General features: G+C 39.3%; 3 protein-coding genes across 11 annotated transcripts; 2 read left to right on the top strand and 1 right to left on the bottom strand.

Moving 5' to 3' along the window:
• The first annotated feature begins 45,022 nt into the window (after positions 1–45,022).
• On the top strand, positions 45,023–45,952 carry SMIM15 (small integral membrane protein 15). Its single transcript, XM_027446062.3, has 2 exons — positions 45,023–45,174; positions 45,306–45,952. Exon 2 carries the CDS (start codon positions 45,331–45,333, stop codon positions 45,553–45,555), a length of 225 nt encoding a protein of 74 aa, XP_027301863.1. The 5' UTR covers positions 45,023–45,174; positions 45,306–45,330; the 3' UTR covers positions 45,556–45,952.
• A 1,269-nt stretch (positions 45,953–47,221) lies between these two features.
• Positions 47,222–100,511, bottom strand: NDUFAF2 (NADH:ubiquinone oxidoreductase complex assembly factor 2). The gene is made up of 4 exons (XM_038170018.2): positions 100,376–100,511; positions 68,725–68,814; positions 60,622–60,662; positions 47,222–48,371 (listed from the first exon to the last, which is right to left on the bottom strand). Exons 1-4 carry the CDS (start codon positions 100,500–100,502, stop codon positions 48,114–48,116), a joined length of 516 nt encoding a protein of 171 aa, XP_038025946.1. The 5' UTR covers positions 100,503–100,511; the 3' UTR covers positions 47,222–48,113.
• On the top strand, positions 100,501–133,621 carry ERCC8 (ERCC excision repair 8, CSA ubiquitin ligase complex subunit). 9 transcript variants are annotated; one of them, XM_038170016.2, is made up of 13 exons: positions 100,821–101,070; positions 102,028–102,123; positions 102,265–102,366; positions 104,593–104,775; positions 107,872–107,995; positions 109,645–109,726; positions 110,133–110,201; positions 111,726–111,792; positions 114,491–114,594; positions 115,949–116,073; positions 125,457–125,654; positions 130,891–130,977; positions 133,230–133,621. In XM_038170016.2, the coding sequence occupies exons 5-13, from the start codon at positions 107,936–107,938 to the stop codon at positions 133,296–133,298; spliced, it is 861 nt and encodes a 286-aa protein (XP_038025944.1). In that variant the 5' UTR covers positions 100,821–101,070; positions 102,028–102,123; positions 102,265–102,366; positions 104,593–104,775; positions 107,872–107,935; the 3' UTR covers positions 133,299–133,621. The 9 variants fall into 9 exon arrangements, with proteins under 9 accessions (XP_027301858.3, XP_027301857.2, XP_038025945.1 ...); XM_027446056.3 differs by lacking the exons at positions 100,821–101,070; positions 104,593–104,775 and adding an exon at positions 100,595–100,754; XM_013100598.5 differs by lacking the exon at positions 104,593–104,775.
• The last annotated feature ends 10,558 nt before the right edge of the window (positions 133,622–144,179 follow it).

Below are 144,179 nucleotides of genomic sequence, written 5' to 3'. Positions count from 1 at the left end.
CAGAGCACCTCTACTGCAAAGACAGGCTGAGAGAGCTGGGGCTGTTCAGCCTGGAGAAGAGAAGGATCCAGGGTGACCTTACAGGGGCCTACACAAAAGCTGGGGAGGGACTCTTGGTCAGGGGGTGGAGTCATGGGACTAAGGGGAATGGCTTTAAGCTTAAATAAAAGAGATTTAGATTAGATGTAAGGAAGAAATTCTGTACTCAAGGGGTGGTGAGGGACTGACACAGGCTGTCCGGAGAAGCTGTGGATGCCCTACCCCTGGAGGTGCTCAAGGCCAGGCTGGATGGGGCTTTGGGCAACCTGGTCTGGTGGGAGGTGTCCCTGCCCATGGCAGGGGGTTGGAAGCAGATGGTGTTTAAGGTCACTTCCAACCCAAGCATTCTGTGATCTCTGCATCACTGAAATCTGAGACTTAGCCTAAACATTACTTTAATAAAAACATTGTTTAAATACAGGCACTCTAGCCTGAATCATAACATACAAGAATTCACTTCTAGTGTATCACTTTAGCTACATTTCAACAGCAAGATCTGGTCTAAATCACAAAATAATTTCCATTTCTGAGCAATCAGTTTCATGATGCATGGAAAAAATTCTTCAAGCTCTTTTTAAGAGAGAGAGAAAGAGACAGAGACAGAGAAAGTTATTGATTTGACTGCCCTGAGAGAAGACCCACAATATAATAGATACAGTTAGTCTACTAAGGTTCATCTTTTGGCTTTTTTTACTCCTCAGTGGAGCAAAAGAGTTTGTTCATAATGAAACTGGAATTTTATAAATAAAATAAAATAAAATAAAATAAAATAAAATAAAATAAAATAAAATAAAATAAAATAAAGTAATGCACAAGTTGATTATACATTAAGCTAATGTTGAATTGATGCACAAGCTATTGTTGCAAGGACTGTTAGCATACTTTGAATGACCCATCATTAAAAAAGTTTTGTATTTCACAATCAGAGAACCGCAGAATGCTTTGGGTGGGAAGGGACCTTGAAGACCACCCCGTTCCACCTCCCTGCCATGGGCAGGGACACCTCCCACCAGACCAGGTTGCCCAAAGCCCCATCCAGCCTGGCCTTGAGCACTTCCAGAGATGGGGCACCCACAGCTGCTCTGGGCAACCTGTACCAGGGCCTCACCACCCTCTGAGTAAAGAATTTCCTCCTTATCTCTAATCTAAATCTCCCCTCTTTTAGTTTAAAGCCATTCCCCTTCATTCTATCATTATCTTCCTGAGAGAAAAAATGTGTGTTTTTTGGTATGTGCTAGATTCTGGGCACATTTTGTCTTTGGATTTTGAAACAACATAGGTATCAAGCCATGTAGGATTCTCCAAACCTTACAGTGCCAGAGCATTTTAGTGTCTTTTGTCTCTTTTCCATATATATATATACATATAGAATACTTAATATATATATATAGTAAAGAAATTAGTTATACTCTACCTTTCTCAAGTTTGCAGATCACTGACATCCACCTAGCTGTGTAATCACATACTTAAATTAACAAGTGAGATTGATCTGTTTGGTGTCACGTTTGGCAGTAGAGCCCAAAGCAGACATACTTTAATACTACATTTCTCACTCCATCACTTGGTGTTACACTTTCTGCTTTGCCAGAAACACAGCAGGAAGCAGAGTGAGGCGTCCAAGAGCGATGGGCTTCTCGTAGTGACCAAGCACAAAGGTGGTTCTTTCCCACACAGCTTTCTGCTGCACCCATCTATCTCCAATGATGAACCAAGGATCTGAGTTCTTCCCTCCTGATCTGGTGATCTGCCAGAGCTTTCAGGGGGTACAGTTTCTGGCTGCGTCCTCCCACACATTGTAGTCATTCAGGGGAGAACATATTGGGTTTCCTTGCCTCTTACAGAGAGTTTTCATTGCATTTTCTAACCTCTTGCAAGCCGCATAACATGCTATTAGAATAAGCAGTTACATTATTTTCCTAATTTCATTTGTCTTTGCATAAGAACAAATATCGGGTGCTGTACATGTTGCAGCACTGGTTTATATTTGCATGGTAATTGCCTAAGCAAATTACAGCACATGAGTAAGCAAAAGAGGAGCAGAGAGAGAGCTCCTCACCCAGATTAAATTTTTCCACAGCCAGTGTGACATCTGCTCGTCCCCGAGCTTGCCTTAGGATGGATCTTGCTGACACAGCAGTGTAACACTGAACTGTTTGGCATTATCAGTCTGCTGAGGTCCCCACAACATTGGCTATGTCAGAGCACTTGAAATCATGAAGAAGCTGACTGCATCCATGACTGAAAATAGCAGCTCTCTCCATCTACTGCTGTTCCCTGAGCATCCATCTCTAAATTCACAGCTTTCGCTTCCCAGCGCCTACAACTGTGAGAACAGAGGTAAGGAAGCTACGTGGACTACTGACTTCTTACACAGAGATAGGAAGATGTCCTAAATAAAAACAAGAGGGTCTTCAAATCACTCTGTTATTTGGCAGGGGACAAGAGCTGGGAAGAGAGGTTTGGGGAAGAATGGTTGGAGATACAGTGAAGCTTCACTGCCGCTTGGTCACTGCTGAGTGTTGTGGTGATAACAACAGTTTGGGGCTATGGCCAAAGGTGGGTCACAATCCCAGAAACTGGGAACAGGGGGACACCTCCAAACAGGCTTGTAGCTTATTTTAGTCCCAAGGTTTATGTCTCTGTCAGTCACGTTGGCCAATACTAAAGTAGTGTCACCGATGATGGCAGCAATGCTCATATCACAGAAAAGAGGCCCTGAATGATGACTCAATATTTCCCCTTACAATCTTTTCAAAATCATTTTCAGCAGCACGTTACCTGTTTGAGTGCACCATTTTACATCTCTCTAGAGCTGCATCAATAAAGAACTAATGTTCTGCCTCTCCAAGTGCCTCTCAGATATTGAAAACATAATATACATCACAAATGGTGAACTTTTTACGTTCTCTCTTGTCACCAGTTCACTCTCACTCCAGCCAGCATCAGTCTCTGTTGCTCTCTTGACACCATTCTGTTATGAGGTTTAAAGTGTGCCTGCTACTTCACCGTGCAGGGATAGATTAAAAAAAAAAAAAAAAAAAAAGAGAGAGAGAGAGAAGGAGAGACCAAGGGGATGATATAATAGCTCTGTAGTGAAAATAAACACAGCCTTAGACGCAGGCAGAGTCGGGATGAGCAGATGCACGCACTCCCAGTCACACTGCAGAAGGCAGCTTACGCGGCTCGGCTCATGCTGAGACGCTTTGCATGATCAGCATCAAAGTGTTCACAGCTCTGCCCCAAATTTCATGTTTTATTTCATTTCTCAATTCGCACCTTTTTTCTTTTTTTTCCCCCATTGGATTTGAAACCTGAAGGTGGGGATGGGGGAGCCCACGGGATATGCGGGGCTGCCAGAGAGGCTGCAGAGGGGTTGCAGCAGGTACGTGGGTGAGGGAGGGAGGCTGGGGAGCTGTGGGAGGCTGGTGAGGGGCAGCGAGGGAAACTCCAGCAGGGAAACCACAGCCAAGGAGACAGGCAAGGAGGATAAAGAGGTAGCATCAAGCAGGCAGACCTACAAGCCGTTTGGCCTCAGATGTGCTGCAACACCCTCACTGAGACACACGGAGTGGTTGGGAAGTCTGGCTGCACGGCGAGGGTCGCCCAAGGTGCTCTCACCATATGGCACAGGAGCTCCTAGCAAAAGCTGAGGGCAGCTCGCTGATAGCTCACGCCTGTAAAACTCAAAGGATGCACGCTGGCAAATGAGTATGGCATGCTGAAGGTGGGGAAGTGTCTGACTCCCAGTGTTTGCTCTCTCAAACCCAACATTACTTATGCTTCAGGAACACACACATTCAAACACATCCGAGTAAATCTGAGGAAAAATACTACAACTTACTGAAAAAGTCACATTTTCAGGTTGTCATCAGAGTGCCATGTTAAATCTTCGACTCGTGTAGAAAATGAGAAATGTGATAAAAATGCATTCAGATTTAATTAGCTATGGTATTCCCGGTATAAAGGACAAACCTCAGGTTGATCTACTCATATGAAAATACCAAATGCGATATCTTTTAATTTTTTTCTTTTTAAACAATATTCTTGTAAAAGTGTGGGTTGTTTTTTTTTTGTTGTTGTTGTTTGTTTATTTGTTTTGTTTCTTTGTTTGTTTTACCCCAACTCTTGGCATAGTAGGCCATCAGTGGTGGGCAGTATGTTCTGCTGTAGTTTATTCCCCACAAGAAGAAAATAAAAGGGTTGGGGCCACCCATGCCTAACGTAGGTTTTGTGTGTTTTTTGTTGTTGTTGTTGTTGTTGTTGTTGTTGTTGTTGTTTTTTGTTGTTGTTTTTTTACATAAGCAGTTTGGAAGAGTGAGGCTGCTTTCTCCTCCTATGCTCTCCCACGTCCCACTTGCTTTTCCTGCTGTGAAGGAACATTTTCCTTCCAAATGGCTAGGCTGACTCTGCTCAGTGCATCACTTGTTATCCAGGTCTCTCTGCGAATAATAGGCAACAGAGTGTAAAGTGCATGAGTTGGAAAGTGACTCCTCTTCCTTTATTAGTTACAGATGAAAGCAAGGAAACCTAGAGCCTTCCATATTAAAAAGCGCAGCTTCAGCAGAGCCATTCCCATAAAGCCTCCTCTGAGTCTTAGGCAAGAAAGTCAACGATTGACCAGGAAATACCATGGCAAAGTCCACACGCTAAGGGAATTCAGCCTCTTGTTTCAGCCAGCTCAGCACCACTGTGTTTAGGAGGCAGATCCACAGGCTCAGACCTTTCTCAACAGTCCTGAGCAGATCCAACTCTTAGAAGCCACCTCTTGCATATCTCTCCATGTAAGAGGGTAATTGTGTTATCCCCTTTATGAGTTTGGGGTAGAAACTCCCTGATTAGACACTAAAGCAAGACCTCTTGACCAGACACAGTCTATTCTACCTTTTCTTCTGTAATTAGCTAGCTCCTGATATACCCCTGTGTGCAGACTGGGTAGCTTATGCTTGGTGGTAACGGTGCTTTTACCTAGCCACATCCCTCTGGGCACCTCCTGTCCCTTCACTGTGTTAAACCCAAATTATGGCTACAAGCCCTAGCCAACCAGGAAAATAACAGCATCTCACAGTGCAGTAAAATAGGTGGTGAAACAGCAATAGGGCTCTATACGCAAATAAACTCTATATGCAAATCATCAAGTGTGTAATTGCTGGCGTATGATCTCTGATATCTAAACCACACCTCCTGAAAACTTAGGCTACCTATTAAAGTCACAACACCAGAAATAAAACCCACCAAACCTGTTGTGGCTTGCCTTTGGTACCCTCTGGCACCCCCAGCCAGGGGCCCTCGCTCACAGGACTCCTGTTACAGCCGCGGCTGGGCTCCTGGGTGCGACCAGTCTCGGGGCTGAAATGTGGGACCTGGCTTTTAATTCGTGTTTGTATTCAAACAAGCCCAGCTGGAGTTGCATCCACAGACCTTCCCCAGGTGCAGGTAGCCCCCCCGGGGACTGTGCAGCCCACCACGTCGTTGTTCCAGTCCACAGTTCGATTCTCTGAGGGCTACGTGATAAGCAGAGCATTTACAGCCTTCACAAGCCGACTTCTTGGCTGTGCAGTCACCCATTTCACTTACGGATAAAACAAGAGAGTTGAGAGCTGGGGGAAAGAATAGGAAATGTCATTTCTGGGTGTCCTCGGTACGCCTGGGCAGTGCAAGTCTTTCTGCTCCCCCGTATTCGTGCTTGCTCTTCCAGTCCGGTCTTGGTGAAAACTCCTTCCCCTTGGCTGGGTGTTGCCATTCTCTGCCCTCGTTAAATCTCGCTCTCTGAGAGCTGTTATTGGGCTGCAGCTGCCCAGGCAAGACTGCTCTGTTGGTTACTGTCCTTAAAGGACTACTTCAGCTCCTCGGTCTCCCTTTCCTGACATAAAATGGGCAATTCAGGTTGCACTGAAAGTGATGGAGAGTTTGTAGAAAGGAATAAATGCATATTGCAGGGTTCCCTGACCAGCCACAGCCAGGAGTCCCTTTGCAGCCTGGATTAGAGCAGTGTGTGTTGTCTTGCCCAACACGCAGCAAAGAAAAATGCTCAGACAGAGATCACCTGCTGGCCAGTGCCTGCTTCTTGCACCACCTCTGGGGAGCGTGAAACAGAGCCCACATTATCAGGGAAACCATGGCACATTTAGTTTTATTCTGGACCTAATTCCCATGTTTGCCCATTTTATCTCTTAAAAATAATTATGACTACACGTTCTATTCACCAGCATATTTGTTTTATCAAACCTGTTTTTCTTGTTACAATAGCATGTGATCCATCAACTATTGAATACAATTAAGAAAAAAAAAGTAACCCTGCAAGCAACTCTGTGCACACCTTCCAAGGCCGTGATAATATCACAAGCCACGAGAGCTTTGCTTTTTGGGAGAGTATCATTTTGTCAGAATAACTGGGTGTGGGTGCCTTTGGGTTAAAAATTAGTTCTGTGTTTTTGGAGGGTGTTTTGGACGCATTTTTTGATTCTCTTGCCTGTGTTTTTAGGATAGGAAGGAAGCTTCTGAATGTGAATGCTGCATCTAAACACGTGACTAATTGCACCAGAGCCCGGCAGTGCTGTGGCTGGAAGGAAGAACCAGTTCTGAAAATGAACATCTCCAGGATCACCCCAGCATGGGCATGTTGACAGCCTGGTGGTATTTAAGCCGCCTGTTCTGGAAACTTTCTTCCTGAAGTTCCCTTATTAGGCAACTTGCATTAACTGTGGTTCACTTCATTGAATATTTCCTTTCTCCTTTCCAGTACTATTTGGAACTTGTAGTTTTGACCTCCCAGGTGCAGCTCTCCTGATTTGCAGTATTACCGGATTTCCAAATAACTGCACATCCTGGCTCATGCTAAGGTCTCTTGCATATCTATTGGATCAAGAGAAATATCTTAGTGGTTTTATACCTGCTGGATGCATTCAGGACAGTACCTATACAATAATTTTAAGTTTTAATATTTATTGTTTAAATTTATGGGGTCTTATTTAAGGTTCTGTTTCAAAAGTACATAATTCAGTGTTTTTGTCTCCTTTCCTTCCTGGCCTTTGTATGCCAGGTATTTTTGTCTGCTTTTCTGCTGGCTACTGCCTGCCGACTGCTTATTGCTATGGCACAGACTGTACCCCACCTGTCACAAGCATTTTTTAACAGAGTCGGAGCTGAGTGTTGAGTGCAGCCATGCCTTATGCAGAGGAGTTTTAATTATTCTTCAGTCTGTGGAAGAGGGGAGTAGGGCCAGGATGAGGAGGACGGGATTGTCAGAAAGATAGCTGGAGGGAATCAGAATATATCATTACCTAAGGGAGTGGTATCCTCAGTCTTCATCTACTTTAATTCTCTCACCAGACACATCAAATGACAGTGCTGTAGGGCTTAAAAAAATTGGGGCAAAGCTGGGGCAGCGGGTGGCTGATAATGACAGCCTGTCTAAATGTCTGAGTGGCAGACAAGTGGGGAGAAAGAAGTTTGTGGTATGGGCTAGCTAAGGTGGAGTGATAATGTATTTGTTTTTTATCTGCTTTCTTTCCTGAGTAGGGTTTGGCAGCTGGTTGTGCTGGCTAGCTCTACATGGGCTTCACAATTCTGCTTATTAATTTATTTATTTTTTTTTTTTTTGCAAAGAAAAGTGAAATTTTGGCAACTTCAGCTTGCCTGCAACTGACTGCTATTGCATGCAGCACAAGAATGAGCGACTTGAGTGACTATGGCTTTGTTGGCAGAAGCCAGTGGTGGCTCAATCTGATTTCCCTCCATGCTTCCTGCAGGGGACCCGCATGAGGAGTCACTGCGGGAGGAATTACTTGGGCAGAGGAGATGCCCTCCAGGAGGGATGTAGCTGTGGTTCTGCCCGCCTTTCTTTCCAATACAAAACCCAATCTATCCCACGTCGATCTCATTATTTACACGGGGAAATTTCCTCCTGGCTGGGCAGAGCTGACACGTGTTCCTCTGGCTCCTTGAGCTCCTGTGGCACATGCACGCTGGCACCACAGCCCCAGGCAAGGCACAGAACCTGCTCTGCCCCCCGAGCCCTGCGAGGCCGAGAGGTGCTGGGGCAGCCAGTGCAGCCCCGAGCCCTGGCATGTCCCACCAAGCCTCATGGCAGGCGAGGGGTCTCCTCAGCTCAGGGCTTCCCTTCATGGCCTGGACTTGGTGACAGCCATGAGCTGGCAGTGGTGCTGCCCCATCGCTTTAGCATAGGAGGTGACTCCAGACCCAAAAAACTCTCTTTTTCTCCAGTGGAAGAGAGCAGGTGGAGAGGTGAGGAGGGTGCACACGGCAGGGTGAGGTCGCTCTTACTCAGCTGTGTCTATTTAAAAGTTATACATTTAGCTAGGGTAGTCATAAGCCTCCACCTATAGACAAAGAAGAGGAACAGGCACTTCCAGGCTCACTGAAGCCACCTGAGAAGGAATGGAGAGAGCACCTCTGGCAGGTGTTTCATCCTACCCAGCACTTTCTCCACAGCCTAGAGAGGGAGGCCAGACATCTGGCTGTCAAACTTTCAGGTAGCATGCAATGTAGATAAAAATAAACTTGGGTATATGTTTCCTTTTGATACCATCCCCCAGATGTTCTTCTACAACACTGTTGATTTTTTCTTTCTTTCTTTTGTTTTTTTAATGTTAACTGTTATCTGAAGCCAAATATTTATTTAGTATTGAAACAGGTCAAGCCAGCTATTACAGATCTGCCTGTTGATTAGCAGCAGTTCTGTTATACGTAAGACAATTAATGCATCATTCCCATCATGTGCCATGGTAGCCTTTTACAGCCAGTCTATCACAGATATCACAGAGCCCATGACATCCCAGGGGAAGACTGTCAAAGGTTTTTTTCTTCTGCTCCCTGCTGTTTAAGCAGCCGGCAAAGAATTTCTCAGATGTAAAAGTGGCTGGCTTTATACAAATACACAGAGCATAGCACCTAGGCTCTCTGAATTCACCCTCTACTTAAGATTTGCAAATGGTAGTGAGCAAGTAATTCCTTATGAACAAAGTGTTTGCAAAAAGCTCAATGCCAATGATCCTGATTTCTGTTCTCTGGGTTGCAGGTCCTGTGACACTGCAACTGTCTCCTGAATAGATGCAAGAACACACAGAGAGTCAGATCTGCATTTCTATCCTAGCCTAGGACCACAGAGAGCTAAATTAATGCGAAGACCAAAAAGCAAAACAAACAGAAGAATGACATCTCCTTCCCTATATGCCCGTACAATCTTGATATTAAAAAAGACACAATAATCAGGCACCGAGGGGAGTATGAGGAAAAATAACGGTAATGGACAGCCTGTCAGGCAGTACTCATTGCACATCTGCAGCCTGACTTATTCAGGCCTCTGCAAACGTCATGGAAGAAAAGAGCTCAATGGAGACGAGCTGGCGTTCAGCAGAGGCTTGCAGCAGGCGCCCCAGCACCAGGGCAACGTGGATTTTCTCAAAGCCAAACATGAAGCTATCTGCTCCTTCAGAGAAAGGCAGGGACGTTTCAGCAGGGCAATTCCAAAATGGCATGTTTTGTTGGCCAGAGTAAGACCTTCAATTCTCAGAGGAGGACAGGATACAAAACATACCCTCCTCTCCTTGGCAGAGCTGTTGCCCAGCTCTGGCAGCTCCCCACCCAGCTGTCTTCCACAAATCCCACGCCAAGGCGCCAAATTTCCAGCATACCCGTGGATCAGATTTGGATGTCAGAGATGCCACTGGGTGCCTACAGCACTGACTTTCAGCATTATCAGATCCCAGTCTCTGGCTGTAGACCAAAGGCACTGATGGCCCCGCAGAAAGGCAAATAGAGGGCTGGCTGTCCACATGCATTTCAGCTACCTGTAGGACATCATCTTTCCAGGCTGCCTCAGACTGTGCCCTGCCAGTTTCCATGCTGCAGCACATTGGGTGCTAAGTCTGCTCTTTTCTGAAGAAGGGCAAAAAGACTGAAGTTTTACAACAAGACCCACAGGACAGGTGCTACAACGAAGAACAAGGGCCAAGTATCTACAGCATCCAAAAAAGCCACAGGGGTGAGTGCTGGAGGAATCTCTCACAGGAGACCACCACTGAAACAGTGCAGTTTGGGTTTGGAAAGAAAAAGCTTTGGGGCTAGCCCAGCTGCCTTCCATCAGCCCATATGTGCAGCTGTGGGGAAGGAAACTGCAGCTCTTTGCCCTTGCTCATTAGCCCAACCTGTTCACCTCCTATCCTCTGTGGACCGGTGGCATTGGTGGCTCAGGCTGTCAATGGGAGAGAGGTGCTGGTGGCTCAGGAGGGGCTCACCTGCTTTTTACAGCCTCGGTGCAGGTGTTTATTTACTTCAGGTATAGCTTAATGTTCAAACCCTGCAATAATCAGGGAGCATGGAGATATGTGTCAACAAGCAAAAAGGCTGCAAACACCTCTCTTGTATTCAAACAAACATTTGTACATCTCTCTGTCCCCTTTACCCCTCCTTAGCTGTGTGTATCTTAGCAGTGACAACTAGATGCGACTTGCTTGCTTGTTTATTAACATGCTTAGATTTATATCTCGCAGGGGTCCATATTGCCCCACTCAAGGCAAAAGCTAGGGAATCATGAGGTTGTATTTAAAATATAACTTGTAAGTCACCCACAGAGAGGGAAAGAGTCCAACATGTAGTTATTCTGTTCTCTCCTTCACTCCCAAATGGAGAACTGGTTTTAAATCAAGTAAACCCATTACACATCCACGGTAACTGGAGGCAAATTATATGATCAGCTTCCCAAATGAGAAAGCCTGCTTTAAGAGGACTGTTCCTTTGCACAAGCCCGTGTGTTTGGCTAGGTCCCAGATGAGTTTGATACCAGGGGCTTTGGTACCATGAGTGGCTGCTGGCACCAACGTGGCCGGACAGGAGAGACATCCCTCTGTTTCAGCCCAGCACCCCAAAAAGGCGGTGTTTGGTCAGCCCCTGCCTCTGAGCAGTTGGGCCCAGGGACACGGCTCGAGGGTGGAATATGATGTGTTGTATCTTGGCCTCAGTCTGTGAGTGACTTCCAAATTGCTGGTCCCTTCTGCCATTTGTCTTTGCAGTGAAATGAAACACATTTTCCAGTAATTAAAAAAATACTTTCTTAGAGCATTCCTATCTGCATTTTTCATTGCACATAGTGCTGCCAAAATGTGCACAGCCAACCCTATCTGTTAAAAAGGGGTGTTAAAGACTTAGAAACAGTATATAATTTTCAGAAGCTGTAGACCAAAGGGCCAGCAGACAAAAGCCTACACGATCAGAACTTCTTCAGGGCACATGTGCTAACTTATTCAGGAATGAACAAACTCCGCTTTATCCTGTTGTTCCTCAGTTTGCACAGAATAAACATTCCAGACTGATGCACATCATCCACAAAAGCCCATTTCTGGCTCAGGGGACCTGGGGCTGTATTGTGTTTTGTTTGGTCTTAGACCTGAATGCAAGAGGCTTCAATAATCACTAATTTTCTGAGCAGTAGCAAAAATGTAACCTGCACGCTAAGAATGGCACCCAGGTGTGTCCCACCTCATCGGGAGTGGTGCAGCTACACTGTGCTGCAACACACTCCCTCCTCCCTGCTGGCACCCACGGGGCTGCCCTGCCAGCCAGGCTGGGGGACTGACATCTTAAATCCCTCTCCCTCCCTGTTCTGCCACGGCACCGGACTTAGTGATGAGCCCCTTCGTTTTCTGAAAGGCTTCAGTGAAAGGACAATTCATTCACCGGCTGCTGGCCCTCGACCCTGGATCTGGTCATTCACTGGAGCCAAACTTGCCCCTTGGGCATGGGCTAGCGTGGTCACACAATGACTTCATGGCAACCCTGCCCACCGAACTGAGAGCACAATTTAGCTGTTAGAGCTGACACAAATCCCGATGCAAAGTCTCTCCTTTGTTCTTTGTTATCTCAGAAAGAATTTCAGCCTCCCTTGCAGCTGTTATTTTTATCCAACAATAACAACACTTTTGTGGTCTTTACAAAAAACTAAAATCTGCCAGAAAACTCTGCTTGAAATAGCACTGTACAGGGTTTAAAGTATCATTTCTCTTGCATTACAGCTTTTGTGCATCATGCTTAACTCCATGGGATGCCTTTTTATATGCTGATCTAGGTAGTTGCATTTCCTGTTGCAGCACTCAAAATAACACATATATTTTTTTAAAATCTTCTCTCTAAGTTACAGTCGATGGACAAAAACATAACACGAAGGGCACAAATCATGCTCTGATTCCTTTTCCAGTATTGGAGAATATTTTACTGTGCAAGTTTTCCTATTAAAATAGATGAAACTATCTGCAGAATAATGTACCATTCAGGAATAGCGAGGCCAATGACTTCTAACCCTTCATAACTGCAGTGCCTGTGTAAACATAGCCGTGCAGCAAGTCCAGCACATTGTCTGGGATAATGCCAAAGAAAATAATAAATCAATAAATGAACAAACAAACAAACAAGTAAATCCTCCCTCATGATTAACTGAATGCTCCCACATTTAAATGAGCAACAAAGTAAATACGAATTGTTGGATTAATATTTTCCAGTCATAACATATTTTATGCCCCTACTCCATGCCCACAAAGATTTAATGAAGTACTTAATTTTTAAAAAAATATTATGCACCAAGTTAAAGTCTGTTTATATGCTTTGCTGTTCAAAGATCCTTAAAATACTGTTAAGATTTCAGGAAAATGGGTCCATCTGAAGATTGTACTCATATATGTGTATGCACACAAAAGCTTAGACCCGTGATATTGTAGAATGGGTTGGTTTAGGGCACTGCCATGATTTGGATGCATTATTCCTGGCTCACTGAAATAACATAGTTGGTTGCTTATGATCTGTGCTGGCAACAAAGGGGCCAGGAAGATTAGCAGTTTTATGTAATCACTAGGGATGCTCCACAGGCTGCACCAGGTCCCCGACCCCTTGCTGCTCACAGCCTCTCTGCAGCAGAGCCCAGATGGGGAACACAGAGAGGGACACAGCAACCAAGCAACAGGAGCAGGAAGAGGGAAGTCATATGCAGCAGAGGGAAGGCAAATGGGCATTCTTACGGCAACTGCTGTTGGTTGCATATCTGTGATGAGCTTTGGAAAAATAAAAATAATTAAATAACAAACGAACAAAAAAAAAAAAAACAAACAAAAAAAAAAAAAACAGAACAGACCATCCATTGAGCATAGGCCTAAATTCAAAAAGGAGTGCCCCAAGGCTTTCTTTTATTCATCATGACATCATGATATGACCCCATGACACGACTTTAGAGGATCAGAGATTTTGGACTAGAAGGAGTGGAGATTGGACTAAAGATTGGCGTTTCCGCATCTAAAGTAATTCTCATGGAAACAGATAATCACTTCTTAAGTTTCAAAAGGGTTCTGGGGCTACTGCAGTGCTCTTCCTCAAGTGTAACTCAGATTCCTTGCCCACCTCATTGTGGGAGCAGAACTGCTTGTTCCATGTACTTCAGACAGAGGGATATTGCTTAGGATAAGCAGAAAGTGTGATATAACGTGGAGTCTGACTCCTTCCCTTGGTAACCACCTGTTCGCCCTGTCCTGAAGGTGTGCTTTTCAATCTAGGATGTTTCAGAGAATGGAAAGACACTGACTTTGGTTTTGATAATCAGGATGACCATTTGTTTTTACTCTTTCTATAAAAAGAAAAGAGAATTCTTGGAATAAGATTAGGTCTGTGGTAAGCAGGCTTATATATGGAGAACATGACATTTTCCACTAAAAAACATATGGACAAAATCAGAAACACTTTTGCAAAAATTCTTTCTGGACATCACAGAAAAACAAAGTTATAATTATCATAGCAAGTTGCAAGAGAGCAATAAAATGTCCTGACATTTAAAATAAGATCACTTCGTGAATGTATTTTACTTTCTGGTCTTCTAAATCTGTTCTGCCTCCTCCCTTTCTGTCACCTGGACTGTAACCTATTCAAGACAAGAAGAATATGCATTATGATTCAGGATGAACTCTATTCATATTAATTAACAATGGAACAGAAAGGTGCTGTTGAAGGGGGAAATGTCCTCATTAGGATGTGTCCTTGGCAGGAATTGTATGTTTCTTTGCAGCAGAACCATTGTACAGGGAAAGACAAGACTTAAGAGGGAGCCAGGCATCCGGCACTAAATCTTGGATGCCGGAGACGGGCAGCTCTGCTGCCCACAGCCTGCAGTCTGCAAAGCAGCACCAGCCACATGGATCAGGAGCAGAAGGGCAGCAGTGAAGACAGCGTATTGTTAACACAAGTTCCAGTGAAGACTTGGTTGTAGTAAAGGCGGGACTCCTCTCACCTCACCTGGCTGTGTACGAGCACCCCACCCAAACTTGCCATCTGGGCTCCCTCCCTGATGTCCAGGGTGAGGGACAGGCACCCCGCTGGGTGGTTTACCACCTCGGCTATGGGCACCTGCCCTAGGATAACATCACCCACCTCCTGAAGCTGCTGATCTCTTTCCACTGACTGCAGATGGAAGCTGGATGGTAAAACCCCTGAGTCTGGTTTATAACTTTATATGGCTCAAGCAGAATGAAACCCACACAAGAAATGTTGAATAGAGACAGGTTACAGCTTAAATAGCTCATCTCTTCCAGAGATGTTAGCAATTCCCAGTGAAAAATGGCAACAGAGCCACAGTGGTGGAAACATCTGTGAGAATGCTGAAGGAAGACGGTTTTTTTTGGCTACTTGTCACGTGAACCTGCTCCGGGAAGCTGTAGGTAACAGGATCCTGGAAATGCCAGTGGTCTTCAGAGCCTGATCTATACCCGCATTACCTCTGTGACTATCCAAAAGGGAGCTGTGCTGGCAATAGGAACAAGAAGCTATTTTTGCCACACAGCATGAAAGGGCAGGATGACAGCTCTCCAGCAAGCTCCAGCTAGCTCCAGAAATTAACATTCTCCATTAGCAGAGCGTATGGCAACACAACAGACACAGCAAATTTGCCAAAGAATTCATTACAGTGGATTACTGTGGTGTGGATTGCATTGCTGTATAATGAGCCCTTTGTTAGGTGCGAGCTGCACATCCCTACATGAGAAGTTTGATCAAACATTTTATCGTTTTACATTTTCATCTCACTTTTTATTGAGAAGACTGCAATACAGATGTAAATATTGCCTTTGTTTCCAAGAAAAAAAAAACTCCCATCTAACTCTAACAGAGAGGGACATATTGCCTCCTTTGCCATCCATATGTAGAAGTTGCACTGCAAGGGAATTCCTAGTGAGGCTCTTTTTGCATACACCAGCCATATTTTCTTCCTAGATGTATCTATTAACCTGGTTTTGCTCCACCAGAGTCAGTGAAATAATTCCAGTGCTTCACTGAGGCAGAGGAGATCAGAATCTGCTGGCTGTGACATTAGCCTTCAGATTGCCTGTTCAAGCAAGTCCCACATCATTAAGTAGGTTTTTTTTTTATACAGAACAAACTACACTGTGGAGAGGGGGAGGTGGCTTTCTAGTTAAAGCTCCAGCACTTGTTTAAGGCCTCTGTGCTATTGTTCAGCAGGTTTAATGGCTAAACAGCTGTATTCAGCCTGTAGCAGTGGATGACTGGGACTGGAGGTCTCAGGAGACCCAGGGCTGGTGGGGCTGGCTTTATTGCACCTCTTAAAGGGCGTGTGGGCATGGAAGGAGTGATCCACTGGTGGGACAGAGATGTGTCCACCTCCCCATGCCATAACCACACAGACAATGTGGAGCTGCCCTGCAAGAGGTGCTCAGCTAATGTCTAGACTACAAAATCCTCTCCAGAGAACATAATTGTATTCTGCAGTGTAACCTAAATCTGTAATATAAATGCAAAGGGAACAGTTTAATGAAAATGGGTCTTTACGTATTTGTGGGTATGGCTCAGTTTTAATAAACCATTGATATAATCACCAATAAGAAACAAAAACTGGCATCTGGTGACCCCATAATTTCAGAGATGTTATAATAGAACAAGAGAGGCTATTTGGAGAGCTCCAAAGAATCTTCCTCCTTCCAGAACCAGATCTCTTGCTGATATCTTAGTTCCTCCTCTGAATAATAATGCTGAAGCTTTATTAGTTAATCAATAAGACATGATACCGGGTATGGTTATCATAAGATAATCACACCCTGGAGCATTTTGAGGCACAAGCCTTATGCCTCTAATCAGATTGGGGTGAGATTATCTCTTGATAACCACACCCGTGGGGACCGGCTCATTTCTATTATGAGAAAATTTTATCATTGGGGAAAATATGCATTTCTGCTGTAGAAAAATGAAAATGGTAGCTTAGAATTAGCAGCCATTTCTCTCAAGCTGAAAAATTAGATTTCCTTTTAGAATGCTCTAGTGGAGCTCCTCACCATCTATGCTATTATAAGGCAAAAATAATTTCTAATCAGGTGACATGCTTGGGAATCAGTTTGAACCTTCCATATATATCTGTATCTGTCTATAAGTATGTACAAGAGAAATATAAGTATGTACTGGAAAAAAAAAATCCATTGACAAGTTTGCTATAGACATGAAGAAAAAAAATAAGGAAAAAGAAAGTAAAACAACAAAGAAAGGCATTACCTTTTCCTTCTATAACAACAACAAAAAAAAAAACAAACAAACAAACAAAAAAAGCAAAAAGCTGTCACATTAGGTATTATTTCTTGTGCTATATATGCTACGCATCATCTTTCTGATTATATACATCAGAATCCTATCTGCAATTAGTTTTGGTCTGCTATTTACTAACAAGAAATCACAAAATTGATAAAACTTAATTTTTTTCTGGGAAAAAAAAAATAAGAAAAGAAAAAAAGAAAACAGAACATTGCACTGAACCAGGAAATAACCTCTTTAAATTATAGTGATTATGTGCAAGAATCACATCTGGGTGTGTACGTTGATAATGTACACACAGCCTCTGTTTATATAAACAAACACACTGTAGACACTCAGATATTTTGCTTTATATTACTGTTTATAAGAAGCATTAATAAAAGAAGTCTCAGGCTTGCAAACACAGGTGACTGCAAAAAGCAGGTTTTAGATGTTTATGAACAAATGTCTGTATAAAATGTTTGTGCACACTATCAATCCATGATCGAAAGTGACAAAATCTGGTGATTTTGCTGAGCAACTTTGTGAACATTAACATTACTAATAAAACCTCGTATAATAATTTCAGAGCTTCACCCATAACCTAGCACTACCTTGGAGAGGTGAGCACCTCTTTATCCCCTCACCTCCTCTTGACAGACTGGGAGAGGAAGGCATGAAGAGAGGAACCAGGAGACCCAACTTACCCAAGGCCTCAGCAACAAAACCAGAAGCAAAATTGTGGCCTCAGCTCGTAGTACACTGCCATGCTGGGGTTTACTACACGTCTGAGAGGGCCAAGTCACTTGGCTGAACTTATGGCAGGGCTCCTGCCTACACCTACGCAGCTGAAAAAGTTCCACTGCCTCCATGGGCTCCTCTGAATCGGAGTCATATTATGGAAAGCAGGGAGGACAGGAGGTTAACTGTGCCTTTTGAAAATGGTCCAGCTGGTAAGGACACATATTAAAGAGAAGGTGCAGCAAAGCTACAGCCACTTCTCACCACGGGTTCCTACTTCCACCACATTCAGTACTCACCTCCATCCTCTGTGCTGCTTAAAAATTTTTCTAATTTTTGTCTGAAACCTGTGGGTACATGACATTCTTCTTCCTTAAAATAAAGGAAAATATTTTAAAGGGATTTTTCTTGCTGTTCCTTTTAGTACAAACACCTTTCCTACTTGGCTGCCATCATTCTTGGCCACAGCTCCTGCACAGTTTGTCCCATAGCATGACATTTTGTGACTATGTAAGGTTCTGAATGACTTCTAAACTAATGCAATTAACTTAGGACATTTTGTTAATCTACCAGGACAAGCCTTTGCTACAGATTTTGACATGGAGTTATTGTAATTATTCTGATATTATATGTTTTGATTGATCTGCCACGCTGCAGATTTATGAAAATGAAATGTTACTGAAATTGATGGAATGTGTGGAAACCTCAAACACAGGATGAACAGGATTTAACACCAAGCAGGTGTGAGAAGTAGGATCAGGCCTAAAACTTTGAAGTTAGTAATAATAATAATATTAGTATTAATAATAATAGTAATAACAACAGTAATAATAATAATCCCTCACGAAAAACAAGCTGTTAGGATTTAAGTGGTCAAAAGATTTTTCTTCTCTGTCTTCCAGTACTGAGCTGTGAGCCTGGGTGTGATTTCCGACCCATTTTAAGGTTAGTCACGCTCTCACAAGTAGAAGGAAGTGTGCAGCAGACATTTTCAATAGCTCAGACTGTTCTGTGCCATTGCCCTGATCATACCCACAAGCACAGCAAAGAGCAAAAGTTGTCACGGCCTTAACATTTAGAAAATACAGCATGTGTACATGTGGCTGGAGCATGTGTTCACAGTGTAACTGTGTCAAGGCTTATACGATGCCCTTCAGGGTCCAAACTGCGTAGGCTTTAGTCATGCAGTTGAGTCTTACAGCTGTAATTTCTGGGCTTGTTATTGCAACAGTGTCCAGTGGGGGGGTTTCCATCTGAAGTGCATCACACAGAATATGTCACAAGACGGCATTCCTTCTGCGTCCCAAAGTCCCAATGACTTTGATGAAATTTGGCATGCATTTAGTGTTCTAAGAACTTCTATTTATATGGTGATTTAAAAAAAAATAAAAAATAAAACAAAACAAAAAAAAAAAACCCACACTTGATAATTTGCGTCAGCTGCTGTTTATTGTATAAAGAAATGAGTTTATTTTTTTAATTGATAGGTCTTTGTAACTGCAGAAGCACAGCTGGAAGATCACAATTCTAAAACACAAAATCAGATACATGTGTCCACAAGGATCTTTTGAAGATGATCACCAGCTCATCACAGATGATCCCAAAGCCCACCGAAGTCAGTGAGAATCCTTCTATTGCATCCACGGAGAGACATGCAATACCCAGACCACTGGGTGTTACACTGAGGAGATAGAGAGGAAGCTCAACCCATCCTGAGGAAAGTCCAAGACGGGGAAATAGGTGTCTTGGTACACCCCCTGAGTGTTACACCACCAGATGTTTGTTTGGGCTACCCAACCAAGACAGTCCCCACAGCTCTGTATCTTACCCTGGGGACCAGCCCCTGGCGGTCACCTTGTAATGGCTGCCCATGGGCTGGTCACAGACAGGACCCTGGGCTGCTCCGACTGCCCTGGCTTCTCCACTTCAGCCTCTAATCCTCCCCGAAGCAGAAGATGCTGAAGATTTAACTTATCTGTCCAGGGGATATTCCTGGATTGATTTTATGCTGGCCGCTGGTATTGTAAAAGGGCAAGGCTGTAGTGGAGCCAAAATCTGGTCCGTGTGTCATCCAATTAGTAAAGTAAACTTGGATTTTAAAAAAAACAAAGATGGCAAGGGGCTTGTCTTTGGCATGCATGTTAAATTTGCATTTGGCTTTTGTTAGCCCTAGGTTCTTTATTCTCTTTGTTATTATTTCAGAATGAATCTGATTATTTAAGTATTTATTTTTAATTCCTTGTTGACCGTAGTACCAGAGAAAATGAAATGTACAAGCATTAATTTGCCAGCTTTGCTTTTTCTACTTGTCTAATAAAGCAACAGCCCTTTTAAAGAGGAATTATATAAAGATATCCTGCTCTACTTCTTTTGGTATCCAAACCATGTACGATTCCAATGTAAGTTTGGGATTAATAATTATTCATTGGCTTTGTAACAGCAGGGCAAGCATGCTGAATAGAGCTACATCAACACTTACCATTCTTTTGGAAAACGACAAATGGATTAAAAGTAAACTAGAAATGAGAAGTCATCTCATGCAGAAAAACAGTTTCAGAAAGATTTCCCAAACTATTACCAGCATCTCCTTAAAATCAAAACTGCACAGACAGAGCAACTATATTTCCTAAATTATCTCAACTTGATAGGCATGCAATATAGACACCAGAAGTGTATGTTAATGCAATGGGTAGGAATTGTTCTGTTATTACCTACAAGAAGTGCACTTCAACTATGTGTTATTAAAAGAATTCTCAGAAATTCCCATTTATGAAAAAAAAAAAAAAAAAAAAGCTAACTTCTAAAATGTCATTAAAACTGGTTTACAATGCACAGAAGAATTTCTAGGGCAGTAATTTAATTGTCTCTCTGCAAAACAGTGTACATCCAAGAGAAAAGCACAATGGAGGGAGAAACAAAACACCAAATAAGTTCTGTAAGCAAGAGAGCTCACAGGTATTGTGAAGGTTTAACTACTGAAAATCTTAGAGGATCTGCATAAGAAATGTATGCCAAAGCATGCTCACTCCAAATACTTACCATTAGAGCCTTATTGGACTTTGCTCCACAACAATCTAATATACTGATTAAATGTGTGTGTGAGAGAAATAAAACATGTTTTTGTAAACACTGCAGTGCATTTATCAGAGCAGTCTTTTTCTTAACTGACAGATTGGCTATCCAGATTTGGGATTTTTCATTGAAATAATACACTGGAGTGTCCCCCAAACTCATGCTGATTTTTAGATGAATTATACCTAGAGCAAAACATTAGCATGAGCCTTAAAAAGATAGTTACATTTCTAGCTAGCCTTCACGAATATTGAAAGGCACTAAGGCTACAGAAAAATTGAAGGAGAAAATACAGTCTTAAGGAGTGAAACTCATTTTGTCCTTCAGTGTCTCTCTGGATAACATGGTGGCAGTTTATACTGAATGTTTCATACTTCTGCTTATGTGAAAACTTCAGTATTAAGTACCTGTCTTTCTTAAGTAACAAACACTAGTGATTTTTTTCTTCACTAACAGCTATTTGCAGTGTGAAAGAGATTCTTCTTTTCTGCTGTGCTCTTGGTAAACATCAAACGATCATGTTCCTTGCTTTGACAACGTGACTTCAGAGTGTTGCTTTTTCAATATGATTTTGCATTTGTATGGAATTTCCCTCTTCAATGGAGAATATTCCTTTATTTTTTATTTCAAGATGTGATTCCCTTCTAGCAATTTGTCCTGTTTCTCACAAACAGTTGTTAGTGACATTGTGTTTGTGGCAGTAGTAATAAACGTTCACCCATCTTAAAGGATAAAAACTAATTTGTTTTCCTAGTTTTGTTAGCATGAGAAATAATCGAAGATCTTGCTTACTGAAAGACAAACTAACAAAAACCCCTCCAGCCTTGTCCATGAATCTAGAGTGACACTGTTTGTGTCAGCAAGGTACAGAATTCACAATAACATGGAGCTGAACTGTGGAGAAGGTAAATGCCCTGAATTTTACAGTGACCACTATTTGTCAGTGTGGTGAAATGGAATATACTCCACTATTTTTTTGGGCTTTTTTGAAATGATACACTTGAAAATAGTCTAACTCTGAGGTTCTGCCCCTGTTAGAAGCATTAAAGGTAGGAAGACCACCTAGCTCACAAACATTTCACAGGACCAGGTGCAGCAGGTTGCCCAGGAAAATGTCTGGTTGGGTTTTGAGAACCCTCATAGATGGAGACTCATTAACCTCTCTGGGAAACCTGTTCTAGTGCTGGACAGTAACAAATATTTTCTTGTGTTCAGCTGGAATTTGATGTGTTCCTATTTGTGCCCATTGCCTCTTGTCCTTTCTGTGGGGACTACTGAGATAAGCCTGGCTCCCTCTTCCTTTCTTCCCATCAAGTATTTAGACACATTGGTAAGATTCCCCCTGTTCCTGGGGAAAAAGAACACCATGTCTTCAAGGATCTGCCCCCATAAAAAATTACCACATGATATCTAATTGCTACCTGCAAACTATTTTATTAGCAAAGTGAATTTCTCTCCGACAATTCACAGAAATTATAGAAATATTTGTTTCTCTAGAGCTGCACTGTTCAGCTGGCACTTCCCTATTTTATTTTTTTTTATTCAAAAGAGAAAGTGGCAGTGGCTTCTGATAAACGGACCCAAGTTTATTAGGAACTGAATGACACAAGCAGTTTGTCATTTCAAAGGCAGTGGCTGCTACTTAAAGAAAGGGGAGCACTGGTCAGCTCCTGCTGTAGTTGTTTCTTTTTCTGTCAATCCAGGAAGCTGGTATTACAGACAAAATTCTGACCCGAATGGATGAAAACATTTGAAATATAAAATCACGTAGACTTACACTAAGATTTCATTATATTAAAACGCCCGATGGCCTCCGTAACAGCCATGATATTTTTAATAATATAGGCTTCGGGGTCCAGAAAGAATAATTCTGAAGGCTGAAAATTAAGGAAGTCAAAATCAAATAGTCAGTTCTGCTGCTTGTCAGATGCATCCCCTGCATTGCATACTGGTCGGACACGTCTGTTTGGCTACTGGTTGGATACTAAAAATATGTAGTACCATTAAAGCTTTCCATTGAAGTTTTTGTTTGGTTAGACACTTTCTGTGCAGAAGGAAATCTCAGAGGGATTAATTTTCCCAAAACAAATGACTGGAATACACAGTGGTGGCCAATCTGGTCCCCCAGAGAGGAAACAGGGAGAAATAATTTTTTCTCACCTTGCTGCTTTTATTTATTCATTTTTTATCAGGATTTTTCATCAAGCTTAAACACCACCCTAGCTGTTCTCACAAGGTATATAAACATTTATCAGGAAGACATCATTTAATTGCCTATTAGGTAAATTCTTGAATGAGATAGAAATAGGCTGCTAATACTGAATTTTGCCCAAAATTCTTTCTAGTAGACTTTCCCAGTGCATGACATCCTCATCTACTGAAGTCAGTGGCAAAACTACATTGATTTTGCTCAGCCACTCTTAAACACTTTATGGCAGACATCCAATACCTTACTGTAAACTCTACATGTGCACACTTTGCAACTTGTTAACAACTTAATGTTTTTGCTCTCAGGGGAGCTTATCACATGTTAATCACTGCCCCAAGACTAGTAAAATCATGCAAGAGGTATTAAAATATTTTATTTTAAACCTATAAAATAAAGAATGTCTTTGTCCTAGTGAAAGAGACACATAACTAGTAACATGAGAAATGTAAGGGAAAGTACATGTGATGTCTTTCCCTTATTGGCGTTCCTTGGTAGTTGTGATGCTTGCCATAACCAGGATTGGTGCAATTGTCTAGAAATCCAGAGCTATATTTGCTGTCCTTGCTAGTCCTTATAGTATATTGAATATTTTCTATAAAAATGAAATAAAAAAATAAATAAATTAACCACAAAAACATAGTAAGTCTGGGAAAGAACTACAACTCTTAGAAAAAGATGGGTTGCCAGCTCAAATGTCATAAGCATAGCTGATTTCATCTCCACTTACAGCTGCTTCCACAGGGATTAAGTGGGGCACTTTCAAAGAAACGAACAGTTTCCTTATGGTAGGCATCAAGGCACCCCAGAAATATGAATGGACTAGCTTTGGTCCATGAAATCTTGAAGAGGAGTGAACCTCCCCATCCCCGGTAATTGATAGAAAGGATCTGAATTCTCTGACCTCAGCTACAGAAGACAGAAAAGCACCAAATTTACTTTCACTTTAAAAACATGTTATTCTATAATGTATAATTTAATCAGAGACATGCCTACTTTGTCTCTGAAAACTCATTTTAAACCCAAAACTTATCCCCAAAGCTATTTTTAGGTCACCTTGCATAGGTTTATTAGCATACTAGTAAAAGTATGGCACTCCAATATGTGAAATGTCACTCCAAAAACTTACCACCCGAGGCTGGTTACTCATGTACTCCAGTTGAAAATGATTCAGTTATTTTTAAGGAAATCATGTAATATCACACTCTTTAACTGAGATTTTTCAGAAGAAGCAAATACTTCCTTCTAAAAATGTATTTACACTCCTCTCTTTGAAGGGCCAGAGGTTGAAACACTGGGAATGAATTGCGTCCCATTTGAATGGTGTCTGAAGTTTACCCCTCATTTGATTGTCTCAGTGGACAGACCAGATCTACCATTTTACTTATTTATTTAAAGTAATGTTTTTGAGGAAGCAAAATCAGAACCATTTCTGGTATCAGAACTTCTTCAAAGTTCTGATAAGGTATATGCCCTAGATTAAAGAATTTCCTTTGAGGTTAATATGTAGAAATGGCCTGTATTAGCCAGACAGACTGTCACTGAGGGAGTTTAAACACTCAGAGTTAAAACATAAGTTCTGCTAAAGTGAGTTCTGATAAAGTGAGGCATTTAGCACAAGAGTTTTGCCCAGAGAATACCCTTGATTCTGCTCCCATCTCTTCTGCTTGCTGCCACTTCCAGCTTCAGTCAGATATATCAATGGATTTGAGCAAGCAAAACCAGAGTTAGGCATGTTTGCCATCATTTAAGTCCCCGTGATGCCGTCCTTTACCCACACAGTGGCCATTTTATAAATGAGGTCTGAGCATCCCATAAGCACTATATAACTTGCGACTGTTTCCACCAGACTAGACAAGCACTCTCCAAGCACCGCAGGACCGAAAAACTTGGAGAGTGACATGTAAGCCTTGATCAGTAAATGCTCTCCAGTCACACTTAACTGAAGGCGACAGAACCATATTCTCCACAAAACGCAATTGCATTTGCTACTCTTTTCAGATTCATTTCTTGGTAGTGCAGGAAATGATCTATTCAACCCAATGGCTAGAGCACTTACCAGAAGTGGAAAATCCAAGATCATTCATAGAATGATCTAATCATCAAATCCCAGAACCACAGAATATCCTGAGTTGGAAGGGACCCACAACGATCCTTGAGTCCAACTCCTGGCTACACACAGAAACTCTCACTGTCTGAGAGCATTGTCCAAATGCTTCTTGAGCTCCATCAGGCTCAATGCTGTGCCCACTGCCCTGGGGAGCCTGTCCCAGTGCCCAACCACCCTCTGGGTGCAGACCCTTTCCCTAACCCCCAGCCTGACCCTCCCCTGTCCCAGCTCCATGCCGTCCCCTCGGGTCCTGTCGCTGTCCCCAGAGAGCAGAGCTCAGCGCCTGCCCCTCCGCTCCCCTCGTGAGGGAGCTGCAGGCCGCCATGAGGCCTCCCCTCAGCCTGCTCTGCTCGGGGCTGAGCAAACCAAGGGACCTCAGCTGCTCCTCAGACATCTTGCCCTCTAGACCCTTTGACATCCTTGTATCCCTCCTTTAGATGCTCTCTAATAGTTTCTTTGTCCATCTTTTACTGTGGTGTCCCAAACCACACACAGTGCTTGAGTTGAGGCCACACTAGTGCAGAACAGAGTGGGACAATCCCTTCCCTCAACCACCTAGCAATGCTGTGCATGATGTAACCCATGGTATGGTTGACCCTTTTGGCTGCCAGGGCACATTGTTGATTGCCATTCAACTTTCTGTCAAGCAAAACCCCCACTCACCTTTCTGAGGGGCTGCTCGCCAGCCTCTTGTCATCCCCCAGTCTGTATGTGTATCAAGGGTTGTCCCATTCCAGATGCAGAATCTGGCACTTGCTCTAGTTAAACTTCATATTGTTGGTGATTGCCCAGCTCTCTAGTTTGTCATGATCTCTCTGTGAGACCTCTCTACCCTCAGCGGAGTCAACAGCTCCTCTTAATTTAGTGTCATCTGCAAACTTAATCAGTATACCTTCAAGTCCTGCATCCAAGTCATTTATGAAAACAGTGAAGAGAACTGGCCCTAAAACAGAGCTCTGAAAAACCCCACTGGCAACTGGCCACCAGCGTGATGTAACCCCATTTACTATAACCCATTGAGGCCAAGCTGTCAGCCAATTGTTCGTATTTTACATTTATCAGATTTGTCCTGGATATTTTGTCCAGAGGCATACTGTGAGACACCATATTGAAAGCTCTGCTGAAATACAAAAGAGATTACATCAACTGGATTCCCTTGGTCAACTATAGGGGTGGCCTTTTCATGAGAGGAAATTAAGTACATTAGGCAGGGCTTTCCTTCATGAACCCACATTGGCTATGACCAATGACTGTACTGTCTTTCAGATATTTTTCAATAACTCCCAGAATAATCTTCTCCATAATTTCACCCAGCCCTGAAGTGAGGCTGACAGGCCTGTAATTACCAGGGTCCTCTTTCTTGCCATTTTGAAAATTGGAACAACATTTTCCAGCTTGCATTCAACTGGGACCTCTCCAGTTTCCCAAGACTGTTGAAAAATAGAGACAGAGGTCTCATGAAGACATCAGCCAGCTCTCTGAGTATCCTGGGATGAATTCCGTCGGGCTCCACAGACTTGTGTGCATCTCACTGAAGCAGCAAGTCCCAATGTTCATGGTCTGGCTGCGAGTTTATCATTTCTGTAGTCCTAGTGCTCCAACTCAGAGCCTTCAGGGTCCCAGAGCCCATCACTGATGTTGAAGCCAGCAGCAAAGAAGGCATTAAACGTCTGCTTTGTCTACATTCCTATTTGTGAGGTGACCATCCCCATCAAGTAATGGACCATTGTTATCTCTCGTACTTCACTTGCTATTAACATGTAACAGACACCCTTTTTGTTGTCCCCCACAGCACTGGCCAGTTTCAACTCTAATTGAGGTTTGACAACAATAATTTCCCTCTACAATAAAGAACAGCATCTTTGTAGTCCTTCTGTGTTGCCTGACCTTGTTTCCAGTGGCCATACACTTTATTTTTTTCACCTAAGCTCTAGAAGATCCCTGCTCAGCCAAGCCATCCTTCTGCCCCACCTTCTTGACTTCCAACATTTTGGAATTGCTTGTTCCTGTGTTCTTAAGAGGTGGTACTTAGAAAATGACCGGCAATGATGGACCCTGATGTCTTCAAAAGCCACTTTCAAGGGACCTTACTAATTGTTCCCTGAGCAGCTTGAAGTCTGTTCTCTCCATATCCAGGATTGAAGTTTTGTTGGCAGCTTTCTTCCTATAACTAAAGATTTTAAGATCCCTCTTTAGCCTCAGTGTGTTCAATTACACAAATCTCCCTTCAGAGAAGACAATTCAAATGTGCAAGATTCAGTCTATGAAGCCAATGTCTACAAAGAAGCCAGATTTACTGGACTTCAGAGTAATGAGCAAGAGGTGTGATTTTGTACTTCCTAGAGGCTCTCAGACCTCCTCCTGGGGAAGAATTCACAATAGCCCTTGTGCTTCTCTTCCAGCTAGTATCATCAAACATGTTTGGAGGGAAAAGAATGAAACAAGCATAAACTCAGTGTTCATTTTAAGGCCCACAATACTCACAATATTTTCACTGTGCAAGCACACTTCTTTGTAAAATTTATCCTTTTATCACCAAAGTAATCCTAAATTGCTGCACTGTCAGATGAATTTCTAGCTGGCTAGCTAGTCAGATTACTTCCATCTTTTAGTGTTTGGGATATGCATGTCACATTCACAAACTCAGCTCTGCCTAATTTCATACCAGGAGATATACAAAAACCATACAGAGGGAATCGATTATGCTGTAAAAGGAAATAAGAGTTTAAGGATTCCAGGGGAGCAATGGCAGTAGTAATATTAATGAGCACTGCAGGTGCCTTTGTTCTTCTAGTTAAGCACACAGACAATAAGCCAGCTCTAAGGATATTATGTTCTGACTTAGCAACTTCTGCTCTTTACAAGAGCAGAAAAATGAAAAAACAAAACAAAACAAAACAAAACAAAAAAAAACCACTGATGTGTCTTTGCTGAGCAGCACAAGAAGAGAGCATCATGGCAGGAAGGAATTTTAAAGACACGTTTAATGGTGATACAGAAAAGTACATTGGGAATACTGAGTAGGCATGAGAGATACGGGAGTTGGAAGTCACATCCTTCCTATGTCTGTGTGTCTGAGCCTAAACGCTGCTAAATAGAACAAAGGACAAAATGGAAAATACAGGTACTATGGAGCATAGGATAAAAGCTCAGAGGCTTATGATAAGCAAATTATTGTGGTTTAATTAAATGCTTCTGAAGGCCATATTTTTACCCATTACACTGTTAGTAAAACACCAGGTGCAAATAATTTTAGGGACAGAATGAGTCACAAAGTATGTGGGAGATGGCAGGGTCTAGCATGAGCATTACTGCACAGAGAGCATGGCAGAGACAGGAGGCAGCAGATCTATTTCAGACTGTGCCACCGGCTTGTTTCTTAACTGAGTGAATCACAAAGACTCAAATATTCAAAAGCAGCTTCTAATTCCAGATGCTTTGCCTTAGACACTGAGCCTGCCTTTTCAAAAGCGATGGACACCTGCAGTTCTCCTTGCAGTCAGATGGGATATTCTCTGGATGAAGTCATAAATATCTGAAGCCAAGTTCTGAATGACTAAGAGTGAGGTTTCTTGTTATGGCAAAACTGATCTGCCAGCTAGCTGCTGGTAAAAAAACTGTCCTGCTCCCACCTTGTTCTCCCACGACCTGATTTTTCTTTTCTTTTCTTGTGCACTCACAGGTGCAGGGGGCTAAACTGGCAGCTATATTCACTTGTGTGTGCTTACACGTCTTCTGGATCAGCTCGAGTCATCCTGCCTTGTAGCCACACGACCACTAGAGGGGTGCAGGGGGCACAGGGAGACAGTAAGGAGGAGCAAGTTCCCTCTGAGGCAGCCAGCTTTAGATAATTTTGAATACATATATCTTATCCTCATCGTTGGTTAGTTTCAGTCTCATCATTTGTAAAATAAGAGTGGAGACAGGTTAGTTTACAGGTAAACTACATTACCAGGAAGGTGCATGATAAAGTACAAAAACTAAGCAACTCCACAAAAATACAAATCTTAACTAAAATTTTCTTATCCTCATGTTTCTTCCACAGCTTTGGCCACTGTATTCCCCTCATGTCATTCTCACCTCTATCCTTACTAATGTTGCCGAACACATGCATTTGTTTCAATTTGATTATAATCAAGACACACCTGCTGTACAGCAGTTTTAATCAGACCTGTATGTTGAAACCAGGCCTACTACTTTTAGTTTCACTCCAGTCGTGCTACTGCTCCTTATACCCAGAAACAGTGCCCCTCAATCAGTGCCTCTTATCAGGGCCTGACATTAGGTGCTGCTTCCAGTTCAATAGCTGGGAGAATAAGAATTGCTTTAGGATAGCTGCTGATCTGCCAATGCCACTCCACAATAGACAGTCTTTGAGAGGGATTATTACTTCAAATACTCAATTAGTGAAATCCTGGCTACACTGAAAAAGGCAGTGGGATCTTTGCCACTTGCATGCCACAAAGCCAAGATTTCAGTCACTGTACACAGTTGCAGCATACTGATGCTTAGGATTTTCGAGCTCACTCATAAAAAGTTACTCCCTGCACCTGATTTAACTTTGTGCAGCATTGTTGTAGTTATAGACCATCCAGTATTTCACCATGACAGCCCCAACAGAGATAGTTATGTCAGTGCGGCTGTGAGAAAAGGAGGGTAGGTGTTAAACATGAAATCATATTTAGAGTTACCAGGTGCTGAAACGTATGGTGGATTTCTGTTCGCTGTACATTTCAGAGTGAAGATCACCTGGAGAAGAGCACAAGAAGCACCAAACTACATTTATCAGCAACTAATCATGAGAAATCTACATGAAATTATCTTCACTTTCTACATGAGTAGGTAGTCTTATTACATAACTCAGTGATAATAGCAATAATGATAATCAGTTCAGTTACATTCATTTTGCTTCCTAATGTAGCGACTATAAGCAGATTTATTGATTGAAAGGCAAACTATAATAGTCAAAAGCAACTGGTACATATGTTATCTTCCGATAACATGTTAATGTGGACAAAATATGGGCCCTACTCCCAAAATATCCCAAATTTGTGTTTTACATATAATTGATAATGCATAGTTTCTTATTAAGGATTAATATCTAACTATGATTCTGAAAATTGATAAGGTGATGTACACTCACATCAGGACATTGTTACAACAAGCTAGCTGAAATCATGGCAATTGTCTATGTGCTGAGCACAATGCACTGAGAATGACCTCCATCACCTGAAGGTGGTCTGCATCAGTCACACATATCTAGAATTACTTCTCATCCAAAACAAAGCTGAGAAATCAAATGAATACAGTTGCTGGCCCAGAAGAACCATCTTTCTATAGGCAAGGAAGCTGCACAGAAACAGGGCAGGGGTGTACTGTGAAACATTATCGTATAAATATAAATGCAGTATATTGTAAAATAAACATGAAGAAAACAAGAAAACAAACAAGCAGGTTTTTCTCTTTGTGTGTTCACTGCCAGATTCACAATTACATAGTTGCGCATGGAAAGTACTGCATAAACAGTATAAACAAGCTCAACAAGGTATTTTTTCAGTGCTTCCTGGTAAATATGACTACATATATATATATATATATATAATCTATAGAAAAAAAGGTAAAATGCAGTATTTCCCATGAAAATAGAAAAAAAAATCTTCTGACACTTTTGTTTGTAACTGGTTTGTTACACTTTAGCAGTGAAATAGAAACTATTTAATTCCTGGAGTACGCACACAGTTTTATAGGAACTTGCATCACCCCTTTGGCTAAATTTTGAACAACAAATTTTATAATTCCTTAGCCATTTACTCAGCACTTGGAAATGTCACTGTGCTGACAAAGTAGACTATGCTCCTCCACATTAGCTGTACTAAGCAAACAGACATTCAAAGTAAATATTAACAGGACTTCGTTTAACACAGGAGAGAATGTACATTTATACTGTTTTATTTTCTTTAAAAAGCTGAAGTATTACATGCATGAAGATGGAAAGATATCTATATCCATTAATACACCTGAGTTTGAACCAGAACAAATCCCAGAACTGAAGTACAAAGCACCAATACACCTTGTTTCAAAGACTGGTCCAGAACCCACTGAAATTATTAGAAGTCCTACCGTTGACTTCTAAGTTCACTGAATTACATGGCTAGTTACTGCTGCATGATTTCAAAACTACACGTAGATTGGCAGTTTCTTCTTATAAGTAGAGTTTTCTTTATGAATTCTTGCTCAACAAAAAAAAGAAAAAAAAAAAAGAGGGGGTGGATTATTTACAATAAACATTTTATTATTATTATTATTTTGCACACATAAAGAACAAGAGTTATATCAGGTTCTCATATGCCTACCTCTTTCTACTTCCACTTTAAGTAAGAGGACTCCATGTTTAATGGATACAATGAAGTTGTAATTTTTGTCTGGTGCAATACAACAGAAAATATACATATATGTATATATATATAAATAAATAGATTTCTAGATTTCTATTTTATCTTATAAATAGGTAAATAGATGGCACAACAGAACAAAAATCAATTACCAGAGGTGGGAGCCATCCCACGCAATCCAAATGTACCCATCTCCAGAAGAGCTTCACAACATTTCAGACATTTATCCATGCAAGTACAGAGCGAAGAGAAAATGAAAATAGTTATTTTCAAAGCCAAAATGAAACTTTTGATTTTATTATACATGTATAAAGATTGTATACACCAGAAGTAAAAATTGCTTATAGCTACGTGTTCCTTAGCTCTGTCAAGGATACTCTGAAGCAGTCTGCTGACTTCCAAGAAGAAGAAGCACCTGCAGAAACAATTCAAAAACATTACGTTATGCACAGAAACACTTCCTTCATGTGGGAGTATAAGAACTCCTGTGCATAGACCCTGGACCTTTGCATTTCTTTGGGTTTGGACAAAAGGCTGATTAAGAAGGCACAAGACATAAGACTGAGAGATTATGAAAAATATTGCCAGCTTACCTATTAATTTGTGTCAGAAAAGGACAGAAAAGAAACGAAAATAATAATAGTAATGATAATAGCACTACTACTAATAGTGTGTACAAACCAAGTGATGCACAATGCAATTGCTCACCACCTGATGACCGATGCCCAGCCTATCCCTGAGCAGCTGGCCCTCACACCCCAGCTAGCCACCCCTATATAGAGTTCAGCATGACCCCATATGGTACAGAATACCCCTTTGGCCAGTTTGGGTCAGCTGTCCTGGGTCTGTCCCCTCCCAGCTCCTGCTGCAGCCCCAGCCTGCCCACTGGCGGGACAGAGTGAGAAGCTGAAAAGTCCTTGGCTTAGTGTAAGCACTGCTCTGCAACAATTAAAACATCAAAGTGTATCAATATAATTAACTCTATCCCAGCCAAATCCAGGACAAGAGCGTACTGTTAACACAAAGAATTTCACAAATGATGCAAACACCCTTGCTGTGCAATAAATAAGAGAAAACTGAGATTGAGCTAGAACAAGTTTGCCCTGCACATCCTGGTTTGCATTTCGGGTATCATTCAGCACTCCTGCAATTCTCCTATGTAGGTCATGGGGGCACACATACCCCACACTGTGCAGGCTGGCCTGAGATGGGCCTTAATAATGGGAGTGGGACTCATGAAGGTGCTGTACTGGTAGGGAAAGTATACCAAGAAAAGCAATTTGACAGGCACCCTGTTGTTCCTGTAGCTGGTAAAGGTCTTTCCATGTGCTTTGCTACATGGATATGCATGAGAGCACAAAATCCCACAACCTTATCATATGACTCCAAGGAGATTCTGTTGCCAGGATGCTGCAGTGTTCTCTACCTAATTTTATTGTTATGTGGGACAGCACTGACCTGAGAGACCAGAATATTCTCCATTATGTGATATGCAATAACTCAAATTCATATAGACATTTATACACAGAATGTTGCCATTAATAAAACTGTATTTATTAGAAGATAACTAAAATATTTATTTTTCTATCATAAATTTTTGCTTTCCGTGTTGGTATTTTTTTTTCTATAGGCAAACCAGTTATTCAAGTATGCATGTTAAAAATTGCTTCCTGAGTATCTGCCATATGAACTCAATATAAATGCTTTTAATTTCCAGATGTAATGAAAAGATCCTCTTGTGTATTTATAAAGGCTCTCCTGGATGTTACTTTCTGGTTTATAAATTGCTTTCAAAGCTGCTTAGGCAACACCAAGTAGTTCATGATACAATCCAGTAAGCACAGTGTCATTCTGGAAAGTGGCAGGCGAAGAAAATATCAAAATCTGTACTGAAACACAAAACATAGAAACATAAAATTGTGTTTATTTCTGAAAGCAAGGAGAGAATCTTTTTTACTAAACATTTATGTAGTGTGAAAAGCAAGCCTAGTCTAAAAACTGTATAGTGTAAGTTCTTTTCATATTACAGGAAAAAATATGCTCTGAATGCCATTCTCTTTGCTTTGAGGGCTGCTATACTAGATTTTTAAGGTGTACAGTTTGAAGAGTATGTGGGCCTGAAGCACCCACATGTGCTTCTGGAGTGCTGAGGAAGAGACATGCAATTTCTGGGTGGGAGGGCTGTTATGGTACAGTGTGAGAAGAAGGAGGAGGAAAGAGGCACATACATTCGGAATTAACCGAACCGTAAGTAGATGTTTATGGATGATCTGCTCACATGAAGTCCCTTTAACAATACTGCAGAAACAACTAGGCATTTCCAGGGCTATGGTTCGTCTTACCAGAAACCAACTCTCTGAGCTGCGTCAGATGTATCATATCCTTAAATTGGCACTTCTTCCAGCAGCTGTAATGAGGTATTAGGACTTAGTTGTAGCAGTTAGGCAAGACCAATCTTTTCACCAATACTTGTTGAAGAGACACATCTCAGTTAGAAGCAGAGAAGAAAAAAATCAGTGCATGAAGTGGGGGAAAAGCCCATGTAAAACCTTCCAGGAATGGGATCAGATTCAGGATAGGGATGGGAAATTATTAGGGACAGAAAAGTTCTCTGTTTAATGGAGAACGCCAATCCTTGTCTGGAGGAATATGGTGCTGGCAGCCTGAGAGAGAAGTCCGTGCTTAACACTGCGCCAGTGTGGATGGAGTCAGTCGAGTGGATGGAGTCAATCTCTCAGGGCACAGCTGTTTCCTGGCACAGCACCAAAATGAAAGTGATCTTTCCTCAGCCTATATGCTGTACAGAAGAAGAAAAAGATGTTGCACACGCCTGCTTGAGCAGACTTCTCTGATCTCTACGATATTGCTGATAGCACTCCCCACTTGGCTGGAAGTGCTGAAAATACAGGCAGGAGACACTGCAATGAGCTGCACAGTCAGTTCATATGAGAACCTGCAGGAGCTTTGCACTCTGGGTTACATGAAAGGCTAGGTGGGTGACACTACAACCTAGATCTATCTAAAGGATTGCCAACTGTTACAGTCACGTCTTGTGAATGTGCCCTAAAGATGACAGAAGGCCCATGGGCCACCATTAGAAAATATTGCTTCAAGTACGATGGTTCTTTGCCATGTAAGGGAATCATGTACTATCTCTATTCCATCTCACCCCAAAAAGACCTTGGATACAGAAGATCTGATGTGATTCAACTGTATGGCAGACAAATTTCATGACTGGGTTATCGACAATTACAGACAAACAAATGTAGCATGCTCTTGCTGCCAAACCCAGCAATTCTTTCCCCAAACCCCTCTTCCTTCACATCCTGGCAGGTGGAAAGGGTTTATGTTGAGGAACTTTCTTATATTCAAGCGAAGAGATGCAGTAGTGTGTCTCTGGGGGAATGGTAGCTCATAGGTCCTGCCCCTTTGCCTGGGTTGGCTTTTATCTACCTAACACTGAGATGTCCTGGAGAGCTAAACTGGCACAAAAGTTAGCAGCTCACCTGACAGAGTCTGAGTAGCCATGGCAGCTCCAGATTTCTTAGCATCCAAGACAAAAAAGAGCTTTGTTGCTCTTAATTCACTTTGGAAATAAATGATATAAACAGGAAAGCATGTTCATGTAACATGAGCGTCCACAAATATATTTGTTCTGTAATGCTTAACTCACTTTATTTTACACTGACACAGATAAGTCTCAAGTATTCAGCTGCTTTGTTGGTAAAAATCTGGTGGCAGTTTAGTTAGTTCTTCTAAAGATTTCACAAATAAAAATATTTTGACACAGTGGTAGTGGAGACACATATGGGTTCATAGAGAAGAATGCACAGATAGTAAAAAGATGAAAAATAAAATGCAGAATACTTTCTTAAAACTGACTAAAGATAAAGTCTCCCAAATCATACTCCATGCTTTATACAAAATGTATTTGCTGTGGATCCAAGTAATTGTTTTGTAAAACTTTTATGAAAAGCTGGAAACTCTAGGTTCTTATTATATCTCTAAGGAAAGGGGAAGCTTGTCTAAAAAGCCTGTGTCTTACACAGTCACTGCACACATCTGCAGCATCAGACCAAAGTGCAGGGCAAACACTTGACTCTTACTACTGAAAGAGTAAATCTCAGGTAAATAGAAAATGCCACAGCCACCTTGACATGAAGGCTTCTGTTTTTTTTTTTTTTTTTTTTTTTTTTTTTTTTTTTTTACATTCTTTCATATTCTACTTCTTTAAAACCCTCCTCTTTAAACAAGTAAACATCGAGTTTGATTAGCTTCCATTGCATGCACAAAACAGAAGACATTGTCATATTAAACATATGTTCTCTGTGAAGATGCTGTCATGTTTGAAAAGAAAAATATTCCGCCTTCACATTTACAGCTGCTAACCAATGCTTCGACAAAGGAACTGCATAATCTTTATTTTCTTCTTTACATTTCTTGTGTGTTATGCCAGGTATTTGCTAGATAGAACTGGCCCAAAACCCAAGCCCCAACTCTGAAACTTTCCAAAATATTTGAGAGTTTAGGACTTATGGAGTACTCCCCATGAGGGGCCCTAGGCTCTGGAATTCGATTCCCTCTTTGGTCTACTAGTTCCTGGATTTAGAAACATTCCAGGCATGCTACATAGTCCCTCTTATCTTACAGGCATTCAAAGAGGATGAGGCCTGAGAGATGCAAAAGCTGGAAAAATGAAGAACAATGTAGGTGGGATTTCATAAGAAGGATCCCTAGAGTGTCTTTTTTTTTTTTTTTTTTTTTTTTAGAATATGTAAATAGGAACATTCATAGTTGGAAGTTCTGATGAACTCAAGTATTGTTTGGAAAACTCGTAGGCTTTCGTCATGCTAAATGCCAAAAGGTACTTAGAACCGGGGTTCATTATGTATGTCTTTTGCTTGTTCCACAACAAAAACGATATGAAGAAACCATGCAGTATAATTGAGTCCCAAATAACCGCACTTACTAAATAATACACAAACATGCAAGATATAGCTAGGGGCATACTGCTGCTCTGACTGGTTTCTGGCAGCTTCTATAAACACAGAGGGTGCTATTAAAAGGTTCACAAGTGATTTAAAGAGACACTAACGTATCCTTATACACTAAGAAATCAAATTGGTGCTGTAGAAATCAAATCAATAAATAAAAAGAAATGTAGACTGTAAAAAGAAAGCGTTCCACTACATTGTCCTTTATTTTTTTTTATGAGAAAAAGTAAAACACAATGGTTGTAGGAATTCTGGTCAATAAGAAAAACATTCTTAAGCACCACAAATCATAACTGAGGAAGATTCAAACACTAATGCTAAAATAATACTGAAGTGGCCTGAAAGCAGAAGTGGTCTGAGTTATACCTAGTTTCAGTAGCCTGTGAGTTTAGCAAATGCAATTCTATTTATGCTGTAATTGTTAACCAAGCAAGTAATAGAAGGTTAATGTCATAATCCCATATTCTTTTCAACATTCACTGACCACATTAGGAAGCTAAGCAATATTTCAAAGAACTGAAAGATAATCAAAAACAATTTTAAAGTGAGCATCAAACTGACATCTTTTCATGAAATCACTGCATTAGTGAATCACTGCATGTACATTTACACTTACTATATTCCATTAAGTATATTTTTTAATGCATTCTCAACTAAGGGTTAAAGATGCTAAATAGAGCACCAGAGGCAAACATGTAGCTCAACGGGTCACACAGGGTTTATTTATAATGAAGATTCTTTGTGGGGACGTTTGCACAGCCAAGAATTGATGGAAAGTCATAGTCTTGATGAAAGTTGATTCCAGGGAACTGACTGGAATCAGGACCAAAGATTCCTGAGGAAAGAGGTGGCTTATCAGCACCTCTCACGAAGGATGTGAAGTGCAGCGTAAATGCAGAAGTTATACTTGGAGGATATCCAAACATCACATTACTGATTTCTCTCCAAAGGGCATGTAGCCAGCAAGGTCCCAACTTCTACCACTTGGCAGCACAGGGAAGATGCTTAACATACAAGACTTTTTCTAGCCATGATTTATGGGAGCATTTGTAAATTAATATAAGCATTTCCTACAAAAGAAGCAACAAATCTGCCATTGTGTCAGCCCCATCCTCAGTTACACTAATGTTGTTCTATACTTCCATGGCACTACCAGGGAGAGTAGAGAGCGAAGAATATCTGAGAATATCTGCTCCCTGGTAAGCCTCTGCTAGCAATAAGGAATCTAATCTGAATCACTGATACAGGGGACTTGGGTATTACTTTTGGAGGAAAGCAAGGGAGAAATCCTCTAATTTACTTTACCTTCCTTCATTAGGTACAACTGTTTTAACTTAGCTCCTTGAGGCAGAGGCACATTATAAAGCATTATATTGTATATCAACATGCAAGTTCAGCATAGGCAGTCATCTCCAAATAACTGAGACAGCCCCCTCCTCTGCCTTTAACTTTTTCTTATGCAGATTCTCCAGGGGAGCAAAATCTAGCAGCTACTTTTAAAAAGACAAACAATTCAGTACCTGCCTCCCATGGACTGATTTAACCAATCGTTTTGAGGGTAATAAATTTGCATCCTGTTTCTCACTGCCATTTCTATGAGTCTTATTCTCCTCCCAGTCAAGTCAATGGGAAATTCAATACCAACACCAACAGGGCAGCAGTGGTCCTGGTGCCACAACTACACTTCATCTAGCAAAGGAGTCCTTTCCACTGCTGATGTGGGCAATGAGATTATTGGGGCAGTTTGCAGAAACCACAAGTCACACGTCTTTCTGTTCTCCATTTGAAAATGGAGAAAGCAGAATTTCCAGTGAAAATGTTTGAGCAATTAAATAAACACAACAAGCACAGAGTATTTAACCTTCGGGGCTGAGTATAAACACACTTGTTCAGTTCAAAATGTTTTAGGAATGAGGGTCCATGCCTTTCCCTTCCTTGAAAAGGATTGTGATGAATGTGAAAAAATATTTTTGTGTCAGAGCATAAAAACGTGTGCCCTCTGTTTTTGGAATGCTTCCTTGGTATTTTTGATTAAGTGAAAGCTTATGCTTGACGGGGCAGAGAGGAGAAGGTTTCCCTTTTAGAAGCAAATTGTAGGAAAAAGCATAAAATTTAAGGAGAGAAATGAAGTAAAATCTGTAACGGAAGAAACAGTCATACAGGTGTCTCTTTGCTAATCATAGTTTGCTGCAAGTCTAAGATTTCTTTCATATTATGCTGAAGGGGTCTCAAAATGTTGGTGAGAGTAGGCAATTCAGTGTCCATGTTACATAAAGGTAAAGCTGAATCATAGTCTTCAACCACATTACGAAACACTTCCACTCAAAAAAGACACCATAGCCATTGGCTTTCTCTGGCAACTTCAATCTACTGTGGAAAGTAGCAGATGAAACCTTGGGGAGATGCGACAAAGCGACACCTACCTCATCATTCAGGATAGATGAGAGACAGTAATACCACAAAATCTTGATCCTTAACTTGTAGGATCATTCTGCAATAAAAATACTACTGACTAAGAGTGTTTCAAAAGCAATACTGATACATTTATGTTTTCTAACTGGAAATAAAAATTAAATCTAAAAGGCAAAAAGTTCCTTCAGGTGCCACCACCAACTGACTTCATTGTCACTAGAATTGCTGGTCTCAATTCCATAGATTATTCTCTAAATATGTATTTAAAAAAATCCCCTATGACCACCCGTGCCAGCTCTTGTTTGATCCTGGTCACAAGATTTCTTTGAAGCACTCTCTTCGTAAAATCTCTCTTTCCCTGGAAAATGGTCCTTTCAAGGTATGTGAGCCTGACCTATCCTTTTATATTAAGTGCATGCACATATTAGGCCATGAACAAGACTCTTCTCCAGATGTAGATCATAAATATTTAGCGAACATTTCAACTATTTCTGAACCAATTCTTTTATTAGAATAGAATATAATCAAAACTCCTAGTTATCCTTAGCCCTGCTGGCTGTAAGCTCATCCTCTTTTCTTACCACCTTTCTGCAGTTTCTACCCCCTGATTTACTAATGCACATTAATGTTTAGTTTTCCCTCTTTTTATACTTATTTCTGAAATAGCTGCTTTAATTTTCTCTCTAAATGGGATTTTTAGACTGTACCATCTGCTTTTTGATTCTGGGATTTTTGATTTATGGGGCATCTATTAAAATGTTCTTTAAAAGTGTCCAATAATCATTTGTACTTTTTTTTTTCTTTGTAATTCGTTTAGCTTTTAAGTATTTACAGCATTCTTAAATGAAAGTGTGAAAGTGGAAGATACAAAGTTCAGATTTAGGAAAGTTCCATATTGAATGACTCAGAATGAAGAAACTGTTAAGGAAAAGCAACTGATGTTCTTGCAGACATGAAACACCCTGAAAACAACTATCATGTGCCTGAGCTCAGCTGTCTGAGCTGTGCTAGTCAGGCTACCAAGCTGCTCCTCAAATGAATCAGATACACACTAGTGTATCTGGTGACAGCCTAAGTCACACGATTTGAGCTGGTTGTTTGTGCTAACTGATGCCTGTTCTAAGCGTATCCTCCATATGTTTAAAACTTGGGAGTGGACCTAGCATTGGCAAGGATAGGCAAGCTGACAGTTATCCAGACTGATATGCATGTCATTAACAACTCAATTTCAAGAACACATGTTTATATGTTTTGCTAAGCTGACCACTGATGTCTTTGAAGCACAATCTTGAAGCCAAGGTATTTCAGATCATGAGATTAGTCTCAAGACTGCTGTTTTTATATTCTAATCTTGGCAACATTCCCCTATATTTGATCATTCTGCTTTGCTAAGAAAGAATTGAAAATGTTTTAACTTTAGGTGTCTAAACTCCAGCATGAATACAAGGAGAAAGAACATACCAGAATTCACTTTTTTGCCATATTCAGACCGCTGAGTGGAAGCAAGGTTTATGTATGTAATGCTACAGACTGCTACAGCATTCCACTTCGTAGGACTAGGAATTCCAGCAAGGTACAGACTCCCACTTCTACTGACAACAGGTTTTCTTCCATATGAGACAGAGCAGAAAGCAGCCTACAACACTGGCTGTCTTTCACATCTCAGAGACTTGTACATACACCACTCCTATAAGTTAATTTAATGCTGAAATGGACACTCAGTATTGGTACTGAGGAATTACACGATATCTTTAATCATCAGAGAGCTCCCAATGGTTTTTCAAGTTTTTCTGAACACATATATGAAGGAAAGAAAAAAAGAGAAAAAAAAAAAAAGAAAAAAAAAAAAAAAAAGAAAAAAAAAAGATTCTGCAATCTTCAGATAGCAAATAGAAGCCAGACAAGACACAGGAAAAATATACCATAGCACATAGGTCTAGTTTCCCAGAGAGGAAATAGGATATGGGTTATTCGCTATGAAAGCAGTCCTAAGTCATTAAACCTTATCCCACAATGAAAGAGTCTGAAATTTCACTTTTGTCCTGGATCACCCAGAATCCTTGTGGTACCCTATAAAATGGAAATCAAAATCATCACAGCTGTGAAAGGGAAATTCTTTAGGAAAATATGGTTTACTTGATCTAGCATTTAGCAAGGACACTAGAAAGGCTGTGGGAGATGTTCCTGACTATGAGACAAACACTTCAGAGTACTGAAATACTACAGAGTACAGTTATTATTACTGCAAGTATCAGGACCTCATTTTTACACCGTATGCAGAGCACAATGATTCAAGCAGAGGGATTCTTGGAGTCATCATCCTGGGACATTCACTCCATTACAGTTAGGAATAGCGTGACACTTACTGAAGCTGCTGCAACTTAGTGAAGCAGCATCATTACTTTCTACTGCTCTTGTAATTAAATTAAAAATAACTATCTCAGCTCTTTTATGAACTGTGATGAACTAGACAGAAATATGGCTCTGGTTCTCCAGGTCTTCTCAGAACATATATAGTAGTTACAGAGCAGGCTATGTTTTTTACCTTTGAGTGTTCATGCATTAAGTCATAAAAATAATTTAAGACTTACATGTGAATCAGTCTCCTCATCTTCATCTTTTCTGCTAAGGGAGCCACACACACAAAAAAAATATCTTGGGAGATGACTAGATAGCCACTAGAAACACCAAGTGCTATGAAGTTTATATAGTAGAAAATAGAGTCAGAGCACAAATAGAAGAAAAAATATTAGAACTGCATCCATACTGAGCACTGCTTCAAAAGGAAGAAAAACCAGAAGAAAAAGAGAAAGCAAAGGAAAAGCACGATAAATAACCTGCAGAAATAAAGAATTGTAACCATACCCCATTAATTTGAAAACTTTGTGTTTAGATCCATTACTTGCATATGGCTTTATAATAAGCATATACTGGATGTTAAACTGTAGCTTCGACGAAATGAAGGGAAACCTGAACTTGAAACCTAAAAGTTATACTCGTGGCCAAATTGGCACTGTTTCTTTTATTCAACAACTTCAAAATATGTTAAGGTGGATAAATATTATCCTCAACATACACATAAAGACACGGAGTTGATACAATGAAGGGTATGTTGTTTGCTCTGTGTTCCTTGCACTTCAATTTAGCATTTAACGGAGGTCCTTAAATTAGGGAGCGTTATCCTCAATCCTTAGTGCCCTCTACGGTTCGTGAAAGGGAACAGGCAGCTTCAGAGAACGGCTCGCATCGTGAACTGCCTGAACCATCGTTCAGAGGCATCAGTCTTTCTATGTGGACTTTCTACTCTTTTCCTAGGCGGTGAGACTTAAGATGCCTAAACTTCTCAGGATGAGCCCACGCCCAGTGTCACTGTTGGTATAAGGATTTATCTGAGGATTTATAAAGCTCTATTGATGATGATTTTTAACTCTCCTTTCCTTTAAAGGTTTTCCAAGAAAATCAAAGAACCAGTTAAAACTCGTATCAGCTACAGTCATAACAGATTGCAGTAATGATCTAAGTGAAGGGAAGATCTATATTATTTGTTTAACTTCCATTTGCATCTTTGGTATTTCATTTCCATTTTTAAATGTAGAAGAACCAAAACAGGAACAAATAAAGGTGGGAGTAAGGCTTGATGCACTTTCGTTTTTCAGTTATATAATTAATTATAAGGATAATAAAAATAACGCTATTACCTAAGTAAGTCACCTGTGAGCACAGAAGCATTTGAACATTCTTTAATATTCCATATATTTGTATTATTTAAATATATATATTTATAGATACAGATATAGATACAGATACAGACAGGTATTACCACTTTCTTAAGACACAAAAGATACTCCTTGGCCTATCTGTCATGCACTGTCCTCACACATTTCCCATCCTTAGAAGCACAAAGTATCAGGACAATTTATAAGGATGATTGGAAGTGAGCTAAGCAGAGCAGCACTATTACTCACGATTTCATCTTGGATTCTCAGGCCTAGCTGTGCTGAATGGTAGCCAAACAACTAATACAAGGGGTTGCTAATGCAATTTACAGAGCAAAGATGTAATGCAGAGCCACTTAAAACATAAAACACCAATGTTTTTAAATACAGATTTGTAGCAGAAAAAAAAAAAAAAAAAAAAAAAAAAAAAAAAAAAAGAATCCTTAATCCCCAATGGTACAAAGGAGTTTTCTGGCTCCAGTAAAGCTATAGCACCCAGAACGCTTATTGGCTGGCACATACTGTGGATGTATCATGCACTGTCAAAAAAGTGACAGCTTAGAGATTTTACAGGATCAGGGAGGGGGGAAGATGTCTACCTGGCTCTTATAGGAACAGGAACATTCAGCAGATGGAATACAACATGCCCACAAAATTAGTAAGTAAACACAAAGGTTATTGTGGAATTCATACTGCATATAGAACAAAAGTAGTTTCAAGGAACCAGTTTATCCTCAGAATTCACAGAAGACGAAAGGGTAGTTAGAGATTACACAGCGTGAAACGTTTAGCAACTTCCTTGTATAGAAAGATTCTGGACCACTGACGCATGTCAACACACCCCAGCGAAACAAATGCGTTTACTCAAAGCTTGTTTTCAGCACGCACACTCAAACACTCTTCTGTGACCGCTGGCATGAGAAATGCTCTGCTTTCATGCAAGTAACTCTCCAATTTCCCATGCCTATAGTACATTCTCAGCACATTTCTGCGCACTGAATCTTGCTTTATTGTTGCTGGATTTTTGGAGAGCCACTTCCATTCCTCTGCCCACTCCCCCTTTGAAAGTGTGACAATGGACAGTAATGCTTGCCCCCTCCAGCATGTTCTCATGAAATTCCATTGAAATGAACTCTTAAGCTGCTCACGCTGCTCACGTATGTATATGTATATAAATTTTAAAAATTGACAAGTGGTTTTACTTTATCAAACTTGATAGTTCATAAATTCCTGCTGTATGATATTTTGATGCTAGTTTTGTAGCTGCTGGCATTGAGTTGGCATGTAGTTATCAACAAGTTTAATTCCACCCTAAGTAAGGTTCCTTCCTATCCTAGGTATCTGGAGTGAGGCCTAAGTAAAACATTCGGATATTTGGTATGAAGCAGAAGACCATGACTTTCAAAACACACTTTAAATGATGTGATCTTTCACCAGTGTATCCTTCCCTCCCCATCATAGCCCTTAAAATTCTCTCACTCTTCTGCTTATAGCTGACATACGGAATTAAATACTGCCTGGATTAAACTACACACAGGCACATGCTTAGAAATTAACAGGATAGGTCAGTTAAAGGTATCCCAGAAGAGATGTCAAATAAAGTGCAGATTTACAAAGTCACAGCTGACTGCCAAAATTACAGTGAACATAGACATAAGCTTAAGGTGGTCTGTTGAAGTGCTCTGATGGTGAGTGGACAGTTGTGCTGCTTTGTTTAACTAACAGAGAACCCTGGAATTTCTGCTCACTCTTTGACTACTAAAGAGTAGAAGAATAACAACTGAAAGAGTAACAACTGGAAGAGTAACAACTGGAAGAGTAACAACTGAAAACATAACTCACAAAAGCAAAACAAGGAGGGTGAACTGTTCTGAATTAAGCCCCCCTTGGGTGGGCATCCTGCAACTTCCCTTCATTCCTGACAAACACAGATGCAAGGCTGTGTACGGCCCGGGCCTCTCTCCTCCACCTAGCTGCTCACTTTGACAAACCATAACGGAACATAATTATTATGTAGGAGGTCTCTGCTGCTTCGCCAGTGTAACTGGCCAACTGCTTCGGAAGCTGTGAGAGGGAGAAGGACACACAGAGAAGGTAATTACATAAGGTGTTATCTTAGGAAAGCAAATTAAAAAATCCCTGCTTTTTGTTTCTTCCCTGCTGTGGTGAATCAGGCACTTTTGTCTTTAAATCAATAAAGCTTAGAAGAGATGGAGACAGAAACAGACAGATGAGACTATTATTATTGTGGGAAAGACGGGGACTAGAAATTAATTTTGCAGTAGGTTTAAAGGTGATGATGTGAGGCATGCTTGGCTGCGCAGCATGCAAAAACAGCTTGCAGGGATACAACACAACACCTCAGAACCAGTACCTGAGCGCCAATAAATTCAGGTAGGTACACTTATACTAACATTTGCAAGCTACAGACCAGCAAGGGACCTATACCCCAAGAGCTTTGATGCTTATGTGCATGCCGGCGTTAAGCCCTGTGCAGAGCCGAAGTTTTCAGGAGATGTTAGAAGAGGCTGAACCCTGCGGGCAGGTGCTGGGTGGGATCTCACGGGTAGCCCCCCACGGAGGGCAGCACATAGCACCACAGCGCGTTTATCTCACTCAGTCCTTCTGAGTTTTACCCTGCTGCGTCTCACTCCCCCAGCCTGCCGCACTTCGGGCGATTCCCACCTCCCGTCAGCAACCCCCCCTTTGTCAAAACTTCTCCCCGCTCGCCCGCCTCCCGCCCTCGGAGCCACGGAGCAGAGCCGCGCCGCCGGCCATGACGGGGCGGGGCGGCGGCTGCGGGCAGGCGCGGCGAGGCCTCCCCCTTCCTGCTTCCGCCGCGCGGCCCCGCAGCGCTCCGGGACGGGCGAGGGGCGGCGGGGGGCGGCCGGGGGCACGTCCCGGCCTCGCGGCACCGCGCTTCGGCCCGCAGGTGGGGTCCGCTATCGCGGGGCGTGTCGCGACAGGCCGGCCGGGGGCTGGCTTGCCGGCGCTGAGGGGGTGGCGGCGCGGCGCGGCGCGGCCCGGCGGGCGCTGCCTCAGGCGTTGTCTCTCGCCCCGCAGCGTCGCGGCGCGGGGAGCGCGGAAGATGCTGGACGTGAAGGGCTGGGCCGAGTACGTGGTGGAGTGGGCGGCCAAGGACCCCTACGGCTTCCTCACCACCGTCATCCTGGCCCTGACGCCGCTCTTCATCATCAGCGCCGCGCTGTCCTGGAAGCTGGCGAAGATGATCGAGGCCAGGGAGCGCGAGCAGAAGAAGAAGCAGAAGCGCCAGGAGAACATCGCCAAAGCCAAGCGGGCCAAGAGGGATTAAGCGGGCAGGGACACGAACACACTTTTCTTTTTTTTTTTTTTTTAATGAAGCACTGTTGGGACGTGTTGTGTTGTAACCTTCCTTTGATACTTGATCCTCTTACATCTTGAAGTATGAAATTTAACTCCTTCAGTATATATATATATATTTTTTTTTTTCCTGCCGAAATGATCTGTGTTAAAGTTTGCCCAAGCGACACATGTTACAGCCAGTTAATCGACTTGTGTTCCAGTGCAGGCTGCTTTTCTAAATTTGCATGTTAAATCCAGAAGTGATTTAGTTGGGTGGCACTGGGGGCATTTATTTATTATTTTTCTTCTATAGCTGAGCTATGACTTAACAAGTGTCTTAAAAGTGTCAAATTATGGGGATGACTCATTAAATGCTATAACCTCTGGTTTCTTGGTATAGCAAGCCATTTTCTGTGTTGCGGGACCTCTCTGTTGGGGTTGTTCATGTTGTGCTTAGGTGTATTTTGTAATTCCTGGTAAACTGGAATACAGGAAGGCAGGCTTTGGTACACCTGCAGCAGAGCTGTAGAGAAGCTGACTTCCAAGCTTCTTGGTTTGCTAACGTGTTTCACCCACACTCAGGGCGTATGGACATGCAGTTCATTCACAGTGTGCCCGTAGGGGCTGCTGTAGCTTAGTTGATGGTGGGGCTTGGCTGCACAAAGAACCTAACTTGGCTTTTCCTGTTTCCAGAACTATTGACCCATCATCAGTCTTTGTTTTCTTTAGGAAGTTGATTTTTTGTTCTTAATACCTCCATTTGTCTGATGCTATTCATGTTTTACAAAGCACACTACCGCATTGTTTGGTTTTCCCTCATAATCACCTGAACAGTGCACCTGTAACTTGTTTCTGTCTTCAGAAGCTTTTTATGCCTCAGAGAGTAGCCATAAATGGGGGCAGAGCAAGGGCCCAGTGGTCTCATGTTCTGTGTCTTCGTGACCTAGGTGGCTGTGGGGAGAGTACACCACTAGGATGTGCATGCTGATGGCAGTGGTTCTTCCTACGTGCTACCTTTGATTTAGGACCTTCAGACTCTAGGTGGTATCACCGTGTTCTTGTGGCCCTTGAAATTTCACTGCTTTCCAGGTTGCAAAATGCTGGCACAGTAGAAAAAGTCTTAGTGGGGATTCTGTTGTAAATATGCCAAAATTTTTTAACCTTAATTCCAATTCATGTTTTTCTAACAAATGATTTTTTTTTTTCAAAGCCTAATTTTGATTACTAGTCTAGTTTTAAAGCTTGTCGAAGTCATTACATTTTCAGATTTTGCGTATTTCTAAATGGCAGCACAAAGTCATGCTTGCTACCAACTAGTCCTTTATTATATGTTTAAAAATGAAACCTTAATGTCACAGGAAGCAAAGAGACCCATAGGGCTGGCTGACAGTAGCAGGATAAGAAGGGGAAGTTTAGCTGAAATGACTTCAAGTAAACGTGAAGTACTTACCTGCAACCAGAAACTGATGACCATCTTTTAGTTTTATTGGTCAAGGCAAGCATTATTAGAATGACATACCCACATCTTGTGGTACGGGGGATTAAGTCGCTGTTGTCTCAAATGTCAGATGTGTATGCCACCTTTAGCACCTACATAGTTTAAAACACATTGAACAGAACTGATTAAGGATGCACTGCATAAATAAATTTGATACTTTTTCAAAAGATTGTGTGGACTTTATTTTGACTTGAAGTTCTCAAGCATAATTTCTAAGCAAACAATGCGCACATTTTATGTATCTGAACCAAACACATCAAATAATTTAGGGAAGTCTTAGCATACACCAGACATAAAAAATCATTGTGGGGTGGAGGAGTATTAGTGCCAATCCCTTCTCCTGAAACCTCTCTGCCATTTTTCACCATCTTTACTAAATGCTTCTAACCTCTTACAATAACAATAGACAGTCTAACTCTGACTTTATTCTGTGCTTATTGCTGGCTTCAAGTAAAACTTTATTCAAATATGTTGATTCCTTTATTAAAGTTGCAAGAATGTCTCTAAAATTACTGCAGTGTCATAGTGATTCCTGTTAATTAAATCAACTTCTCCATATAACTGCCAGAGGAAAGCTTGCAAGTTCAGCAATGCTGGGCACTGTCATAGAAGTGAACAGGAATTCTGAAGAACTATATGAAATGCCTATGTTTGGGATGATGATTTAAATGTACTAATTAGCCAAAGTTTATTACATCAAAAACGATTTAAAAAATAAATCCATCTTCAAGAAAAAAAAGCAACTTATTTAAGAAAATTAAGTTATCCAGAAAACCCAATTGAAATTATTTAAAGAATAAAGAATAATGGAATCATGGAAGAACAGCAACCGCGGAGAATGAACTTACTAATGCATCCAATTTTTCATTAAATTAAAGCATTTTACAGTAGTTTGTCACAACTAAACTTATTTGAACTGTTCTGCAAAAATACATGGAACTTGGTTTTAATACCAGTTGAGCACACACTCGCCATATGTAAGGCCTGTTTATGCTGTCAGCTTGTCTGCTGACGTGTTTATCCATTGCCAGTATCTGTATTACAGGCGGTTATTTAGGTTGATTACTGCCGCTGGCTGGTGGGATCCAGGAGCCCGGCTGAAAGGTGTTCGCGGTGCTTGCTGGATCTTGGGAAGGCTCGCTCTTTCCAAAGTAAGGAGCTGATGCGTGGCCTTTAACGTGCGTACGAACTGGTTCAGCAACAAGTCCCTCCTTGTACTCCTTGGCCTGAAGAAGCTTATCCTTCTCATACACATCTTTGACCTTCTGCTCCATCTCTTGTCTATAACTTTCATTCCTAAGAATCTCCTAAAAACACAGCAGAAAGGTAATTAGATACAACAGATGAAAATGCAATGCACAATGTTGGAATGAAACATTTTAAAGAAATTGTGTTTCTTCATTTTATAATCGAAGTGTTCAGCTCCGTAGGTAAAATAAAATGTGGTAAAATTAATTGTTTTTCTACAACTGCAATTTCAGCCCTAGTTTAAAATGTTAATGCTCTGATTATGTTCTTGAAGCAAAGCTGTACTGTAATGTCCCAGTTTCACTATTCTGTTAGATCAAAAAGAAGAATAATTTGATAGTCATCCACAAATGCATTGAAAATCAAGTTTCCTTTACCCTTATTTTCTATGTAGGACTTACTGCTAAACAGCTATTTATTACCTGTGTTTCCTCCTGTAACCCACTATGCCTTGAACTGCAGGCAGCTGTGCCCCAGGGTGCAGTTTTGGGAAATGCAGATGGACAACCTTGACTCTGTTAGTGCATATGCTAAAGCCATGCAAGATTAATAAATACATGATAAATAAAATAACTGAAAGGAGGTAGGACAGAACTCAAATTACTGAGATGGCACTAGTAATTCAGGAGAGGAAAAACAAAAACAAAAAGAAAAAAAAACACACACACAAAACTGTCTGTGGTAAACCTTGTCCCAGAGATCCAGAAGACAGCTTGGTATAGCCAACACATTCTCAGCTGATAACTGCCTGCCAGTAAAGGCCAACTGGGTATTGTGGTAAGGACACTGTGTGCACCAGCACTTAGGCTGGCTGTATGTTAACTCTAGCTATCAGATTTGTAAGGCTGATTTGTAAGGACGTAAATTCTGCAAACAAAACTTGCCTATGCTTTTGTTAGGGCAGAGAGTGAAGAGCAGTAGAGCAGCAGCAGAAAAGCAATATGAATTTTTACAATACTCTGAACCCAAAGACAACTTAATTGCAACCATAACTGTTTAACAAGGAAGTTGCTAATATCCAAATTCAGAACTGTGATAGAGGAGGAAAAAGCTGAGCAGCTTTCTCCAAGTTACAAGTACATGGCAGAGCTAGGGAGAAACCAGACCAGTACACTTCTCTCTGTGCAGAAGACCACAGCTTTATTTTAGGAACAGCATTAAAATGCATGTGATATTGCCAAGAGTTGACATAGCAAGTATGTGCAACGTTTAAGAACGCAGATATATATATAAGGCAGTATTTAAAGAAAGCCTTATCACTTAGATATAAATATTAACATATTTTCCTTAGTCCTTAATTGCCTGTTTGCTTAAATGCACAAACATACTGAACAGAGGCAAAACACTTCACATGCCTATATAATGAGAAAATACACAAGCAGCATAAAAATGACTTTGCAGACTGGAGGGGGAAGTAGGGAAAATTCTCCCATAAAAAAAAAAAAAAAAAGGTATTACGAAGTGTAACAAGGCCAAATTTTCAACAGCCCATAAAGCAAGACCTCATTATTGCATCTCTCAATTCTGTCTTGTTTACCACATAAATCAACCATGACCTTATTGATTTCAAGGGGTGCTTGTGCTACCCCACTACTAAGAAATCAGAGCATATACCTTTGTGATGTCTGAAGACTGCTTCATAGTATCTGCTATAACAGCACAAAATGGTTTACTAAAATAGGAACTTAATTCAGTTACTGTGAACTACTTTATAACTTCAAATCTTTTAAGATTCCTTTAACAAATTTATGTTATATGACAGAGTAATAACAGCTGTAACTAAATCCTGAGTGCTTTAAGCCCATTTTACATGTTGATGTATAATCATCATCTGGTTTTTGGACTCAGATAAAGCTCTTTTATCAGCTTTCAGTAGCCAAAGTATAGCTGCAATTTAGTAAAATAACCATGCTTATCTTGAAAAAAAGCATGAGAAATGGTTGTCATTAGCCAATACACCAAAAAAAAAAATCAGAAGTTCTTTGTTCAGAATCTATACAATCACATCAAGACAAAAATTTCAGGTTGAAAGAAACTGCACATCCAGTTTATGCATAAAATTCACGCTACTAACACATGCACTGAATTTAGGGTTCCTGTGATGAAACCAAAGAAAATGTGAATCAGGAATCTTGCAGCAGAATAGAGACATTGAGTCAAACAGATCAGGGTCTTCTTAGAGCAAACATCTTGTCCTTTGATACTTTGTTCTGTGAAAGTACTTCATAGACACTAAGTACTTCTTTTTTGTTGTTGTTGTTGTTTGTTTACTTCATTCTCAATTCTCAATTCTCATTAGAATTTACACATTCTTTAAACATTGAGATTGTATATCTAAATGCTGTTGGCTCAATTACCATAGGCACTACAGTTTGAAGCAGTTAAGAGACTGAAGTTTCCCTGCCACTACAGGCATTTAAATAAATAAATAGATAAATCCAAGGAATCCCAGTAGTTCCAAATCTGAATGCGATAACCAACAAAGAACAGAAGATGACCTGCTCATGGAGGCAGCACAGTCCAGGACATCTGGCTGACTCCCAAGTGCATTGCTGCAAAAGGGACCACACTGTATTTCATGCTGCTGGCATGTGACCCTCTTGGTGTGCCTGTTCCAGCCGCTACATCTGAGTGAGCTGATGAGGGATTTTCAGTAATTTCTGCTTTTTCTTACAAACTTTTGCAAGCTGCATTTTTGTTTAGAGCTCTCACTTAACATGCACAGAGATGTATTGCCAAGCATTCTCTGTTATTTAGAAACTACGTCTATCCTCTATGGAAAGGAGAAAAATTCAGATGTCTGTCCCCAGTCAAAGGACTTTCAGTGGCTATAAGTGCAGACAGAGGACCTGCGTTTTGTGTTGAAGGTTTGGAGCGGACTGTTCTTTCACTCCTCAAGGATCTCATAATGTTGCTGCTTTACCCTTTCTGAATAAGCAAACAGACTTACAGAATAAATAAGATTAGTTCCTCCTGGTAGGAGAATACCATAAATGCAATATAGGTTTCTCTATACTTACTTATTCCCACAGCTGGGGTCTTGCTCTGAAGTGCAAGTAGTCCTTGAAGACTACTTCTACTTCTTGTTCACCTTCTCCACAGGCAAATGCCTGTACTTCACCCCTTTTGTCCTGCAGCACCCCTGAACTCTTCAACCTGAAGAACTCCTCCTCCCCTTCCTCTTTCTTCCTTCTCATTTCCCTCTATGTCTTCAAGCCATCCACAGGTTATAATACCACTTGCCTCTCATGAAGCATTTTCGATCTCTTGAAGGCAAAGGACAATCCAGACTCATGAGCTACTAGCTCTAAGGATAAAGGTGGCTAGACATACAGTACTATGTGACAATATCCAAAGGAATTTTGTTTAAAGGTTATTTTAACAATGTTACCTATTTTTTTTGTTCTATTCAGACAATTTTCTAAAGACACTACATCGAAGCCCATAAATCCAAGGGCTTAATGTATTACTATTTTTGGCCAAAAATTCTATTTCAGATGGGTTTGTATATTGATTAAAATAAAAAAAATAGCTTCCTAATGCTGCCTTAAGAACTGTTCCAACTTAAGTTATTTTAATTATATACTCTGATATGTTCATGATTTCACCTGATTTCACAGTGTCAGCTCACTAGTATTTGGTGCAGAACTGAGAAACATCTGGACAGATTAATGTTCTTTGAACTGTACAGACACTGCATATTCATAGAATACACACATTTTAGTGTCTATCTTAAGTACTTTGTTTAATTATGAGTGAACTTAACTTTGAACTCTTAAGAATGCATATATACAAGTTAGCAGAAATCCTTTTTAAAACCAAAAATTTAAGAAGAGAGACAAAAAGGGAAAAATCTGTTTTGAAACAATATTCAAAAAGTTGATTGTGAGACAATTTTAAATGTCAGAATTTTTTATTTACTGACAAAATAACCAAATGTCCAGCAAACTGCTAGATGTCATGTCAAATCATCTGCTTCTGTGGTATTGCCAAACTGGTTCACTAAACTCCCTTTTCCAGTTCCACATGTTAAATAGCCAAGACAAAATAAAGGGATGTTATACCATATTTCAAGACTAGGAGGCAAAGAGATGACCTTCTCACTGGGAAGCACTGCATGTTCTGACCCGGGACAGGTCTTGTTAACTCAGCAACTGAGCATGAGCACAGCAGCACCAAGCTGGGAATTACAAATGATGTGGTAAATGACGGGCTGTGTCAATGCATGGAAAAAAACAGAAGAGCAGTTTAAACCAGAAAGACTTATCTGACTTTATTAAAATACTGATTGAAATCAAACACTGAGCCATCTGGTTGCTAATTCTATAAAGAGATATTCTAAATATCTCTGGTCAATCAACAATTGGTATTAGTCAAATCAATCCAAGATTTGCTTTACTTAGTTTTGTTTCTTCAAATATCTGACTAGTTGTAACACTAAAATACAGACTGTGTTTTGTACAATAGATCTTATTTTTTAAGAAGGATGCTCCCTACATAATTCAAAACTAAACTGATCAGAATTATCTTGGTAGGATACATGACAATTTAAGGCATCTTTCATTGTCTAGGTTTTGTACAACAGTTTTTTTGACCTTTGAATGTAAATCAGATAAACTACTCAAATTACTGAACGAGCATAGCTGCTGTTTAAAAACACTTACTTTTACTTACAACCAGCAGCAACCCCTTGAACATATGCAGATACAGAAACAGACCTGTATGGTACTGCATGCATTTTGGCAAGAGAAACTTTCACTCCCACTATTCTGTAAGGGAAAAGTAATTCCTTAGGTTTATCTGTTAAAGTTTACTTAAGCTGAATGCTGCTTGTGCCTTGTGAAAACAGTTTTTAGTTTGAGCTCCTGATGCTGCAAATGAGAGGTGCGCAAGCTCTTTGGTTTTAATCAGTAACAGCACAAAACTTGCAATGAAGGTTTAAAGCACTCCACAAACAGTGTGTGTTAAACCAATATATTAGTTACAAGTAGATGCTTTAGTAATAGCCCAGTATTTAGTTTTAGATACAGTGCCATATTTACTGCCAAGTTAAATCTGTTCAATGCTAATGCTAACTCACAGCGATTTTTGTGTAAATCAAACCTACGCATAAGCAATGGTAGTTATGACTGAATTACTGTATTGTTCTTCCTGAGCTACAAAATAACTGGCATGGGCTGAAGGAGTTTCTAAGGCACTACAGTGTGGCACACACATTTGGCAAGAATGTTGTAATGAGAGGGAAAAGGAAGAGGAAAGGCACAGATCCTGGAATGTAAGGTGTGTTGAAGACACTTGGAGTAAGAATGGGTTTGCTTCTGACTTATTTTTGCAATACAGCAAAGATTTCTGTACAGAACCACAGAAATGTTCAAGACCAAAGCTGAAACTATGTAAAAGCAGCAAAAATCATAAAGTAGCCTGGCACCAATGCAGTCTGCTGGGAATAAAGGGCAGCACCACATAGCCTTGGTGCCTACAGAGCAAACAAGGAACTGTAGCTGTGACTCAGTCCCAGTTTGGTGCATGCTTTCCCCTTACTCTATGCATGATGCAATCTGTACCAGCCCTCTTCCTGGTACACTTTACTTTTCCCTCCACCCCCATTCAGCTGTGCTGACAGTGAATTATGAGACAGAGCCAATCAATGCTCCATGCACTCCCACCCACACTGACAGGACCAGCGGAGTGGCTGCAGCTCCCTCCCATACAGCCTTGGGATCTGCAACACGGGCAAGTGGGAAGTATGGGGACCTCCATAATCTTCTGTGGATGTTGACAAGCACCCATGTTTTGAATCTGAAAACAAAGTTAAAATGAATAAGAGGAAAAACTCTAAAAGACAATGGCTTCTTCAAATCCCACCTCCAGCAACTTCTCTGAACGCTCGCTTTAATTTAGGCTTTGTAGCTGAGCTCTATATTGTCAAGTACAATGCCCTTCCACACTGGGATCATGCACAATTTACTACATAAAATACTATTTAGTGCAAGTCAAATCATTTGAATACATCCCAAATTTTCAATCATGGTTGTGATCCCTGACAATAACGGTGGAAAGTATTTTGCTCAGAAGAGCTGTTTATCCCTTTGCTTTTTTAACAGCATTTCCCAGAACTATAAATCATATTCCACAGCTTTCTTGTGGCTACAGGAATAAAATGCTCATTTGCTAAACCCTATTCTCTGAGTAAGAATGTACAATCTCCATGTCAGAGTTCTCATTTTGAAGCTTCTCAGCTGAAGCATATGAAAGAAGATAAAAGCAAACTATAATGTGCAATCCAAACAGTGTCAAACAATGCATTTTTCTAAACTACACCCCATTCTGGTTAAAGGAAGGTAAATTCTGTATAAATGAATCTCCATGACTGAAACTAGCTTATAGCATACCATCTCTCGAATAAGTAATTCTTATGATCAAACAAATGGGAAAAGCAGGTATGCACTGTGGCAACCAAACAGAATGCAATTTCAGTGCAATTACTGGGGGTGAGGGGTGGACAGTGAGGGACAACCATTGAAACTTGATGCTTATTACAAGTCACTGAAGTACATTTTTCCTCCCTTCTTCTCTCCCTCTCAACATTTCGCCCATTATAAAACTATGCAATTCAGAAGCTACTGCGTTTTATTACTGTGTAACGAGTACATAATGCATGAGAAAAGAACTCCTTCACTATGGTACTTCTTATTTCAAACTATTTCCAGGCTTTTGGCACTAGTTAAAGAAACATGCAATTCTATTTTACCTCCCATGAAATATTACCATATATGCACACATATTACCACATATAAACCAATATTACCATCTATTACCTGCATACAAAGCAACAGTGAGGTTTTGATTTCAACAGGGCATACCTCTAGCTATGCAGCCTTGTACGGACACCAAAGAAAGCAGCACCTAGGTTACAGTGCAGTGTCTTCATGTATAAAGATGTGTCTTCACAGAGTAGTGATACTATAGGTAGGCATCTGGCAATTGCGGGCTATCACACTGGCAGGTTCAGAAATGAACCACATTCCTGTTCATACCAGTTTCTCTAGGCACTGCCATGAGAACCTGTTCTGTGGTTATAGTTCACACATTTTCTGGCACCCCAAGATTGCCTGTAACCTCATTTCTATCTCCGTTCTACCAACAAGGTCACAAACAATGCCAAGCTACTCTGATGCTTTTGAGCCTCAGGACATTGTCAGGAGCAGTGTGTAGCTGCAAAGTCTGTTGCAGGGAAAAAACAAGGCTTAAATTTCTCAATACACTGAGGTACTTTGTGTTACAGACATTAGGATTCTTTAAAAGCTTCTACAACTCCCGTGCCCACTGAAATCAGAAATATTAAAGAAAACAAATGGAAGTTTTACACAGAATAGAATAAAAAACCTCACTAGATGCCTGATATTTTTAACGTTTGCCTCATTCTTAAAAATCTCTCTCTTAATTCTTTATCTCCAGTTTAGAAGCTGAAAACTCAATATGTCTTAGATACAAGATACCTAAATCAATTTTGATACGACTCCCACTATCTATGTGGGGGGAAACCTGGCTATGTGCTAAATATCATTGATCATACCCAAGCTTAGAAGTATCTTATGCATCCAGCAACTATCTCAGTTAGGAGCTGCACCAACAGAAGCTAAAATTTTGCATAAATGGCCCAGAATGAATATAGGAGATATAGAATGCAGCAAAGCTTGTGAATGCCATGCAAAGTTGCTTTATCACTGAAGTCTCAACTTCTCTTTCCTTTAGAATTGAAATGTGAAAAATCCAAAATATGAAGGTGCCATGTTTTGAATAAGGGCTGAAATCCATAGCCAGAAGGAAAAATGAGAGCTAGGAGTGTATGTTAGACAGCGTATTTATGTTTACCTTCCAACTTAGTGGCTTTGATGAGTCATACTGAAAGAGAAGTTAACTATAGCTTGAAGAAAGAGAGGAGCCTCTTAAAGACATTATTTCCATTGATAAAACATCACTCCTATAAAACAAGTGCTATATCCAAAGACAACTTTTAGTAATAATTTCAGACATGAATGCTTTGCAGGTAAACAAAGTTCAATACAAAGGGATAAATTATCAAATATGCTTCTACAAAATAGGACTTGATTAAAAATATTTTAGTATCTGTAGTCTTTAAATATTTTCATTTATTTAAAATCCTCTCTAGACAAGATAGATTTCCTATTTTCCCCAAAAATGCTTTGTCCATCTATTTTCCTATACAGACAGTAAGGAAATGTGACACTCCAACTATTCATCACTTGTTAAACTGTTTAAAATATGATTTAGAGCTGCATAGGAACAAATGTAAAGACAATTTATTTTCAGACAACCATATACGATCATACACAATATATGTAAAGGGACAGGTGACAATGATACAACTATACAAAAATATACATATACAAGCTCAGATTCTCACATATTATAAAGCAGTATGTATATATGTGTATATATATGTGTACGTGTGTATATGTATGTGTAAGTGTATGCACACACATGCTTACATAGGGTACAGATGTGATGCAAAGTTTTCTATCAAAATGGACACCCTAATCACCATAGTAACAGGGTAAGTTTAAACACAAGATAAGAAACAACTTGATATGCATTCATTTGAGAAGTTTACACCCTTGTCATAACCAAGAATAAGATTCGGCATATTTCAATCTGTAATAATATCAAAAGGCAAGCAACTGCTTCCAGTGTCCCAGAAGCTTGCTTTGGCTTCTATTGGGGGTCAGATTAGAAATAACCAAGGCTATAAGCAGTGTTATTGGGTTATGACTAGCCCAGAGCACAAAAGTCCTGCTACAAAAGATTGTCCTACAAAAATGGGGGGGGGGGGGGGGAGGGAAAGCAGTTGGAGATATGAAAGAAAGAAACTGTATGCATGTGGAACACTCAACACTGAACAAGTTGTCTTGTGAAGTCACTGCAGTATTCTTCCATAAGGAAAATTACAATCTAAAGAGAAGATGTGAAGCCATTTCCTCTGCATGAAAATTAATGCTTTGTAACAACAACAAAAAAGATGTTAGGTATTTCTGGAAGAAAGAATGGCCTGATTACAAAACATTACCAAGCCTTAAGAACAGTGTCTAATAGCCTTAGCTGGTGTCGTAAGGTCACTGTGTTGACCACTGTAAGTAAGGACAACTCACATTCATTCTCACTTCAGTAAGTTTACAAACAACACCAAGGTGGGGGGAAGTCTCAATCTGCCGGAGGGTAGGAAGGCCCTGCAGAGGGACCTGGACAGGATGGGTTAATGGGCAGAGACGAGTGGGACGAGGTTCAACATGGCTAAGTGCCAGGTCCTGCACTTTGGCCACAACAGCCCCATGTAGGCTACAGGCTTGGGGCAGTGTCTGGAAAGCTGTGGAGAGGAAAGGGATCTGGGGGTGCTGATTGATGCTCGCCTGAACATGAGCCGTCATTGTGCCCAGGTGGCCAAGAAGGCCCACGGCATCCTGGCTTGTCTTAGGAACAGTGCAGCCAGCAGGAGCAGGGAGGTGATCCCTGTACTCTGCTGTGATGAGGCCACACCTCGAGTGCTGTGCCCAGCTTTGGGCCCCTCACTACAAGAGGGCCATCCAGGCACTGGAGCATGTCCAGAGCAGGGCTCCGAAGCAGGTGAAGGGCCTGGAACACAAGTCCTATGGGGAGCGGCTGAGGGCACTGGGGGTGTTCAGTCTGGAGATGAGGAGGCTCAGGGGAGACCTTATTGCTCTCTAAAACTCCCTGAAGGTTAGGCATGGGGAGCTGGGGGTAAATAAAAGATAAGCCTAAGATTAAAAAAAAAAAGAAGCCAAATAAAAGATAAGCCTAACAAATACAAAAACAAACAAACACACACACTAAAGGGGGATGGTAGGCAAACAGAATAGAGAAAGGGAACAGAAATTTTAATAAAATTTAACACATGTCAAATTTGATATTAAAAAAAAAAGATGCACAATGGACAGTGGAAAAAATGGAAAATAATCAAAAAAGTGTTAATACAGACTACAAGGGTAGGAATATTGGCACAATTGCAGAAACTTATGTTTCAGGAACTGTAATGCTGTTTTGTGGTGTTACAATATGATGTTGACAGTAAAATGTCATTAAGGCACAAAATACAAAGTTTGTGGGCTTTGCATTCTTTTTCAGAAATAGTCTAGCCTCGTGAGAAATATATGAAAGAACGAGGAGATTTGTTATACAGGGTTTCAACAAGAAACACAGTCAGAAATATTCCCTGGTTCCCTAGCTGTCAAACAGCAGTTTACCGTATCAGCATTACTGTCAAAATGGGAATATAACACAAAATAGCAGCCACTAAAGTTTATGTGCCTAAAACACTAAAGCCAATCAGTCCTACATATGTGGGCTAAACAGTAATCTGTATGTGCTTCACTAGTATAATTATATTGTGATATATGGGTTTCAAATCAGAAGAAAAATAGGACATGCTTATCATCCCCATAATATTACAGAAAAAAAATCAAGCTGAGTATCACATTTAAAATGTGACTATAATATTTTCAAATTAACAAAAAAAAATTAATATACATATATTTGAACTAGCTTTTCTTATATAGGAGGGCAAAAAAAAAAAGCATTTTAGAGATTACTCCAAAGAAAATGTAACTACCTTTCAAATTCCTGGTATATCACTTCTGCTCTGATAAGGTCAATGCAGTGCCCTGCAGGTAAAGTACCTTGCTGCTAAATAATTTTTCGGATCTATTACCTTATGAAACTGAAGGTATAAGCAGTCCTGTTACTCTGAATGCACCACTATTCACAATAATGTCTAATCCTCCACAAACTGCTTTTTCTGGAAGCTAAAATATTGAGAACACCATTGATTCACAGTTCTCTTACCAGCAGAGACTTCCTTTGGATACAGAATGAACAGCTCCAGTGCCAGAAGGAGCTTTATTGCCCCAATTCTAAAACCAAGGCTGTCCATGTTCTCTGGGCCAGGTTCATCTTAGCCTTATTAGGGCAGTCTGGCTTTTGAAAATGACAGGATAAAAGACATGCAACACCCCACACCTTCAAATGTCACATGAGGTGATATTTTCAACAATAAAAGTTGTATGTATACCATTAGCACGAGCCACAACTACTTATAAGGAGGTCAGCCCCAAGCTTAGACAGAACACATACTGAAGTATCCCTTCTGCACAGATAAGTAGGATTAGAAGGCAGGAATTTAAAACAAAAAAAAAAAAAAAGTTTAAACAACAAAACAATACTTCTCTGAAGGTTAAAACGAAGTGTGTTCATTTGTTTCAGGTCCTTAAAAGCTTTGAGGAGGAATTTTACTTAATTTTCTGCCATTCTTGAGTGTATTTTCTTATTGTCTCTAAAACCTCAGTGGCAAATGGGAAAAAGAGGCAGCGATAAATGTTGAAAAGCTTGAAGTTCTGCAGGAGGCTCACTTCTGTGAGCTATGGCTTGTAAACATCAATGTACAAACTTCCCATGTTCGTACTAACATACAGGTAGACAGGACAACTTTTCACAACCAGTGCACTTCAGAAGACCTAAGTGGCCAAGCCCTTGGCCAGAGCATGCCAGCGTAGCTTCACTGCATTCAATGCAGTTTATTTCTACTGATGCAAGCCTGACACCCTCTGGGTGTCAGTTTGAGTCTTCTATAGTTACCCATGCTTCATCTATTCAATCACTCTAGCTGGCACTTAGCAACTTGTAAAGCAAGTGAAGGGTAAGGAGTGCATGTTTGTGTATACACAGATCAACAGTTAAATTCATTCCACTCTTTAAAAACTCATCAGCATGAAAGACGGTAGGATATTTCACTGCGTTGTTCCATTAGAAACCACTTATGGAAGAAGTCATGACTGTTACTCCCTCATCTCGTTAGCACTGTAAAATGTTAATACATTTTATTTTCTTGTACTGATGGATACACTGGCAACTGAATTTGAAACCCACAGTTTCATGTCAACTACCTTGAAAAAAAAACACTATTAATACGTAGAGAACCTGTTTTAAAAATTCACAGCAGTAATTTGAGAATTCATCTGATTGAAGAAATTCTTGTGTGACCATCATTATCTTAAAAGACTCTTATTTCCCATAGCTAAGAGAAACAACTAAAGACATTGAAGTATTTATTCCCATTTTTTTCCTAAGAGTTAGACATCTAAATTTCACAAATTAGGCAAGCAATGCACTAAATTCTCTCCATAAAGTGACAAATTACTGGACAGACGAGCTCACTTTAAATGTATTATTGTAGTCTAACTACAACAATTGAAAACATAAAGACAATTCATCACTTACCTCGATGGTTGGTGGATCCTTTCTTTTTTTTCTTATCCAAGCTGCAAAAGAAATAAAAATCCAATTGCTTATATCGAAGACCACAGCCAGTATTACAACTCAAAATGATAATGACTTTGTAACAGAAAGTAAATATTTATACAAAAATCTGCCACAACTTAGCAAGCCATAATATAATTTTCTAAAGTATAAAGTTCCAGGATGTTATTTCCCATGTCAATACTCTCAGTCTTCACAGAAGGGAAAAAAGGCACTCCTATTATGAGAGCTTAAGCACAGTTCACATACCACCCAGACTGCCGAAACACAGCTTAAGCAGGGCTCAAGGCCCAGCCTTTTGTTAAGCGTGCTATACAAAGCAGAGCTTCACCCTGTGAAGATGACAAGATGACTACTAAATAGTATGAAAAGCTTTAGACCACTCAGGAGAAAAAGGATTCCTGCGTATGCCCCAGGCATTGTTAAAGCCTGAAAACTTCTTATTGACATTAGTGCTGCCTGAAGTTCCTTTACAAGGGTGCAAGATACAGACCCAAACATGAATGAGCCCAGGTTGCATCACGACAGATGGATGCATAGGGGTACACGCTGCATCAAGGAGGAGGTACTGTAACACAGAGAAGGAAGGCACACCCCGTCCATCTCAGTAAATTCATGCTGGAAAGGACCGTGAATTGAAGCAGTGCCGATGCTGATTGTCCTGTGATTTTGGTTTTCCATTATGAACCACAGTCAATAGATGTGTGCCCACCCCCGCCACACTGCTGACCAGATGCAGCAATCCAAGGTGATCCGCTACAGATGGAAAAGTGGCACCATGTCCAATCTTACTTCATGCAGTCAATGAGCTATCATAGAGAGCCCCAACTCTATTTCAGATGTTACCAGAGAAACACATTCCCTGAGTGTGACCAAGTCAATATCCATCTTTTTAAAAGTACCACTACTGTAGCATTTTCTCACAATTGTTCAAATCCACAGAATTGCTAAGTGCCAGTTTGAATACTTTGTAGACATTTGTTTTTTCTGCTTGTATTTTTCAGATGAATGAGTAGGAGAATGCAAGTGGCTACTAATGAGCAGAAGGACAAACATAAGGAATGACAGTTCCAAGTGCAGAGCAATAGCAAAATGTTCTTTTGTACGTTTGAATAATTAAGATTTAGATGCTTGTTACTGTGCTTCAAAATTAGAGCAACAATGACATTTTGTTATCCCACAATCAAACTCCTGGTCTGACTTGACACAGAAATGCTTTAAGAAGGAACTATTTCAAATTTTAATTTTCCAATGCCATTTATGCCAGATGCTGGGGGGAACTGGGAATGGGTCATGCAGCAAGTCCAAAACACTATGAGCTGCATGGAGTCATAATTTCACCCAGCTACTGAAAGTGTAATTATCCATACAATAAAACTCTAATGCTATTCTGCTTCAGCAATATTATGAAACTGGTTTTAGGAGAAATAGCTACCAATTAATATAAGAATGGAATTAAAGGAGGCAAAATGCCATTACATAGCTTAGAAAAAGTGGCAAGGCCAACAGCCTTAATTAAAGGCTAACAATGAAATATCTTTAATGATATGAAACAAGGTCTTACTTTTGTTTCTCGTCTATCAGATGACACTTTCAGAAACATCTTACGAACACCACTACGTGACAGCTCTTCTCAGCAGTCTTTTGATACTAACAAAGATTAGACCCAAATATGACAATGCGGGGAAGTAACTGATTACTGAACAGTCAACATCAGCCCCTTTCTGCAGAAGTTTTATGTTACTGGAAAGCAAAAAAACCTCATTATGATAATGCAAATGCAAACATATGACATCACTAAATTCTACAGAGTTAGAAAAAAAAATGTGCATGTATCTGTAGCATTTTCAAGCACTTCACTTTTATTAGAATTTTCAAATATAAAATCTGGTAAGACCAGTGCCTAAATTGGCGTGATGGAGACTGACACTTCTCAGCTGACAGCCTTACAGACACTTTTTGTAAAAGGATCAACAATGTTATTAGAGAAAATTGTGGTACACAAGCCTTCCCTCGTGACAGAAGTCATCTTTGCTCATATATAGCAACAGTTCTAACCACATACAGAAAAGCAAGAAAGTGCTAGAAACATCAAGTATAGTGAAGCATGTCTACTGGAGGCTAACCAATAAAAGATGCACAGTTGGAGAAAATTGGAAAAGTAGTAGTTTAAAATGTCTGGTGAAAAATGAATTATTAAGCCTTCTAAATTTAAGGGATTACTTTCAACAAAGTATCATCCTCCTTCATTCATATGTGTAATTTCTCAGTTGTATGGAGGTAGTTTGTTATAATATTACTGGTTTGAATTCCACAGCTCTCAGCACCTAAAAACTGCTTAACGTTGTTTAAACTGCCAGTATTTTCTTACAATACCAGTATACTCATAGCTGCATTTTAACAATTAGATTACAACTAGTGATTCTTAAAATTTGCAATCCTACAAAAATTAAGCTGCAGTTAGAAACTCTTGCTGATATATAGTCACTACAATAGATTTTTTTTTTTTACTGGTGGCTGAGACTAGTAGTTGGTTGTTTCGTTAATGATTTTCAGATGAATGGAATGCTTCTATTAAATGATATTATCATTTAATTATCTGCCTGAGTTTAACAAGCCACAAACAGAACAGTGAAGAGTAATATACTGCAACAAGTTCTGTGAACAAAACCTCTGAAGAAGGATCATTATGCAACTTGTTTTTGTTCATTAATACATCTCAATTAGAACCCACGCTCAAAAGCAAAAAAACAGTCCTCAGCTTAGGCATATTTCTCATCAACCATACCCATAATTATCCTGAATTTATTTAAATACACAAAAAATTTGTATAGTTACCATGCTATTTTTCTTCCCAGCTATAATAAACATTTAACTACACACTATATAGGTGTTATCAACCTTCCTTCTTTTTAACAAACATCAGGATTACAAACCTTTTTCACCTCAATCCTAAATAAAACTTGCTGACTCAAAGATGAGCGACCATTTTCCTATAGGTAAACTCATTTTAGCATCTCTAATGAACTGCATTAGAAAATCATCATTTAGTGAAAAATTCCTCCCCTGCTGGGGAGATGAGGAAGAAATATGGTAACAAAAATCACTAAAATCTCTTTATAGCTATAAGATGATGAAGTTAGTTAGCTTTAATATACAATATTCCCTCTGTGAAAATCCAATTCAGAAATATTTTACATAAAGCACAGCTCAGGATACATTGCAAGATTAAAGGCAAGGAAAACATCATCTGAATTGGGTGCATTTTAGTATATTCTACTTTAGTTTCAAATAGTTTTATCAATCTTTTCTATTTCAATTTCTAATTGATTTTTTTTTTTAAATCATTTACTTGACTACTCTTCATCAGTCTTTAGGGAGAAGATCTGGGGGATTTTTATATATTTAATCCCCAACAGTTTTCTCATGGTTCTACTTCAAACAAAAGTTTAAAAAAGCCTTCGAAATTTTCTATAGTATCAACAATATCTTCAGCATCCAACACAGAGTTGCAGAATAGTGGACACCAGCCCTTTGTAAGTTAGGCATAAGAAATTCATGGTAACAAAAAAAGAATGAATGCTTAAAAACTGTATTATCGGTAATACCTTACCCATGTAGCACCAGCCTTAACAAAATCCAACAGAATGATAACTTGAAATTAACACACTTCACTCTCCCTTTTAAAAATACTACCAGTATATATAATGTAGAGGTGGATTGTCAGTATATAGCTTTCCCAGCTTTCTTTATGCTCTCCATTACACTTCTGGTCAAAAGAGGTTCAAACTAGTAAACAGATTTATACCTATTTGTTGATGGAAACAAGGCAGGTGTGTGCTTTATTACATGTTATTTGAACACACATACACATGCACTCATAGTGTCCAGTGACACTTAAGAAATGGAAGGGATTTCCACATGAACACTCTCGTCCTCTACATCAGCAAAACAAAATGTTCTCTTGCACTGTCAGCCACGATGCTTTAAAATAGATAAAGCAATGATGGCTACATGTATGTACTGACTGCAACCAAAACATGCTTCCCTGACCCCTAGCCCCCACAGCGCTTTAGCAAAATGAATTGATTGCCTCTACTTTCAAGTTAATTACAATGCTGCTTCTAATGTTATCTGGATGGCATTTCCTACATTCTGTACATATTGTAAGGCGACTTCTGTCTAAAAGAAATTTTTAAGTTAATTAAGCAAGATAGTTGGACGTTTCCTACCTTGCGACCTGAGCATTCTTTCATCAGTGCTCATTTGCATTCTCATTGGCATGCATGAGATTTCCATTGAACTTTAAAACTCCTACTGGCATATAACAAACTGTAATAAGCGTAAAAGTGAGCATGCAAATTAAGACTCCCATTAATCACTAAATGTTACCAGGAAAAAATAAAAAAGAGGACTAGGAGTAGACAAGCAATAAAATGCTGCAAGAAGCATGCAATCTCATGAATCTCCTAAAGTATGTAAAATTACTGGTCTCCTCTCAGGAGCACTATTGACACGTCCTGAGGAGGTATCTTACGCATTCTACAGTAGGTGAACATTCAGAACTAATGTCACAGAAAGGTTACATGTTGGCTGCCTAGGGAAAAGTATGCACTCTCACCTTGTACTAAAATGTAAGAGGCCTCATCTAAACAAAAATATGTACTACTTGTATGCCAGAATTACTTTCTAAATGTAAAACTACAATATAAAAGGAAACATTTTTGGATTTTTGAAACAAAAACTGACTTTATATGCTGCACACAAATAGTTAACACTAAGGAGAACACAAGGGATTATCTTTCTATCCTTATAACACTGAGCATGTTTCAATTCTACAAAAGCTTTGATGGACGTTCAGGTGTTTTGTAGATTTCACAGGTCTGATAACTTAAGAAATTTAATCCTGTTATGCACTCAAAATTAGTATCTTTGGGATAAAATTCCAGTCAAACCCTTCGGGAGCAATCCCTCAGCCCTGTATTTGGTAAATTCCCAGGAATAACACACAACCATCCTCTCCCAAGTCTGAGAAGCAGCTTATACACACTGAGCCTGTAATCTGGATGATTGCGTTACCTACTTGCTTTATAGCTTCCTACTTGGTGTCACTTAGCCTATTTTGTATTTATAACTTGATAAACACAGCACCAAAATCAGCCGCCTTAGTTTACCAGCAGTACAGGCTGTATGTCTTAGAAATACAATGAAATTTATCTTAGACCCCCTTCAAATTTCACTGCAGCCTGCTCCCACTCTGTGAGCAATCCCTTTGCCCCTAATTTCATGCAGATTTTCCTCAGGCAGCTCCTGCCCTTAAATATTTCCAGGGACAGTACTTTTACTCATTTAGGTTACATCACAGTGTGATGATGTAAGGAAAGGGGAGAGGGAAAGGATGCCTGGGTAAGTGGCTTTACATCAGATAGTCACTAAGGATTAGCCAGAAGTGAAAAAGCTGAGCTCTGGTAGAACAAAGGCAGCTCAGGTGAAAAGCTCTCTGCAGCTCTCTAGAAAAAAGGAGTGAAGACTTTAGTACAGTCATTTAAGTGGAAAGAATGACAAGGCTAGAAAAGGAAAATGTTATTGATGAACCAGACAAAACTGAAGCAGAGAGGCTGCAAATGTCAGAGTGCATATGCAGTATTTGGAGAGAAGGCCCCTGGAGGTAAAAGCATGTGCCCAGCAGAGAGTATTTAGAATACTAAAAATCCTGCCCAAAATCCAACAATAAGGAAAAAACAATAACAGGAAGTATTATACAGCCTTCTAATCTTATATTAATCTTCTACTGTTCAGAGATAAACAGCAAGTATTTTAGAAATCCTACTGCAAAGCATCAGACTACTTGCTGGTATGATCAGTGTCCATATCAGCTCAAGCTATAAAGAATCATAGAATCATAGAATATCCTGAGTTGGAAGGGACCCTTAAGGATCATCAAGTCCAACTCTTGACACCGCACAGGTCTACCCAAGTTCAGACCATGTGACTAAGTGCACAGTCCAATCTCTTCTTAAATTCAGTCAGGCTCGGTGCAGTGACCACTTCCCTGGGGAGCCTGTTCCAGTGTGCAACCACCCTCTCTGTGAAGAACCCCCTCCTGATGTCAAGCCTAAATTTCCCCTGCCCCAGCTTAACCCCGTTCCCACGGGTCCTGTCGCTGGTGTTAATGGAGAAAAGGTCTCCTGCTTCTCGACACCCCCTTACGAGGAAGTTGTAGACTGTGATGAGGTCTCCCCTCAGCCTCCTCTTCTCCAGGCTGAACAGGCCCAGTGCCCTCAGCCGTTCCTCATACGTCTTCCCCTCTAGGCCTTTCACCATCTTCGTAGCCCTCCTCTGGACACTCTCCAACAGTTTCATGTCCTTTTTATACTGTGGTGCCCAGAACTGCGCACAGTACTCGAGGTGAGGCCGCACCAGTGCAGAGTAGAGCGGGACAATCACCTCCCTTGACCTACTAGCGATGCCGTGCTTGATGCACCCCAGGACACGGTTGGCCCTCCTGGCTGCCAGGGCACACTGCTGGCTCATATTCAACTTGCTGTCTACCACGACCCCCAGATCCCTCTCTTCTAGGCTGCTCTCCAGCGTCTCATCGCCCAGTCTGTACGTGCAGCCAGGGTTTCCCCGTCCCAGGTGCAGGACCCGGCACTTGCTCTTATTGAACTTCATGCGGTTGGTGATCGCCCAGCTCTCCAACCTATCCAGATCCCTCTGCAAGGCCTTTCCACCCTCATTTGAGTCCACAACTCCTCCAAGTTTGGTGTCATCAGCAAACTTGCTCAAAATACCTTCTATTCCTACATCCAGATTGAACAGTGAACACCCAAAGGAAGAATGCACTGGGAATTTTTCAAGAGCCTGGACAGGAGATAACAGAGTGAAAGTTCAGCACAGGTCTTCTGAGCCTGGCAAACACTGGATTTCTCCTTTCCTCTTAAAGAGGAAAAATACAGGGAGAGAATTGTTATGAGCCTTTCAGCGAAGCACATCTTAAAACCTTGTGTTAAACTTTTTGCACTCAGTTGACTGTGTTCTACAGCATTACTAGAACCCTCTACTCATTTCATTCTTTTCCATTTCTTACTAAAAAAATTTTGCATTTTACAGGAAGCAGACAAGAAGTAGAGATGAAACTTCAGAGCATCCCACATCACTAGTTCATATCTCAATATGTAGCAAAGGCAAGATAATTCTTTGAAATGCCTCTACAAACACAGCAGAAAATCCAGTTTTGGCTTTTAAAATTTATTTTAAATTTCCACAAAACTGTTTATACACCTTAGATTGACATTCAAGAAGAAAAAACCCACAGGCTAGCTTTTTTTTTTGTGGAATTCCCACATTTCAGAGGATTCCTTCTTACCTTACATAGTCCATTTGGTTCAGTTGACCTCATTCTTGGCTCAAGCTCCTATAGCCACAAGGACCAACTCACATTCCCTCTCTCCTTTCTCTCTTTCTTCAGGGGCTGCTAAGTTAATTTTGAGGAATTTCTCCAGCCTCCCTGAATTTGTCTGAAACTTTGGGACATAGAAATTTTCACCAGTACTGGTGGAAAAATGCTTAATTATTTACAGGCTCTCCAACTCTAGTAGAGATTGTGCAAAGAGATGTATAAGAAACCAGAGTGCAGAAAAACAGATATTACTCTGAAAACAACAGCAACAACAAACATCACTGTGCCACCAATAATTCAACTGACATACAAATTAGCACTGCAGTGAAGGCATAATTAAGAAGTTTAATACGTTTAGTTTTGGTTATTCTATCTGATCCCCCCCTCAGGCACAAGTATTTTCACATATAATAGGAGAAAGTCATGATCATACAGGCTTTATTTACATTTTTATTAAGTACCGACTTCCTAAACATTTATCCTATCTGTAAAGGGGTTATGTTACAAATTAGTAATAACCAAGCAGTTAAACAAGTCTGCATTACTCAAAAGACAAGATAAGAGACAACCTATGCATATAGTCAGGCATTTCATTAAAAATACTGAACGTAAATTCAGTGGCAAGGTTATATTGAAATAAAACCAAAATTTTCAAGATTTACCTTCCCATTCTGTTGGAAAGTCACCCATCTCATACTGATAAGCTTGCCGATTTATTGCTTCTACAAATCTTCTCTCTGGTATGATCTGCCCTATAGCAAAAAAAAAAAAGGGGGGGGGACAGTTAAATATACACATATACAATATTTAAATTGTTGATTATGCTATTGTTTTGAAATAATTCTTCTTACACAAGTGTAACGATGGCTGCAGGATAAAAATGAAGGATTAAAATACTGGGCAGGCAATTACCATCTCCCATAGAAGCCTATCTGAAATTCTATTTTATTAATTTTAACAGAAGCTTGCATGTTTTATAGTTCAGTTGGATTACTAATGACAAATATATTCCAAGTCAAACTGTCCACCTCAGCCTATCCCTCCCTTTGAGGATGCTTCTCTGAGGCAAGTTTCCGTTCAGCTTTCCATCACCCATTTTCTCCTTCAGTCGGACATTTTCCATGCCTTCGCTGGTGGTGAAGAATCAGAAACTTGAAACTAACCTAGAGTCAAAAACCAGCACAGTTGATTCACTGGTGAGCTTTGCCCAGCAGCCAGGCCACATCAATCCTATTGGTGGTAACTGCTCTGCGCACGAGTCTTTCCGCATGCACTTGAAAACTGAATATTTTCTGTACTAAAAAATGAAAACCATTAGGCATATCTCTGATAGTAAACATTTGATACATTATAATAGGAGCCAGTGTGGAGAACCATGACCTACACCCTTTCCATAGATTCTACTATACCCAAAAAGGTAAAATTAATGTTTGACTGATGATATGGCAGTACATCTGCTGTATACCGTGCTAATGTACAGAAGAATATATGGTGTATATTTCAGATTGAAAAAAAAAACCGTTTAAAATATTTTTAACCACTAAGCTTTCACTTGTGAGAGAGCATTGTTATGTTTTTAAATTAACAGATACTGGGAAATATGTGAAAGTTCCCCACTCTTTACAGACAAAAAAAAAGCCTAACATTTCCCAGGGTTTTTCTCCTAGCACTGAGGCTGCTATGGAGAAATTTGACATGGTGAGGAAACAATGAAAGAAGTAACTGTATAAAGTATGTGTTTTTCATAATGAAAGTCAGTACTTACAATTAATCCGTCACTGATTAACAGCTGAAGTGCATACTATTGTTCATTATCAAGTATTTAATACAGCAAAATAATAAGAATTTGGTACTTTTTCTAAGTACCTTCTTTAGCTTATACTATCTCTTTTTACCTTTAAACAATGTATCAGTTTTGGTGACTTCTGTATCTAACATTTTTACTGTTTCAGAGATGCATCATCAGGTAAAGAAAATACAGTGTTTTGTGCCTTCATCACCAAGATTAATTTTTTATCAGTGTTAAAAGATATATGTTTTATATTTATTTGTTTTATAAATACACAATTTGTATACGCTAGATACATTATACTTCGTACACTTGCTTAAAATAATTTCTTTTCAACAATACTGAGGATAAAACATTTTAACAACCTTTTCTTTACCTATTAAGCAAAAGAGAGATACAGACTTATTTTCTCTCTATTGGGAAGATTTCCAGAAAAAAATTAAGATCTATCTAATTAGGCCAGATCCTATAGAAGTCTTGGAATTAACACTCTTCTCCATTGTTGGATAGTCACTACGTTTTACTGTGAGCACAGCTTCACTTTGAAAACTGTCCATTATTTCAGTCCTACGCAGGTATAAGAACACTGTGAGTAAATTAACATAAGAAAAAGTAAAGAAGGAATGTATTTTTCAACCTGCTACCTCAAACTGTGATTGAAGTTACATCTTTAGTTAAGAATATATTTTATTTGAGAATGTATAATCTACTTTTAACATACAAAGCTTTGCATTGTGCTGCAAGCTTTTGTAAGACACATGTAAAAAAAAATCATTTCCTGCATTCCACAGTCAAATCAAATTGGAGAGCCAAACTCACAAAATTATTTCTTAAATATGTTATTTTGAAGAATGATTGCATAGTAGTACCGGTGGCTTTTACATCTCTCTGCATTTGTAATGCACTTACAACACTGACTTCAACTGTTGGATTTGTATACTTTCTTACTGCACATACTTCCTCTTAGCCTTTCTGTCCCAGTTTTTCTAAAAGCCAGCGTGATGACTTTAATTTCTATTAAAGCTTGAAAACAAAAGTGTTTAACAGGCATTATGTAGCCTGCTGACATGAGGGGCTAGCAAATGGCTTAATGGATTGCCTTCTAAATTTCTACAGCCTTCTCTACAGACAAAAAACATGGTTAACTGTAGACATATGCAGATGTTATGAAATGAATATTTTAATACTTCAATGTATTCTAGGGAAGGGTCCCTCTCCTAGAAACAAAAAATACTAGTAATTTTCACTGCAACCACTAAACCACACCTGTACAAAAAAAAAAAAAAAAAAAGGAAGAACCCTCTATATCAAAATGCAAAATGAAGCTGAATAATGAATAATACCAAGCTTGTGTTTTTCTGTAATTTGAAGGAAAATTATTGCCATATCAGTTTCTTAAAACAACATATATATTATTTGAAAGATATCTAGTAGCCCTAGATGGATTTTCACAGTTTATAAAAATGTTATTTGAAAGTTATTTCACTTTTAAGAGTAGCAAGTGAGACCACAGGCTACTTTATTATCCTGCGGTTCTGATTTCCATTAACCCCGAGAGAACAAAGATCAATCAGTCAATCAAATTAATCAATCATTTCCAGTTTTACAGTGTTACAGGACCAACCAATACTAAACTTGTGTTGAATGAGCAAGTCCAGAGAAGCTGGAATTACCTGGTACTCGGAGCCAGAATCATGATTTTAATTTTATTTTTTTGCTATTTTTATTTTGCTGTTCATCTTACATTTATCAACAATAAATTTGGATTTATAGAGTTGTCTGCAGGTGCTATCTTCATTGCAAAGGAAGATGGGTTTCTTCAGATTTCTATTGAAGGTTTCAAGTCAGGACAATTGTTTACACTTTTGGGAACACATACTGTCAAAGGAAAAAGCTTCCCATGCTCCCCAGTACCTTTTTCCTAAAAGAAATACCAGCTGATTGTTTCTGTCACATTGTTCTTGAGGACACAGATGCCATCACTATTCTTGAGGATACAAGTAGCATTACATTTACTAAATGTATACCAATACCTTAGAAATCTATGTCATAGACAAGGATGAAACCATACTGCTTTTTATCTTTGATGCCTGTGCTACTGAAGGAAAAAAAAAAAGAAGGAAAACAAACAAGCAAACAAAACCAAACACACAACAGGAAAAAACAACAACAAACACACTACTCTCATAAAAGGGTAGTTAATTAACAGTAAAAAAAATATACAAATAGCAGTAAAAAAGATAAAAACTCTCTCTCTGGTAATCAGAGTATTTTTTCAGAGCACTTAGGAATAAAGGGATTATAAACCAAATGAAGACATCCATTCTGAAGTATCACAAATTCCTTCTAAGCAGCAAAACTAAACTCACATAACAACCACCAAAAAAAAAAAAAAAAAGGAAGTCACAGAATTCTCTGGATCCAGGTGCTCTACAGCATCTTCTTTACAGACAGAAAGGAGAAAAAAAAAACAAAAACTAAACTAAACAACAACAAAAATACCACACAAAACCTTAGCCCTAGACAAAAAGACCAAATGGTGCATTTTCACTTCACTGTAGGTGTTACATTTGGGTAAGCAGACAAATGTGTGCAGACTTTAGGAAGTCTACAGTATCTAAACAGTATGTAACACTCCACTGGTGCACTGGGAGTAAGAAGCTGGTCCAGTAAAATAATTTAAAAATGCATTATAAAGACAGCAGGAAGGGAACTGGAATGCAAAATACGAAATGAGAATATTAAACATTTGGTGCAGCTACTTCACATTATTTCCCTGAAAGATTAGAAATCGGTGTGCAGTCAGGGATTTGCCTAGGGCTCATACACACTGAGAAATACTTCCACAAAGACCAAACAAGCGATTATGATGATGATCCTATTCTGACTGTCTCATTCTTAAAATAATGGTCAAGAGCTGTACACGGTGCCAATATGCAAAAGTACATGGTGAAAAGACTTTTGTTAGAGTAGAAAAGTCTCTGGGAGGTAAGCATCCATAGAAGGGCAACAGAGCTGGTAACAAGGTCTGTCCTGTGAGGAGACCCTGAGGATATTTGCATTTCCCAGTCTGGAAGAGAGAAGGCTCAGAGGTGGCCTCATTGCTCTCTGCAACTTCCTGAGGAGGGGACACGGAGAGGGAAGTGCTGGTCTCTGCTTCCAGGTCACCAATGTCAGTATTGCAAAGGAACAGCTGAAAGCAGCAGCAGGGGGGTTCAGACTGGACCTGAGGAAAAATATCTTTATACTGAGGGTGGTCAAATACTGGAACAAGCTTCCTAGTGAGGTGGTTGATGTGCCTGTCAGTGTTCAAGAGGTATTTGGATAAGGCCCTCATTAACACAGTTTTAATTTTGACCTCTTAGGAGAGGTTAGCCAGTTGAACTAGATGATCTTTGAAGGTCCCTTCCAACTGAACTGTTCTATTCTATTTGAAAGCATGACTAATATATGTAAGCTACGGAAGAGCCAGAAGAAAGCCTTTCCTTCAGCTCCATGAGCTTCTGCTTCAGATGTGATACTGGTATCCTTCTTGCCCTTGAATATAATTTATCCTTTGGTACTATGGACTCGGGTGTTATATAGAATTCGCAACAAATCTTGCCTTGCCTTTCCTTACAAATATAAGTAAGAAATACTGAAACTTCACTTGTGACATCAGCCTGAAAGCTCTTTAGGAAAGAAGTCTGCTTTGATGCTCACTTCAGGTCTTATGTAAATATGTGATAACTGTCCTCTGATCTGCATAGATGCATCCTGTTTTCTGTTTATAAGGACAAAATGAATTCAGACATTCTCATTCTCATTTTTATTCTCTGTACCCAATCTACCATCTTGATTTTAGCTTTTTTATTACTTTTTGTCATTGTATGACATTCAAACTGCTCAGAGGAGATGCTAGAATTGTGTTTTTCTTTCTAACATTAAAAGTTTATGCTAATAAAGTTACAATGCTATGAACAATTATAAGCTGCTGAGCAGTCAAGTCGTATTCACCTATTTCTATGTCAATATATGAACAAAGCATCCTGTGTTTTATGTTTCCTTTTCAGGAATGACAAATATAACAATCTGAAAAGATGAACCTGCAACTGCACTAGTGATCAGAGTGCGTGGCTTTTATACATGTGTAAGCAAACAGCAAGCTTTCAAAACATAAGGTTAACTCCAGTAACAAAACCCCTTATTGTGGTTTGACTAAGAGGCAAGTTCCTGCACTGGACAATGAGATTTAAAAGCTCTCTGCTGAATGCCCATTGTCACTCTAGTTCCCCAGCATGACATACCAAAACCTGGCCCCATTTCTTGTTCATTAAAAGCCTTGCACATTGTACCTCATTAAAGCAGCACAAAGCCTAACAACTTTATATGACATCTTTCAAAAGAACTTCTGTTTTGTAAACAAATCTATAACAAACATACTAGAAATATGCAACATCACAGTTGTTTTTGCAACAAAAGTCTAAATGATCCTACTTCCTTCAATAGCTGATCAATGTTCAGTGCTTTGCCATGCAGAAGATTTCTCCCAACTGTTCTTTAGTTTTGCTTTGGTCTATCAGATTCAAGAAACCATTTTCTACCAATTACTGTCAAAACGTGAATAAATCCAGGAATAAAGTACTGAATGTTTTCTGTAAATGTATGAAGAATGGCTTAAAATGGGAATTTAGCATGTATAAAGGGACTTTAGCAAGCAGGCAGAAAGTGTACAATAACTTGTACTCTATAAATAAAAACATAACGCAGGAAGATAAACAAAAAGGCAGTCATGCAGGGAAGAGAAATGGGCAAATGACGGCAAGGGTATGAATTGTAAATGAAATGAAATGAAAAGAAAGTTACAGCTGTGGAGAACATCAATTAAGCAATATGACCCAACACAGCAGTGTTACAGTCTGGTTTGGATGATTAATTATATTTCAATTATAAGTCATTTACAAACTCTCATTTGCCTTTTCTTTTTTTCCAAAATAAATGGAATTATTACAGCTAGCTGCACATACACTCTTAAGGAGCTAATGTGATTGCTGCTGTGTTTTGTTTTGTTTTGTTTTTAAGCAAGTTTTAATAAATTTTACAAAAGGATTACTGGTTTGAGATTTGCAAAGAAAATTCAGTCACATACAAGGTCTGAACACAATTACAACTAATACAGTGCATAGTACTTGAAGGACTAGAGAACACTTGTATTCCACTTTATTTTGTTTTTCATTGCAGAGTATAGGGGAGTCAACATGAGCACAACTTCTGAAGGAATGTTAGCCAACAGAGTAACTTATCCTTTGAGATATATTACACATATCAGATATATGCCTATGCTACAGGCATTTCTTTTACATAGCACTAAAAACGACTTTGTCCTACAATTTATATGCTACTTATTCTATCATGTAAGTTACAAAATTATGCTTTGCAGCTGCGCGTGTACTATTCATATACTCCAAGACAGAACATTTGAGAACACATGAGAAGGTGTATATAAAGGACCTAGTCCTTTCACCAACAGAAGTCTCACAAATACAGGCTCAAACCAAAAAAAAAAAAAAAAGGGGGAGGATGCAGACACAGCAATGTATAATAATAAATAATAATAAATAAACAATACAATAATAATAAACAATAATAAATAAATAAATAATAAACTCCTACAGTAGTTAAGTTGCTTACTCCCACCTGCAAAGTAATTAGACAAATCCTTCAAAGTCTGCATCTCAGCTAGATGTGAACAGACTTCCTAATATTTGAGGCACAGAAGGTGGGGGTGGGCCCCATCTAAATGTGCCAATGTGACTCTGAAGTTGGTGGTGCAGTCTGAAATCTGTTTGTACAGTCTGAGTACAATCTGACTGAGCTACTGACCCTCTCTGCAAATGCCACTGTCAACTTAAGACATGCTGAATTCTGTTTGAAAAAACTCTCTCAGGTGAAGTAAGGTTACCTCATCCAGCAGGTCATTTAAGATTCTTCATGAGTTATAATATGGCTTTGGGGAGAAAACAAGAAATATTTACTGCTGTGAAAACCTGAGGCTTTGGGAAAAAAAGGGGGTAGGGGAAATTAGAGAACAGGGCCTAAACACAGTGTGGTCCTCACACAATACCAGCTAGGAGATTGCTTCTTTTTGTGAGATGAGGAAGCAATTTCTAATTAGAGAAGTGACTGCAGCATGACCCTCAGCAAGCAAATGGTTTGCAGAAGTATCTGCTAAGTGTAGCCTACTAGAGTCAAGAGGAAAACTACACATCTTAAAGCAAATGAAACACCTAACAAAGACTGAAATAAAAGCAGATAATGGTAGAGTCTGCCAGGGTTGCCCCAAAAGAAAACACTTTCCATTTCATCACACAGCTGAGTCTAACAGGAAGTTTCGTACTTTTATAAAATAACCTGCATGGCAATGAAGTGCCTTGTGAGATGAGACAGTCAGGATCAATGCAACCCAGTAAAGTGACAACACTGACTGCCTTTCCCCATCAGCTCTCAGATAAAGCAGCCTAGAAGGCTGTGAAGAGGTATGTACTGACATGAAAAATGACATTACTCCACCAAATCCAGGTGTACTCACAGGGGCATTGCCACCTGACAATACAGCCACTTTATTAACAGCTGAAGAGTGAGATCTTGCAACCATCTTTTGCACATTTTATTCGTGTCATATAGAAAATATTGAAGTTTGCTTGAAAATAATGTACATTGAACTAATAGCTCAAAATGCTATCACAAAATTTTCCGTGCTTCAAACTACCAATGTTATGTCGAACAAACATGTTGCAGCAATGATTTCAAATACAAGTACGTTACCATCACTTATTTCCAAATTGAAGGTTTAAATTTTTACTCGGGTAAACTAACTGAACCTTACACACTAAGCAGATCATATATTGTAAGAAGACAATTACTACTGAAAAGGGCTTAAAGACAGTCTATATAATACCATGACATGGATATACAACTTAAATTCAAAACTGTTATCTCAGTTCTAATAAACAGAGGATATACCCAATCCTTTGCAATTTATATGAATTATTATAAAAAGCTGTGTAGACACTTAATAGGCCAGAAAACTTCCCAGTTTTATTCTTGCATCCTAATTTACAAATAAAATGTATGAGAGTTGAAAAAGAGTTGCTTAAAATAACATATCTAAAAGAGAATGCACACAAGTTTAGAATCAACTTTCTAAATGTATTTCTGATTCACCAGTTTGACACTTGACATGAGTTCAATACGACTTACATTCACCAGCCCTATAGCTTGCTTTACTTTCAAGTTTGTTTATACTTAAATTTCTTGAGTGTTTTTTCACATCGTCACTAAACATACTCAGCTATAGAAGCCAAAAGGAAAAAAAGGATTAAAAGCATAATTTGTAATATGCTGATTAAAAGAATGCTATGATAATGCTTATAGAAACTTAATTATCATTAGTATGGTTAAGATGTACTTCCATACCATTAATGCTGAAAGTCAGCAGTGTGCATAATATAGTCATTTGTTATATATGGAACCAAAAATCTTTACTTGGTTAGAGTTATAAGAAAAGCAAGTGTTTCCAAGGTAACTGGTACCTTCTTGGTACCTTTTAAAAATTTTAATTAAATCAAATAATGCTTTCTAAAAAGTACAGCTGTTTAGTGGATAGGCATTGACATTGCAGAATCTTTCAAAAGCTGAAAAAATTGCCTTATTTAAATCTTACTATACGCTGTTAGATTACTTTAAAACCTTGCTTCAGAAGTTTGTCTCTTTAAGCTGGCCTGTGTACATCTATTACTTAATGTATTTTTCAATAATGCTAATTCAGGAAAAACAAACATTTTAGCTGCTTTTGGTCAGCTCAGAGTACTGTAGGTGTTTAAGAAGGAAAAAAAAAATCACACAACCAAGGTACTGCAGCAGTGTCTCATTCTTTTTGAAAAGTATTTTGAGCATGAAAAGAAAGGAGCGGAACAGGGACTAAAGATTAGCTGAAACCCAGAAAACTTTTTCAGCTTGTGTCAACCCAAGAATTGTATTTTTATATTCAAATTTTGGAGTTTCTGTGGTTACATGACAAGTTAGAAAAAAAATAAATAAAGTAACATCCATTCCCCACCGATCAGTTCTTCCACTTCCATAGTTTAAGTTTCGGTAAAGAAACTTTAGGCTAACCTGGACATACAAAGGACTATGTGCTTTTCACAGTATGTAAGTACCTAATCAAGTACCTAAATACTCAGTTGTGTGATTGTTGATTTTAGAGTATTTTGCAGTTATTAAAGGTAAAAGCACTGATTGCAACTGCTGTGGCTAATAAGTATATGTAGCAGAAACATGCATGGACAGCAAGATACAAAGCATCATAAACAAAAGATCAATTATATTATGCTATTTGTCTCAATGACATTTCTTACTAATTGTTTTGACAACATCAACTTGCTTTTGCAAATGCATGTTTGCTTTTTAAATGATCAACATAATGAGAGCTGTTACTCAGAAAAATAAATTCAGATCTTGCACATTCTCTCATATATGCATGTGTGTCTATGAATGAGAGGGAGCAAGCGCATTCAAGAGATGAGATGAGATTTTCACCCCTAATAAAGACGACCTACTTTTGTACATCTTGATATCATTCATTCTGTGTCCTGGGAATTTATTACAAAATCAAATTACCTGTATGATAAACCTTCTGTAATTACCAGTAAGAGTCTTATTTTTCAATTTAAGGACACTTCTGATTTGTAGTTGAATTTTACATACCATACACATGCCTGAACGTGTATTTAAATATCAAATTCAGACGTTTTTAGTTCAAATCAATTAAACTGAGATATCATTCCCTCCTGGCTGTCTATATTTTTCTTTAATCCTGGTCAGTGTAGGACCTTATTACAAGTAATTTGCTACTATAAGGCTAAGGAAAAAATGCTAGCCTCACAATTTTTGTCATTTCCCCCTCACTTCCCCCGCAGGCTGCTACTGTTGATAGCCTTTATGGAAATATAAATTCAATCAGCAGCTGCAAATTTCATGAGACGTCCATCTTCATGCTGAATTTCTAACTGAGTGTCAAAACAATCTGTGGATTTCTCCCTGATGAAACATACTTTGAATTGTAAATTTCTGCAATTTTCTCATGTTAGAATTTGAGCTGCACTAAAATAGAGCTAGCCCAGATATAGTGTCTAGCAGCTTGAGACAAGTCATTTTTCTCCTCATTATCTCTCTCTCTGTGTCACTAAAAGGGTTAAATAATAACCCATAGATTTTTTTTTACCTTTTATATAAAAAATTAAGTTACATTTTCTATTCCTTTTACTTGTAGAATAGAGAGTATATACCAAAGGTTTTTCAAATCAGTTATTTGAACTCTCTATTCATTTTAGAGTATTTTACACTGATAAAAGCCCAGAAATTAGCTGCAGTAAAACAGAGAAAAATTCCTGTAGTGTCAATATTGTCAAATATTCAAGGAGAGAAAATTCAGTTTGCAGAGACAGATTCTGTTTCTCCTAAATCTTCACTTACATTAAAAGTTGATGGAAAAAAAGAAAACATCTAAGTAAATAGGTAAGACTGGAACTGTTGGTACAGTTTTGAACAGATCAATGTTCTCTTAATACCGTAAAGCAAAATACAATTTCTCATTCAATTACCACAGTTTAGAAAACACACACAGACTATCCAGTGTAATATAGCAACCCAAGTATTTTGCTTTAGATGACTATTTCTCTTCTGTAGACATTAACATGAAATATGTAAAACAATACTACTTTTCCAAGTTATGAGCAGACTAAACAATCTATTGCGTATCCTTCTTTATGGATAATTTATGTATTTTATGTACATTAGAATGTAGTGGATAAATTATGTAATTTATTACATATCCTTCTCATCTCCTTTCCATATATATTACCACACCATTTCTCAATGAGAAATTCACTGATAAAAACAATTTATATATTCTTATGGTTAAAAACTAGCTGTCTATTTGTTTTCTTCTCTCCGAGGATGAAAGTTTGTGTTGGGACCAGGGGGCAGGGGGACATACTGAACTGTACTTTATCAACACTGAAACGTGTGATTCTGTTTTGGATATTTCAATAAAAACCCTATCTCCACAGACACAAGCCCGTTATTCAGTTTGCACAAGAATTCAATAGGGCATCTTTTTCCACGCCTCAAACTTTCAGTTAGTTCTCAGAATGGGGAAAGCAGGCTAAATATGGGCAGCTACAGAATTATTCCCTTGAAAATGTACTGAGTTTTAATCACTCTTATTGTCACTGAAGCACTGATTTGGCCAAGTCTCTCACCTGCCCCAGGTAACTTGTAACTGCATTCTGTTTTATGTGAACTAGAATGACCTGAGAATTTATCATATTATCAAACTCTCAAAACTAACTGATCCTTAAAATTTCCCTGTATGTTACTTAAGTATGATTTGTTTAATTCTTTCTTTATTTATTTTTATAATTTCTTAAGTATGACTTGTCTATTAATTAAAAAAGAAGAGTAAGAGAACTTGTCTCTGTCAAAAAATCAGGTTTGTAGGTAAGGTAAGAATGTTGGCTTGCAGATGCTAAGGGGGTAGTTTGGTGAAGCCTTACGCTCTAACAACTAAGCAGGTGAGCAAGGCAACTCACTCAGGGAAAAATACCTGTGCTCCCTTTTAGGTCATACTCAAACTCACTCTTATAAACCTATTAACTAGACTGCAAATTCTCTGCTCAGCATGACACACACACACAAAAGACTTCACTCAAAATGTTATTTCAGCAGGTTTCTGTTTTTGATTCATGGAGTAACAACATCCCAGATCAAATAATGCTGGGACTTGACTTCACTTTCACATGGCCAAATGTTTATTAGTTTTAACAGCAAAACAAAAGCACATACCAATCTATTAATGCCAGTCACGTTGCATAGTCAAGCAGATGTTCCAGAACACACACAGGTTTTAGCACCTAAGTATAGCTACAGATTCTGGTAAGAAAGACAGTAAAAACGGTAATTACTGAATGCATTATAATAGCTTTAATTATAACAGCTTCTTGGATATTATATTATTTTGTTGAAATTGCATATGGAGCTTGCCAGAAAAAAAAAAGAAGGTATAACAAGAAAATCAGGGTCCACTTCTCAAAGTATCCAGAGCCCTGCTAATAGTACTCACTGCAATATATGCAAAGGACAGGCACCAGGAATCCACTCTAATTGTCCTATCAACCACCATTTGGCACTTGTTACCATTCAGCTTAAGATTTAATTTTGTCTTGCACTATGTCAAAACCTCACAACTATTTATTGAAAACGATTACTTCCATTTTATTCACCTCTCAAGTCTTAGGCCATGATGCTTTATTAAACCACAGATTGCTGCAGCACTTTCCATGGGGAGCTGATTAAACCTTCATCTAACACAATGAAGTGTGGATTTTTCCAGTTTCAGTGCAGACTCAGACAAGCCAACTGCAAAGCTTCCTACTGTAAGTGTAAACGCCAACGCACTTTAAAACCTAGGCAAGAAAAATGAAACTAGTGTGAAGAGGTAACACAGAGCTGCACAAAACAAAACTCACTGTGGTATACAACCAACACATTCAACCCTACAAAATCTAAGATGTGCTATGTATTTGTTCAGTGCCATCTTCTGGCACCATAATTATAGCTACTAAGCAAGTGTAATGTTTTCCCCTTCTAATATAACCTTGAAAGTCATTAGCATATCAACTACATATGTATGTTTAGCAAGAATAGTAAATTTATGCACTTGAAACGAGCCCTAACCCTGAGTAAAACAGTTTTAGAATTTTATGTAATGCAAAGTCATATTAGGAGAAGAATTCAGTCATTTGCCAATATATATAAAAGAAAATGCACAAAACAATACTATAAATAGCAGTAATAAATAACAGTAATAAAACAAGTCTCATAAACCTAGAATGACACTAAGCTTACATTTGTGCAATGTGTCAGAAGTATTTCAGATGTACAAAAATGGTAATTTTTATGGCATTAAGGTTCATCACCAGCAGATTGTATTGATGTTCTTGCAGATGTTCCCAACTCACATGTTTATCATTGAAATAGTTGACTTCTGACTCAAAACCTGAATTAATGTTTCTTAGATCAAAAGTTGGTCTGTTCATTTTTTCCTTTATATTGGCTGTTTTAACAAAAACATTGCCTTCTATCTACAAATTTTGCCTTGCTTTAATGATCATGGTTAAAACTCCACCACAATATTTTCCCTGACTTTTCTGATCAATAGTCAATAATTAGAATAGAATAGTTCAGTTGGAAAAGACTTTCATAGATCACCTAGTGCAACCACCTGACCACTTTGGGGCCACCAGAAGTTGAAACATTATCCAAATGCCCCTTGAACAGTGACAGACCTGGAACATCAAACACCTCTCCAGGAAGCCTGTTCCAGTGTTTGACCACACTCATGGTAAAGAAATTTTTCCTCATGTCCAGCCTGAACCTCCCCAGTACCATTTTGTGCTGTTCCCTCACATCCTGTGATCAGTTCAGGGAGCAGAGATTGGCACCTCCCTCTCTGCTTCCCCTCCTCAGTAAGTTGCAGAGAGCAATAAGGCCACCTCTTATTGAGCCTTCTCTTCTCCCGACTGGACAATCCAGGTGTCCTCTGAAGAGAGACAGAGCCATGCCTTCCACCCCCCTCTTAACAGCTTTGCTGCCCTCCTCTGGATGCTTTCAAGCACCTTAACATCCTTTTTGTATTGTAGAGCCCAGAGCTGCACAAAATATTTACGGTGAGGCCACACCAACACTAAATATAGCCAAAAAATCTCCTCTTCTGACTGGCTGGCTGCGTTGTGTTTAATGCACCCCAAAATGCAGTTTGTCCCCTTGGCTGCCAGGGCACACTGCTGGCTCATGTTGAGCCTGCTGTCGACCAGCACCTGCAGGACCCTTTCTGCTAAGCTGCTCTCCAGCCACTTGTCTGTGTATGCGTCCAGCATTACTCTGTCCCAGGCACAAAACTCAGCATTTACCTTGGTTGAATTTCACATTGATTGAATATAATATTGATTTAGTTTTGTTTAAAATGTAATAACACATGCACATAAGTTTATGAAAATTTCCTTTTTCCCCCCCATCTTCTTCCTAAAGCAACTAAAATCATTTGTAAATGGCATGAGATCTAACAAGTTTTTTCTTAGAAAGATTGGTAGCACTACAACTTTTTGAAGCTAATTTTTGTCCTAAAACAAAAGGTAATCAATGACAGTAATAGAAGGGGGGCAAAACCACGAGTGAAGGGACAATGAAATGAATAATGGAAATAAACAAAAAGGTTTATTTTTCTCTTCGTTTATGTAACTGTTCATTACTTTCTCATTAAAGGTATTTTGTAACATAACAATCCCTAAGCAAAAGTTAAGTTGTTCCACTTAAAAAAAATCATTAAAAATATCGTCATGAAAATAGAGATGGAGCTTAAGCAAGCCTTACAATGTAAATAACAGTTTTCAAAATAGAAAAGAAATACATTGGTCAAATCTATTATTTGCAGGATTGTCATATTTACAACATGGTATGAAAAATATGCCCTCCCCAGGAACATCAGCTTTCAAACTCTGTACAGTTTCCATCATTTATCCATCACATATTAACAAGGAAATAGAATAATTCACAATGAACAGCCTAACACTGCAACAACAGGAAGTTGTGTGGTGCAATATTCTCCTCCTTGACTTTTCTCTGGAAGACTTTGCAGACAAGAACTTGGACATCAGCAGTAACAGAGAAAAAACAACATCACAACTTGAAAAGCAATGACAGGACAAGCAATGATGTCTTTAAACTAAATTAGGGTAGACAGGTATAAGAAGAAATTCTTTAGCGTGAGGGTGGTGAAGCAGTAGCACAGCTTGTCCAGAGAAGCTGTGCGTGCTGCATCCCTGGAGGTGCTCAAGGCCAGGCTGGATGGGGCTTCAGGCAATCTGGTCTGGTGGGAGGTGTTCCTGCCCATGGCAGGGGGTTGGAACAGGTTCATTTGTATGGTCTCTTCCAACTCAAACCATTCTATGGTTCTATGATTTTGTGAAAAAATATCTGGTCCTTCCATAGACGGCTAGGTTCATATATGCTTGTATTTTCATCTCCTTTCTGCATCTATTTCTTTCAGTGGCCTCTCCTTTTCCATTACCAATGAGAAAGAAGAAACTGGGTGCTTCCATCAGCTGTTGGATCCTTAGAGAAAAACTGTCATATCAGCAGTAGTGTAGAGACTTAGTGAAATTAAGAAAGTGAATGGAAATGCTTATTTTATCCTTCAGGCACAAACTAAACCATTTCTAGATTTTTTTTAAGCATTGCTTAGATGATGTCAGATTACCCTAGATAAAGGTAATACTGCATATAATATAAGCACTATCTAGTATAATATACTCCACTATATATATACTCCATATAATACACTCCACTATACATTACCCCCAATAGGTTCACTACCCACAAGGTTCATCTCTTAATAGCATATATGGTCATTCTACAGTCTCTCAAACCTAGTTCTCATTATATTAATGTGCATGTAAAACTGCTGTAAAAGCTTGTGTTCCAGAACTGTTGCACCATTTGCAAAGTGATGCAAATAATCACATTACTCAGAAATAATACATATAACTAATTTTTGATAGCCTTGAAAGCCTTACCTGGAGTGCACTCATTTGGAAAAAAAAAAAAAAAAAAAAAAAACACACACACAAAACAAGACATTTTTCTTGCCGTGGTTACATTTGCCTCTCTTATGCTACCTCATTGGCTTCCAGATCTTTCTGTTGTGTCAGCATTTTGAACAGCAAGATGAGCTAGAAAGCTCCAATGCACTACAGGATTTGTGGCAATTGTTCTAACAGCTGCTCTCAGACACACATAACTAATAATTATTTTGCAGTACTTAAAAGGCTACTGCCTCCTGGCAATAGGGAACTCCTTGTTCCCCTCTTCTCTTTCTGTATTTCATCTCTGAATACACTGCCATCTTTGTAACACAAACACCCTTCAGACAAATATTGCATAGCACAAAATGCTAAAGCATAATGCCAATCTCTTTCAGAGCTGATTTCTGATACAAGTTACTGCTGAGCACCTTTCCATAGCTGTTCAAGTTTACTGTTGGGCTTCTCCCATCTCATACACAAACACAAATTATTCTCTTCTAAGAACATCAAGATGTACCTCAGTCTGCCTTAAGATCTGTCTCTCCAACTCCAAATAGATGTCTGATCTTTATATTAAAACCAGATCTTAATTCTCGTTCCTTTCCCCACAATCACTATGAAAAATGCCATCACTCTCCTTCTTTTTTTTACTGGTATTATTTTAGAATTGGAGCTCTCATCTCTACACTTGGGACATATCTCAAACTTACCATTTCTTTCTGCAAAAGATTTTTTCTGTAAAACTTTCCTGATTTTCCACACTGCTAAATCTGTCATCCAGGCTCAATTACTACAACACCATTTTCTCCTGACTTGGCATATGCATTCTATCCTACTCATGAATTTATAATACTGCTGCAAAGATTGCTTTTCTACTCAGAAACTGCGAGCACTTCAATTTTATCTCTAGGCCCTCCACAGGATCTCTATTTTCCACCCAGGATATGAGGAGTTTTCAAACTCCTCTGCAACCTGTCCCTTCCCCTGTTTTCTTTCTGTAGCCTGAGCCAGGTAGACTCTTATCACAGACCAGTCTGTATCAGACAAACTGAATTTATCTTTCAATATCAACAAACTAATTACAAAATTTTCCTATACATTCTACTTTGCCATGAAATCTAAAACAAGAATTTCAGTTATTCAGGCTACAAGTGTGTTAAATACTTGCTAAAATTTTGCCATTACCATCCACATTTGTTTTAAGTGTCTTTTCTTACGAATCAACTTCAAAGTTTTCCGAAGACGACTAACTTTCTGTCTCAACAGGTAAGCAGACACTCAGAGGCAAGGCACCATTTGTAGTTCATAAGCATAATACACTTACAAGCAATACCTGTAAAAAAATGTAAACTACTTGGATGGGAAAAATAGTGCAGCAATAGCCAGCGAGATAACAAAAAACTGCAGACACCTCTTGCTCTCTGGCCAGTGATACAGAAAATATTGAAGTAGTTCTATAGCAGTGTTCTCCTGCTATAAGGTCAGCAATTTGAAAAAACTGTCTATACACACATATATTTACAATGTATTTACAAATATATTTACAATGCAAATTCCATGCAGAAACAACTTATTTTTGCTCCTAATGTGGTTCTTTTGGGTTCTTCCAGTTTCAAAAAAATGAGACACTTCGGTTTAGTGTTTAATAGAACAAGAAACAAAACAGCTCACTATAGATAATGAAATTGCAATAAGGAAGAAATAGCATATTTGAGATTTTCTTACTTCATTGATACTTGAAGGGAGATGTATAGAGGTAGTCACAGTAAAACAGGGTTGCCGAAAACAATGACCAGTAATCAATCGCACTGCATTACACTGAGCAATGTCAGTGTAACAGTAAAGATGTCTATAATCCACTTAGCTGCCTATATAAATCCACACCTGATCAATATACAGAACATATGACCTGGCAGCTGTAATTTTAGTATTATGTAATGCCTTGCAATGTTTTGTCTAGACTTTTTAATAAGTCTATTCTGCTTACCCATCCAGGAAAACAGCCAGTGAGGCCACCCCTGGTTTCAGGCTATGCTAGCCAACTAAACAAAAACAACATTTAAATGAAAAGAAGGTAAGAATTATCTTCTTCTCATCCCTCTATACAGAGTGCCTGCATTTGTGCTGTATACATCTGAACAGAACAAAGCATTGTGCAAAATTTGACTTCCATTGTGTCACAATTACCAGCTTCATATCTTCTAGCTCACACAATTCAGTTCCACTTAACTTACCATATGCATTTAGTTAGTTCCAATACTCGTTCAAGTTATGCCATTTCTCCCCACTACAGGAAGATTTCCTTCATGAACTCGTTGTACCCAGAATGATGCATTTACAGGGATACAAGAACACTTGAGGAAGGAAACACAATCCCTTTCAGCTCAACCGTGGTCAGAGTCTACAAGTAGATTTTTTAGTGGATATTTTAAATCACCAGCTCTTTTGTCTCAGCTACCAAAGGCATTGTAGTTTTGTGTCAGCATACTACTACATCTCCTTTTAAAGAGCAGTGACCAAGCTGGAAAAAATTTCCACAAGCCAGAGATTACTGGATGTATTTAGCCTGCAAGGTAAGTAGAAGTGCATGATGTTGGCAAGCAGAGTCTGAAACAATCAATTAACATGCACTTAAACATCACGTTATTCCAAACTTTTAAGCCTGAGTAATTCAAATCAACTTTTTCAAGTTGCAGGTGATTTTAAAAATGCTTAGAGAGGAAAAAACATTCAGAATAACATTTATTCCATCAAAAGAGGCTGAAGCTCTCCTAAGGAACAGCATCACTCCTTGACAGTTTCCATCTTCACCCACCATCTGGTTCATTCTTCTCATTTGAGAGGGTGAAAAGGTTAGACATAAATTCAGGTGGGACATAAATTCAGGTCAGTGCAGCTATGTCTTCCTACTGATCTTCATGGTAAAGTCCATGATCCACTGCAGTAAGGTTTTCATAGCAGCAGACCTCCAGGGTGAAAACTTAGATCACTCTTTAGATGTGAACATCAAACAGAAAAGTATCTTAGGTAATTCCATCTTCCCCTGTATAGTATAACATGGGGTTTTGCCCCTTCCCTGTCCCTATCCCAAAGGTATACCAGTTGTGATAAACTGTAAACTAGTAATAAAAACTAATAATATTTACAGCCATGCAACCATGCGACAAAACTCAATCCAGAGCCTTTTTTGGTTCCCAAGATAGTAATTCATATTAGAAGTCACATTTTCTGATGTACTTGAACAATTTGCAAATGCATTACTACAAGATATTTTGATGATGGCTTTTCAAACAAAGCTTACTACATGTATGTAGATATACTCAGACAAAGCTTAGAGACGCAAACAAAGTCACTATTCATAAAAGCCAGACAGACAGCCAAGTGCACAGCTGTCACTCAGGAGAGAGCTCAGGATGTGTTGCTGGTTGAAGGTCTTTCTCTCCCTGTACACACGGTAGATGCAACTGACTCAGGTGCTTGGGTGACTCGTTCATTCCTTATTTGAACTGTTTGCTCACCAGCTGTCTCAACCAGAGCAAAGCAAAATACTAAATACACAACAACTAGGATATAGAAAAGATCAGGTCAGAGTTACGGGCTGTACTGAACAGCCCTTTTGCACAAAATAGAGACTGCCTGTCTTCCTGTTTCAGAGCATTGGTAATCATACTTGGAAATGCTGTGGCTGTTGCAAAAGTCTAAGAGTTAATTTGACCTCAGAATAGGTTGGGCATCCTTTCCTCCTTCCTCAGATCAGAAGAAAGCCCTATCCTAGAACCATCAGGAGGAGCTCCTCAGAACCATTACTTTGCCACCACACAGGACCTGCACAGACCATGTAAACCCACGGTACACCTGAAGGGAAGTACAGAATTCACAGGAATTCCACTGACAGAATCTTCATAGAAACTTTGTTAAAACCCCTCAATTCAGCAATCTCTTTTGGTGAGAGTGCTAAAATGGCTTCTTCCAGAACCATAAAAATGTTTAATATACCTGCCATACACCTTCAACCAAAACAAATCACACTATACTTTCCTACTCTAGCAAATACTACCACTTTTTTCATTAAAAAAAAAAAAAAAAAAAAAAATTGATGCTTTTTTCTAACACTAAACAAAAAGCCTAGAAAAACACTGAGTTAAACTGGCTCCGCAACATGTCTCACAAGTGCTACAGCCAGCTTGAGGGAGAGAGGGTAAAGAAAGAACAAGATTTGTCCCTTTCAGCACCATCAGTGTATTATGCAAATCTGCCGAAACTATCTCACTTCACCTTCAGGTTCAACTAGAGAGCGTGGCTCCAATTTTTTGGACTTCATCCCCTACTGCTGCATATCTGAGTCAGATCCAAAAACAGGAGGTGCCCATTTTCCAGCTCTAGCTCAGAAATCACTTACATGACATGTCTTTTATCTGAGAAGACAGAAATTTCACAAAAACAGCTCATCTCATAAACTGACATTTTCTCACAATTATTTCAACAACAACCTAGGAAATCTTGGTGCATCACACTGAAGCAACATCATGATTTGCTTATTAAAAAAATCACTACTGCTGTATTCTTGGTTCTCAAATTAGGAACGGACTAAGAAAACTATTTTATTTTTTAAAGGAGAAAATATCCACACTACAATACCAAATAAATGCTATTAGATGAAACAGATGTTTGTTCATACTAAATGAATTCTTACAGAGATACAAAACTACTATGCTGAATTAAAAAAAAAAATAATAATAATCCTAGCCAGGTAAGACTATAACCATAACTTATTTCTAGAACCTTTGATTTTTGAACCTTTTACCTTTGATTCCTTTATAATCATTATACAATCTTTAATTAATGAATTTGCCACTGTTATCTTAGTGTACAAAACAAAGTTCACAATGCTCTTACAAACATGAGCTAAGAAAAACAGTACCTTGCAAATCTCTGCTTTTACAGAACTACCAGAACTGTTCCATTGTGAATGTGAATTGGCAAGCTGTACAACTCGCATTTGAACTAGAAGAACCACTGAAAGTAGCAGACCTGCCTTGGTCTCCATCCTGGGTGCTTTACTGCCTTGCAATATTGTATTTGTATGGCTCATACCATGAACTAGATCAGGTAACAACATTTTCTGAAAATAGGAAGCACGCTGGGTTACACAGATGACAGACAAAGCATGAGGCTGCACAAGCACTTGTAATAAGAGAGGGAGAGGCCAAGATAAGAAAGTAAATGTAAGCAGCCTGACAAAGGAAAAAGACCATCTGCTTTTTTTTTTTTTCACAAATACTAATTTCTGCTTTCTATTCAGAGATTTACTGTACCGTGGAAATAAGCGCAAATGTTAATTTTAGTATAGCCACATAGTTTCTCACAAAATGGAGCCATTAACAGTTTATTTTTCAGAAATTTTAGAATCTACTGTTTCTAGAATATTGCTCAGATCAAGTATTTACAGTTTATAGTTTTAAATCAGTTTAAACCCCAATACATGGCATATGCATTGAATTAAAAATTCATTTATGTGCAGAGCTCCTCTTCCAGTAGCTACTTTGCAAGAATGGCAAAAAGAGAGGTGAAAATCTGCAAAAACGAATCTTTGTCATTCACTTCAATAGAATCTATTTCTTCTCTTATCTTTGAGAAGTCCAAAGTTGTCTTTAAAAATCTGTTGTAGTAAAAGAGATTGACACATGGGTTTGGCCATAATCAAGTCTTCCTCTATTAACTTACATTTCTTGACTAACTAAAAATAGACAAAGATATGTTATACACTTTTACGAAGGTCTCATTACTATAACTGACACATTCACAGTTTCACAGTTAGAGGTTGTTAACATCAGTACAAACTTTTATACTTTTTTTTTTTTTGTAAGCTTTTAGGGAATATCAATCCATCTGAAGTTTAAAATAATCCTTGGTTGTTTCAATAGTGTCATGATTGTGACAACCAGAATTCAGTATTTCAGTTTCTTCCTACTGTAATAGAAAAAGTGCGACTTCCCTCATACAAGATCAAATGACCAAACAGGGGTTTTTACTAGATATCTTTAATGCTCCCTTCCAACCCAAATCATTCTGTGATTCCATGACTTACCTCAGCCTTAACATTGGAACAGCTTTTGTTGAGTCTCCCGGTAACAACAAACTCTAAACTTAAACCCACCACAGCTCTTGTACGGCACGAAGCTCTTCTTCACCAGACTTTTTTTTTCCCCTTTCTGTTACCACAGAATGATTGCTTCTTGATAGTGCAACAAGCAAAGATGCTAAATACAAACTGATTAAGCTGGCAAAACTCACTGGGCCCTGGGCCCATACTGGTCTGAAAAAGTAGCAGCAAGGACCATCTTAAGGCACCATCAGTATCTGATGCAACACAACTTAAACAGAGGTGGTTTTCCATGGATCAGGCAAATCAAATCATAACATGACACTCCCAAAAAAACTACCAATAACATGGCTCACCTTATACAACTATCCTTGAAGTCCTTTTAAATTGCAAATAAATTTTAAATTCTTTTTAAATTGTGTGTTTTCTTCCCCACACACAACGCTACTGTGAGCTGTGCCTTCCAAATGTCTTCTTAAAAAAAATCTTTTGTGATCAGTTTGGTCACAGGAGCAAAACAAGTATTTCTTTAGTACCCTGCTACTTGATGCATCTGCTTCAAATAACTGCCTGCAATCCTACAGGAAGTCACAGATTCTGCCACTCAGCATGACTGGGAACTTTATATCCCTCCTATCCAATTCCTAATCATTAAGTCTCCATTACAGTAGCTGAAGCAAATGACAGACTACGAAACAAGTCTTCCATGAACATCGGTTTATTGTACTGAAGACACTAAATGAAAAAGATGTTCAGTTCCTTCTTGTGATCACTCTTTGGGAGAAACTATACTCACAGTTTAGCTCATTTAACAGTGCAATGATAATTATCAGTCTACATGATTTAACCTTTATACTAATACAACATGGACAATGCTCCTGAATGAACTCCTCCCCTGCTTCAGTGGTAACCATACCTTGACTGCAATCAGCCTTTGGGATGGTGCATCTTGATTCAGAAAACAAAACATGATAAGTAATATTTCTGACCAGAAAGGGATGTTGTAGAAGATGCATGTAATTTTCAATACAAGAAAATAGGAAGTAGCAATTGATATGAATTATCTCCATTTCTTCATTACATAGTATCTTCCTGTTACAACTGTTAATTTCACCATTCTCAACTGTAACTTTTAAACGCTAATCAAAAAGAAGGAAAAACACAAATACTAGTTATGGGTGAGGGCGAAAAAGGAGCAGAAAGGACTATGAGGCTAAGAAGCACTAGGAGTATTCTGTTACTCCAGGCTGCCTCATTAGATCATTGTAATTTAAGATTCCTCGGTGGAAAAGAAACAATTATTCCATGGCACTGGAAGGTAAGCCTCAATTTATGTCCTGAACCTTTTTGCCATCTTCTTACAAAGAAGCAAATAAATGACTGATGGGAATAAGCAGCTACCACTGAGGGTATGGAAAATCTACACACATCTAGATGTTTATAAAACTATGTTGCTTGGAAATGCTACATTACAGGAAGGCTACATTACAACTGCAAGGCTGGAATAAAAATTAAGGCAATGTAGGCAGACTAGATGCAGAAGCACCTATTTGCCAAACCGGCATTTTCTTCCAATACACTTCAAAACAACACCCCTATCCAAATACTGACCATATGGAAGCAAAGACCTTTATATAACTGTACTACCCCATTCTCTATATTAACCATAACAATCACAAACATTTTGGCTGAGGTGATGCCATTCTCACTGACAGACATTTTCACAGTCTTTCTGAGTAACAGTGACCCAATGTGACTTGCTTTCAACACCAAAATTGAAGTCTGCAGTGGTCATTCTCCTGTATGATGTTATCATTCTGCCTTTCTGATAGTAGATCATTGGGCCATCTTTTCTTCCTCCATCCCTGCCCTAACACAAGTTCAATATGAGACCTCTTACACATACTAAATGTCAGTAGGTCCGCATGCTTCATGAGTTCCAAGGCTTGTGGCATATTCAAACTCTGACAGCGTTAGTCAACACCTGCCAGAATTCATCCATTCTTTGACTTTTCCTGACCAGACTCAAATCTCATACTGACTGCAGTTCCTCTTGATTCCCTTTTAGATCACCTAAAGAAGCTAGTGACATTAGTCCTTCACTTCAAGTGATGAATGATAACACCTCATATTTTATATGCACATGGGCATAAACAAAGGACATCTGGAAGTTAAGATTTTACCTCCCTATTTCATTGTTTCCATTTCTTCAGCCTGTCATGCTCATTTTTAAGTCTTTTTTCTTCATTATGCAACTCCTGTACCCAGAGGCAGAACATGAAAATGATTCTTCCCTTCCCTCAATGTAAAGCCATTTGTATCTCTGTAAATCTGACCTTAAAACTATCAAGCCTCTTATGACAGAAACTTTATTTGGTATTTTGATGATCTATAAAGAATACAAAAAACTTATTGTACAAAGCAGAAGTCAAACCTAATTCCTTACCACCTTCTCTGTTCTTCAGGAGAAACTGAAAAGGTTACAGTGGCCCACAGGGTAGCATGCCAGCCTACCTCAGCTCCTTTTATTTAACCTCTCTTTTACTGTGATTTCTCATCTGCAATCTCTTCTTCAGCTCTTTACTTTTTCTGTTCTCTCTTTTCCTTTTTAAAAAATAATAATATAGCCCCTCCACTTTTAAAATGTTCTAATTTTCTTCCTAGTCTTATTTCACAGTAATAAACCACTGTATCCTATAATTGGATACACCAAATAAGCTACCAGCAGAAGTGGACATCAAAAATTCTCACATGACTACCAAAATGAACAAAGCATTTAGACAGCATTTACAATTTTGTTCACTCAGATTCATGTAAGTAATAAAATTAAACAGGGATATTAGAGAAACGTTTCCTATACCAGCTAGATACACTTAAGTCTCTGCTGTACATTAGACCTGTTCTGTAGTTTACTAATACAATTTCAAACCCCAGAGCTTTATACAGAGTGATTTTTCTTATGTTACCTTTTTTTTTTTCCCCCCTCTTTCTTCAACAAGAAAAATAAGTCAAATTCTCTTTTTTTTCCCCCCCGTTAATCTAGAAGTGACAGAAGCTAGCCATAAAGTGGATATGATAATATGATGACAATCATGATGGATATGATGATCATGTTTGCAACAAACTCATATCTCTATAGCGATCATTTTCCAAGGATGAAACATGGGCAAAGCTGCTGACTTTTTCACAGGAAAGCAACAGAAGCTGTCCTCCTATTCTTCGGACAGCTGCCTTTTCCTGACACTTTGGACTCAGAACAGGCTCACCTGTGCTAACTTACAGTGAGTGGAGTGATGTAGTGGTGAGTCATGCTACTTTGAATTATACAAATGGGGAAACAAAGTGCAAGCAACTTCAACAAGTCAGCACAAGTTAGTTATTTTAACTCTTAGAAAAAATATGTCTAGAGAAATATGTTTGTAACAACCACCAGAAGGGCTGTTTTTAGAACACTGCAGGTGGCAGCTGTTTAAGACAGTGTGACTAACAACATCAGCTAAGATTTTTATAGATATTAAAAACATTTATCTGCCTAGTACTCCACTGTTTCTTTATATATAAAAAGAGAAAGTTATTAATGCAAGAAAATTTAAAACGCATTTTTACTTCTGGCCAAACAAACCTCAAACAAACAAACCAACAAAAACCAACACACACTCTGCAAGTATGAAAACAGCCTCTCAAACCAAAACCAGAATAATTAAAAGTAACAAATGTTCAGCATATAAAACTAAACACTGGCAAGCATATTCAACTAAATCAGCATCTCAGTAAAATATCAATGTACATACCAGAGATCCAACCCGGCCAAGTTATTGCTTGTGCATACAACTACTTATTGCTATTTGTGGTTTTCAAGTCGGCAAGATTAACATACCATGCCTGTTGTCAATTCACTTCTGGCAGCTGACAGAAAAACATATCACTGCACCCAAGCACTGTTTTTCAAATATTAATGCTTTTATAATCTGCAGTAAGCTCTTCACAGTGTAATTGCTTTGCAGCAGAATATATCACCCAGACTGAAAAGCTATTCTGTCATTCCAGAATTACTGTCCTAGAAGCTGGCAGTCTGCAATGAAAGTTTTATTTCTGTACAAATACGCATAAACACAATTATTTTAGAGCTAGGTTTCTGTTATGCAGTCTCAATGGAAAGCTTCATTCCATGAGTTTCCAATATAGGTTGTTTCTGAAACAATGGTTGCCACCATCTGGACAAACCTGTAACTTTCTACCAGACTTGAAAAATTAGCCTAAAGAACTTTTTGGATGTACACCAGTAATATTCAATAATCAGTTTGCAAATGCTTTGTACCATCAGAAATCAATTTCTACCTCTTCCTCAGACTTCATTTCTGTTAGCAAGAAACATAATATTCAAAAGAAAAGCATTAGCTCTAACCTCAGAAGACAAGCTTTAGAGATGAGACATTGTTCTTTCCACTCTGTCCTGTTCATTAGAAAACATTACAGGAATGTTTCAATCTAGCCTCTAGCAGCAGATTTATTTGATAGAAAACTTCTTAAAAATAAAAGGTAGAAATTCTGCTCTATGCACAGGAAGGCAACAGAACACTACCTAAAACAGAATGGGGAAAAAATACAAGCAGCAACAAAAACAGTCATACAAAATTCATTTAATTCCATCAGAATGTTTTTGTTTGTTTGTTTTTCTTTAAATACATGTACATATTTCTATTAAAGTCAGGACATCCTACATGTTTCCCACAATTGAGCAATTATTTCTTTTCCTGTACAGTTCTTTCTTATTTGTATATTTCTGATTTATTGTGAAAAACAATTCCTCAGAAAAAACACTTTCAATGTGAAATTAAGAGGCTATTCCACATGCAGAAGGGTTTCCCACAGAAACATTGCCACTATTGTTTTAGATAGAATTTACAAGAATACTGAGAAACTTGTCTCGTGTGTCAGCTTCAATCTTCAAAGCTCAGATCATCACAAACTTAGGCCACATATGCCCCCTAATGTGCAGTTTATGCAAGACATTAAAACCTAGGTACACTTCAGGCTTTTTCCAGCTATTCCTGGCACAATGCAGCTCCAAAATAAGTTTGATCTTAGTCTACTGTTTTCTACAGGGATCTCTAAAACTAATGATCTGTGCCTTTAGCACTGATACATAAGCATTTACAGAAACTAACCTCTTGTTGCTAATCGACTGTTCTTATAAAAACTTGCACATGGCTGTTATTTTATGGAATGCTCATTTTAACTACTAGTCCTTACAACAGATGACACAAAAAGGTTAAATATAAACTGGTCATTAATCAGCCTTTAGAAAAGATTATAAAATATTATACCCAATCTTTAAAAATGCAGAAAGAGTCGCTATGAACTTTTTCAATGGAAAATGGAGTTGGTTATTTCCTACAAAAAAAATGTTGTCAATATAAACTGAAGAATTTGTTTCATAATTAATATATATGAACATTTTAACAATCACTCCATGTTCTGCAGCAAAAACAATTCATCATGTAGCAATGCCATGGCAGTGTGTTACATAGTAAGAAAAATAAATGCATTACATTGATAAATTTAGTCTTTTTAGTGAAATACTTGTCTGAAATACCAAAATGAGTCATCCATCACCACTACCCAGTTGTCTCCTCCCAGCTTCTATTGTATCTGCTTTCAGGACTGGCATCTGAAGAGTCAGAGTTAATGAGTTATGTATGCTGGATGCTCATCTCATGACAAGCACAATGCAGTTGTAATACTTAATCACTGTCATCAACTTAAGGGTAATCGTCTTAAAAAAAAAAAAATCTATATAACGTTATTAAAAAGAGAGTTGTTTTTTCCTCAAAACAAACCTCCTTCACCATAGTGTTAAAGGTTGGACTCTCCTTAGAAGACAAGTTTCTTCCTGCATTAAAATAAAAGTCCCTGAAAAATACTACACAATGTACCATCAGTCCCACTGCATCTGAACTGTGGTGCAAGGAAAAGTCAACACCAAGTACTTAGATGCACTCATCTGCTACAGCCACTTCTTACTAATGGTAGACAGACCCCCAAGATTCAAGAGAGTCCTGGACCTAGGACTGTGTCTAGGAGAGAACAACCAAAAGAAACTAAATGTAAATTCTTTGTATCGTGGACTCCATGTATTTCTATTCTAACTTCTATGAGACATCAGCACAGGCCAAAAGAAAGTTGGCAGCTAGCTTTTAGATTGATAGATACTACTACAAACGGTCCATCCTCGCTTCCAATTCAAGGTAGAATCTCTCTGCTTGTCTAAAACGAAGTCCAGGTCTGGGACCCAGCAGACCTACCAAGCACAAGAAACTAAAGAGAAAGCAGCAGCTGTCTGTTTTGCACTCTCCTTCTAGAAGAGCTTATTTGGTCAGGTACCGTAAAAGGCATAGAGCACATTAGGCCCAGCACTGTGCTAGAGCTATTTAGTCTTTCCAAATCTGGAGCACAAAAAAGCAGGTGTCCTGGTTTTGTCTGGGATAGAGTTAATTCTCTTCCTAGAGGCTTGTCTGATGCTGTGTTTTGGACATTTGATAGAAATAGTGGTGATAACACACCAATGTTTGAGCTGTTGCAGAGCCGTGCTTGCACACAGCCCAGGACGTTTCAGCTCCTTGTGCTGCCCTGCCCACGAGGAGGCTGGGGGTGCACCAGGAGCTGGGAGGGGACACGGCCAGGACAGCTGGCCCAGGGTGGCCAGAGGGATGTCCCACACTGTGTGGTGCTGTGATCAGCAGTAAAAACTGCAGTTAAAAAAGGAAGAAGGAGGGGAATTCGAAGTGATGCCGTTTGTCTTCCCAAGAAACCATTATGTAAGACAAGCCCTGCTTTCCTGGGAGTGACCAAATACCTGGCTGCTGATGGGAAGTAATGACCGAATTCCCCATTCTGTATTGCTTGCGCATGTGGACCTTGCTTTACCAAGTAAGCCGTCTTTGTGTCAGCCTATGAGTTCTCACACCAGTACCTTTCTAATTCTCTTCCCCATACAGTCAGGGGAGAATGAGAGAGCAGCTGCATGGTACAGAGCCACCTGTTGGGGCTAAAACTCAACAGCATGGCACAGACACGCTGAAGGGATCTCACAGTGGAACCTGTAGACAACAACCGAGTCTTTCTACAATAACCAAGGCAGTTGATGTAAATACCTGTTACCACTTTCATAGAGGAAATGGAGTGGTACTGAAAAAATCACTAACTTAGCCTCAGCCCCAAGATAACACCATCATGAGGCAAAACCAGCATAATTTCCTGCTCTGGATCAGACCAAGCCTGCTACCTGTTCTCTGCTTGTACCATATGAAAAGTAGGATCTTTATCCACAGCAGTTAAGAAGAAATTACTGCAGAAATAAGTCTCCGTCAGTTGGGGAAGTTTAAGGGATATAAAATCTCCTACATTCAAAGAACACAAAGCAATTTGTATTTAGACTGGTGCAAGAGGCTAAGCTCAAGGAAGACAAAATCTTAAAAGAAGTGATAGTAATAACGAACACCGCCTGACTCAGTTTGCTGTGAGTAAAATGGATACCAGCCTACAAGTTGGACACAGACAGAGAAAATTGGTACCCGAATTAAGAGAACGTGGAACTGAAATGTATAACATTAATATCGTACATGCTGTATTACAGATAATTTGTCATTTGTGTAGAATCATGTTCTCAGAAGTCTTTAACAACTCTACTATATGCTTTTTTTGTTTGTTTCTGAATGTTTTGTTTCCACTTTCTGAATGTATTGAAGGCCATTTTCTTAAAGCATACTGTTTTCATTCTACTTATTTCCTCCTTCCTTAATAATTGTTATACTATACTCAAGTATATGGGTCAAGTGTGTCTGATTTTAACAATGAGTTCCATCAGTTAGCATAATACAGAACAGATCAACAGAACATAAAGCAAAGTATAAACGCATTCATGAAAAAGTTCCACCATCACTTCTCTGAGTGGGGAATTCTTGCTCACTTCATTCAGAATTCTTTCATCCTGCTGCTGATCAGGGATTTTTTTAGATCATCTAAAGTTAAAATTAGTGCCCTGTAAGCATTCATCAGTAAGATAAAAATAAAACAATTACCAAAAATATTTTCACCTAGACTTCTAGTAATATTTTCCATGTGCACTCTCCTGTATTGTAGTTACATCAAAAGGACAAAAGGAGAGAACTGTCTGTGACTTAAGACATTTATGAAAGATGTGGTATTACTTTTGAGTAATCCAAATTTCAGGTTGTAGAGTAAAATTATAACCCTTCCCTTACTTTCATTCTAAAAATAGAAGAGAAGCATGGGAAGAGTGAATAAAACATCAGCCTCTTGCCAGATATTTATTCCTTGCCTGTTTTTTTAATATTTTTTAAAAATTCCTGATTTCTCTCAAGCAATACCCATTTAACTGGGTTTGATCATGGGAAGTAGAAAAGAGCTTAACAGCAAACTTTCTAACAGAAAGTCGAGGAAGACTTAAGTAAACATGGTAAATATGTTTGTATGGTAAGACTGGAAAGATGGTAGCTCTTGACTTTGTTTCAAGACAACTTGTATAACCTTACCCTATCTAACAGCTCATCGTCTTCATTCTCTCTTCCATGCCAGGTCTAGCCTGCAGCTTATTCTTCATCAAGTCATTTTAAATCATTTTTCTATTAAAGTTTTCTGCAGAAAGGTCAAATAAATAACAGTGAAAAGTTAGCATCAGTGATTAAAAAAAAAAAAAAAAAAAACAGGGAGAAGAGATCTCTCCCTTTTGGTAGCAGTAAACTCTGTATCTACCCCTCTGATATTCATGGGTTCTTTTTTGGCTCTCTTTCCCTTCAGCATAAAGATGAACGCTTTCTTAGCAAGAGAAGATTTTTGCTTGTGAACATCCACCTGGGATCTATGAAGCCCTCTAAGTTTTAATACAAAGCTGTGCAGAATACAGACTGCTTCCCTTAAAGTACTTTTGTATGCTCCTCAAAGTCACAATAAGACCCAGTAGTGAGAAGACCAAAAGCAAGACACAGGAAGCCTGGGATCATTAAGCTGATGTATTAAGCCAGAGGAATCATTGCTGACAAAAGGGCATTCATATCATCTTCCCAAACACTTGTTCAAGCAGACCTGCTTTAAGTCACTGCCAGTTCTTCAAGAAGCCGTACAGCAAAACAAGTCAGGGAACTTCTTGGAAGGCACCATTACTCCAGAAGACATTACATGTATCTGGAGGGATGACATGTGCCCTCCTCCCTACCCCCTGCATTTCAGGAAGGGCACTGACTTCAGTGACTTCACAGCCTCAAATCTTCTGCTTCTACTCCTCTGCTTTTACTCTGAAGAGTATCACACAGAACGAGTCTCCACAGCCTTGGGGTGTTCTGGTTGAATTGATCATGTAAAATATATGGAAGACAGCAAGCAGATAAATAAGCTTGTGCAGGGAATGAAAACATAACTGACAAACATTGTGGCACGTACACTCACTCACAGCTTCAGGGGTGACACCTGCAGTTAGTTACGCACAGTTGCGCGGCGTTAAGCGTTGGGACCGCTGTGAGGACGTGCTATACACACACCCAAGCTCCCCAAACACAGAAACGGAGAAAACCGCCCTGCCTCAGGCGCGCAGCGATCACACACGCAGGAGCGCGCTTCAGAAGAGCCCAGAAGTGCCGAGCAGAGCCCGCTGCTGCCCAGCTCCCCGCTCCGCACCCCCCGGACAAGGGGCTGCGCCCCCTGCCCCGCCGTGCCCTGCCTACCTGCGCGGGACTCGTGCTCGGGCACGCGGTAGTACTTGTTGCCGAACTGGTCGGTGCCCGCCAGCTCCTTGCCGGGCCCGAACAGCCGCAGGCGCAGAGCCCGCAGCGCCTGACGAGCCCTGCTCATGGCGGGCCGGCCGCTTAACGGCCCCCAACGGCCCGCTAACGGTCACCCACCAGCCCCGCTGCCGCTCCCCGCCCCTTCAGCCGGCATGCCAGCAACGCCGCTCGCCATTGGTGGGGGCCGGCCAACCCCGGGCGCAAGATGGCGGGGGGGCGGTGGGCGTCGCGGAGGGGGCGCCATGTTGGGGTTCCTGTCGGGCCGCCAGGCCGGGCTGGACGAGCCGCTGCGGCTGCGCCGCGCCGAGGCCACCCGCAGGTAGCGGGGCCCGGGGGAGCCGGGGCCGGGCCCGGGCCCGGGCCCGGGCCCGGGCCCGGGGAGGCCGCCGAGGAGCCCGGCGCTGCCCGCGGGGGTGGCGGCGGGGTCCCCGCCTGCCTGGCGCTGGGGCCGGCGGAGGAGCGGTGTCGGGGCGGAGGGGCTCGGAGGGGCTCCTGCGACTGTCGCGATAAAGTTCGGTCAGGGGGTAGGGCTGGCGGGCGTGTTGGTGAAGCCCGGCAGGGGTTTGCCCCTCTGTGCCGCCCCTGCGTGTCGTGACAGGAAGGCTGCCTTCCTCCCCTCACCGTGCAGCGCTGAGGTGGGAGCCAGCCTGCAGATTCACGTCACTCAAACAACCATTTACCTGGCTTGTTTATTATTATTTTCTCCCTAAACGTTTTCGTTTTGGTTTTGAAAGAGATCTGTTATGGTCTTCAGCAGATGGCATGTGTACCTGCCATGTAACGTGTGGCAGTCACGTGCCTTGAAACACCTCCCGAAGGGGTTTCATCACTTCACTAAAATTATTGAGCCCAAAAGCTTTTAATTAACTATCTTGTGCATGTCAACGTTCTAGCATAATTATGTTGTTTTCTGTATTTTAAAAGCACTAAAAGGACTTAACTGCTTCATAGGCATGCTGTTAGGGGTCTACCTGTAACATTGTCAAGTTTCTCCCAGAAAATGTTAGAAAATACTAATCACAGCTCCAAGGTGTTCCAGGGAAGCTTCACCTTGTGGAGAGCATATTCTTTATTTGTTGTTGTGGAAAACATAACGCAAAGATTGTGCCGTGACAGGAAATACTGTAATTTGTTAAACTAAACAAATCTGTTCACTAGGTGTCCGTAGTTCCAAGGAGGAGTGGTGGGGCATAATGAAGCTTCTAAGTAACTAATATTTGTTGCAGCTGTGACGAATACTTCATAATGTTTACCCCCATGCTGTATTGTTAAATTACATTCCTGTTTTTATGCTTCATATGTTGACCCCAAGTGCAGCTCCAGTATTCCTTTGAGCCTGTTTTACATGCATACTTCCATTTTACCTTCCAAACAACGCATTTTTTTTTGGTCAAATTTTCAAGTCTTATTTCCAGCGTTGTATTGTGTCTGCAAGTCTAATTTTGGGGAAAAAAGAAAAAAAGATGGGAATGGGTTAGATGCATTGAGGAGGGGTGAAAATATGATTTAAGCTGTTTATAACTACATAGCAATGTTTTAAAGATCTGTTGTTCTGATTGTTCATCTCTGTTTTTCTTTTTTTTTTTTTTAAGGGTTCTAAGTTTGGAATTAAATAAAGATAGAGATGTGGAAAGAATACATGGAAATGGTATTAACAGCCTTGATATTGAGCCTGTTGAGGGAAGATAGTAAGTATATGCTTCAGTTTAGTAAAAATGCTTTTAAGCACTTCACTGTCTTTTGGTAATACCAAGTTATTTTATTTCTGAACTTGTATTGATCAAACTGAGATCATACATGTAACTTGAGTACTTTATTTACACTTTCAGCATGTTATCAGGTGGTTCAGATGGTGTTATTGTAGTTTACGACCTTGAAAACCTGAGCAGAAAACCAACTTACACGTGTAAAGCAGTTTGTTCTGTGGGAAGGTATGTACTCAGAAATTCTTGTAAAAGTTCATAGTGGTATTTGTTGAGAGACTAGCACTAAATTGACAGGTTAATGTGAATTCTTATTTCTAGGCCATAGAAGATGAGAAAATAGTGCCAGAAATCTTTAAGGACTAGATTGTGGCTTATGTTTTTGGCATACAGGGAAAAAAAGGCAAGAAACTTTGTGACAGTTTATGTGATTTACTAAGTATTGGGATTGTTGTTTTTTTATTATTATTATTATTATTTTATTTGGATTCTAAGAGCTACTACGCATGTGCTTTGATTCATTGTTGATACTGTTTGAGCAGATCTCTGGTAGTTTGAAGGTTAAAATGGAGAGGATTAATTGTGCCAAATGGAAAATAAAGTAGAGAGGTTTGCGTTGATGTAGACCACAGTCAGAGATAGGACTCCAATCTCACGTTTTAACAGTAAGAAAAAAAGAAATCTCTTCCATGTCACAATTCTTCGCCTCTGAGATTTCTTACTAGTTTATATTAAAATCCACTGACATTATGCTATCAGCTATGAGGTGATCACTTCATGACTGTTGTAGAAATATTTCTTGCATTAAAAATATATATGCATCTTGGCATAGTTATGTGTTTAAGTAAAGGAATAATAACCTTAGTGTGCCTTGTTCAGCTAATTGGAAAATATATATATATATACATCTGTGGGTTTTAGTTAGAACCACAGAATAGTTTGTGTTGGAAATGACCTTAAAGACCACCCAGTTCCAGCCCCCCTGCCATGGGCAGGGACACCTCCCACCAGACCAGGTTGCCCAAAGCCCCATCCAGCCTGGCCTTGAGCACCTCCAGGGATGGGGCATCCACAGCTTCTCTGGGTAACTTGTGCCAGGGCCTCACCACATTCATGGTGAAGAATTTCTTCCTTAGATCTAATTAAATCTGCCCTTTTTTATTGTAAAGCTATTACTCCTTGTCCCATCACTGCACTCCCTGACAAATTTTCCCTCGCCAGCTTTCCTGCAAGCCCCCTTTAGGTACTGGAAGGTTCCTATAAGGTCTCCCCAGAGCTTTCTCCAAGTTGAACAACCACAACTCCCTCAACCTGTCTTTGTAGGAGAGGTGCTTCAGCTCTTTGATCATCCTTAGGGGCATTCTCTGGGCTTGTTCTAATACTTGTGTCCTTCTTGTGCTGTCCCCAGAGCTGAACACAGTTCTCCAGGTGAGGTGTGATGAGAGCAGAGCAGAGAGAGAGAATCACCTCCCTTGCCCTGCCAGCCATGCTTCTTTTAATGCAGCCCAGGATACAGTTTGCTTTCTGGGCTGCAAGCGCACATTGCCAGCTTCTGTTGAACTTCTTGTCAACCAGCACCCCCAGGTCCTTCTCCTCAGGGCTGCTCTCTACCCATTCTCTGCCCAGCCTGTGTCTGTGCTTGGGATTGCCCCTGCCCAAATGTAGGACCTTGTGCTTGGCCTTGTTGGGCCTCATGAGGTTCACACAGGCCCACCTCTCAGGCCTGTCCAGGTCCATCTGGATGGCATCCCTGCCCTCCAGTGTGTTGACAGTACCACACAGCTTGGTGTCATGGGCAAACTTGGTGAGGGTACACTCAATCCCACTGTCCGTGTCACCAACAAAGATGTTAAACAGCACCCATCCCAGTTCTGACAGTTAGTGATGCAATACTGACACTACTCATCACTGATTTCCATCTGGACCTTGAGCCATTGACCCCAACGCTTTGATGTGACCATCCAGCCAATTCCTTACCCACTGAGTGGTCCATCCATCAAATCCATATGTCTGCCATTTAGAGACAAGGATATCATGGGAGACAGTATCAAATTTCCCCTCTCCCTGCTCCCAGCTTTACAAGTAGCTATTTTAAGTTCATCAGGTCTAGTAGTAATTAATGCAAAACTTTTTAAGAACATGTTTGAATGGGGACAGATGCATTACTGACAAAAGTTGGACATATTGTTCTGGAGACTGAATACTACCATAATGCTTGTATAATCAGTATAAAAACTCAAAACTTCTATTGGTGTAAGACCTTCCCTGCAGACAGTATAAATTTGTCCATTATTGGCTTTGTCCTCTAGCAAAAACTGTTTTTTCCTTGTGCATAGATATGAAGGTTTTCCCATGGACTAGAACTTTATCTGAGCGTAACAACAAGATCTATCCAACTCTGTAAAAAAAAAAAAAAAAAATCAGTAGCTACATTTTTCCCTTATTTTTCTCTAGTCTTCAGATTAGTTGAGGTCTAAGAGCTTCATGAATAGATCAGCAAGAGTGGAAAATATTTGTAACAGATACAGAATCCCGGATTGGTATATTGGACCATAAGAAAGAAAGAAAAACGACTTGTAGAACTTACATCAAAACAAATGGGTAGGAACAGAATCTACTGCAAGTAAGCTGTATTTGGTAAGTGTTGATGTCTGGGACTTCTTAAACAAAATAAATTAAAACTGTAATTAAGAACAAGTAATGACTATATATCCCTGAATCCCAGAACTAAAATAAATTTTGAAAAACAGCAAACTGAAGAAATGTGTGCTGATAACAAACAGCAAAAAAGAAATATAAATCTGTGCTAAAATCAAGCCATTGTTTACTTCTCAGTCTGGTATGTTGAAGTGTTCCATACTTAAAAATTATGTTTATGAGTTTAGCAAGTTGGCAGTCTGTTTCTTGAGCAGGTGTTTATTTGGGTAGATTTGTCTTTTATTTCTCATCACTTGTACAGAAGTTTGAATCATAGTAGCAAATCCAAGTGTATGTAGCACAGTGTTCAAGATGATGGTGTTGTTGTTGTTATTATTTCTTAAAGTAACCATAGCAGGGTTTTTGCCTCAAATTATTTATTCCAAGTATTCATGTAGCTTCCTGCTATGTCTTAAGTACTTGCTGTAGCTAATTAGCTACAGATACAGCTTCAGATACTAGAATACCATTCATGCAGACTTCATGACATCATGAATGAATTTATAATTACCAGTGAGAAATACTTCCCATCTGACTATCTGGCTCCTATCTTTGAAACATATGATAATTACGTATTGCAAAGGTTTGTCTGTGCTCCAAGTTTGCAGGGCACAAGGCAACGCTGGTATGAAATTTACTTAAAGAATATGCTCTCGTTATATGCCCTTTGAAGCTATTTCTTCATAGTTTCTGACCGGGGCTAGTTGAGGGTCCAGTAGTTTAGACCATTAGAGCAGATCATTCCAGACAGTAGACTGCAAGATACCCAATGTTTCCTATCTAGAATGTGGGGCTACTATTTGAATAGGAAAGAAATTTTTACATTTTTCCTTGCTCTTCTGGGCATCAACACACCGAGCTTTTACCTGTTTTGTAGAATTGGTGCTCTGATGTAGCAAAAACTGATACTTGAGAGCAACTGAACAATACCAGCTTCTAGATAATACATAGTTTGTGTAGGTTTGAAACCTATCCAAGATGAATGACAGTGACATTACCATCTGTAGAATTATTTCTGTATTTTTCTTTTGTAGCAAAGGTTGGGATATCCTGAGTAATGGGCAAAAATACTGCATTTAGAATGAACTAGAAACTTACAATGCCTTGAGAGGTGAAGCCAAGTGGAATGGCACATGGCCATGACTAAGCCTGGCCAGACAGAGATGATTTCTGCAGAGCTACTCAAGAGGGAATATGGGAGAACCGACTGTTTTGATGCAGTACTGAACACCATCCAGGGCTGTACACTTGTATTTACTGCACCAGCATAAATAGTTCCACAAATTTATTCTTTCTTCTTTTTTTTTTTTTTTCCTGCACAGTGAATTGGTTTTTGTGCATGGTGTGTACAAATGCTTCTGCAGAAGTAAGTTCACACTGGGTCAGGCTTAACTTCCTGGCTCTATAGGTACTGAAGATATTTACCCTGGTTCCCTCTAGAATAGGTGCCCAAAATCAGCGTAGACTAAGCACAAGGTAAAAGGCCATTTTAGGTTTTGGCTTAGAGATAACCAATGAGGAGTTATTGAACTATGCTCAATAGTTGCTCAATAGTTCTTAGTATTGTCAGTGCTGGCTTCAGGCTGACTCTATTTAAAAGACATTCAGATACCTTCTGTGCTTTCTAGCAACCTAAGTAAACAGAAATGTTTATCAGCTTAGGTGTAGTGCCAGATCTATACAGAAGATCTGGATCTGTATTTACACAATGATACCCCGGCAATAGTTGTCACTTTGGAGGCCAGGAGACTTGAAAGAACAATGTACAGATAAGAGTTGGAGTGAAGAAATCCTGTGAACCCTTCAATAGCTCCAGAAAGAGCCAGTTGGACTGCTTTTGCACGTGTTTTTGCACTGTTTTTCACTGTGCTCCCTTGGTGAATAGGTTGGGGCTGGATGAGATGCTGGGAGGGAACGCAGCCTGCACTCTGCTTTGCACACTGATTTGAGCTGACCAAAGGGGTATTCCATATCATATAAACTCATGCGGGCTTGGGGCAGCTATGGGGGAGCAGTTTTCCAGGGGCTGCTGTTACCTAGGGACTGTCTGTTCATCAGCTGGTTTGCGGTGAGCAATTGGTTTTGTGCTACTCATTTTTTGTTGTTAGTTCTTTTTGTTCAGTTGTTTCTTTCTTTTGAGTTACTAGACTGCCTCTTATCTCAACCGATGAGTTTTCTCATTTTACCCTTCCAATTCTCTCTCCCATCCCACCTGGGGAGAGTGAGTGACTGAGCAAGCAGTTCTGGTGATGCTTAGCTACCAGGGTTAACCTACAACAGTGTGATGCTTCTGAACCTGGGAGCATGGTATTGGGCCCTGAAGCTGAATCCATGTGGATGCAGCTCAGATATGAGTGGCCTAGCAGGTATGTGGAACTGCCTGTCCTGTTCAGAGTCTGTCTGGTTGAATCATATCCTGGAGCTGTAAAAAGATTGGCTCTGGTGGCCCTTCTTCCCAGCACTGCTAATGTATTATTAATTAGATTACGTTTTGTTACTAAGCATTGTTGAGTTGAAAGTTTCATATCATTCCTCCTTTTATATTTATGAATGCAAAAAAAAATTAACTCTCAGTAACTTAATCTACTGCTGTCTGGTGACTTCAGTATACCTGAATTTCCAGTAACTGTTTAGCTGTAATTATTAGCTAATAATCATGAATTATTTGAAGTATTTATGTGATCTTCTCTTTCAGTGGATCTGGCTCTAAGCCAGAGGGATGTAGTAGTGGGATGTTTGTAGTATTCATCCCTAACATTAAACATTAGATTTTTAAGCATAAGAATTGAAAATTTTCAAAATACATTAATGCCTTTTATACCTTAGACTGAGTATCTTACTTTGAGGTATGCTAAGGATAGCATATTTTGAAAAGGTAAATGATCCCTACATTGCTGAAATAAGGACTCTATTAGGCAATTTACACTGGTTGATTGAAATTTGAGACACCAAAATAACTAGTTTGCCTTGAAAACTTGGGTATAATAAGTGAATTACCAAAACTCTAACCAACTGGAATCTTTTACTTCATTTTAGGAGCCATCCTGATGTACATAGATTCAGTGTGGAGACAGTCCAGTGGTATCCTCATGATACTGGCATGTTTACATCCAGCTCATTTGATAAAACCTTGAAAATTTGGGATACTAATACTTTACAAGTAAGAATTTCTGCTACTTCAGTCTTCTTTTTATACATGTCATTCATTTCATATCTGCAGTTCACCCAGAGCTTGACAGAAGTGAGCATTTAGGAGGATGAAAAACAGACAGTTGGAACTGTGGGTACAGCATCAGGGTGGCATGGTTCTGGCATTCATACATTCATTGCTGTGTAGCTGCCTGTTTCTGAAGACCTGAGTACTTAAACTGTATGGGAGCATGGAGCCCTTGGGACAGTTCTTTTCTGTTTTTTGCTGTGAACAGGAATACAGCTAGTTTATTTATGCTACATAAATTTGTCCGCTGGTCAGAAGGTGTAGCTCATTCTCTGGGATTGCTCTCCCCTTCTTCCCCTCTCGTCCTCTTCTCCTCTCCAGTTTATTTAGTTGTGTTGTGTAGCAACAGCAGCATACAGCAGGGCTAATTATTTTAAGTAACCGAGGTACAAATACTGCTTTTGAAGGACTGATCTTCTTGACATTTAGAAATAAAGAGGACAAAGTGTTTTATGTAGAGAACAGTCACATGGGGTTGAAATGAACTTACTGGGTCATTAAGTCCAAAATTCTGTTGTAAACACTACAGATACTTTTTCTAAAAATTGGTGGAGAATGAGAGAAACCACTAAGAAAATGCTAACCAATGTAACTGACTTTATTAAAGATCATAGATCTTGTAGGCTTTTAGGTTGACTCATTAATCCTAATACCTAACTGTTGAACAATGAATTTTGCGGAGCAGTTTACTTTGCTTCCAGTATTCATATATTAATGGATCTCCAGTATTAATGGATTTACACTGGTGCTATTTGAATGTTGTTTCAATGCACAGTGAAAGAATGAAAAATTAAAAAAGTATAAGTTATGTTCCTAGGATGACAGACTTTTTTTTTTTTTTGTGAGGTGTAAAGATATGTTTGCAGTGGCTAAATCTCCTAAATGCAGAGTTCAGTTCATTTTCCAGGTGGTTTTGTGAGCATCACTTACAAGACACAATGTTCACATGAAGGTAATTGATTGACCTGTTCTTCCACTAAACACAAAAAACTTAGTGTGAAGATTAGTTTTTTCCTATACAGTATTTTAGACTTAGACAACAAAAGCAATGATACCTGAAATTCATTGTACTGATTATTAAAGCCAATATAATATTTCATTAATTTTTAACACAAAGTGACTAATTGTGTGGTTTTTTGTTTGTTTTTAAATATAAATTATTTCTAGGAATGTAAGTTAGCATGCGAGGCTTGTGCATTGACAAGAGGCTTTTAGGTCTAGGCTGAGTACCTCCTTGTTGACTTTTTCTCCATAGTGCAGCTTTCTTTTTTGCTCTTTTTTCTTTGCTTACTTTTAATTTGTGATAATCCATAAACCCTCTGAATTCATGTTTCTGATCAGCCAGTTTCCTTGGACTTTCTTCTGGGTCTCCTCCCAGCTCCGGCATAGTTGTCTAGTGTTGTAAGCAAACTTTCTTACTTAGCAATGTTTGCGTGATTGGATTTCTAACTAGGGGAGTTATTGTTAGTGTGCAAATAGTAGTATTTGTATTAGCTTCATTTGTAGCTGTGACTCGAAAAATACTTAATTGTGAGGATTTACATTCTGATAACATATTTACAGTCCGATTAATTTAATCTTTCTATTATCAGATTGCAGATGTATTTCACTTTGAGGGAACAGTCTATAGCCATCACATGTCTCCAATTGCTACAAAGCACTGTTTAGTAGCAGGTATGTGCACATTTTTTAAGAAATTCCGTGTATTTAGGAGATTATAGTAAAAAGCAAGTAATATTCATAACTTTTTCTCCTCCTGACATTCTTAAATAATTTCAGTCTTCAGAAAAAAGACATTGTTGAAAAAAACATTTCAGTTGGTTGAATGGTGTTGATAAGACCGTATTTTTAATTCTTAAGTTGTGTGAGTACTGTCTTGTTTGCCTCCAGTTTCTACATGTTCCTTGTTAGATAGTAAATTTACTTGCAATAAAAATGTAAATGTTACAGAGTTTGTTACTCTCACTAGATGAACAGTTAAGCTACTAAAATTTTCTTCTACTTCTTTGTTACTGCTAAGATTGTTGTTCTTTCAAATTATGGTATTTTTTCAGCTGTCTTTTGTTTCTCTTGTTTACAGTTGGTACCAAAAGCCCCAAAGTACAGCTCTGTGACTTGAAGTCTGGATCCTGTTCTCACATTCTGCAGGGTACTTTTAGTCTGAAACATAAATGTTAAACAATAACTACTTTGAGTAAACTAGGCCCTATAAAGAAACATTGTATACAATGTATTCTTTGTAAGTAACATGACTAATGTATTCAGTGCCATTTGTGAAAGTTGCACAGTGAAAAAGATTCTTCTGGGTGTTAGTCTAGTGGTAATGAATTGGAGAATACAAATATTAATTAATGAATAATTATTACAAATGTTGGGACACTTTCATGATCTAATCAATAGTGATTACTAATTATTACATGGTTAAGTGTTAGCATTGTTTTTGTATTCACATAAATTCAATATGGGGAATGCTGTTTAGGGGGGTGTTTTTATTTTAAAGAACAAAAAATGTCACTCTTTTTAACAAAATATTCTGTAGAGATGCTTGCAGTTTTTTTATCGGTATCAATAAAAAGTAAGATACTGCTTACTCTAGAAGAATACCACCCTAATCCCTTGTATTTACCTAATTTAGTAAGCCATATTTTTTTCTTAATCTGTAATGTATTACGTTTTGTACTTAATAAGAATTTGCCCTTACTGTCTAGTGTTATTTTGCTACAAAGCACTGTTTAATAGCAGGTATGTGGGTGTTTTATAAGAAATTCCCAGTATATTTAGGAGGTTGTAGTAAAAAGCAAGTAATATTCAGAACTTTCTCTAAAATTCCATATTTTCCTAGTGTTTACTTTTTAAGGGATGAGTATTTATACATATGGTCCAGTAATGGAAAGCCAACTAATGCACCAGAATCAAGGTGGTTCACGTAACTCTAACCTGCATTGCAAAAATGTATTTTTGACTTTATTTTTCAGGAGTGTGTTTATATTATTATGTGAGGTTTAGTTACAATCATTGCATTTAGGTTGACCCAGACTTCCTATTGTCTGTATTTGTTTAATGTTTTTGAAACTTTACAATTTGTAAAGTTTATATATATATTTCTTACCACTAAGCTGCACTGGGTATGTTACCACTAAGACAACATTTATCTTAATATCTAGAACATAATAAGGGTTACACCAAATTCAAGAGCAGAACGTTTAAGGGTAAGCTGAATAAAACTTCAAAGGATAAGCATTTTTTTGTTAAATATTTTGTAAATACTTGCTGAAAGACAGAACTAATGTTTCTTCTGCATTTGAGAACATCAGTGCTGAAATTTAATAATGACACTTAAAGTAGTCTCAACAGCAGTGCTGTTTTATATTGTATTTTGCACATATAAAAACATCTTTGTTATCAAAAGTTATACATATGTAATACTCCATGCCTCACATTCAGCTCATTGCAGTCCCACATGAGGAAGAGGAAAGGGGAATAATCTCTAGCTCAAAATATTTTTTTTCACAAAATCCAAATACATGTTACAACTTAGGCAATTTAGATTATTGTTCTGGATTGATGTGTTTTATAGAATTAATCATTTGGTTTATTTTTAGTAATTTATATAAAATAGTGTGTATAAATCTTTTCCTAGAATATAATATAAGCTTTCTCTTACTGTTTGTAGGTCACAGGCAAGAAGTACTGGCAGTGTCTTGGTCCCCACGTCATGAATATATTTTGGCAACAGCAAGGTAGAGATACTGCTCTGCTGTTACATACAATAAAAATGTCTAATGGCAAAATTTGATGTATTCATTGTGCATGTACTTTACAATTCAAATGCACTTTGAAAGTTAGTCTTCATTGTTTGCTTTAACTTTTTTTCATATTTGTAGATCTTACTCCAGAAAAGCAGCCTGAAGAGCTATCCAAATTATGCTTATTTTATAGGAAGATTGTACAGAGTTTTGAAAATAGTAGTAGCATTTAAAGTTACAGGCAAATTATGTAGCACTATAGAGATGATCACTTTATACTGTTTAATGGTAAGCATGTTGCTAATCTGTTTGTTAACAAAGTAACACATGTTCAGCTCACAATACCATCCTGTTTAATTATGTCAAATAGCACAGGTAGGTTAGCTGAAATAATTCCCAGCTTCAGTAATTCAGTCAGTATGTATTGTATTTTGATAATTGCAGAGCATTTTTTTTTTTATTCTAGCCATTTGCAATGTAAAAGATATTCTTGGCTTTCCTATAGCTTTTGAAATGGTTACAGTTGATTTTTCTGGCACTACTCAGTTTTTGAATGGCAAGTTTTTTTCTTTCGAATTCTAGAGAGAAATGGTTGGTGTAGTTGTTTGGTTTTTTTTAAGCTGAGAATGAAATCTGAATAATTCAATTACAGAATTCAAGTCTGTACAATTCATTTAAATGACAGGGTTACATGCCCTTGTTTTGTGCTGCTGTGCTTTTAGAAGACTCAAAAGAGTTGGGAAAATTTTTGTGTGATTTTGCTTTAGCAAATGAAAAACTGTTGCCTTGTCTTTCCATCACACAAATAGTAGCAATTTTTGATATTTATTAAATATTGATTTGTTGACATCTGAAGCATTTTGCTTCAAAGTCATGCAACTGTAAACTGCATTTACCTACCTTGTTATGTTGCCTTATGATAATTGCATGTTAAATATGTTTCTCCTGGCTTCATTTCTTGATTTACTACTATTATTGGACTACTGTTTCCTAATAACATAATGCAGTCTTTCTGCCTGCGAAGACAAATATGGATAAGACTTGTCAACACTGGAGTAATGAAAATGCAGAGGAGAAACTGACCAGTACTGCTAAAATGAGAATCTAGACTGATCTTATTTATCCAATATAACGATTTTCCTAGGCAATTGTATGTTTGCCTATCATCACTTCAGGGAAGTAAAATACATTATGCTATATACTGTATATATATATTTATGTGACTTGTTTATGAAATATGTTTTAAAATTCTGTACATGATGCTGGGCACTTCTATAGTTCTTCCAGGAGACTGGAATGGTCAGAGAAGAGTCATTTTCTGGATGTTTTCCATTCTCTTCAGTTTCAGGCACTAGAGAAGATAAGCTCTTTCTTTCTCATTAGAAATGGCTTGAAAAGATTAGCCAATAGACACGGCATCATCAAAACTGGATGACAGGCTTTTGTAATAAGAAATCTCTTTATATGCCCTTGTCAAGAATATTTCAGTGAACTACCTGCAATTGGTTGCTCGCTTTATGATAAGCTCAAACCTCAATGACCTCTATTTATGGTCCTACAATATCTGTTTGCAGCAGAGTAATGTGTTACCTTATTCAGTTGGAATACCTCTTGGAAGCAAACAGAACCAGTCTAGTGGAGGGGAGCACAGAAGAGCTTGCTTTTACATTAAAAGAACTGAACATTAGCTTTGTCAGGTGCAGAGGAGATGTGGAATAATCTTACAGACATCTGTAATCTAACAGTCGTTTTTGTTTTGATCAGTCAGTATATGTCTACTATATGTGTTTTCACTATTAATGTGCAGTTCTAACTTGAGAATGCGCAGGAACAGGCACGTTTTACTTCAGGTAGATGATGGCTTATCTAAGAAGCAGTTTGGTTATACCGTCCTTGCAGTTGTCTTTGTTTATGTGGGGTGCAAAGTGATCTATGTTTTTGGTTGTTTTAATCGAAGAGGATGGTTAAGTTGAGGGGAACTGCAAATCATCTTAGCGAACACATCTAAACACGTGCACTTAGTGCATGGAAAATGGCCTTTTCTATGAATTTTTCTCACACATACTTTGGAGTCTTGTGGTACACATGAAGCACACTAGTGGAGTGCTCAAATCAAGGTGCCAAACAAAGTGCACTGTCTGCAGTGTTGCTGTCTGAATCTGTGCAGGAACCTATGCAACAGTTAGCATAGTTGTTTTGTTGTTTTTTCTTTACTGGTAAAGATACAGTTAAACTTGTTTTTTCCCTCCTTGTGCCAGTGTGACAATGTAGACAGACCCAGTACATGCTTACAGAAGCCAGCTGTCACACTGTTTTTTCAGTCGTTGTGCTGTATGACAACTGAGCATGTGACTTAGCCAGCCTACACCTAGGTAGCCAGCTTGTGTACCAGTGACACTATACTGCTGCAATAGCAAAAGCAGTTGCCTGAGTTCCCAGGCGACTGTTTCACTCTTAACTTAGGTGCTTAAAGGATACCAGCTGTATTTATTAATTCATATAAACAAAAGTCTGAAGTCTGTCTTAAAATCTCTTCATGAAATCCTATTGGCTTGAATGTGAGTGCATGATGAGTAGTTCAGAGTAGTTGTTGGACCAGGGTGAGTGCCAGGTGGGTTGGCTAAAGTCAGATATCGACCTGGGTGAAAGCATTTTCCCTAATGCATACATCAGTGAAATTTGTTTTTCTTAGTGCTGACAGTAAAGTAAAATTATGGGATGTGAGGAGAGCATCTGGATGTCTAACTACGCTTGATCAGCACAATGGAGAAAAGACCAAAGCATCTTCTGAGGCAGGTAAAACAGACCATAACTGGTAGTAATCCATTTGTAACTAGCTTTCTTGCATTTCCTACATATTGAATACAAGGGCAGTAATGGTCACCCAGCTGTTAACTACTGCATAACACATTCGACTGAATTTTTTCAGGTACATCTGTTAGAGAAACTGTGTTTGTGGTTGGGGTTATCGTTTAGAGACATCTCCTTGACAACAGTATTGTGTCTGTTCTAAATGATTTTTCCTTTAAAACAGGAAAACTTGCCATCCATTTTATGAGCAGAAGAATTCATTGCTGATATAGATTAGGTTTCATAAAATTAACAATCACTTCATACCTTGTGAGCTGTTCCAGTGGTTAATTACTCTTTCTTAAATGCAAGACAAAACAAACAAAACCCACAAAAAGAACATTCCTTTTCCTATTTAAATTAATCTTGATTCCAATGCAAGCCAGTAGAATATTTTGACTCAGATGTGGTGCTATAAAATCAATTATGTTACTTAATTATGTCCTATAGGGTATATAACAGAGTTTAGATTTATGATAGTATAATTTAGCTTCCTGTAAAATTAAATAACGCTTTTTTCAGTACATTACATGGTGCCTAGTATCAATTTTTATTAGCTTACAACATCAACTTATTTGTATAGCTTCAGGTCACATTTCTATTCCTAAAAAGCAAACTAAATTAAAGGGAAAGATTCAGTATTGTAGATTATAGTTCATAAATTTGGATCAAATGGATCAACTTTGGACCAAAGATATTTAATTGTGGAAAGCCAAAAAATTACTTGAACAGTCTCTGCTCTGAGGTAAAAATACATAGTAAGTGGAATTAACTCACAAAGTAGAAACTGTATATTGTGGTTCTGAATAAAGGGATTTTTGTAGCATAATTCCTAGTGGTTAATATTGTTGGAAAACAGATAATGCTTTTTTATTCTTCTTAACCTAAGAGGTACATCTGAATTGTGCACTGCTGTACAATGCAGACAGAGATACCGTATCTATTTCTCAGTGAGTTAATTTGTGGGCACCATAGCTGTGCTGTGGTAGAATGGAGCTGGATTTTAGCACTTTATCCTACTTAAGAATATGCAGTTTTGCCAGGTGAAATCAATGGAATGCATTTCTATTAAGCTATGAGCAATATTTGCAATGAACTGTTGTATATACCAGCTGTTTATTATTGTTTTTCTTTTAAATTAAGTGACCATGGAGAGAGTCATGCTTTTATAAACCAAGAGTTAAATTAATTTACTTATACATTACCATTTAAACAGTACTTTAAGTACCATACTTTTAAATGTCTATACAAAACAGAAGTTCTTCTGTGGAAATTTGAACCAGCTCTTTTTTCCTGACAGCAAATACGGCTCACAATGGGAGAGTTAATGGTTTATGCTATATGAGTGATGGGCTTCATCTGTTGACCATTGGTACGGATGATCGGATGAGACTCTGGAACAGCTCCACTGGAGAAAATACATTAGTAAGTTTTCAAGGATCTTCAGTTATAATTTTACTTACATTTGATTTTAAAAGATCACTTATTGCACAACTGTCATTACAACTTCAGCTGTTTATTCATTTTCATAAAGGATATAGCTGCTTAATCACAGTGAAGACTTTTTGAGCATTTTGTTTTCCAGAGTTCTTCTCTTATTTTTGTTCATTAAAATTAAATATATATAGATAGATAGATAGATACATATATATATATATAGAGAGAGAGAGATATGAAGAAGCCTGGGTCTACTTGAAGATTGATTGTTAACTTGAAGTTCATTATTTGTAAGCATAGCTCAAAATGCTTCAGACAGTAATGAAAAACTTGACACGCAGTGACTGTTTGTAGAATTTAGTTGCCATTGTACTATTTACAGGACACGTGTCCGTATCAGAGCGTTTCACTAATTGACTGGCTTTCTTGCAGCTCTCCTTTATGTTTTTGTGGAATCTCTCCCGGGGAGTCTTAGAACAGTGTCAAAATTTTCTCTCTCTGTATTTGCATTGCAACCAAACAGGAAGAAAATTTCCTCTGTTGCTCCAGTACTTTCTATGGCCTGTTTTAATATTTACTTAATAATTGTAATTGTAAATTACAAATAATTAAATTGTAAATTACAAATAATTAAAAAATAATTTTAATTGTAAATTAATATTTACAATTACATTTACTGATCTTAATATTTAAATTGGAAGAAAGACACAGTAATAGGTCAATTACCATGGGATTTTAGCTAGTCATGATAAGATGGTCTGTCATTGCTATCAGGAAAATAAATTTTATCTCTGTCTTAGAAATCTTTTCAAAGAATCACAGAAAGGTTTGGCTTAGAAGGGACCTTAAAGGTCACCCAGCTCCAACCCCCTGCCATGGGCAGGGACACCTCCCACCAGACCAGGTTGCCACACATCCAGTGTGGCCTTGAGCACTTCCAGGGATGGGGCATCCGCAGCTTCTCTGGGCAACCTGTGCCAGTGCCTCACCACCCTCTGAGTAACAAATTTCTTCTGAATATCTGATCTAAATCTTCCCTCTTTTAGTTTAGAGCTCTTGTCCAATTCCTATAGTCCTTCCAAAGAGTCTCTCCCCAACTTTCTTGCAGAACCCCTTTAGGTACTAGAAAGCCTCTCTGAGGTCTCCCTGGAGCCTTCTCTTCTCCAGGCTGAACAGCCCCAACTCCCTCAACCTCTACCTCATAGGAGAGCCGCTCCAGCCCTCTCATTCATCCTTGTGGCCCTCCTCCAGGCTCACTCCAATAGGTCCATGTCCTTCTTATATGGACCTAGAGCTGAATGTAGTGCTTCAAGCAGGGTCTCACAAAAGCAGATCAGAGGGGGACAATCACCTCCCTCCACCTGCTGACTACACTCCTTTTGATGCGGACCAGGACAGGTGGCTTTCTGGGCTGCAGGCTCACATTGCCCACTCACGGTGAATTTTTCATCAACTGACACCCCTAAATGCTCCTCAGGGCTGCTGTCAGCTAATTCTCTGCTCAGCCTGTATTTGTGCTTGCAGTTGCCCCAGCCAGGTGCGTGACCTTGTTGGACTTCACGAGGTTCACACAGACCCACCTCTTATGCCTGTCAGTTTTAATTCTGCTGCTTAGTTTCAGAACAGAGCAAAAAACATTCCCTGTAGGCATTTAAACGAAAGCACTTTTCTGTCCCCATGCTACCCATATTTGCCAGTTTGTTCTCAGTACTTTATATACAAACATCTTTCTGTCTTCAAATCACCATTACCAAAGTAGATAATACAGTTTGTTCACTCTACTACGACCAGCTGGGTCACTGTTTCTTGTTTTTCTGTGCCTGTTAGTTCATTGACTTGTTTCATTGGCTGTTCTACTTTTTTTTTTTTTGGCATTGAATAGCATGATCCTATCTTGTTATCTAAGGTCCAGATTTATTTTGCTCAGTTTTTTTTTTATTCTCATAGAAGGTATTTATTTATTCTCTAGAGGTATTCTTAAAATGATTTTAAGACACCAGCACACAAATGAATGTGAAGGTAATATGTGCTCATACCACAGTCCTTTTATTTCCCCTGCTAGCTAGTCCTTTTGAACTTTTTTTTTTTCCCTTCTCCTTGTTAATGCCACCTTCACCCTTCTCTTTGGCTAGACGTAGAAATATATAAAGAAGCCTGCACTAACAGCAGGTGGCTATATTGAATCTGCCACCACACTGGGGGAAAATGTATGCAAAAAATAACCTCCGTATGCTTGTATGGCTCAGTTTTTTCTACACCTCTCCACCCAAATTCCTATATATGCTTCCTCTCCCCTGATGTCCCAGGTTTTTATTCCTGATTATAGCAGGAATTTCTATCGACAAATAAAGGTTTTGGTGGATACCTAACTTTTATGAAGAGACAAAGAACCATACACCAGCAGATATGAAACATGAGTACTTCTCTGTAAAGTAGCTTTAAATACTTGATAACTATATGAAGTTTGGTTTTTACTCTTGGGGGATTGAATATGAAAGTAGGATTAAGTGCAAGTGCTAGAAGCAAATACAAATAAATTTCAGGTGTCCTCCCAAATTTCTCAAATCATTAGTATAGGACACTTATGGACCCTTTTCCCTAAAAGTTGGCTACTTCATTTTTTGTTGTTGTTGTTTTCACTGGGGGGATTGTTTTTTTTAGCTGGAATACTTAAGCTAGAAGATTCTGACTTTGAGACAGATCTCAAAGTGGCTACTGTCATTTGGTTGTTTCAATCCAGAGAGTCCACAGAACAGCTTGAGTTTGGAGGGACCTTAAAGATTACGTAGTTCCAATGCCCCCACCATGGGCAGGGATGCCAACCACTAGGTCAAGGCCTCATCCAACCTGGCATTGAACACCTCCAGGGATGGGGCATACAGAACTTCTCTTCGCAACTTGTTCCAGTGCCGTGCTGCCCTCTGAGTGAAGAATTTCCTTCTAAAATCTCATGTAAGCCTCTCCTCTGTTAGTTTAAAACCATTCCCCTTGTCCTGTCATTATCTGCTCAAGCAAAAAGTCATTCTCCATCTCTCTTATGAGCCTCCTTTAAGTATTGAAAAAGTTGCAATGAGGTCACCCCAGAGCTTCTCTTCTCCAGGCTGAACAGCCCCAGCTCCCTCAGCCTGTCTTCATAGGAGAGGTGCTCCAGCCATCTGATCATCCTCATGGCCCTCCTCTGGACCCACTCTAACAGGTCCATGTCCTTCTAGTGCTCGGGGCCCCAGACCTGGACACAGCACTCCAAGTGGAGCCTCATGAAGGGAAGAGTAGAAGGGGACAATCCGTTCCCTCCATCTGCTGTTCACACCTATTTTGATGCAGCCCAGGATGCAGTTGGCCTTCTGGGCTGCAAGCACACACTGCTGGCTCATGTCAGGCTTTTCATCCACCAGAGCCCCCATGTTGTTCTCTGCAGAGCTGCTCTCAATGAGTTCTTTTCTCAGTCTGTGCTCATGTCTGGGATTTCCACAACCCAGGTGCAGCACCTTGCACTTGAACTTGTTGAACCTCATAAAGTTCATGTAGGCCCACTTTTCTAGCTTGTCCAGGTCCCTTTGGATAGCATCCCTTCCTTCGATGGTATCAGCTGCACCACTCATCTTGGTTGATGAAAACTTGCTGAGGGTGCACTCAATTCCACTGTCTATGTCACTTATAAAGATATTAAACAGTACCAGTCCCACTGGACAGACCCCCTGAAGAGTCTCAGTGGAGAGAGCCAAGGACCAAGAGTCCTGAGTTATAATTTCTTGTTTTGGTTATTTTTTTAATTATTATTATTAGAATGCCAACTGATTTATGTTTTCAACTCTTCTATTGAAGATTTTAGTGTATTTTTATGTGGATAGTCTACAGAAATGCAAATGACTAATATCAATTTAAACATTGAAAAAAGCACTTTAGTTCTAACATTTAGGTATGAATAACAAAGATATTGTACCTACTATTCTTTTTCCTTTTTGTGAATTAAATACAGTAAAAATTGTGCAGCTTTTTTTTTTTAGCTTCCTTCAATTAGTAAGATAGAAGAAGAAACTAAGATGTGAATATTATAAGAAAAAATACTGAGGAATGTTACAACGAATACGGTTTAAGGTGTGATTCTTGGGTGGTCCTGTGTGGAGCCAGGAGCTGGACCTGATGATCCTTGTGCATCCTGTCCAAATCAGGATATTCTGATTCAGTGTTTCTTCCTAGCCCATCTTTCCACGCAAGATTGATTAACTGCTTGAGGAAATTGAAACAATTATATCCAAGGTAGCAAGTGAGTTTCAGCTGTAATTTCATTATAATTAAGCTGATGAAATGCATCATTGCTGTTTCAAGGAATAAGACAGCAGATACGTATATATACTGCATGTATACACTGCTCTTAGATATATAAAAACCGCACTTCTCCCCTATCACACACTTTAACTGGCATGCCTTTGCACCATATAGCACCCATATACCTATTGTGACCTTTCAGTGAGCTCCTTAGAAATAACTGATTATTAATCTGTAGTTTGAGCTGTCTTTGATTTGGTTCCTTATGCGGTTCGGCAAGTGCCAGCTCTGGTATGAGGTGACACTGCAGTTTTAATGCAAAGCATGCTTTTCCTCTATGTTGAAAGATTTTTTTTTTATGATTGACCATTCTTAATATACTCTGCTGGAGTTAGTCTAACAGAAAGCATTTCAAGAAGTTTGCACAAGAAACAAGCTGCCAGTGCCACTGTAGGATGCTCACATCCCAGTCCATTAACTGCACTATTCTACAGAGTGGAGGCATGGAAGTAAAACAGAAACTGTGCTCGCAGTGCTGAGAAAAATACAGCAGTTTGGGATCCCCTTGTGGAAGTGATACTGTAGCTTTCCTGTAGAAGAAAACATGATGTTCTTCCCTCACTGCCCTAATATATGTGGTTAGTGCCTTTATACTTACATTAGGGATATTAAGCCAATTAAAACTGTGCACGCAACCAATGCATCATCTGTTTTCACTGACTGCAGTCATTCCACAGCTACGTGACAACACAAAAACTTCAAAAGTCTGATCAAAATAAAAATTAAACTGTGAGGATCGAGGAGAACACACCCTATTAATTAATTTTAATTGAATACTATATAATTATTTTTGCAGCAGAATTTCAAACTGTGGCACAGATACACTTATTTAGCTGGTATGTAATAACATCTCTGAAACTATAGTTCTTTTTTAAGGTTAGTTATTTCAAAGAAGAGACCATTTTGCACAGCAGTTTTTCAGTACTTGTGGTAATGAACAAACATCACAAGCTGTTCAGGCAAAAATACTGAGTAGATGATAGAGAATAAACATTGTAACTGGAAGAAGTGAAAGGTGGTTTGAACATTACAAGAGATAATTAACAGTTTTCCTTTACAGTTATAAACTCAGAGTATAGGGACTTCTTGACAAGATTTGTTGGTTTGCATTATAAACCAGTAATAGCACTTAGCATCTCTTCTTTCCTTTTAAGATAAGACCCCTGTGATGAATCACTCAGTAAAACATTGGCATAAAACAAACTAAAGACATGTTATTTGTTGCCACGGAAAAAGGTGTAAGTTCTAAAATGCAATTATTCAGCATCCCATCCTTATTAAGCAATCCACTGGGCACAAAAGAGAATTAAGATGCTGAAGAATGTGTGCAAAGAAGAAAATCTGCATCAAAAGTTTAAGCTGCTTCATATAATGCTTAACAACTCTTCACAATGGTTTTCTGAAGTCTATACCTCAGTGATAGATACGTCATCTTTTTCCTTCGAATTTGAACATTCCTCCATCAAAAGATACAGAAATTAATCCATGTATGTGAAAATTTTGAGCAATCAGACTAACTTGGGGCCTACTGGATTGTTTCTGCTAGTAAAAGAAGTTAGTGTTGGAATTGTTCACATCTTGTGTGCATCCTTTTTCGCAAAATGTAATACAGAGCACTGATTCACTGAAAATACGAATAATCAAATAGGAGGAGGCAGATTTTTGTTTCTTTCATTGCTCAAAGAACAAAAACAATTTTTATGATCTTAATTCAGTTCTTGTTTTGGCAACGTTCTTTCTTTTCCATTGCATCTCTACCAACAGGAGTGTTTACACCATGTATATCCAGATTTTTTTTCTTCCTAGCCTTTACTCCTCCCTTTTATTGTACATGCCTTTGCTATGAGTAGTGTTGTGACTTGGGAATTGTGGCTCTTACAGCTGACATGTTATGAAAAGGACTTTAATTGCTCTTTATAGGCACAGTAATATGCCTCTTAAAAGTGCTAGCATTAACAAGGCTTAACACAGTCAGTGTTTATAGACACTATCTTTACAAAATGAGCAATAGTATCCACAAGGGACATAATGTAATACCCGTATCTCATGAAAATATTCTTTCAATATAAAAAAAAAATCAACCTATCTGTATGCTAATAGAACTGTATCTTTGTACACACTTCTATGATGAGAGAGGTTTTTCTCTAGACTGCTTTTTACTAAATTTTTTCTTACATAAGTGCTCTTAGCTATGAACACACTTTATTTAACCTTACAGCAACAAGTAGTTTCCTTCCTTGCCTGGCGTATCCTGACTGATCCTTGTATTTGCCTCAAATGTATGAAGGCAATCAGAATGGTACGGATCAAGAACCTGGCAAGGAAAGACATCTGCTTTAGAATATTTACCTGACAACCTTTACAAATGCGTTAGCTTATTGTTGAAAGATTTCACACAAAGGATTTTTTTTTTCACTAAAAGCCATGGAAATGAGATAGCTTTAAAATTAACCCAGGGAGCTTTATTAACAGTGCATATACAAGTAGGTGTGCATTTTTGTCAAAGAGCAATGGTTACAGGATGGTATTATTTGAAAATAAAATTTATATAATGCTATCTAGTACTGGGAATTTGTATAATGTCTTAAAATATTGTTACTTTTATTAGACTATTTCTTTTAAATCATTAAATATTTTGTGAATCTCAGGCATTCATAGTTGATTTCCCCCTCTACTTAAAAAAAATATATATGTTTTATTTGTCAAAATTATAATAGTCTTGATTAAGTTTATTTAGGTGTAAGCTATACTGTTGTGATGGTTTCATGCTGATGGCTAACTAAGCTCTGGCATGCAGATCTCTCACTCCCATTCCGCAGAGGAAGAGGGAGAAAACATGATGAAAAGAGGATCATGGCTTGAGATAAGGACAGAGATTACTCGCCAATTATTGTCAGAGGCAAAACAGACTTGCATAGGGAGATTAACATAATTTATTGCCTATCACTAGCAGACTAGAGCAGTGAGAAAATAAAAGCAAATTAAACCACCTTCTCTCCATCTACCCTCTTCTCCCTCCTCCCCCCAAGCAGTACAGGGAGACAGGAATGGGGGCTGTGGTCAGTCCCTGATGCTTCATCTCTGCTGCTCCTTCCCGGTCCCTCTCTGCCTGTTCTCCCCATGGGGTCCCTCCCATGGATGCCGTCCTTCCCCAAGTGACCCTGCGGGGGCTGCCCACAGGCAGCAGCTCTTCAAGCACTGCTCCCACACAGCTTCATCCCACGGGGTCCATCCATCCCCCAGGAGCAAACTGCTCCAGCACGGGTCCCCCACGGGTGGGCGGCAGCTCCCCCCAGACCCCCTGCTCCTGCGTGGGCTCCTTTCCACGGGCTGCAGCTCCGGCCTGGGGCCTGCTCCTGCGGGGGCTCTCCATGGGCCGCAGCCTCCTCCAGGCCACATCCACCTGCTCCACCGGGGGCTCCTCCACCCATGGGGGGGCTGCAGCGTGGAGATCTGCTCCATGTGGGACCCCTGGGCTGCAGGGGGACAGCCTGCTCCACCAGGGGCCTCTCCCTGCACAGCCCGCAGGGGAACTGCTGCTGCCTGCCTGGAGCACCTCTTGCCCTCCTGCTGCACTCACCTGGGGGCTGCAGGGCTGCTTCTTACTCCTCTCTCTGAGCTGCTGTTGCACAGAAATTGTTTTTTTCCCCTTTCTTCAATCTGCTCTCTCAGAGGCCCAACCAGTGCTGCTCCTTCGCTCAGCTCTAGCCAGTGGCAGGTCTGTTTCGGAGCCAGCTGGAGCTGGCTCTGATCTGACATGGGGCAGCTGCTGAGCTCTGCTCACAGAGGCCACCCCTGCAACACCCCTGCTACCAAAACCTTGCCACGTAAGCCCAGTACAGCTGTTCTTGTAAATGTGCTTCTGTATTTTTTCATGAATTACTTCTGATGTATTATAGAGGACCTACTTAGACTGATGTTTCCAACTAGAGTGTTTCCCAGTTTGGAAACAATGCCTTTAACCTTCAGGAGCTTTTTATCTGTATAAGACTTATCAAGAGCTTGAATGTATAGATGCTAATAAGCTATTCTTTTTAATACTACTTTCATTCTCAAGGCACTTCACACAACTCATAAGCCAGGGTCTCAGAAATGTGGCATTTGTTCCTAGCCCAGCTGTTCTTACAGTGAACAATACTAAATTTCTTAGTGGTGAACTCCAAGTTTTAGCTGCTGATAGGAGACAGGCATTTTTAATAGAATAGTGTGGTTTGGATTGGAAGGGACCTTAACGATTGTCTTATTCCAGTGCCTCTGCCATGGGCAGGGACATTTTTATATGGTCAGGGAATTTTTGTTTGACATTCTTAACTAACACATAATATTTTAGCAAATTATTAAGTGGCTTTGACATCCTTTACTGATGCCATCCTTCTGCTTGCACTTCAGTTGTTTTCATACTCCTTATTATCTTCTATTATTTCTTGCTAACTCATGAGGGAGAGATGTAGAATCTCGGTGTTGCAGATGCTTTTCCCCTGTTCTTTCTTCCTAGAGCAAAGGATGACTTGCTGAGAAACTCTTGAGAGCTAGTTCTTGCCTTGGATAGACTGACGTTTCTGTTCTTTGCTATCCTAAACAATATGTCTTATAACTGTATAGTGTTGTGTGTAATGAGTTCTTCTAATGGTTTCAATATTTTAGAGAAAGAAATTATGTTGGATCATCTAGGAGTATGTTTAAGAAGGTAATTCCTGAACCAGTTCTGATTTCACTGGTAGTTTAGGTGCCCAGTGTAGATCTAGCACGTAACAACCTATGCAAATTTTATTTCCAAGTTTGAAACTGCTGGTTCTTAGGCATATCTGTCTTTCCCTTCCTTGAAGTTAATGCTAAGGAGAGAGTGAACATTAATAAACAGGACAAAATTATTCTCTTGATACACATCAGTAATTGGGAATCTCAAGAGCTGAGTTAGCATTGTGAAGCTTACTTAATGAATTTTATTGGATATCAATGAAGAAATAAAATAGACCTTTTTATGCAAAGTTATCTCCTGTCATTTTAATTAATAGCTAACTACATCATCTTTTATTTTGCAGGTGAACTATGGTAAAGTCCGCAATGAAAGTAGAAAAGGACTCAAATTCGCCGTCTCTTGTGGCTGTAGTCCAGAGTTTGCCTTTGTACCATGTGGTAGTACCATTGCTGTTTATACAGTTTTCTCAGGAGAACTGGTAACTATGCTTAGAGGACATTATAATAATGTTGGCTGCTGTGTATTTCAACCTAACTTTCAGGTAAGTAAAGTATTGGAGACAACCTGAAATATTTATGCAGATAACAAACCATATGCAGAAAAAGAAACATTTCCAGGGAAGAGCTTTAATCAGAAAACTTGACTAAACAGGGAGTTTGGTGGCCTTTGTGTTGACTGAAAAAAGGTTTGGTCAAGTTCCTGTGATGGCCCTTTATATGTTGGGTTCCATCCACTATTCATTTCTTCTAACATAGGTAAGTTTTCCATATACCTATAATAATTTTTGACAATATATTGCTATTAATACATGATGTACGTTAAGACTTTTTCCTGTTTTCTGTAAGAGTGAAGAGGAGGTATTTGCCTTTCCCTGAAATACCTAAGAATATTCACAGTAAGAAAGAACATGTTGTTCATTGAGGTGAAGTGCATTAGTATTGCTTGCAGTACTGAGAAACCTCTCAAGTTTTTGGCTAATATAATCTGGTTCAGATGTCTGTAGCTATACCTGTCACTGGATCTATGAACAGTTTGAATAAAGTCGTTGAGCCTCGATAAGCTCGATAAGCTTCTTAAATTAATCTGAAAATGTTTCATCTAAGAGATAGCGTAGCATTACAGGGATTTGTGGCCCTGCCAAACTTTTTATTTTCTTTCACACTTTCCCTTTCCTCTTGTGGTATATTTTTCTCTCATTATTAAAGACTTAAGAATAACAAAGACCAATTTGTCATGTGATATTTTACAACTTATTGTGCTTATGGTGGTGTGGCAAGAGCAGAGTAAAGGTTAGCATGGATTTTAAGTTCATTGTATACTTGCCTTTAGGTGCTGAGGATTGTGCCTAATGTTCCAGCTGCACCTTTCTAGTCTTTCAGTTCTATATCAGGCAGAAATATTTTAGCCAAGAAAGGCCTAGTGGTACTTTTTGTGACCTCTTATAAAACACATCAGAATTTAATCTGGTAGCTCTCACTTTGAGTCCTGTAACTTCGATTTAAACAGTTTCCCTGCCACTGAGATAGACGTCACAGAAAGTTTTGAACAACTTACAGAGAGGAATCAGTAGAGCCAGGGCTTTACTAGACCTGGTAAGACATTGTGGAATGTCAGGTAGTGGATCCACTGAAAGGTGAAATGTTCATGTAGTATCTAAGATACATCTTTTCTGGATTTAGTTTCTGTTTATTAATTCTTTTTGACTGTTCTTGACTAAAGTAAAAAGCCCTTTGTCTTTAAATAGTTTCCAAATTAAAATGATTGTGTGCTTATATAAAGTCTTGGTATTCTTTTTAATAAGCTGAAGAGATGAGACTTAAATCTCAATGTAAATCACGTTTCCCAGCCTGGAAATGCATCTTTCTGTGTTGTGCTTCCCTTTTAAGATCCTGAGAAAACAATCACTCGTGATTAGTGAGTATGTGTGCATCCACCCGTGAGCTGCAGTAGGTGTATGCTTGGTCACTGTAGCTGTAGGTTTATGTTGACAGAAACTTCGTTTATCCATTGTGATCCCTGATTCTCTTTTAGACTCACGCTTTACCACAGTACAGTTCTGCATTCTTGAACTGTGGCTGGATTTTCTTTTTAGTTAAATGGCCTTGCTTTTGGTAGTATTAATTTGTTTCTCTGATGGAATCACATTATTATAGTCTTTGTGTCAACACTAAAGGTAGTGGCAGTGGTATTTCATCTGTTTATGTTCACACTTGTGCTTCCAAATAGCTCATTCTGTCTTGAGACAATTACATTGATATGTAATATAATTCATATATAATCTAATTCATATATAATGTAATATAATTCTAATATAATATAATATATATTATTATATATAGAATATGATATATAATTCACATATATATAATTCTTCATATAATTCACCTAGAAATTATGATTTCCTAGTTACATCTCCTTTTTTTGAGAATGCAGCCACATTTGTAAAATGTATAGTTACTTACTCTATTTTATTCTTGCAAACAATATTAAATCAGTTTGTTAGAGTTACTCAGAACTGTTCATTTCTATTTTCAGTTGAACTAATTGTAAATAAAATCAATTTTGCTTGATAAAAGCTGATAATTTGCAAAATGTTTTGCCTTGTTTTATTTATATTCCTAATATCTTAACTCTTCATTAACCTATTCCTTTGTTCATCTTTCCACTGCCTTGTTTAGAATTAAAGAAATGTCAATTAGTTCTTTAATATCTGTATTATTCCACTTATAGTTCAGTTTTTCTGAATGGTGTATTAGCTCACTTTCTGCTTTGTCATATTTCATTTATTTGTCATTAAGACATAATCAGGCCAGAAGTTTTCTGAGACAACTCTTCTAAGTCTCTTTGCAAGTTACTCACCTACTGGCGACATTTTCTCACAACTTTCTTACTTTTTAGCACATTCAAAGCTGGTAAACTCTGTTCATATGAAGCAAAGTCTACATCTGTTCTGTATAGGTTTTACAATATCCACCTAATAGTTGGTCTCTATCTTTGTTAGGATTTTTTTCTTTTTTTGTATTATTTTTACACTTTTTTTCTTTCTTCAACCCTCCTAAATTGCTTTTCCTATCCACCCCCTGATATGGTCAGTAGTTTTTCCGTACTGTTTTTCCCACGTTCAAAGCTTCTGGCTGATATTGATTGCAACCAGCCCTTTACTTTCTTTCTGTTTATTTAGCTGTATTTTAATCACTATCATCGTTTCAACTCATAACTGGCCTAGTCTCTAAAGGCACTTCTACATTGCACTAATTTTGTATTTGAGGTGAGAAGTTTCTTTTGTTTGATCAGAACCATGTAATCAGATATGATCCAAGATACCCAAGCAGCTAGCTATTTGCAATCCAATGATATTACTCTTTGTCTGTTCTTACTAGGTCCAAATTAATTAGCAGGTATGTGTGGAAAACCCTTTGTGTTTGAGATACTTTGTGGAGCTATCTCCACAGGGTGGTAAGAGATTTAGTTAATGTGTGTATATATCCCTTATGAGATCCTGGGAATAGAGCCATAAAATCCACTATATTATTGTTGGCCTATTTTTTTCTTACGTAAATCTCTCTGTGAAGTTAATAAGATGTTAGTCTGCTTGAGTAATAAGAACTGCAGAATTTGGCCCATTAATAAGAGCCATTAATCTAATCAGAGGTAGGTAATTTCAGGGGTGGTGTGGAAGAGGAAATCCTCATTGTGAAATCTTTTAGATGATGTTTACTGTTCGATTAAATATGCTGGATACCATTGTGCGACGTTAACTGCTTAAAATAATTTAAGTAAACAAACAAGACCTACGTTTCCCTCTCAGAAAAAGAAATGCAGTAAAGCCCCACACACAAATAACATGTCATAAAATATTAGCCATGCCCCAGGAACCAGTGTTGTTCTAAATTATAGTTACTTTTATTGTTCAGGAAATGCCAATGACATCTGCAGAGGTATTTGGCAAGTACAGTGTAGGACAACACATAAAGATAACTAAAAGTGAGATTCATCCTTATTGCAACCTTTCCTCGGAGTTTTAAAGCATCATATGGAAATATTATACTATACTGTACTGTAAACATGAAAGGAGCTTTATCCGCTGGCTCTTCTTTTGACTGACTTTGTGTGAGTCACCATTTCACGTTGTAATAATTAATTGTAAATATTAGTCAATGCAGTGTGTATTAACTGAAGATCTTGCAATCTCAGGATCAGAAAATGAGACAAGTATTAATAAAGATTAAGTGGAAATATGCTGATGTCCCCATTACATTGCTTACAAAGCAGAATTTGGGGGGGGGGGGAGGGAGTTGCTTGTTTTAAAGTTCAAGTGATATTGTGCATCCTGCCAAAGATAGGATGATTGAGTAGATTATAGCTGACAGGATAAAGTGAGATTTGACCTGTACCTTGGTGTAACTTTGACCTGTAGTCTTCTATTAAGCAAGATAAGTAGGTTGTTTCTCTATCATAAAACTATAAACTCTAAACTTGTATGTGTTTTATGTGTGAGTAACTTCAGTCGTGGGAGTGGTTTTACAGAAGTATGTTAGCTCACTTGAATAAAACTACCCACTAATACCCAAGACTAAATGGGTATTTTTGAGGAATTAGGCATTAAGTTCTGACACCATCATTGTAATTCAGGCAGTTCTAGAATTAGACATACAGAATACAGGAGGCATTCTGCAAAGATGGAACTGAAATAATTTTTATTTTGGATCAACATATAATAATTATGCACGTGTGCACAGAGTTATTATCTTGGGTTCTGAAGCCAGCACATTTAAAACAAAGCTTTTTGACTGTCGGCTTGAATACAGAAAAAATATTTTAATTAAAATTCAGCAGTTTAAACACATGACAGTACTCAAGTGTTGTCAGACATTTTATATAATAAGCTGGAGTATGACTAAAGATTGAAGGTGTAAGAGAATAACTTTGTGCTTGTTCATTTGGAAAATATAAGTACTGTTAGTGTAAAATGTAATGCAAAGGTGGTGCAGTATTTCTCATTAGCAAAACATTCTCTGTTTAAAATGACAGAGAAGTTCATATTCGAGCAAACTACATAGATAAAGCTGTATTTGACTGTTAGCTGTTCAGTGCAGAGACTGTTTGCTTCCATGTGTTTGCAGGGTGCCTTGCACAATGGGATCTCAGTCCTTTGTCATTACCATAATAAATAGGGTTATTTATATTAAAAATAATAAATCGGTCTTTCTGATCTCTGCCTTACCAGCAGGACACAGGTTTCATATTGTTCTTTATTTGTTCTTTTCCTTCCCTAGGCATACTGAAACTATGTTTTCTTAATACTACTTTGCTCCATACTTATGCATTCTTCTGGCATGTATCTTTTTAGATGATTTTGAGTTGATTCATACTTTTTAGTTACATCAAAAAATCGTTTCCGTCCCCCCTCCCCTCTTTTTTTTTTCCTTTTCTTACTTCCCCATTGACAATAAATCATCCTTTAAGCTTACTAACTTTTGAAATAGATTTCTCTTCAGGACCTGTGAAAGAGGGAAGAAGAAAAGTGCATTTAAGCAATAAAGTTAATTTAAATAAGAACTGTAGTGTTTTGGTGAATGGTTTGGGGAAATATCAAAACTTACCCTTTTTGCTTAGCATATTTCTAAAGCATGTTGTTTATCAAGATTATATTACAAACTCAAGATGATATATTTGTCTTTATTTCTAAATAAATATGTCAGACGCTTTTTTTTTCTGAACTTTGTTCTCTATCCAGTATATTTGTATAGGAGTCATTTTTGCTTGCTTTCTTAAAGGAACTTTATAGTGGTGGCAAAGACTGCAATATCCTCGCATGGATACCAGCTCTTCGAGAGCCAGTTCCTGATGATGTTTCTGACAAGGTAATTATAATTAATATTTTGTCAGTTTAAACTATGTTTTTTTATGACTGTTATACTTGGGGGGAAAAATAATTACATAGGAAGTAGGTGTTAGATCATCAGAATTTGTAGCAATTGCTGATTTAGAGGAGAATCACCTACTGCTTCAGTGCAGCCTGAACAGGTTGCTGTGGGGTTTTGAGAGGGCTTTTTCATTGGTAGTCTTATATAATCTTTTGCAGATATCTAGCTTCTTGTTTGATTAAAAGTAGTAATTTTCCTTTGGCTATAAGTCTTTCAACTTTCACTTCAAGTTCCTTAATTTCCATACTGTTTTATGTAGTTTATGCTAGTTAGGAATTGGAAAGGTACCAAAGATTGTATTTCAATTTGTTTAGAAATATACAGTTTACTGAACATTAAGATTAGGGGTGCTATACTTCATACCCAAATATTTTTGATGCAGAATTATGATGATTCTAGTAAGCTAACCGTAGTATCTGATGCAAGACATTCAGACTGTTAGCAGGAAGATCATTATAGCAGTGTTTTCCAAGAGTGTATGTTTTTCCTCTTTATATTAGATCCAGGCCATAAAAATTTGAATGAACAGTTTGAGGGGAAGGGGAAAAAATTATAGATATCAAGAAACTGAAACCATTCACAAAATCAGAGCATGACAAACTGTATTTGTGTTAATAAATACAGAGATAGTAATGTTTTGGCTCATAGCATACAAAAAAATCCACTTTTTTAAATTTCTGAAATGTTTCATTTTGGGCGGGAAATGATAGGAGTTGTAACAGTTTTGTAACATTTCTTTGCTTTGAAATGTGACATATTTCAAAACTATCCTATGTTACTAAACACTAAAACAAAACAACACAAAATACATTGCATGCTTATCTCTGATTATAACTGCCACTTTAAGTATGACATTATGGAGCTGTCAAATGTGCCATTGTTTTGAAAGCTGTTAAGCTGCAGTTGTTATCTGCAAATTTTGTAAATTAGCACTGCCTCAGAAAGAAGCAGTTCTGCCCTCCACCAGCTACTGGTTCCTGCTACCTCTCATGAACAGACGTTTGAGTGCCTGTATGGGCAGAATATGAACCCAGGACAGAAGTAAACAAGAAAAACAGTTTTACCCAGAGTCCGAACTATGTGTAGTGTATGATTGCATGTACCAATGAGTGGACACAAAGGAAGCTGAGGTGAGAACTAGCTGCTGGGTGGAGAATGGTTTGAGAGCAGCCCTGAGGAGAAGGACCTGGCTGTGCTGGTGGGTGAGAAGTTCATCATGAGCCAGCAATGTGTGCTTGCAGCCCAGAAAGCCAACAATATCCTGGGCTGCATCAGAAGAAGCATGGCCAGAGGGGCAAGGAGGGTGATTGTCTCCCTCTGCTCTGCTCTCATGAGTCTCTGCCTGGAGTCCTGCATTCAGCTCTGGGACCCCAGCACAAGAAGAACATGGAGCTGTTAGAACAAGTCCAGAGGAGGGCTGGAGCATCTCCTACAAAGACCGGCTGAGGGAGTACAGGCTGTTCAGCCTGGAGAGAAGACTCTGGGGAGACCTAAGAGCAGCCTACCAGTACCTAAAGGGGGCCTACAGGAAAGCTGGGGAGGGACTCTTTGTCAGGGAGTGGAGTGATAGGACAAGGGGGAATGGTATTAAACTAAAAGAAGGTAGTGTTAGATTAGATATAAGGAAGAAATTCTTTACTGTGAGGATGGTGAGGCAGTGGCACAGGTTGTCCAAAGCTGTAGATGCTGCATCCCTGAAGGTGTTCAAGGCCAGGCTGGATGGGGCTTTGAGCAACCTGGTCTGGTGGGAGGTGTTCCTACCCGTGGTGGGTTGGATCTGGTTGGTCTTTAAGGTCCTTTTCAACAGAAACCATTCTGTGTGTCTGTAGGTGGACAGCGGCCAGGACTACCTCTTGAGACAGTAGTGCCAAGTTATACTAGGACAGTGAAATTATGATTCAGAAAGCAGTAATATCTATCTGTCATATCTATCTCTCATATGTAAAGCTTTCGGCCAGTGCTTCAGATATTTTTGTTGAAAATAGAATTAAATATTGTTTCTTCTCATGATTTATCTTGACTCAAAACAGCAAAATGGCCAAAGAAGTTGTTAAAAAAATACAATACCCATAAGGCACATAGTAGTTTGTCTACAGATAGTAGTTTAAGAAATGCCCTTAGCATTGACCTTATTTGATTTTATTATTTTTAATTAAGCAAGCCACTGAGAGAATTTTTATTTTCTTTAGTGTCTGCCTCAGCAGCATTTAAATCCAGCATATGAAGATGCATGGAGCAGCAGTGATGATGAAGGCTGAATTTCAATTACGTGGCGATATAAAATTGACATTCAAGCACTGCATTCAAGGACTTTATCTACAGAAGTGGATGTTGTCAGATTTATTGTGACCGGATTCCATGTAATGTTCTGTTAAAGCAAGGTCTTTCAGAAATAAGTTTCCACTTTTCTCTTTTTTTGTTTTTTTTTTTTTTTGTTTATTTTATTCACTGTTACTGCCACATCTAAAGGATTACTTTTTCAGATTTACTGATATTTATACTTACCCTTTTGTATTTGTATATTTTGTTCAGTATTGAACAACTGATAAAAAAAAAATAAAAAGCCCTTGGGACCAGTTAATATTGCATTGTTTCTGGTATCACTAATACATAGCGAGATAATCCCTTCATTTCAGAGAGAGATGATACAAAGTATTTTGCCTTAAGGAGGACTAGCTCAGGGTTACTTTAAGTTTATTTTTGCAATGTCTAGATGGAGTGGAGTGCGTCCATTTTCAACTGCCTATGTGCTGTGGGAGCCAACAGGATTTTGTGGTGTTCTTTCACATTTTATTAATTTTGCTTCAGTTATGTTCATCTATATTCAGTTCAGAAATAGAGGTATAGCTGGGATTGTCTGTTCAAGTATTTGTATGGTGATCCCATCTGCTAGTATCTTAATCTGTCCCATAAAGTTAAGAAAAGAGATTAGTTGTATTTTTGTTTTTATCACTCCTGCTAAAAGGTTTCCAAGATAAGGGTTCTGTGTATGCCTCGCTCACATCACTTGCCAGTATGAAGAATTCCCAGACAGAAACAGGCTTGAGATACAGTATTAAGGCAAAGAACAGTCAAGTCAGACATTCAAAACTGCTCTGATCTGAATTTGTGGTCCAAATACTTTCTATGTTTTGGAAAGGAGGAGTTTTTTGTATGCGTTGTCTAATCTCAGTCACTAGTTTGTGCCTCAGACATAGTCTAATCACCAGCCAGAGACCTGAGCTGGAGATTCCCATCAGATTTCCATACAGTTATTCCAGTAAAAAAATTCCTTTCAAAACAGACGTGATACTAGGAGCAAAAGTTCATGTAGAAGAAAAAAAAATACTGTATAAATAAATGAAAGAAATTAAGTTAATCTTTGTATAATGTGTATTGTTAGGTCAATTAGTATGCATTCTGGAATTAATTCACTGTGTTTTTGTATTTTAATACCTATACAAGATAGAGACTGTTTCTATATCAGTCTAGAAGTGGAATAATACAAAGTGAGGAGTGGGCATATCAAGGGAATGTTATGATTAAACAAGTTTCATACATAGTGCAAATTTGCTGAGGCAGACCTAAAATTTAATTTGACCTATTAGATTGATAGCTGGTAGGTGAAAGACTTCCAGAAGTTTCAAAGAAAGTTAGTTTAAGGACGAACCTATCACTTTAAAAGGCTAGAGAAGAGCATTTTCTACTTTTTTTTTTTTTTATAATAGTTTTCACTAGCAATGGTGATTCTAATGGTGATCTTCCATCTAAAAGTGGAAAACTTGGGGTACAAATTTGATTACACATTTTTATTTTATTTTAAAAAATATTATTAAGGGTGACTTTTTTTTTTTTTTGCATGTGATAATTGTTCATATCAATTTTGTATATTTCAACTGCAATGCATGCATTTGGTATTTGATTTTCTAAAATGTTGCTCAGTAAGTCATAGCAAAGCTCCTTATCAAAGAATAAAGTAATTATTTTTTCAATCAGTTTTCAATTGTCTGTAACATGACCATAAATGGTGTTGATGTAATAAAAAAAGTTCACAAATGCACATGCACACCAAAAAAAAAAAAAAAAAAAGCAAGAGTACAGGTCTGTGGTGCCTTGTGACAGGTAGAATGGTGTATAAAAAGGGGGAGGTAGAGAAATCTAAATTTATTTAAGAAGGTGAGAAATTATAAAAGCAAAAGCCATAAACGAGTGTTGTATTATTTCTGTTCTTTTTTTTGAATGGCCTTTTTGTCTTAAGTTCCCTTTCCCATGCTTTGAACAGTCATTGAAGTTGGAAGGATCAGCTGAAGACCACCTAGCACAAGCTCCCTGCTTGAAGCATGGTAACCCAGAGCAGGTCATACTGCGCTGTGTCCAGTTGGGCTGTGATCATCTCCACAACTTCTGAACGTGTTCAAGTGTTTGAGCACCCTCAGTAGAAGTTTCTTCTTAGGTTTAAATCACATTTTCTGTATTTCAGTTTGCACCCAGTGCCTCCTGCCTCATTGCTGGATATCACTGAGAGGAGTCTGACTTCCTCTTCTCTACGCTGCCTTTTCTTCACGCCCATCAGGTATCTCTAGATATTGATATGGTCCCCCTGGGCCCTCTCCTCTCCAAGCTAAATAGTCCCAGCCCTTTCAGCCCTTCCTCATGTGATCACCCCCCTCAACCTGCTGACGGCACTCTTCCTAATGCAACCCAAGATGCTGATGGCCTTCTTTGCTGCAAGGGTGCGTTTCTGGTTCATGGTGTCCAGAAAAACTCCCACGTCCTTTTCAACAAAGTTGCTAGCAGGGGCTTTTTCTTCCCCAAGAGCCGCATTTGGCATTTTGCCTTATTGAACATCGTGAGATTGCTGTTTGCCTGTTTCTCCCATGTGTTGAGGTCCCTCTGAATGGCAGCAGCAGCACAACCATCTGGTGTGCCAAGCACTCCTCCCAGTCATATGTCATCCGCAAACTTGTTGGAGGCGCATCCTGTTTTATCATCCAGGTCATTAGTGAAGTTGTTAAGCAGTACTGGCTCCAGTATGCACCTGTGGCGTGTACCACTACTGACTGGCCTCCGACGGGGCTATAAGCCACTACTTGCAAGCCTCTGGGTCTGGCACTTCACCCACTTGTCACTCTGTCTCACTGTCCACTAACCTAGTTTGTACCTTTTTCAGCTTATGTGTAAGGATGCTTTGGGAGATGGTATCAAAAGCCTTACTGAAGTCAGGGCAGGTGTCACCCACTGTTCTCCCCTCACCTGCCAAGCTAGAGGAATCCTTGGAGAAGGCTAGAAGGAGGATCAGTCACGATTTCCCCAGTGTATACCCATACTTACTGCTCCCAGTCACCTTCTTTTGCTTCACGTGTCTGGAAATGGTTTCCAGGGTTACTTGTATTACCTTCACAGGGAGGGAGAGGAGGTTGACTGGCCTGTATCCTCCTCCTTGACCTTCTTGAGGACAGAATTGAATTTACAGTTCTCAGAAACCCCTCCTGCTTGCCATGACCTTTCCAAGATAATTGGGAGTAGCTTTGCAGTGACATCAGCTGTGGGTGCATCCAGTCACACACAACAAACTTGTGTATATCCAGCCTGTGCAGCTGTTCCCTAACGGATTCTTCTTCACCAAGGGTGACTCTTCCTTTTTGCAGACTTTTGGTTCATCTCAGGGACTTGGAATTGCTAACGGCCAGTTTCATGGGTGAGTATTGTGGCAAAGAAGCATTGAGTACCTCAGTCTTTTCCATGTCCTTTGTCTCCAGTTACCTTGCCCACGTTTTCAGTGGGTGCACACATTCCCTAGTTTTTCTTTTACTGCTGATATACCCATAGAAGGCTTTCTTTTTGCATTCACATTCATCACCAGATTTAAGTCCAGATGGTTTTTGGCTTTCCTAACCCCGTCAGACATACATATATATGTATATTTTAATATTCCTCCCTGCTTCCACCTCGTGTACACTTCCTATTTGAATCTTGAGTTTTGTCAGGAGCTATTTTTGATCCTCACAGATATCTTTCCACCTTTGCCTGATTTCCTGTGAGTAGGGATGGATCTTGCTTGAACTTAGGGGAGGTGAAAATCAACCAGCTCTCCTGGACCCATCTTCTTTCCAAGGCCAAGTCACATGGGACTTCTTTCACACAGAACCTAAGTATCTTGAAATGTGGGGAAAAAGGTGATTTTCCCACTACATTTAGCATTCATGTGGCCTCATCTTGAATATTGTGTGCAGTTCAGTGGTCCACAATGCAAAAAGGATGTTATGGTACTTAGAAGCATCGAGAGGAAGGCAGCAGAGCTGGTAACAGGGCTGGAAGGCCTGTCCTGTGAGGAGAGGCTGGGGACACGGGGGTTGTCCAGTGTGGAGAACGGGGCCAAGAGGTGGCCTGGCTGGAAGAAGGGGGGGCAGAGGGAGAGGTGCTGGTCTCTGCTTGCTGGTCACCAATGACAGGACACAAGGGAACGGCAGAAAGCAGCACAGAGGAATGTTCAGAGCGGACATTAGGAAATTCCTTTACCCTGAGGGTGGTCGAACACTGGAACAGGTTTCACAGGGAGGTGGTTGATGCCCCAGGCCTGTTGATGATCAAGAGGCATTTGGACAATGCCCTCAGTAACATGATTTACCTTTTGGTTAGCCCTGAAGTGGCCAAGCAGTTGGACCAGGAGGTCTGTGAAGGCCCCTTCCAACTGAACTGTTCTGCTCTGATCTATTCCTCTCTGCCTTTACAGGGCTCATTTTCATTCTGTTGCAGGATAACTTTTTGCATCACACCAGTTTTGCATAAGCTGTGCCATGAATGCAACGTGGGATTCAGCTCAGGAAGAGGTGGGCTGGGGATTATCTGCCCAAGTATTTATTTCTTCAAGTACCTGTTGGGTTAGTGTTTGATGCTGTCACAGACAGCTAAAAATAGGAATTAGTTGCCTGGGGGGAGTTATTGCTCCTATTAACACCTATTATCTCTTACACAGGCATCTTCCCATATTCTCTTCTGCTATCAGTTGATGATGTTCTCCTCCCTCCTGATGGAAGGAGAGATGTTTCTGGTGAGGGAAGTTAGAAACGTCTCTGTCTCATCTGGGTGAGAATCCAGGCCGATTCTACAATAAAGCAGCTGCAAACCTTCAGTATAATGGCAGTAGCTCATAGGTGATGTTCTTTTGAAACCTTTTGGTACTGTGCATCATCTCAGACATCAGTTTCTTTGAAAATTCTTCTAGAATTCCTGTGAATTTTTTCTGGATGTAGTAAATTTATTATTTATGTTTTCCAGATTTTTTTAATGTACTAATTAAATCTGGATTTTCCTCTTCTTTTGTGACTATTTTGTTTCTATGCTTATAGCACATATTTGTATAGTATTTGAGCTCTTTCAGAGCCAGAAACACAGCAAGTGGGGTAATGTAAGCTTAATAGCACTTCTTGTGTCAGTCAAAAAAGAAAAAAAAAAACAACAGACTTTTGAAAATCTGGTGTCAGAAGGAACGCTGTATTCATGTTGAAACGAAGTCATTTACTAAGAGACAACTAGCTGATTCTAGATTCATGTTAAAAAGAGTAAGAAAGTTTAGAGTTGGAGAAGAGTTTGAGCTGAATTGGAGAGCGTTTCATTTCAGTAGCAGGTACTGGGATTTAGCAGTCATACTCTATGTTAGAATACATAGAAAACAGTTTTCATCCTTTCAAGCCATTCCAGGAATTTCCCATTGCTTGGAAGACTTGCTTTGCATCCCAAGGAAGATGAGAAGACTTTTATTTGAGCTTGACACACAAGGTACCAAAAGAGGGGAAAGAATGTATTTACTCTGACAAGAGATCGAAGAATTTCCTTTCCCTTCTAGCTGAGGGAAACAATGGAGATGGAAGCCAGTCTTATCCAGCCCAACTTAAGAAATCCAGATCACCTAAGAAAATCCTCCTTCAGCCTGAGTGAGAGCTGAGCTCTGTGGACAGACAGGACTCCTTGATTATTTATGTCTAAATTATGACACTTGAAGAGTTGGGCATCCAGATATCCAAGCAACAAGCATATTGTTTTTTCCTGTTCTACACAGACCTGGGGGAAAGCATTAGCTCGTGACCATACAGAGATAGTTAACTCCCAAATTCTGGTAAAAACTGGTTAATGCCATGTGCTTACCTGCTTTTACCCCTTTCTCTATAACCAGTATACTCACTCTTATACTTGCTCTTATATTATGCTCATGAGACTGAAAATGCAGGTATTTGTTTGCCACCTTTTCCAGCATTGTTTGGATTTGTAGTCAGGCCAGGCTTCTCACTGCACAAGACATCTTTTTTAATCAATAATAAGTTCCTTATATACTCAGTCAGCTTAAATTCTGGCCTGTATGACACCCATCATTGCAAAGCTGAAAATTTCTTGGATTTGGGAATATCAACAGAATTTACTTTTTCCCTGATGTTTACCTTTGTGTTACAGCCCTTATCCTACCTTGTACGTATATGTGTGTGTGTGTATATATATATATATGGAAGATGTATATGATATATATATACGGCATATATATATATACATATATATACATGTATATATGTAATAGAAATTATACTGTTTTGGCACCATTAGAGGAAAGTTCTTACTTTTCTTCTTACCAAATTTTAGCACAGGCAAAAGTCTAGTGCACACAGTTGAGAATTGTAAGCTCTTCGCTGAGTATTGGTCAAGGACCTGTCATGGTGAACATGTAGCCTTAGTATGAGCTTAGCACAAATAAAGTTCGAGATACATGGTTAACTAATGGACATATTAGTTAAGCCATGGGAAACGTCCTGCTACTTTTTTTTGACGTAAAACAAATACGGATTAGCGTGGTTATGGCAGTCCACAAAGAGAGAGTCTGAGTACTTGCCATGTGCATAGCCACTGAGATGTGTGCTGAGGTTTTGACACCCAAGAGACATTCTTGAAGGCAAGACTGGTTTCAGTAGAGAGCAGTTACCTGCTCGTAGCATCCGACTAAATGAAAATACGTAAAACATGTAATTGAAGCCCTTTTCTGTAGCTAAAGATGAGTTACAAAATGGACATGCCTTCTTCCTCCTCCCCTTGTTTTTGTTTTCTTTTAGTCTATTTTATGAAAACAATGGGAATGGAGGATAAAAAGGCATGACTGTGTGGCCAGGAATTCAGGCAGGTGCATAACTGCTGCCCACAGTTTCATCCCTCCTAATCATATCCGTGCGCTGTGTGGTCAGCCTTACCCACCAGCCCACACGTCCTGCCGGGATGACAGCTAACCGGTGTCATCCACTATGCTGGCTGCCTGCAACCACCCCACTCCTGCCAAATTCACCAGGCCCGAGACACTGGGGAAAAAAAAAAAAAAAAGGAGAGAGAGAGAGATTATTTTTGGTTTTGCATTTCAGTTTTGTGCTAAGAAGGAGACTTTCAGTCAAGGAGGTCTGTACAGAATCCCAGAAGGACTGAGGCTGGCAGGACCTCTGGGTTCATCTGGCCCAACCCCTGCTCCAGCAGGGACACCCAGAGCAAGCTGCCCAGGACCATGCCCAGGTGGTTTCTGAAGATCTCCAAGGAGGAGACCCCACAGCCTGTCTGGGCATCCTGTGCCAGTGCTCTGTCACCTGCAGAGCACAGAGGTGCTTCCTGGTGTTCCGGGGGAACCTCCTGTGTTCCAGTTTGTGCTCATTGCCTCTTGTCCTGGCACTGAGAAGAGCCTGGCCGTGTCCTCTTTGCAACTCACCCCTTCAAATACTTACAGACATTGGTGAGATGCCCCTCAGCTGCCTCTTCTCCAGGCTGAGCATCCCAGCTCTCTCAGCCTCTCCTCACAGGAGAGGTGCTACTGTCCCAGAACACTTTGAAGATTACAAATCCATCTTTTTCTTGCAGCTGTGGGACAGAGCTGCATAAGTGATCCTAAAAAGGTTTCATAGTAAATATCCTCATGCCAAATTGGAGATTAACATCAGCAGTTTAAATCAGTCCAACCAGTTATTTTTACAGCCATATGTTTATAATCTAGAGTAACATGTTTAAGCAAGAATGGGGTAATTTACTCAGCAACAAAAATAATATGCCTTTGTTTAATGCAGAATAGAGTAACACAGGGGGCAGAGAAAAGAGGGGTTATTAAAAAGGTGTTTTGCTTATCTCAGTGGCTGTGTTTGAAAGATACCGAGCATTTTCTGTTCCTGTTGACTGCAAGCATTTATTTATCAGGATACTTGTTTCAAATCAGTTGCAAGTGTTAGCATACTTGTTTTGTATTAGTTATAATAGGCTAAGGTATTATTCTAAGGCTAAGGTCTTAGCCTCCAACAGGATCATTAAAATATTCTAACAAAATCTGAAATCATATTTTTAGAAAAGTTAGATCAAAAAAAAATGAATTCATAATAAATGAAGGAATATGTTATGCTCTTGCTGGAGACCATTGGGAAGAACAGCCTTACATTTGGTAGCAAGCCAGTTCCATTTGTATTTAAAATTTAAAGTTGACTCATAGTCCTCTGTGTTAGTAGTTCAGGGTGGCCTCTGAAGGAACTGTAGCTATTAATGCTTGCCTGCGTTGTGCTACTTTCATCCACAGAAATGTGTCTGGGTCTGCACAGCGAAACTTTAATCTGTCAGGACTATTTTAAGAAAGACAGCTAGTCTGGGGGAAAGAGAGAGAGAGAAGGGAATCCTTTCTTGTAACTTAGGGTTTGTCTTCTCTGCAGGCAGCAGCATAATCCAGACATGTTAACTCTAGCTGCAGCAGCCCTGCCTAACGTGGTGCTCCTCCGTTTGCCCATGTGGAGCTTCCTGCTGCCACAGCCAGGCTACTGTCCTTGCTCCTGCGTGCGCACGCTTCTCTCCTGTTCCTGGTGGACTTACCCACCAAAAGAGCACAGTGAATGCAGCAGCCCGGGGATCCCATGTTTGCTGTAATGAGGGACATGCTGAAGAGGAGGTGTAGGGTAAGAATACTGAGTTCTCATGTTTTGTGGCAGTCAGGAGGGAGTGTCTCCGGTTGCTCAACACTTAATTACTGTTGCTATCGCCTCCTACACTGTGCTGTAACTCCTAAGGAAATCAGCTGATTATGATTCTCATGCTAGCAAACATGGAAAAAAAAAAATGTTTGGGGACTTTGTAAAATGGATTTGAATGGAGCTGTTTTCTTTTGCCTATTACCAATACTTGCAGGTGGAGCATGTGGCCTAGAGAATACATCTTCCTACACAGAGCGTGCATAACCACCCTTCTGATTTGAAGCTAAGCAACCAAAGTAGCCAAACGGCCTGACACTGTCCCGTGGTTTTGCACGGCCACCGTGCAACAGGAGCCTTACACCATGCAGGACTTCTGCACATCTCCTGTGGGAAATGTCACATTTGGCACTCACTCACAGTGTGCGACATGTTCTCAGGGGAGTGCACAAATAGTTTCCCAGGGGAAAAAAATAATAATAAATGCATCTCTCAAGTTGCACAGAGCTCCGCCATCTGAATGCTATTCATCATTGTTTATAAAGAAAGTTTCCAGAACATTTAATTGTTTTGCACGCAGCTAATATACCTGAGGGCCTAAGTGAATGTGTGAAACAGCTGCTTCATCCTGTTCTGCCACTACAGATACCTATTAAAGTTTATGTTGACTAATGAAGTATATCAAAGTAATTTAAATAACACTCCGTGATGGGCTGTCCTGTTAAATGCAGGTATCTCTGAGACATGCAGACCTCTGGGATATGAGTGATACTGCTGCTTAGCAGAGTTGCCCTGTGTTGGGATTATAGGCTTCAGAACTCCAGCAGGCTTGTTCTGTCTACCCTAAATATGTAACAAGGTCTTCTCAGTTGTATATCTCACATCAGTAGGAAAGCTTGTATGTCCCAGCAACCTTGAGAACTGAGCCAGCAAAGTTTCTTTTCCTGCCAGAGAGAGGAAAAAATGTAGAAGTCAAAGGGTGGAGCATGGTCCCGTAGCTCACCAGCCTGCTCAAGCATTAAGCTTAACAGGCAGAGGATGGATGAAGGTGAAAGAAGCACAGCAGCCTTTCTAGTTTACAGGAGGGAAGGTAGAGCCCTGTTTGTGCATGCACAGGGCATGGATGCTTAACAAACCTGTGCTGCAGCACTGTGTCATCCGGGCAGTGCCCACCACTGGGCTCCCCGACCTCCCAGACCTCAGTGGGTGCAGGCGCTGCTCCACACGTGGGCTGTGAGGGCAATGGACCCCACACAGCTCCATCTTCCCTCTGTCTCCACTGCTTTACCCAGAGGCAGTTCAGTTCAAGTCTTTCACGATCTCCAGCTCCTGCCTCTAATCACTGCTGTTAATTTGCATCTCCTTTCTCTGCTCTCTGCTGCACACAGCCATGCCCACACACAGCTCGCTGAGCCGGGGCTCAGTCCCAGCCTGTCTCCACACTCAAATCTTCAACTTTCTGCTCACTGAGTAGTGTTCATCAAGCTCTTTGCTTAGAATTGGTGTTCTCTTTGCTTCGGAAATATCACCCATCCTCCACGGGCAGCTCTTCAGCCCATCCTCCCCTTGCTTCCCCATTTCCATTTGGCTGGCACAGCTACGTGCTTAGGTGCATACAGCGGTTTGCCAGGTCAAATAGTGTTTTTGAGCAGAACGTGAGAGCTTTGATCTGAAACCTATTTGGCTATGCTAGGGCTGAACTGTACCCACAGAACAAGGCAATGGGAGGGAGGATTCATTAACTTTTTCGTAACCCTGTGTGAACATATACGGGCAGTTTCTAGAGTAACAGCTGCTTTTTAACTCACTTGGACCCAGTGCAATATAATTCTGCAAAGAGCTCATTAGCTCCCACATTGCAGCTTTTGTTCATTAAGTCACTAGGAAAAGGTTGTCCTGAAAACCTGACATTTAAATATTATTTTTGATTTACAATTGACCTGTTTTCATTGTTGTTTTACCCAGTCAACTACAGCTTCTTAATATCTTACTCTTAATTAAAAAAATCTATCATATAAATGCTTGATCTCTAGTTTATGTAAAAAGAGAGTTAGTTAACTAAGTGTAACCAAAGTATTGCAGGAGCACTGCTAATTGCCATATTAAAGTGTTTCCCAATTTTACAACTTTGCAATATAGAACAGTTGCCAGATTTGTTCTTTATCCTGATTTGTAAATGCTACCTCTCCATAATCTTTC

The sequence above is a fragment of the Anas platyrhynchos genome, chromosome Z, assembly GCF_047663525.1.
Source record: "Anas platyrhynchos isolate ZD024472 breed Pekin duck chromosome Z, IASCAAS_PekinDuck_T2T, whole genome shotgun sequence".
Taxonomy (NCBI): domain Eukaryota; kingdom Metazoa; phylum Chordata; class Aves; order Anseriformes; family Anatidae; genus Anas; species Anas platyrhynchos.
Note: the sequence above shows the minus strand (reverse complement) of the source record. Positions and strands in the feature narration are given on the sequence as shown.

Bases quoted from the DNA above. Each gene is read 5' to 3' on its own strand.
- SMIM15 (XM_027446062.3), top strand. From the start codon at position 45,331: ATGCTGGACGTGAAGGGCTGGGCCGAGTACGTGGTGGAGTGGGCGGCC.
- NDUFAF2 (XM_038170018.2), bottom strand. From the start codon at position 100,502: ATGAGCAGGGCTCGTCAGGCGCTGCGGGCTCTGCGCCTGCGGCTGTTC. The intron at 68,815-100,375 runs GTAGGCAGGGCA...TTTTTGCTATAG, and splicing joins CGAGCACGAGTCCCGCGCAG to GGCAGATCATACCAGAGAGA. The intron at 60,663-68,724 runs GTAAATCTTGAA...TTTCTTTTGCAG, and splicing joins CTTTCCAACAGAATGGGAAG to CTTGGATAAGAAAAAAAAGA.
- ERCC8 (XM_027446056.3), top strand. From the start codon at position 100,678: ATGTTGGGGTTCCTGTCGGGCCGCCAGGCCGGGCTGGACGAGCCGCTG. The intron at 110,202-111,725 runs GTACTTTTAGTC...TACTGTTTGTAG, and splicing joins CTGTTCTCACATTCTGCAGG to GTCACAGGCAAGAAGTACTG. The intron at 130,978-133,229 runs GTAATTATAATT...TATTTTCTTTAG, and splicing joins CTGATGATGTTTCTGACAAG to TGTCTGCCTCAGCAGCATTT.